The sequence below is a fragment of the Leptopilina heterotoma genome, unplaced genomic scaffold, assembly GCF_015476425.1.
Source record: "Leptopilina heterotoma isolate Lh14 unplaced genomic scaffold, ASM1547642v1 Lhet_67, whole genome shotgun sequence".
Lineage (NCBI taxonomy): Eukaryota > Metazoa > Arthropoda > Insecta > Hymenoptera > Figitidae > Leptopilina > Leptopilina heterotoma.
The window spans coordinates 61,298-205,476 of NW_025111155.1; the positions used below are offsets into that span (position 1 = coordinate 61,298).

The window sequence follows — 144,179 nt, forward strand, 5'->3', positions numbered from 1 at the left end:
TTTAATAAAAGTAAATCTAACTCAAACATAACCTAAAATTCTTCTGCTTCTTATCTACCTTTCTTGGGAGCGCGTCACAAATAATGAATAAAATAAATTAAAAATGAATAAAGTAAATAAATAAACATAAAAAAGAACAAAATAAATGAATGAATAAATAAGTAATTAAAATAAATAAATAAAAAATGAATAAAGTAAATAAATAAACAAAAAAAGAACAAAATAAATGAATGATTAAATAAATAAATGTTAAAAATAAATTAGATTAAAAAAAATTGTTGTTAATTTTGTTTACTAAATTTTTGAGACCGGCTACTAAAAAATAGTTTGGATTCTGATTGATTGACACGCTCGGTAGTAACTATTAAAGAACTTATGGGAGATAACAAGGATCAGGGGTCGAAACTGAGTTGATAATGACGCTCTACCATCGTTAACAACTCAGTCTTTATACTCACATTGTGGTAGTACAAGCCATTAGAATTTTTTTCCTCACTATTTTTCAAAACACGGTAAGCGGTTCAGTATTTGAATGACACCTTTATACAACAATAAACAATTTAGTCTTCTAATCGAAATAAGAGAAAATTCTAATCCAATTTTAATAAAATTACTTTTCTCAGTAACAAGTCAATAATTTTTGTCTTTTGTAATTTTTTCTTATTTTATTGTAATTACTACTATTTTTATTGTTATTTTTTATATTTTTATTATTGTTAATTATTACCTTTTTATATTTCCTTTATTTATTTATTGTTAATTGTAACCATTTTATATTTTTATTATTGTTATTTATAACTTTTAAAAAAATATTTTTATTATTGTTTTTGCTACTTATCATTTATATTTTCATTATTTACAATTATTTATAATTAGTTTTTTAATTCTTATTTTCTATTATAATAATTTATTTATGATTTTTGCAATAGGTATAAACAATTTATGATAATTTAAAAAATAATTTATGATTTTCTAAAAATTAAATAAGTAAATTATTATTCATTTACTATGTAAATTATTTTGAAAGAAATAATCAATTGTCGGGTTTTTAATTAAATAAATAAATTAGTTGATTGATTCAAAAAACAAAAATTAAAGAAAAATTACTTCATGTGCACTAAAAAGTTTCTTTAATGAACAATTTTCATTTATTTACATGAATTAAAATTTTATTAATTTAAAGAATAAATAATAGTATTAGAAAAAGCATTTTAAAAAAATAAATTTCTACCATTCGGAAATTTATCAACATTGCTATAAATTAATTAATGCAAATAAATAATATATATATATATATATATATATATATATATATATATAATATAATAATAATATTAGTAATAAAAATAGTAATAATAATAATAATAATAATAAGATTAATAATAATATTATTATTATAATTATAATAAAAATTTTAATAATAATAATAATAATAATAATAATAATAATTGTTAAAGTATAAAATTTAAAAATAAAATTACGATAATGCAATGAATAATAATTAGAAGATAAGTATTTCTTAAAAGTGTTTCCAGGAAAAGGAAACTTTTTTATTTCATTAAATGTTAAAGAATTTTTATTTGATTATTTATAAAAAAAAGAAAAAAAATGTATTGTCAACTTATGTATATGAGTGTCACTATAGCTGTACCACTTATCTCATTTCCTAACCAGCTGGTTCAATATATTCAAGCTTCATTGGCTCGAAACCTATTATAATAAAAACTGAAGCTTTCTTTTTACCGCGTTATAAAATTAAAACCAAAAAATAAAATAGAACATCAAATTCACATGGCGATTGTTTTAAAATTGAACTGTGTGGTGAAAGCTTTTCCAAGTTACATTTAAGCAGTGAATTTAAAAAAAGTATATCTACAAAAAAAAGTAAACAACAAAACAAAATTGATGGCTAATAAAATGACAATAAAAATAATATACTGTTTAATTAAATGAAAAACTCCCAGGACATTATTATTGTTGAAAAAGTATGGAATGTTGTTCTAATCATGACAAATTAAAAATGTCAATGTGAGTCAATCATTTCATTTTTTAAAAATATTTTTCCAAATTAATATTAATGTTAATTAATTGAAAATAATTATTTATTTATTTTCAATTATTTATAATTAATAAATTAAATAATAATAACAATAAATCATTATTAATCATTATTATTTTTCCATTGAAACTAAGATTTTCAAAATTTCTAATTCAAACCTTTTGAAATTCAATAACGTATAATAATTAATAATAATTAAAGGTGACCGAGTGATAAAATCATTATTATTAATAACTTTTCCAAAATTTAATTATTAAGAAATACTTTAACTAAAATTAATTTTTAAATCAATTTTTATAAGAAAATTCTACGAGAATTCAATTTTTATTCAATTTTTATAAGACAAGTCTACGAGAATTCAATTATTTTAATACAAAAATAAATAATTTATTGAATAATTGAATTTTCATAAAGAATTTTATTAACAAATTTTTTAAAAATTGAATTCTTTCGACAAATTTTAATAACAAGAATAATTACATTTTTTAAGCATAATTACATTTTTCGAGGAATTCGATTAAAATTGTATTAAACATAATTGAAATTCTGCAATGAGTTTTATTATTAATAAAAATAATTGAATTGTTGCGAAGAATTTTATAAAAAAGTTTTAAAATAATTAATTTTTTTCGAAAAAAATTAGGCAAATTCTATTTTTAATAATTAAAATCCTGTGAAATTTTCGTAATAATAGAAAATAATTGAATATGATGAATAATATTATTTATAAAAATAATTGAATTTTCCAATAAATTTGATTAAAATTCCTGAAAATAATTGACTTTTGTCGAAGAATGTTACTATTCATTTATAAAGATAATTGTGAAATGTTGACATTTTTTAAATATTTTTTGAAAATAATTCAATTTCTGCGAAGAATTTTATTAATTTTGAAAATAATTGAATTCTTGTGATGAATATTGTTATTTATGAAAATAATTGAATTTTGCAATGAATTTTAAAGAAATTTCTGAATATAATTGAATTTTGAGGAAGAATTTTGCTATTTATAAAGATAATTAAAATGTTAAGGAGAATTTTCTTTTTAATTTTTGAAAATAATTAAAATAAAAATTTTTCAAAAATTACTTTATTAAATAATTTATAATTAATAACTTTATAGCAGTTCTTTAATAAAATTAAGTTATTTAAAATCAATTATTGTCAGAAATAGAAAAAGTTTATGGTATTTTTTACAATTCGTAGTACTTTCATAGTTTATAAGGCAAACAAAAAGACACAAAAATTCCGAATTTTCTTATAAATTCTAAACATTTAATTTTTTTCAGTACTTTTAATAAAAATCCCTGACTTTTCCCTGTTTTCCCTGACCTGCGGCAACCACCTTATAATTAATAAAATAATTCCTAATTAATTCAGTAGGGACTAATTGCTTAGTAATAATTAAGTAGTAACTAAATAATTTATAATTAATTCAGTAGTAATTAATTATATCGTAACTAATTGAGTAGTGTTTAATTTAATTAAGTAGTAATTCATTAAATAGTAGGGTATAGGGTGAGGCATTACTATTATCTTGTTTGGATTTTTGAGTCTAAAAAATGTATTTAAAAAAAAATAATAAAATGAGTAGGACCGTTTGAAAACTTAACTTCTTAACTACCATTTTGCCATGTATTATTTTGATGTAACTCGATTCTGTTCCGAACTACAGCGATTTTACGAAACCCATTTTTTTATGTCGAAAAAAACGAGGGACGAAACTATTCCAGCAGCTATTAATTTATTTGAAACATAACGGGACATACCCTTTCGTACATTACGTACTCCTAATTCTAATAGTTACATTTGTAACATATAAAAACAAATACAATATGAAGGTTGGCGCATCAAAAGTCTAAGTTTGGTATAGATGTAAACACCGTTGTAGTGAATCTTTTAGTGTAATAATGAAAATGAAGTAATATAATAAGATACTTTTGTTTCTCCACTGAGTCCATTAGAAAATTAGTTATTGTAGTGAATATTACATTTTAATAGAAGAGTATCAATATAATAATATTAAATGATAAATTTGTTTCTCTGTCGAAATTAATTTTTAAACAATTAGTAAAATTAATGATATAATACTAAAAAAAAAAAAAATTAATTTGTTAATTGGAGGAGTTTTTCTCTTACAATTTCTTACCATTCTAACCTAAAAACAAGCACACAAAAAAATACACTGTTAATAAAAATACACTCCTATGATAGATGGCGCCAGAAGCTCAAATGTGGCGTACACATGACAAGTATACAGTGTAAAAGGGACTTCAATCGGATGAATAGTTTTCTCTCCATGGAGAGAAAAAACAAGGCTTTTCCCCGTGACTTTAAATTCATGCCTTTTTCCCTAGTAGAAATTTGTCCTAGTTATTATAACGGAACTGTCCAGTCGCGCTTGAAATTGTCTAGTTACTTTACAAGCCAACTCGCTAATAACTGGAATGGAGTGTCACGCTTTTTTCATCAAGTTATTATCTAGCCCAACTTTATAAATTCTGGTCAACGGTTCTGTAGAAAAACTGGACAAATTAATTCTTTTAAAATACTAAAAAATTTGTTTAATATTAAGATTTACTGTAGTTAACACATTTATTTCATGCAATTAATATAAAATTTCTATTTAGCACCAAAGAAATTAAAGAAAAAATATTTTTGGAAAATTTCTGTATCCATTATAATATATACATAATAAATGGAATAGAATAAAAAATTATATAATATTTTATAATTTTTAATTAATTAGTTGAATTATTATATTAAAAAAAATGTGAATAGTAAATTATTACTTGTAATTTTCTACATTACTTTTTGATTTTTAATTGAATTAAAAAAAAATTCTTAATTCGAATATCCTAAATATTTACTGTTTTCAAACAACTTTCATTTTTTTAATGCACTATTATTAACAATAACACTAAAACAAATATTTTTTATTAGTATAAACAATTATAATCTATATAAACCTTAAAACGATAACGCAATTTCACCGAAAAAATCTTGGGGGGTAACGGGGAGCGAACCCAGGTCCCGCTGGACTAAAGTCGCACCGCTTAACGCACTTGGCCGTTCAACGCAATGGATACTGAGAATTAATAACCACTGCACATATGTTTCAGTTCAGTGCCGTAACTAGATATTTTAAGCATTGGTATATACTTTTAATATTTTCTATGTAATAGTACATTTTATATGATTTTTTACTTATTATAACTTTTTAGTAATTTAATTTGCAACGTTAACAATTAATAAATAAATTGATTACTGTAATTAAATTTTTAATTATTTTTATTAATTTATTATAAATTATTATAAATATTTATTAATGAGGGTAAACTCTGTGAAGAGATACCAGGATGCACTCCCTCTGCGGAAACTTCCTGCTATCTTGGAGAGACACATCGACCTCCACGTCCGAACATACATGTTCACGTGCCCTTGGATATCATAGACGTCGCATCAATGCTCCGGCAATGCTATAACGTTTATGTAACTAACGGAGGCGGTTCAGGGCCCATCCTGGCCAGATGGTAGTACCCTGTTAAGGCCCGATTGTCCCTCGACACGGGACAAAGAAATAAAAAAAATGAATGAAATGGACAAAATTTTAAATGAAATACTCCAAGTGGGTACCTCGAAAGAGGGTAATCCCACCACCGATTCTGATCGGGTGCAAGCCCCGATAGTCGGTGGAGATGGCTCCAAGGATTTTGGAGGGAGCCAAATAGATAGCCAGCTGACATGCTACGAATCAAATGTCGCAAATCAGTTCCTGGCTATTCCCGGGATTTTTAAGAGCGTGCACCAGGCATTCAAGAGCCAAAAGAACGTCAGTCGTGACATCCAGGATGGCGTGGCGGTTTTGGAGAGTGCGTTCTTAAAAATTTGTAAGAATTTACGTTTTATCCCCGAGCCGTTCAAAAAACAGGAGCCGCAACATCCAACTGTGGAAACTCCACGGCGGACGAAGAGTGTTATTGCAAGCCGGGATAGCGCGGCTGTAGGCACAAATAAGACGAAAAAGGTTAGTAAGCGCCCTAGGGAAGGAGTAAGCCCAGATGTGAGTCCACATCAAGCGACTCAAAGTGAAAAGAGGATTAAGCGAAAGGATGCTCTACAGCTTAATCCTGAGTCACTAGTTGAAGCAAAAGAGGCGTCCTCAAGTAGTCCTAGTAAGACGTATGCCGAGACCGTCTTGAAAGACGGAGCGGACAATAAGGGCGGCTTTAAGGTTGTTGGAAAGAGAAGGGAACGGGCTACAAGAAAAAAGCCCCCAGGCGAGAAAACAGAGCTCTCAAAACACCCTTTGAAGCTTAAAACCACGGAAGCGGTAAAAATCACGGCAAGAGACCCAAAATCTTATGAGGGTATCTTGCCGCTGATAAAATCAAAGGTTAAACCTGAAGATACAGGTACCGTGATCCAGAAAATCAGGAGAACTTTTAAACAGGAGGTTCTCCTGATAGTGAAAAAGGGTGGAGAGACCTTAAAATTTGCGGACAGTCTGTCCTCGGCCCCGCATGGCGTGGCTGAGGTCATACCTCTAGTAAATAAAAGGTCTCTAGAAATCAAAGACCTGGATGAAGCCACTACAGAAAGTGAGGTGACTTCAGCATTGAAAGAAAAGCTGGGCAAATCCGACCTGACTATGGAGTGCAAATTATTCCCGCGCTACAGAGGAACTAAGGTTGCTCTAATCCGCTTGGCAGAAACAGAAAGTGACATTCTGCTTAAACTTGGTCGAATCAAAATCGGCTGGATAAATGCTCCAATTCGCGAGCATGTTGAAGTAGCTAGGTGCCAAAAGTGCCTAGGTTACGGACACAGAACCCTATCCTGCAAAGGCCCCGACAGAAGTGAAAACTGTCGGAAATGCGGCGGAGAGGGACACCTCGCGAAGAGCTGTAACGTTAAGCCGAAGTGCCTTACTTGTTTAGACCTGGGGAAGCCGGAAACGGATCATGAGTCCGGAAAGAGAGCCTGCCCGGTTTACAGGGAAGAACTGAAAAAGATTAAAAGGGCAAATCCTTAAAATTTTTGCAGGTCAACCTGCATACAAGTAAGGATGCACAGTTGCTCCTAATGCAAACAGCAAGGGAAAATGAGGTCGATATCCTGTTCTGCAGTGAGCAGTATCAAGGAAGCGACCTCGCCCCTTGGTATCAGGATAAGGCAAAGAGAGCCGCCATAAAGCTGTGCAACCCAGAATTGCGGGTTGACAAGTTTCTGGAGACGAGCAGTGAGTTCGTGTGGATAGAGGTAGCTAATATACGTATGTATAGCTGCTACTTTTCACCCAACGACCCACTGACAAACTTCGAAGCCAATATCGAAGACTTGGAAGCGAGCCTCACAGAGTCCAGGCTTGATGTCATCATCACTGGCGATTTTAACGCAAAGTCGCCAGAGTGGGGTGAGACGAGACTCGACAAGAGAGGAATTCGTATTGGAGAAATGATCTCCAGAAACGACTTATTAGCTGTAAACCGAGGTATTACATGGACTTTTAGACGAGGTGCGATCGGATCAATTATAGATCCAACAATCGCATCGTCTAAACTATTTATCCGCATAACCGACTGGCAGGTCTCTGAGGAATATACCGCAAGTGACTACCAGTACATTGAATTCTCAGTCTCGATGGGAGACACACGAGGAGGAAAAAGACAGGATGCTAGTCGCAAAACCTCCTCGTGGAATATGAAGAGACTCGACAAGGAAAAGTTCGGCCGGTCCCTAAGAGAAACCCTTTTAATTGAGGACTTGGGCTGGGTGAAGAGGCCGAGCAGTCTGGATAGGGAGGTGCGAGCGGTGAGAAACATGATAGTCACCGCTTGCAATGCGTCAATGCCACGAAAAGGCGCCATTCCCATAAGAAAATCCTTGCACTGGTGGTCAGAGGAGCTAGCCTTCTTGAGGAAGGAATGCCTCAAAGCAAGAAGGACATATACCCGATCTAAGGGAGATCCCTTGCTGAAAGAGGCTTTCAAGGAGGCGAAAAAGAACCTCAAGAAAGAGATCCGCAAGTCGCGATGCCGTATCTCGCCGGGTCTGGCTTTTAAATACGTTACTAAGAAATTAGCGACGAAGCAAAAGACCCCCGGCCTGGACAATCCCGATTGGGTCAGAAAAATATTAAATTCTTTGTTTCCTCCTGCAGAGCCATACCTTAGAAGAGACTGGAGTTTTTGCAAAGTCGAAGAAAAAGAACTCTTCACACTTAGTGAACAACAAAAAGCAGGCAAAAGATTGAAAACAGGCAAGGCGCCTGGAATCGATGGGATAAGTAACGAGATCCAAAAGTTGGTAATCGACACTTCACCCCAGATTCTGCTTCGATGCTTCAATCTTTGTCTTGAGAGAGGAGAGTTCTTCCGCGACTGGAAGCGACAGAGGTTATTCCTCCTAAGGAAAGGTGAAAAACCTCTAGATAAGGTTTCATCGTACAGGCCTATATGCCTGTTGGATACGATGGGTAAACTTCTAGAGGATATGGTTCTGCAGAGAATGCAAAGCCACTTGACCGGAGAGAATAGTCTATCGGATCACCAATTTGGTTTCCGTAAAGGCAAGTCCACAGTTGATGCCATCCAGGCAGTTGTGGACATAGCCAAAGCAGGAAAAACAAATTGGGACCTGGAAAAAAGAAGAGCTTCTGCGCGTTTGTAGCAATTGACATACGCAACGCGTTTAATTCCGCAAGATGGAAAGATCTCATCGAGTCGATGAAATATGCCGCCCTACTTGTTGCGGATAATGGATAATTATCTTAGCGACAGGTGGGTTATATATGAGAGAGACACCTGCACTCTTAGGGAAGAGATGCAGCGTGGGGCTCCTCAAGGCTCGATGATTTTCTGCGAATGGATCTACCCGAAGGTGCGGTGATCATCGGCTTTCCGGACGACGCGTTGTTCGTGTGCACTGCCGAAAGTGAGGAGGCTCTTGGGACATTGGTGAACGAATGTCTGCGACTAGCAAAAAGCTGGCTGGATACCAGAGGTCTTGAAATGGCCCTGGAAAAGACCGAGGCACTGCTGGTCACAGACAGACGTGGTTATGATCTCCCACGAATCGTGATAGACGGATTCGAGGTCAAGTGGAGTAAGCAAATTAAATATCTTGGCGTGGAGTTAGATGGAAGGTTAAACTTTCATCACCACATGGCTACGGCATCAAATAAGGCGATCGAGTGTGCGGCTAATCTTTCACGGCTAATTCCAAATGTTGGCGGACCCCGTGAACAAAGAAGAAGACTGGTGGCGAGTGTCGCCCACGCTAAAATGCTCTATGCAGCACCAGCGTGGGCCCCATCCCTGAGAGGTAAAAGATGTGTGACCATCTGTGAAAAGATACTGTCGGCGCAGAGATCAATAACAACGCGTATCATCTCCGCATATAAGACGGTATCTACGAGTGCTGTGCAGGTCCTTGCAAGTGTCCCGCCAGCAGATCTTTTGGCGAGGGAAAGGGAAGAAATGTTTCTATTTTCTAATGAAAGAAGTTCCTTGGATGAGGAAATAAGACCAAGCAAGGGCCTGATCCGCAAAGAAGCGAGGCACAGGCTCATAGAAAGATGGCAAGAAAGATGGTGTTTAATTCGTTTAACTCGTACCTGTGTCGCTTTAAATTACGCGAGGACGAGGTGTGTGCATATTGCCAGTTCCCTGAGGACAACGCGGAGCACACCCTCTTCTCATGCAAGAAATGGGACTTGGAGAGGCGGGCCATGTTCGAAGGTGTAAACAGTCAAGTTACACCGGAGAACATGGTATCGCTGATGACCCAGTCAGAAGAGAATTGGCGGCAAGTCGAGAACTTCGTAATCTCGGTTATGTCGAGGAAGGATCTCGACGGCCGCCAAAAAGCGTAATTTAAACAGCTTTTAATTTGTTTGTTTGTTTTTGATTAATTTATTTTGTGATTTTTTTGTCCTTATACATTTTTTAATTGTTTTGTGTTTTTTATTCATCTTTGTACAGTTTTGTCTTTTCAACATTATATACGTGTTTACTTTTTTTTTCTTTTCTTTTTTATATCCGTTTGCGATTTTATCTTTTGACTTTTTAAACTTCTTAAAAAATTTTGTTTTGTTTTTTAAATTATTGTTGTGCTGTAAATTCCGCTTAGACTATGAAGTAGTTTTAATCATTTTTTTTAACTACTGACGCAGGAAAACCGCAGAGAGAAGAAGAAGGTCGCATTAGCAACAGAGTTGGAGCGCCACCCTCGAAGGCTAAAGTCTTACGACAGTTCCGAGGGAGGGTAAAGAGCTCTAGAAGAAGGGTTACGGGTTTTAGTGGGTCGGGCTGGTAGTAGGTCGCCAGTTTATTAAATTTATTATAACATTTATTTATTTATCTTTTTTTTAATATTTCCTTTTGTTTTATTTTACCAACCCCACATAACCTTGGAGTGCGGAATCCAAGGTATCTGTAGGCAGATTTCCCAAAAGTCCCTAAGCAAAAAAAAAAATATTTATTAATTAATGTTATTATTTAATATGATTAATTGATTATTAATTAATAATAATAAATTTATTAAATTTTTAATTAATAGAAAATAATAATTAAACTAAAATGGAATTTAAAAAAATTAATTTTTAACTAATTTTATTATTTTTATATTTATTATAAATGATTGTAAATATTTATTAATAAATATTGTTAATTTATTTTATTAATTATTAATATTACTAATTAATTTTATTAATTAATATTGTTAACTAGTTTTATTAATAATTATTAATATTTTTTATTTTTAATTAAATTTTTAATTAATAACAAATTAAAATGAAAAGTTTTAAAATATTGGAAAGAATAAGAACAAATTTATCTCCAGCAAATAATCAGTCGAGCTGTTTAGTTATTAGACATTATTGCAGTGTCATCGACACGACAAACTTAGAACTATAATTTCTAGGAGTACTTTAAAGTAACATTAAAAAAACTATACTCTGTCCAACGAGAAAATAACCTCGTAAAATGACGAGTTTTCGTCAATTTCGCGCAAGATATCATAAAAGTGATAGAGTTGGCGTTGCTTTCAAACTAGGGCCGCCTTTTTTGAAAAAAAACCTTGGCTAGAACATATGGTTTAAATTGTCTCCCACGGTCCCCTTTCAGCTCGAGCGTTCGCAGGTCTAAGTTTATGGAACTTCTAATGAACAGCACGTTACAGTGTAATAAAAAATTAGAAATTTGTTAATATTATAGATATTTTATTTTGAATAATATATTCGGAATCTGCAAATTCTCACGATTTTAAGGATATGTAATTTTGATATAAATGAAAGTAAAGTCATGCACTTCTTTTTACAGTAAAGTTAGTATTTTTTGACATTTTATCACAGGACCGCAATTTAATTTTAAAATATCAGAGACAAACAACATACTATTGGAATCAGAAAAAAATGAGGATTTTAAGAATAACATTGAAAATTTTGTAAGATCAAAATTGATAAATTTTGTACTTTATATAAAATCATTACCATTTGAAAGTCCCATTCAGGTATGAAGGTTATAAATTACCCTTTGGGTCGTGTGGGCCCGAGTTCGAACGGGAAAGTCTGAGATTGAGTAGATTGTCATTGGCTATTTTCTAGCGAAAAAAATAGTGAGATGCCATTTTCAAGTTTTTCAACGCCCCAAAAGCAAAAAAACTGCGCGATCGAGGGTATTCTCTCGTTGGACAGAGTATGGACAGAAGTTATGTCTAGCCAATATCAAATTCAACTTGAATCTTTGACGAAGAGCGTTGGTCAGTAACTTTACAGTTATTTACCAGTCCGCATAGAATCAGCGTCCGTGACAAAAACTGTCCAGTAACTTGAGCAATCGAGTGGCTCCATGACAAATTTCTACTAGGGTTCAGGTAGCAGTTTCACCGGATTTCTCGATGAATTTCTTGCGTTTAGCGGTTAGGCCACGCCTTAGCCCTTATTGGCCTAAGCTCGTTGCAAGAATCTCACCGGGCAAAACCGTGAGCGTCCTGCATTTGTACTGTGATAATTTTCACGCGTTAAATGCATATTTTTTCATGGGGAAAAGCTTTGTTTTTTCTCTCCGTGCAGGACTATGGAATAGTTTCGCCCCGCGAATAGTAATGCCCCACCCTACCCTAATTACTTAAATTATATTAAATTAATCAAATAGTAGTAGTTAATTAAAAGCAATAATTAATTAAATAGTAATTAACGGAGAAATAATTAATTAGTCAATTAGTAATTTATTGAGCAGCTTATTGAATTAATTTTGTAATTTTTTTAGTAGTAATTAATTAAATAATATTCAATGGATTGCAATGAATTAATTGGCGTAAATTTTAATAAATTCAGTAGTAATTAATAAATTAAGTAATAATTAGTTAAATTCTATAAATTAATTAATCATTGTTAATTAAACGAATAGTAGTTGTTATTTAAGAAGCACTAATTGATTAAATAGTATTAATTAATTCATTAAAAAGTAGTAATGAACGAAATATTATTAATTAATTAAAAAATAGTAATTAACGAAATAATATTAATAAATTACAAAATTGTAATTATAACGAAATAGCATTAATCAATTACATAATAGTAATTAACGAAATAGTAATTATTAGTCATAGTAAAAATTAAATATTTCCGAAAACAATTTTAATTTTTTATAATTAATTTTAATTTACTCACCAGATGGATCGTCCTTTGAGGTGCGACCAAGGAAAAATGGAGACAAATCCTTCAGGTGAAACGGAATTATCGGAAATGAAAATTGTCACGTCCTCAATTGGTGTCACAGCAACGAATCAAAATCATTCCGAAGATCATCAATGTCGAAATGGAACATGCAAAATATCGAGAATTAGAAATAATCAACAACCAGAGAATCCTTGGCATTATTTAAAAACAATTTTTCTCATTAGCGTTATTATCGCACTAATTATTTGGATAATTGTTTACACTTTATTGGTTCAATACAAAGTATTGTAATCTTTTTATTCCATACAATTTCTTAATTTTTCTTTTATCTTGACTTTTCGTAAAATGCGAATTAATGAATCATTCATTGCATGTGTGTGAGTGTGTGTTTTTTACCATTCACTATTACATTTGTTATATTACTTCTAGTTTAATATTTATTATTACCTGGATTGTTAATTTATTAGATAATTATTAATTTTTTAATTAGGGGAGGGTAGGCTACATTGAACCGGGTATTTTATAAAGTCCAAGAACTAATAAAATTTTACTAATTTCGATCAGGTTTTTGTATCAAAATTAAGCTGAAGTACTCCTTTAGTTAATACACACGTTACAAACACAAATTATTATGATTAAATAATTAAATTAAATTTTTTTCTAACAAGTCACACTTTTCTTATTTTGAAGGATGTGTGTCTACATTGAACCACCTCTAATAAAACACTACAATTTACTTCAAAAATAATATTTCCACTTACACATTGTAAAAAATCTTATTTTCCACTCAAAAAAATAGAAAATTGTTATTTAATTGTTATTACTTGTTAATATAGGAGATTAATGTATTTTAATGTCAGGTTAGGTAGGTAAAGTGACAGTTTGAGTTTATCTCGTTCACAATTGTGATGAAAGCATGTCTTCCAGTATTTTTCTTACTAATTAGTAGAGCAGACAATTTTACAACTCTTAAAATTGAAAATTCTTTGCTTTTTCGGGTGGTTCAATGATGCCGCACTCACTGTATTCACATGACATTCACAACAAAAATTGTTTATAATAAATTTGTGTAAGATTTAAAGTTCTTTATCACATCGGAATATTGAAGTTGACACCCTAAGCGAAATAAATCGCAAGTTTACTAATTTTTAAAACTTCCTATTTCAATAAAAAAACGTCATTATAATTCCACCAAATTTTTTGTTTTGTACGTGAAAAACAGTTTTTTTAGTTTTTCTTTGTAAATAATAAACCTACGTGCCCGAAATTTTTGGACATAGTTTGTTTCAGTAAAACTAACTTATATATTAAATATGAAAAAATTTCACTCAGTCATTTCTCAGAAAATTGAAGTGGTTCACTGTTGACGCTGGTTCAATGTAGCCTACTCTCCCCTAGTCAGGTCGCTGATTTTATAAATTATGTCGAAAAGTGTATAAAGAATTTGTAACTTTATGAAAAAATTTATAATTCTTTATAATGACAAATATTTACAACTATTTATAAATAAATCATAATTATTTATAAATTGTCTAAAAATAAATTATAATATTTATAAATAATTTGTAATTCATCTTTAAAAATAATTATAAATAGTTATAAATTGTAATTAACAGATTAATAATAAGTTACAAACCATTCATAAATTTAAAATAAATAAATAATTTATAATATTTGTTAATATGTTGCAATTTTTTGTAAATAATTACAATTGATTATAAATTATATTTAATAAAATAATCAATTATAAACTATTTTTAAGTAATTTACAATTATTAATAAATACCCAGTGGGCAAAAAACCATCATTGTTTTAAAAACGTTCCAAAAACGTTTTTAGAACGTTTCATGTCTGCAAAATAATGTTCCAAAAACGTTCCATTGCTTTTAAAACGTTTTAGAACCATATAACGTTTTTGGGACGTTATTTAGCAGACATGAAACATTCTAAAAACGTTTTTGGAACGTTTTTAAAACAATGATGGTTTTTTGCCCACTGGGTAATTCGTAATTATTTGAAAATTATTTAAAAAAAATTACAATATTTTATGAATAATTTGTAATTCTTTGAAAATAATTATAATTAATTACAAATTACAATTACCAAATTAGTCAAGTAAATTAATAAAATTATACATTTTATTTTTAAAACTGATTTTGTAAATATTGGAAATGTAAATAGTTGTTTTTAAACTTCTAACTTATCACGAAAGTTTTTATATTTCTGTTATTATCATTAACAAACTATGTAAATTTTTGTTTCCTCATTTTATCAATACAATTATTTTCGAACAACTTGTTTTTTTTATTAACTATTTGTGAACAATTTTTAGTTTATAAATATTTTATTAAATCGAAAATTTTCTACTATTATTAGAAATATTTATATAGAATAATATTATTGTTTCATATAAATATGAAAATAATTTTTTTCCTACTGTAAAAATTGTAAATAGAATTTTTCTAATGTCGATTAAGATTAAATACTGTTATCAATTAGGGTAAATTTTTTTTATTAACAATGCGTTTGTATATTACTCAATATATTTATTTAACGTAAATGTTTCTTAAACATTAAAATATTTTATTTGTAAATATTATTATCATCGAGGCAATTATATTTTATAAGAAAAGATATATTTGTACTCTCTAAACCTGAAATAGTGCGGATTCGTTTACCAATTTAAATTAGTAACATTTTTTACTAATTTTTAGTAGTTTTTTACTAATTGCTAGTAGAAAATTACTTATTCAATTAGTAGAACGTATTTTTTACTATTTCAAATTAGTAAATTTTCTACTAATAATTAGTAAAAAACTACTAAAAGTTAGTAAAAACAGATACTAATTAAATTGGTAAACGAATCCGCACTATTTCATTAGTAGAAAACTACTAATTCAGATTTAGAGAGTAGGAAAAATTGTTAAATAACATAGGTCAACAAAAAAAGACTAACTTTTTTTTTATGAGATATCGGAATGGTTTCCGATGTATTTTTGGACGCTGAACACGATCCCGACTTCCAAAATTGCCCATCACGTCAGGATTTTGAGAAAAGTGGGGGTAAAGACCCCAAAAACGCTTTTTTGAGGATTTTCAACATTTTTTTTCTCTTTAACCTGACGTGCTAGAGACTTCCACTAGGTCTTAAATTAAAGCTTGTAATGTGCACTAGAAGACCCATATCAATAAAATAAAAAAAAATTAGAAGTTTTTTTAAAAAATGGGGTTGAAGGCACCAAAAAGGTGGGTTTTTCGATTGCTTTAATAGACTTCATGCTATTGCTTGGATTCGCTTAAAATTTGTTACTCGGGGTTTTTGGAGTCGTAGATTACGAATCCAAAATTAGTTTTTAAAAATTTTAAATGTCGGAACCAAGATGGCAGATATAAAAATTAAGAATTTCTTTGATTCGCTTAAAAGTTTGTTACTTCAGGGTTTTTGGGATCGCTGATTACGAATTCGCCATTTTCAATGTTTGAAAACTAATATCGGATTTGTAATCAGCGACCCCAAAAACCCTAAGTAACAATTTTCAATCGAATCCAAGCAATTGCAAGAAGTCTATTAAAGCAATCCAAAAACACACATTTTTTATTGTCTTCAACCCCATTTTTAAAAAAAAATCTTAATTTTTTTTTATTTTATGGATATGGGTCTTGTAGTGCACATTACAAGCTTTAATTTAAGACCTTGTGGAAGTCTCTAGCACGTCAGGTTAAAGAGAAAAAAAAATGTTGAAAATCCTCAAAAAAGCGTTTTTGGGGTCTTTACCCCCACTTTTCTCAAAATCCTGACGTGATGGGCAATTTTGGAAGTCGGGATCGTGTTCAGCGTCCAAAAATACATCGGAAACCATTCCTATATCTCATAAAAAAAATGTTAGTCTTTTTTTGTTGACTTAGGTTAAAATTTTTAAAAAGAAATTAAAAGAAATTAACGAGTAAACATTTTTATAAATTTTTTGACAACTTTTTGACTATATTTGATAATAAAAGTATATTTTAATTTTAGAATTGTTTATGTGAACTAATTAATTTACAACTATTTATCAATTTGTTTAAAACTTTTTATTATTTTTCTTTTTATAATTTATTTATTAATTTGTTAACAAAACTTTTTTTAGCTCTGTTTATAAAATAAATAAATAATTTATTTTAATCAATTTTTCAATAAGCAAATTGATAATTAGTTGGTTAATTAATTTATATGTAAATTTATTAATTCAAACATTTGTTAGTTTAGTAATTTAGACATTTGTTAATTTTATAATAAATAAATTAGTTACTTCAGTAATAAATAAATTCGTTCCTTTAGTATAGTAAATAAATTCGTTACTCTAGTAATAAATAAATTAATTAAAAAAGTAATTAAAAAATACATTGAAAAATTAATTAATTAAATTACTAATTTTTTTTTCTCTTTAGTCAAATTTACTTCTATATACCTTTGAGCTACACTGTAAAAAATTTCGGAATTTTTTCCGATAAAAAACTAGGATATTTTTCCGAAATTAGGTGGAAATTACGGTTTTCCGAATATTTAGTAGGAAATATTTCCGAAATCAGTAGGAGAAATACTTTTTCTACAGAAAAATGGAAATTTTTCCTCAATATTCGGAAATATTTCCGAGGAAAGATGGAAAAATATTTCTTCCACAGTAAAACGGAAATTATTCCTCAATATTCGGAGAATTTTCCGGGCCTTACGGATTTCTTTCTAATATTTATAGGAAATATTTCCGAGGAAAGTAGGAAAAATATTTCTTCCACAGTAAAACTATATATAAAGTATATCAATAAATTATTTTTTTCACATTTAATTTATGACGGGTTCCACGTCAAGTGACCCAGGTCAAAAATTTACATGGAATATTTGAAAAATTTGTAGTTTCTTTAAAACAAAACGAAAATACGTTTTCTATTTTGGGTTTTGCTGCTGTTTTTCAACACTTTCTAATAGTGTGAACAAATGTAGAGAAAAAAAATTGTTTGACCTTGAAAAATTAAATTAAAAAATAAAATTTCATTTTTTTATCAAATGGGCAGTTTTTATTTTTTTAAAAAAAATTTTATCATAAAGGTGAGGTTTTTTCCTAAAAAAAATTGTATAGGTCAAAACGTGGGACAAGAACTTTTAACTGGTCAAATTAAGCATTTACATCTGCACTGCACTGGCCCACAGTGGAATTTTTTTTACAATTTCCTATTAAAAAATGTCTATAGCTTACAATTTTTAACCGATTTAAGTGTTCTTTGTCTTAAATTAAAGGGGAATAAATTCTTAAGACATCCTTCGAGGCCGATTTTGGGGATTTTAATTATTTATAATTTTTTTTAAATCAAAGTTAACAAATTAATACACTTTTTTAAAAAAGGACGTTTATTTTCTTATTCCGTTAATGCACATGATATAAATAAATTTAAATTCATCGAATATGACCACCAGATAATTAATAAAGCATAAAATAATTTATTTTAATTGTTATAAACAATATACAGCCCAACAACGCGCAGGGGCGGTGGATTGCAGAAGTAAATGTTTATTTTGACCAGTTAAAAGTTCTTGTCCCACGTTTTGACCTATACATTCTTTTTAGGAAAAAACCTCACCTTTATGATAAAATTTTTTTTTAAAAAATAAAAACTGTCCATTTGATGAAAAAATGAAATTTTATTTTTTAATTTAATTTTTCAAGGTCAAAAATTTTTTTCTCTACATTTGTTTACACCATTAGAAAGTGTTGAAAAACAGCAGAAAAACCCAAAATAGAAAATGTATTTTCGTTTTGTTTTAAAGAAACTACAAATTTTTCAAATATTCCATGTTAGACCAAAAATTTAAACTTTGACCCCCTCCAGTTTTTATATTTGTTTAAATAAATTAATAATATTTGGTATTTTTAATTGTATCGAATAGGACTACTGTTTGTGCAAACTTTTAACCCGATCCCAAACATTTAAAATTTGGACCTGGGTCACTTGACGTGGAACCCGTCTTATAATTATTAGATAAAGTTTTTTTCACTAATTACTAAAGAAAAAAATCCGATATGTGTATTTATATATACTACTCTTTAAATCTAAAAAAGTGAAAATTCACTTAGAATACATTAAAAGTATTCCACGTAAGATAATAAGTATGTATATATATATTTAAAAATAAATGAAAAATCATTTATAAATAAGTCTACATACACATACTTTTTTGCGTGAAAGACTTTTGACGTAAATTTTCTAAGCGGATTTTCACTTACCTACTTAAATTTAAAGAGTAATAATTAGTTTATTTTTACTGATTTAAATTTAAAAACTGATAAATTAGAAAAATAATTTTTCTACAACATTGTGTCTGTGTATGCAGTAAGTAGTTCTTAAATATTCCTCAAAAATCTAAATATATATCATAAATTTAACGGAAATGTGAAAAGAAAAAAGTTAACAATACTATGAATCGGTTGGTCAACAGTTTTAAAGAGATTGAATCTTTCGAAATTCCATAGAAGTTAGAAAGAACAGATTTTACTCCACATGTTTCTTAAAACTGATACTTTGCAGCAGATTCTCATAGCCTCCCTTGGTCCAGCGCGTCTAGGCGTGCGCTCCCAATGGTTGAAGGCTCCATTAAAAAAAACCCTACGCACAGACAGCACTATAAGGCTGAGAGTTCAAATCGTGGTAGATTGATAAATAGATACTTCCGTAAAAATGTAAATAATAATTTTTTTTATATTAATTTACATTTATTTTAATATATCAGAATACAATATAAACAGTTTTGATTTTTTACATAAATATTCAAATGATTTATGCAGAATTTCCGAATAAATAGTAGGAAATATTTCCGAAATTCATGGGAGATAATTCCTTTTATTTATTCGGAAAAATTTCCACCGGTTGGAGTGCTGTCCGTATTTTTTCGGAAAAAATTCCGAAAAGTTTTTTACAGTATATATCGACACCTGCCTAAACAATAATTGTTAAATGCGGCAATATGACATTATTTTTCTATTAAAATGTTTTATGTATTTTTTTTTCTTTGTAATTCATATTATATTTTATATACTTTAATCTAGTTACCCATGTATGGTCCATAGGAACTGCGGGACCAATGTTAAATAAATAAATAAACAATTATTTAAATAAAAAATTAATTAATTAAACTAAATAATTAGTTAAATAACAAATTTTTTACTAAATTAACAAATTAATTTATTAATGCATTAATTAAATAAGGATGAATTAATTAATTTCTTAGTTAAATGAATTAACAGATCTTTGCGATTATTTTTCTATTGCAATAACAAACATGGACATTTTTTTAAAAATTCCAAATTCAAATTTCGAAGAAAAATAATGAGAAAAAACTAAACGATTGTCAATTCTTCTTTTGTCAAATTTCATGCATAACAAAAAGATAAATAATAAAAATAAGGTTAAATTTTTATTGTAAATTGTTAAAACTGGTTAAAACAATTCTATTTTAATTCATGTTTATAAGAAGAATAAAAAAAACAGAAAAATATTAATAAACAATATTAAAAATAAAAAGGAAATTATTATATAAAAATAATAACAAAATGATTAATTAGAAAAATTGTTTATTAATAATTGATAACTAATAATTATTAATAATTTTTTAAGTAATTTTCTAAAATCATTTTTGCTTGGAAAAATATCAAATTAATGATCAAAGTCGCTGAACTGAGAAATGGAATGGTAATTTATCTGGAAGCTTATCAGTTTAAAAGTGAGCGAAGTCAAGAAATTACGACTTTAGCTAAAAGTGAAGAGATTTTTTTTAATTTACATAAGAACACAAATCGAGAGCATTTGAATTTTGTTGCATTAAATGCGCGTGAAACGTCAATCATAAAGAGGGAAAATTTTAACAACCAAAAAGCAAGATTACAGAACGTCAAGATAACAAAGGGAGTGAGTAATATTTTAATACTAAAAAGATGATAATAATGAATAATGTAATATGTAGGTAAATAAATAAACGAATAAATAAATTCTAAAAAGCAATAATATTAGAATTAAAATGTTAATTATTATTATTAATATTAATTTGAATTTATTACCATCAATACTATTGTTAATAATTATTGTTAATTATTATTGTTAATTATTATTGTTAAATAAATAATATTTTGTTAAATAAATAAATAGAAATAAAATAAAATATTATTATTATTATTATTATTTTTTTTGCTTAGGGACTTTTGAAAAATCTGCCTACAGATACCTTGGATTCCGCACTCCAAGGTTATGTGGGGTTGGTAAAATGAAACAAAAGGAAATATTAAAAAAAATATAAATAAATAAATGTTATAATAAATTTAATAAACTGGCGACCTACTACCAGCCCGACCCACTAAAACCCGTAACCCTTCTTTTGGAGCCCTTTACCCTCCCTCGGAACTGTCGTAAGACTTTAGCCTTCGAGGGCGGCGCTCCAACTCTGTCGCTAATGCGACTTTCTGCTATTCTCTGCGGTTATCCTGCGTTAATAGTTAAAAATTTAAAACTATTTCAATATAAAAACGGAATTAACAGTACAACAATAATAAAAAAAACAAATGTGTAATTAAGTGTAAAAAGTCAAAAGAAAAAATTGTAAACGGATATATAAAAAAAGAAAAAATAAACGCGTATATAATATTGAAAACATAAAACTGTATAAAGACAAATACAAACATAAAACAAATTAAAAAAAGTATAAGGACAGATAAAACACAATAGTACATTGTGCAACGAGGACGCAAAATGCGTGCGTCCGAGGTACACACGACATTTTATACAAAACGAGAATGTAATCCGCGGTTACTCGGTGCGTTTTGAGAGAGAAAGCATGGCTTTGCTTCAAGTAGGACTACTTTCTCGTCCTAGGACCGTAAAACTACTACTTGAAGCAAAGCCATGCTTTCCCTCTCAAAACGCACCGAGTAACCGCGGATTACATTCTCGTTTTGAATAAAATAAATTAATAAGAAGCGAACAAACGAATTAAAAGCTGTTTAAATTACGCTTTTTTGGCGGCCGTCGAGGTCCTTCCTCGACATAACCGAGATTATGAAGTTCTCCACTTGCCGCCAATTCTCTTCTGACTGGGTCATCAGCGATACCATGTTCTCCGGTGTAACTTGACTGTTTACACCTTCGAACATGGCCCGCCTCTCCAAGTCCCATTTCTTGCATGAGAAGAGGGTGTGCTCCGCTCTGTCCTCAGGGAACTGGCAATATGCACACACCTCGTCCTCGCGTAATTTAAATCGACACAGGTACGAGTTAAAACACCCGTGACCTGTGAGCGCCTGAGTCAAATAATAGGAAACCTGACCGTGTTTCCTATTTATCCAGGTGGCGAGTGCCGGGATAAGGCGATAAGTCCATCGACCTTTTTACTCACCATCCCATCTTTCTTGACATCTTTCTATGAGCCTGTGCCTCGCTTTTTTGCGTATCAGGCCCTTGCTTGGTCTTAATTCCTCATCCGAGGAACTGCTTTCTTTAGAAAATAGAAACATTTCTTCCCTTTCCCTCACCAAAAGATCTGCTAGCGGGACACTTGCAAGGACCTGCACAGCACTCGTAGATACCGTCTTATATGCAGAGATGATACGCGTAATTTAAATCTCTAATGTTATCGATCTCTGCGCCAACAGTATTCTCTCACAGATGGTAACACATCTTTTACTCCTCAGGGATGGGGCCCACGCTGGTGGTGCATAGAGCATTTAAGCATGGGCGACATTCGCCACCAGTCTTCTTTTTTGCTCACGGGGTCCGCCTACGTTTGGCATTAACCGTGAAAGATTAGCCGCACACTCGATCGCCTTATTTGACGCCGTAGCCATGTGGTGGTGGAAGTTTAACCTTCCATCCAACTCCACATTAAGATATTTAATTGGCTTACTCCACTTGACATCGAATCCGTCTATCACAATTCGTGGGAGCTCGTACCCACGTCTGTCTGTGACCAGCAGTGCCTCGGTCTTTTCCAGGGCCATTTCAAGACCTCTGGTATCCAGCCTGCTTTTTGCTAGTCGCAGACATTCGTTCACGAATGTCCCAAGAGCCTTCTCACTTTCGGCAGTGCACACAAACAACACGTCGTCCGCAAAGCCGATGATCACCGCACCTTCGGGTAGAACCATTCGCAGAAAATCATCGTAAGATACATTCCATACAAATGGACCCACCCTCGAGCCTTGAGGAGCCCCACGCTGCATCTCTTCCTTGAGAGTGCAGGTGTCTCCCTCATATATAACCCACCTGTCGCTAAGATAATTATCCATTATCCGCAACAAGTAGGGCGGCATGTTTTTCTTTTTCATCGACTCAATGAGATCTTTCCATCTTGCGGAATTAAACGCGTTGCGTATGTCATTTGCTACCAACGCGCAGAAGCTCTTCTTTTTTCCAGGTCCTAATTTGTTTTTTCCTGCTTTGGCTATGTCCACAACTGCCTGGATGGCATCAACTGTGGACTTGCCTTCACGGAAACCAAATTGGTGATCGGATAGACGATTCTCTTCGGTCAAGTGGCTTTGCATTCTCTGCAGAACCATATCTTCTAGAAGTTTACCTATCGTATCTAGCAGGCATATAGGCCTGTATGATGAGACTTTATCTAGAGGTTTTTCACCTTTCCTCAGGAGGACTAACCTCTGTCGCTTCCAGTCGCGAAAGAACTCTCCTCTCTCAAGGCAAAGATTGAAGCATCGAAGCAAAATCTGGGGTGAAGTATCGATTACCAACTTTAGGATCTCGTTACTTATCCCATCGATTCCAGGCGCCTTGCCTATTTTCAATCTTTTGCTTGCTTTTTGCAGTTCACTAAGTGTGAAAAGTTCTTCCTCTTCGACTTTGCAATAACTCCAGTCCCTTCTAAGGTATGGTTCTGCGGGAGGAAACAAAGAACTTATTATCTTTCTGACCCAATCGGGATTGTCCAGGCCGGGGGTCTTTTGCCTCGTCACTAATTTCTTAGTCGCGATTTTAAAAGCCAGACTCCATGGGTCTTTATCGACTTCCTTGATTAGGTCCTTCCAGCTACGGCGTCGCGACTTGCGGATCTCTTTCTTGAGGTTCTTTTTCGCCTCCTTGAAAGCCTCTTTCAGCAAGGGATCTCCCTTAGATCGGGTATATGTCCTTCTTGCTTTGAGGCATTCCTTCCTCAAGAAGGCTAGCTCCTCTGACCACCAGTGCAAGAATTTTCTTACGGGAATGGCGCCTTTGCGTGGCATTGACGCATTGCAAGCAGTGACTATCATGTTCCTCACCGCTCGCACCTCCCTATCCAGACTGCTCGGCCTCTTTACCCAGCCCAAGTCCTCAATTAAAAGGGCTTCTCTTAGGGACCGGCCGAACTTTTCCTTGTCGAGTCTCTTCATATTCCACGAGGAGGTTTTGCGACCAGGAACATCCTGTCTTTTTTCTCCTCGTGTGTCTCCCATCGAGACTGAGAACTCTATGTACTGGTGGTCACTTGCGGTATATTCCTCAGAGACCCGCCAGTCGGTTATGCGGCTAAAAAGTTTAGACGATGCGAATGTTAAATCTATAATTGATCCGATCGCACCTCGTCTAAAAGTCCATGTATTACCTCGGTTTACAGCTAATAAGTCGTTTCTGGAGATCATTTCTCCAATACGAATTCCTCTCTTGTCGAGTCTCGTCTCACCCCACTCTGGCGACTTTGCGTTAAAATCGCCAGGGATGATGATATCCAGCTTGGATTCTGTGAGGCTCGATTCTAGGTCTTCTATATTGGCTTCGAAGGTAGTCAGTGGGTCGTTGGGTGAGAAGTAGCAGCTATACATACGTATATGAGCCATCTCTATCCACACAAACCCGCTGCTTGTCTCCAAGAACTTGTCAACCCGCAATTCTGGATTGCACAGCTTGATGGCGGCTCTCTTCGCCTTATCCTGATACCAAGGTGCGAGGTCGCTTCCTTGATACTACTCACTGCAGAACAGGATATCGACCTCATTTTCCCTAGCTGTTTACATCAGGAGCACCTGTGCATCCTTACTTGTATGCAGGTTGACTTGAAGGAGCTTTAGGGATTTGCCCTTTTAAGTTTCTCCAGTTCCTCCTTGTAAACCGGGCAGGAAATTCTTCCAGGGATATGGTTGACTTCCGTTTTTCCTAAATCTGTACACGTAATGCACTTTGGCTTGTCGCTAGTACAACTCTTGGCGAAATGTCCCGCTTCGCCGCATCTCCGACAGTTTTTTGTTCTGTCGGGGCCTTTGCAAATTCGGGTCACGTGTCCATAGGCTAGGCACTTTTGACATCTTGTCACTTCTAAGTGCGTTCGGATATATGCGTTTATCCAACCAATACGCACTTTGCCTAGCTTAAGCAGTCTCTCGCTGTCCGTTTCACTCAAGCGTACTAGTGCCACTTTCGTACCACCAAAACGTGTCAGAAGTCGGCAAGTCACAGTCAATTCAGGCTTTTGCAACTTCTCCTTTAAGACGGTTAAAACGTCCGCCTCTGAAGTTGTTTCGTCGAGTTCCCGAATTTCGAGGGTCTTTTTACTGACAAGAGCCGTAACCTCGGCCTTGTCCTGAAGGACGGAGGTAAGATTCTCAGCGAACTTTGAAGTTTCACTCCCCTTTTTGACAACAACAAGAACCTCCTTTTTAAGAGTTCTCCTAATTTTCACAATCTCTGTGCCAGTTTCCTCTGGCTTTACCGAAGTTGTTGCCAGTTTTATAAGATCATAGTAGGTCTCTGGATTCCGGGCCGAAATTTTTATTGCCTTCGTGGTTCTAATTTTGGGGGAGCGCTTCTGAAGTCTCTCCCTCTCTTCTGCTTTCTTCAAGGCCTTTCTCTTACGGGCCTCCCGTTTCCTATTGGAGACGGTTTCGAAGTCTTTTTCGTTTTCAGGCTTACTTTCCACAGTTGCCTCTGAATAAGAAGCAACCCTGGCCGAAGCAGCCTTACTCACCTCCGTCTCCATAGCAGTAAGGTTTGCCTTGGTCTCTTTGCTCTTAACCCTCTTGCCCTTGGGAGTGGTCACAGTAGAATCAGTCTCCGGACCTTCAAACTCTCTAGGGCGCTTCCTTGGGTCGATGGACTTGCTCTCGCTGGATGTGGCGTGCGACATCGATCTAGGAGTTTCAGGATTCGACCTTGGTCTCATTTCCTTCGAATCTGCTAAGTCCCACATCCTCAGAATTTTTGCTTTGGCTCCCTCCAAAATCCTTGGAGCCGTCTGCACCGACTTAACAGGGTACTACCATCTGGCCAGGATGGGCCCTAAACCGCCTCCGTTAGTTACATAGACGTTATAGCTTTGCCGGAGCATTGATGCGACGTCTATGATATCCAAGGGCACGTGAACATGTATGTTCGGACGTGGAGGTCGATGTGTCTCTCCAAGATAGCAGGAAGTTTCCGCAAAGGGAGATTATTATTATTATTATTATTATTATTATTATTATTATTATTATTGTTATTATAAAATTATAATATAATTACAAAAACAATTTTTTTCTACTAAATATTTTTATTATTTACGAAGAGAAATATTTTTATAATTTTTTTTCATTTTTCGAAATGTTTCTAATAGCGGGAGTGGAGAAGATTGAAAAAGAAGAGAAAGAAGAAATAAATTCAAGGGATTTCAAAAGGGAGATATCACCTGGACCTTGGATTGAATTGAGGAATACAGAAACATCTACTAATTCAAAGGAAGAAATACAGGTCACTGGAGAAAAGGAATTATCAATGCGACTCTTCTCCGTTGGTGGTAAAATTATTTTCACCGAGGATTCAGATGAAGAGGTACTTCATTTAAAAAGAAAAACGAAAAAACTTACAGAGTTTAAATTACATACAAAAAACCTGGACTCATTTTTGTAGCAACTCAAAATGAGCACATGTTAAACGCCATATAACGTGGCGCCACCTACGAGGTTCATTTTTGTTGCGCTTCAAATTGAGTAGCGTAGGCTACTCAATTTGAACCTAGGTTTTTTCAGTGTATAATTTATCTGTTAAGAATGAAAATTTCATAACGGATAAAAATTAAAATCCAACTGCTTAAAATTTTTAATTATAATCTAAAATTTAACTCTTTAAAAATTAAGTATTGCTATTAAACACTGCTTGAAATTGAAATTTGTAATTAAAAATTCAAAGTTAATAATTAAAATTTAACGGTTCTGGCACCTGAAATTTTCTTCTTGATTTCGATTCTAGATCATAAGTACATCATTTTCCAATAAAAACAAAATTCTTCTGTGGAGCCGTTTTTAAGAAAAGTTGATTTGAAAATTCAAAATAACGAAAATTCAGCTTTTCTTCGAGAAATATACATTTGAGAAAGAATATCAGCAGAAAAAGCTTGTAGATATTAAAAAAGCAATTTTTTTATGGTTACTGATGTCATATACAATTAATAGTTTACGTCAGAGGCGAAGAAAACTAACCCTTTGCATGTGTTTTTAGTTTTTCTTTATTTAAAAAATAAAAGAAAGAAAGAAGGAAATCTTTACTTTATTATGCTTGGCTTAAAATGAAAAAAGAGTTATACACTCCATATACTTTTTTTTCTTCATTTAAAACAAGTTGAAATGAAACAACTTGCTTTACGAATTTTATTTTCGCACAGTTTTTAATAATAATGGAATATAACATTTTATAATCTAGGAAAATGTTACAATACAGTTATATATTATGTAACATATTATGTAATTTATAGGGGAGAGGTACGCACGTTGAGACGGGTTCTGTTTTTCAGTTATAATTTTTAAAAAACAAAATTTAGCGAAAAATTTGAAATGCTTTCTTAAAAGTATTGTCCAAGGCTACAACATTGCCGAAGAAAGTTATTTTTTTTGGACAAAATTGAAAAATTTATAGCTGATTTTTTAAACATGTTATTTTTGACCAAAAAAAAGTGGTACGCACGTTGAGACACCCATAGTAATTTATTTTAAATTGAAACAAAATGAATAATTACGTCAGATTCTAATTGTTTGTTGTTTATTTACTTATTCTGATGGTCTTAGCTTAAAGAAAAAAAATTAAAACATTAAAAATTAAATTAAAGAAGAGAATCAAAAAATAAAATTTTATTTTGCACAAAAATAATTAATCGAAATTTTTATATTCGCAATTTTTACAGGTAAAGAACATGTAAAACGCTTAAAAATTGTGGATTTAAAATCTATTTTAATGACAGTACTATTTTCATACCGTGAGCGTTTTAACCTGCGGACCACAGTGTGTCTCAACGTGCAGACCTTGCCGTTATTTTTTTAAAGCTTTGAAATTATTTGTAGATGTTAACGTATGTCTAAATTTTCGTCGGAACTTTAAAGTAGAACCAAAATTGATATGTAAATGTTATCCGCAATTTTTTTTGCCACTAAAAAATACAGTAAATATACTAAACAGAAATTCTGAAAAACACTTTTTTTAACTAAAAAATTGGTTCGCTCTAGTTCTACCGAAAAAAACAGGAGTTATTGCGCTTTTATTGAATAAAAAGTTTGGTATTAATGATACGACAAAATGCCAATAAAATTTTTGGTATTATCAAAAAAGCTATTATATTTTCATGTTTTATGTTTATATCAAAATTTAATAAAAAATTTGTGAATTCGTATTTCTAATATTTTTTTCTTTCAATTTTTTCGACAACAACATATATTCACTTAATTTTCTTACTTAAAAAACTAATTTTACTTTATTTTTAATATGCTACTTTTTGCTACTTTTTTCAATTTAGAGGACACTTTTTTCTTCCATCAAAATGCTACTTTTTCATACTTTTTTTGACCTGCTACTAGACTTCGAAGCCTGGAGTATAGTCGAGGTTGGACCACTGTCTAGGTAGGCCATTCGCGTTACATATTTTGTCAAGTTCACTAGCGCCACCTACGCTGATACTTGTCAAAGCTTGTCTTAGTGAAACCTAACTTTTTGTTAATTACATTTTCAAAAAATTGAATCGTCAAGGCAAGCATGCAGAAATTTTGTGGGACTCATGGTTGAAAGAAAATCAAAGTGAAAAATCGAATCCCGAAACATATTTCTTTTTGGTTACAACAATTCGGTAATGTTACTTTCTGTCAAGGTCGTCCACTTTGTGTTTAAAATGCGCAAAGATGAGGACGAGCTACTTCATTTGCAAAAACTGCAATTAAAAAAATTCTAAAAAACAATAGTTATCCTTTAGATTTTATCGAAAAACATATTGGTATTAGAATGAACAAATTAAAATATTCGAATGAGAATAATAACAACCAAAATAGAGTTAATATATATAGTCAAATCCCCAAGGTCGCTTTGCCTTTTAACGAAAAATATTTCTTTAAGTTGTTAAATGTTCTTAGGGAATTTAATTGTACTTCTATTCGCATTGTAAACAAAAACTCTCATTCTATTGTAAAATTGAGAAAAGATACAACTAAAAAATGTGATAAAACGAATGTCGTATATAAGTTTGATTGGAAAGACTGCCCAGCAACTTATATAGGAAGACAAAGCGATCACTACCCAGTAAAAAAAACTAATTCAAATGAATTGAAACGAATTAACATTTTTGGTAGGCTCCAATTCGTATTTGTCACAAAGCGGGATTCACTCAAGCTCTTTGTATATTCAATTGAATTTATTTCAATATGTACCAATTTGTCCAAACAAATTCGCATTCGAAAGAAATGGCCAAGGAATGCATTGAATTCGTGCTAACGAATTGAAAAAAAATTAAAGGCTCAAAACTTGTCCAGTGAATTGGTACGGATAGAAGGTTCGGAAGTTCAATACAGTTTCACGAATTCAGGAAAATTGCATCATGGCTCCAATTTGTATTTGTCACAAAGCGGGATTCACGAAAGCTCTTTGTGAATTCTTTTTAATTCATTTCAATTAGTTTTCGTTTACTGGGTACAAACTCGCATCAACGAACATAAAAAAGTGAAGGATAATTCTGTGGTCTATCGACATCGTTTAAATTTTAATCACGATTTTGATTGGGAAAATACAAAAATATTGGATAATGAACCTAATTTTAAAAAACCGGACAAGTGCGAGTAGAACTCGTACTAAAACCGAGGGTTCCGTACCCACATTTAAAACTTCTACTTTTTTGCTGAAAAAATATAAAGATCAACTCCAATATTTTTCGCTGTATTTTTTCTGTAATCTACATGAGGTGAAAATAAATAAATAACCAATTTTCATCTCTTCAGATAAAAAACTGTGGGCGCTAGGGTAAAAAACACGCATTTTTGACGAAATTTTTAAAAACTTTGAGTTTATCGCTAAAAAAATATGAAGATAAAATCCAATCATATTCGGTCTATTTTTCCTGAAATCTACACATGAAAATTCATAAAATAAGGAAAACTATATCCAATAGGCCAAGAATTGTGAAAACCAAGGGGTGGGTACACACTTTTTTTTAAAACGAAAATTTTTTTAGTTTTTCGCAAAAAAAATATAAAGATGAATTCCAATAACTTTTTCTGTATGTTTGTTGAAATCTACACGAAAAAATAAATAAAAATGTATAACGCCAGTCCACTAGATTAAGAATTGAGAGAACCAGCAAGGGTTAAAGAATTTTCGAGTTTGCAAAAAGAGATTTTAGTTTTTCGATGAAAACACCATGAAAATAAATTCTAATCACTTCCGCTATATTTTTCCTGTAATCTATGCGTAAAAACGAATAAGTATGCCAATTTTCAGCTCTTTAGATAAAAAACTGTGGGCGCCAGGGGGGGGTACATCCATTTTTTTCAAAATTTTCTAGTTTTTCGATGAAAACACTATGAAGATCAATACCAAATATGTTCGCTATATTTTTTCTGTAAACCATTTTTGAAAATACATATGCATACCAATTTCCATCTTTCTAGGTAAAAAACTGTGAGCGCCAGGGGGAGTACATGCCTTTTTTTGCGAAAAACGGCCAAAATTTGATGTTTTTCGCGGAAAACTCTATGAAGATTAACTCCAATCAGGTTCGCTATATTTTTCGTGCAATCTACGCGTGAAAATACATACGTGTACCAATTTTTAGCTCTCTAGATAAAAAACTGGGAGCGCTAGGGGGGGGGTTCATGGTCATTTTCCGTAACCGTTTTAATAGAGTTCCTACCGAGTACGGAACCCTAAAAAGAAGAATATCTGAAATGATTCATATAAAAACAAATCGTTCCACTATCAACAGAAAGGAAGATATCTTTACCTTAAACAAAACATTCTTTCTTTTACTTAGACGTGTGGACTCGTGTCCATAAAGAAAATAATAAAATCAATATAACTTGTACCTCATTTAAGAATGTGTTTATGTTTTGGTTCATTGACTTCTCTCACGTGTTTGCTGGTTTGACTTTGTAAAATGAATAAATTTCTTTTCAGTTGACAGTGAATCGCTGTTTGAGAATGTCTTCTCTCTATTTTAAATTTTATTCTTATAAGTGTGGAATGATTTTTTACTATATTTTGACGAAATTTTAATCTTTGACGTGTTAGCATGTGTTCTATGTTCTAACAAAATTTAGGTATATCATTATTGGTAATTTATAGAAATAGTGCTTTTAGACCTTTACAAAAAAATACTGAAGTGTAATTTTAGCCTGATGAGGTTGGCAAACCCTAGCCAACGAAACGTCGCTCTTTTAACGACACACTTTTGAATTTTTATTTAAATCTTACCTTCCCAAGATCATATACATTATGAACATTAATCATAATATAATTGATCATCTTATTAAAATTTTTATTTATATTTATTTTTTTATATTGTTTATTTTTATTATTTTGTTATTTCATTAAGTTACAAGCTGTAAACAATAAAGAATTAATTTTTCGTAACTCAAAACATGTTATTTTATTTTTTAACGATTAATGCCCTTTGAATTTTAAACATGGACAGACCTTGACTGTAAGGACCAACCTGCACTACACTTTTTTTTAAAATCTTTATAACTTTTTCATTTTAAAACCAATCAATTTACTTTGTACAGAAAAGATGTTCCTATTAAACAGGACTTTCCAATCATATACTTCAATTGTCCAAATTCATTTTTAAAAAAAAGTTATAAACAAAATAAAAAGGTGGGCCGACCTTAACAAATATTTAATTTTTTAATAATTTTTTATTTATATATAAAGAGATATGTATTAATCCTAATATATACTAACATTGTTTATAATTCGCTATTGGTCACAATGTAATTAAAAAAGGTAAAAATCGTTAAATCACAATGTTATTTATTAATAATTGAGCTTATATTTGTTGTTAATAAACAATTAATTTAATAACTTAATTGAAAAATAAAGTCGGGGGCATTTTATGAAATCCACGAGGGCACCACATGGAAAACCCAAATGGAATCTATGAGGATTTTCCATGAGGACACCCATGAGGGAAAGCATGTCACGTCTTCGAGAGCTCCGCGTGGATTGCCCTTACAGATTCCATATGGGAAGAGGGCAATTCACGAGGGCCTCGCCAGGGCCTCACCATTTTTCTACACGGGTATAATTCAATTATTTTCATAAATAATAAAATTTTTACAGGGCGTATTCAATTATTTTCGAAAATAATAAAATTCTTTTTAGGAATTCAATTGTTTTCATAAATAATAAAACTCATACCACAGAATTTCAATTATTTTTAATATACTACTTTACTCGAATTCCTCGAAAAAGTCAAAAGAATTCAATTATTTAAAAATTTGTTGATAAAATTCTTTATGAGAATTGAATTTTAAGAAACAATCAATTATTCAATAAATTATTTTTTTGTATTTAAATAATTGAATTCTAGCAGAATTTTTTAATAGAAATTGAATTAAAAATAAATTTCAGTTTAAATTTTAGATAATAATTGAATATTAAAAGCATTATAGCGTGAGTTTTTAGAAATAATTGAATTTTGAAAAGGTTTCAAATTAAAATCTTTGAAAATCTGAATTTTTCATATTTTTGACTAACAATTCTGTGGTATTAATTTTTTTGGAAAAGTTTAATTGCAGATTTTTTTGAAATTTTTATTTTCTAATATATATTTAATTAAAGAATTTCCGAATAATTGAAATTTTGTCAAATTGAATCGTAAACAAATGAATTTGAAACTTTAAAAAAAACTTTTTACCAAAAATTATTAAAAATGGATTTATAGAAGAATTTTAATAAAAAAAATATATAATTTTGGAGAAGTTACAAATTATTGCAGAAATTTTATTATTTTCAAGAGTAATAAAATTTTTCGCAGAAATTTAATTATGTTTAAATATAATAAAATTCTTCTTAGGGATTCAATTCTTTTCAGAAATAATAAAACTCATGGCATAATTTCAATTATTTTTAATACAATTTTAAACAAATTTCTTGAAAAATGTAATTATTTTTAAAAATTTTATTACAAAAAATTCGTCGAAAGAATTTACTTATTTAAAAATATATTTGATAAAATTCTTTACGAGCATTCAATTTTAAGAAATATGCAATTAATAAATTATTTATTTTTGTATTTAAATAATTGAATTCTCGTAGAATTTTCTAATAAAAATTGATTTAAAAATGAATTTTAGTTAAAATTTTACATAATAATTCGTAGAAAGAATTTTATTATTTAAGAATTTGTTGATAAAATTCTTTATGAGAATTCAATTTTAAGAAACATCAATTATTCAATAAATTATTTATTATTGTATTTAAATAATTGAACTTCAACAGAATTTTCTAATAAAAATTGATTTAAAAATTAATTTCAGTTCAAATTTTAAATAATAATTAAATATTAAAAGCAATATAGCGTGGATTATAAGAAATAATTGAAATTTGGAATTAAATTTTAAAATTGAATATTGTAAACTAATGGATTTGAAATTTTGTCAAAGAACTTTTTCGAAAATTAATTGATTTAATTAAAGAAGAATTTTATTTAAAAATTCTTTAAAATAATAATTGAATTGAAATGATGAAAATAATTTTGAAGAAGTACAATATTCTTATAATGTAAAATAATGATTTTATCAATTTGCCAAATTTAATTATTATAAAACATGAAGAAATCGATCACTCCGAGTCAAAGACTAGAAGTGATCGATGTCTTCATGTTTTATAGTCATGGAAAAATTTATTTTATAGTTTTAAGTAAAATGTTCTCTTATTTGACTCGGACTGGTTATATTTTTGTCAGAAATTGGTCCGTAATTTTTCATTTTTGGTCCGTAAAGTCCGTATTTTGTAATACTTTCACTATGGTTCGAGCCCTGTAAATAATTATAAAATTACGAACAAATTGAGATTCAATATGGAGAGACACTACTCTCCACCTGCGAACGCCAAGGTCACCGCTAGATGGCAATTCAGTTGGCAAAATCAAATTCCACGCCACCTGTTGATGACCTTGGCGTTCTCAAGTGAAGAAATTCACTTTATCCCTCAAAAACTTTTTTATAATTAAAAAAATGTTATTTATTATTAAATTATTAATTTACTTATTACTGTTATTCACTAATTAATAGACGTTATTGACTTATTATTGTTATTATAATTTATTATAATGCCTGTAAATGCAAAAAAACTAAATGACAACTAGATGTGAAAATAATGAAAAATAAATACAAAAAGAAGTTAAAAAACCAAATGAATAAAAAAAACTTAACTGCAAAAAATAACTAATTTCCAAGAAACAGTTAAATTCAAAATAATAACTAAATTCAAAGAAATAACTAAATGCAAAATTAGAAATACGCGAAAAGAAAGTGGATGAGAGAAAAAAAATCATGTAATTGTTACGAAACTGGGTTATCCAGAAAACGAGAACTATAAAGTGTAAAATACGAGCGCGCATTATCTACATTAAAAACTATTTGACATCTCTGTTCAACATTTTGAATTCGAATAAGATGCAAAGTCGTCTCACAAGAAGGTCTCATCTTAAGTGACCTTCTCTCTCTCACTCGAAAAATCACATACACAACAAACCTGACATCATCGCATTTGCTATTGAATTCTATAAGTTTAAAAGCTCTACAGTGAAAATAACAAAATACAATTTTATTACGTGCTAACGGGGTTGTACCTTTGTGAAAAGTCTCCCCACCCCCATAACACAAAGGTATATTCAAAGAATCATATAACAATCTTTGTCATGGTCTCGGATTTATTTTACATTTTTCACTTTTGACCAATCGTCGACTACGTCTTAGTGGAAAGTCATATTATATTATATTTCCTACGATCTGAAGGAAAGACTTTTAATACATGCCACATCGATTCAGTCGATTCAGTCATTCTTAAGACGTTCTCGTTCTTGTTGACTCTTGATTTTAAAAAGTTGTTTCTATATTTTTTCCTTGTTAAGAAGAAAAAAAAAGTTGGTCCAAATATATATTTGGAAAAATTAAAAAGTTTTTGTTGTATTTTATTAGCGAGAGATGAAGTCTCTCTATTTTCTTGTTTTTGTGATTGCTGTCTCATTTGTTATTGGTGAGTGGCCGGGGATTTTTGTTATTGAAAACAAAAAATAGTGAAAAACGTTTTTAAAAAAATTTAGCAATTTTTATTTTTGAGTTATATTTGATTTTCTATTTATTAACTCAAAATAAAAATATTCATTGTATAGAAATTTTATTATTTGCAAATATTAAAAGCAATTTTTAGCGAGAAATTTCATTTTAAATTATTTAAAGCATTAAATTAAATTTAAGTTAAGCAATTTAAACTATTTTGATTAAATTTAAGTTAAATTATTTAAACTACTTAAGTAAATTTAAGTTAAACGATTAAACTATTTGATTCAATTTAAGTTAATTTATTTAAACTATTTAATTAAATTTAAGTTAAATTATTTAAACTATTTAAATAAATTTAAATTAAATTATTTAAACTATTTAATTATATTAAAGTTACAATATTTAAACCATTTAATTAAATTTAAGGTAAGTTATTTAAAATCATTTTATATAGGATATATAGGAATAACTACATAATTTCTTAGTTTATAAACTCATTTAAAAATTATCTGTTTATTTATAAGTTTTTAATTTTTAAGTTTACTGATTGTGAGAAAATAAATTTACTAATTTCTCAATAATTTATTTACAAGTTTATTAGTTAACTAGAAAAAATAATTCACATATTTATTTAAATTTACTTATTTTCAAGGTCACTTATTTATAAATTTATTTAGTTTATAATTACTTAAATTATTTAAGTATTATTTATTCTTTCTAATTATTTACTCATTCTTTTCAAACTTTTTTATTGATAAAAATATTAATTTCCAAACTCATTTGTTAATTACTTTATTGGTAAGCTTACAATTCCTTATTTAATTATAAATTTATAAATTTCGAAACAAATTTCGTTAATTAATTTATTTACAAGTTTGTTAATTTTAATTTACTTACATATGAATTTTGTTTATTTATAAATTTTATATTTATTTGCATTGTTTATTTATAAAGTTTATATTTTTTTGTATTATTTATATACATATTTATTAAATAAAAAACTTATTTTGTTAATATATTTTTATAATGTCCATAATTTATCAAATTATATATTTATTTTCCTTTTTTCTAAACTTTTTTTTTTAATATTAAATTTCGACTCTCACTTATAAAGACATTGATTCCTAAACTAACTTTCTAGGTAATTTTGCAAAAATTCAAACTGATCAGAAAAATTAAGTCATTGTTTCCAAACGGAAGTCATAAATTATTTATTGGTATTTTAATAATTAGTCAAAAAATTCTAATTTCTTTACTTTTTTTGTTAACTTAATTTGTTAGAAGCCCTTGTACTATAAAATAAATAATCTATGCAAACAAGGTTCTTTAAGAAAAAACATCCACTTAAGGTTAAGTGAAAATTTGCATTAATTGTTCCTTATGATTTTAAAAATATGAGGAAATTTTAAAAAAAATTGTTCCCATTTTAAAAAATTGTGAAAATTATTTTTTTTATGATGAATTTGACATTGAATATCAAACTATGGACACTATAAATATACCTTGAAGGTTAAATCTCACTCTATCTCTCTTGTTATCAAGAGTAGAGAACAAGGAATTAGTTTAAAATTCCAGACGAAATAAAGGACATTTAATTTGTTGGATGATTCAAGAAAAACCAGTTTAGTAATATTATAATTTTGCCGAGATTCAAATCTTTGCGGAGTAATCAAAATCTTCTTTACTTAAAAATTCAACTTTTTCTTGTAAACGATAAACAAATTTTAATTAACAAACATAGCAATTCACAATTATATATTTTCAAGATAACTTTAAAGAAATTAAAATTCTAATCAATTTTGAATTTTTTCAATTAAAAAAAAATTTTATTTCCCGAGAAGATTCCATCAAATTTTTGATTAAATTTTCGGTTACAGATCGAATTCAAAATTAGAATGTCGATTGTACCGAATACAATTTTATAGGAGCTAGTTTCAAAAATAAAATTTCCGATTCCGGTTAAAAACAACTTTTAAAAATAGTAAAATTCCTATATAATTTCCGATTCCGGGCAACATTTTAGTAAAATTTTGATTGCAATCGGAATTATATAGGAATACTTAAGAAATACCGTTAAAATTATTTTGAAACTTCAATAAAATTTTCGATTCTAAGTTGAATTCCGACAATATTCCGATTAGTATTAAAATCCCACCTGAAATCCATGGTAAATATTAAGCGTTTCATACAAAATTTCTAATTCCGGCTAAAATTTTAGTAAAATTCCGATTTGAATCATATTTTTGCAGAAAATTTGTTGGAAATATGATGGATTTTCGATAAAATTTCAAGTTCCAGTTAAAAATCTTTTGAAATTCTGATTGTAATCCGAATTGTATAGGAAGAACTTTAAAATTATTATTAATATCCGATAAATATCCGAATTGTATAGGAATAACTTTAAAATTATTATTAACTAGCTGTTGGACCCGTCTTCGACGGGTTTTAGTTTCTACTAATATATTTGATAGGGAGTCTACCAACCGGGAAATAGCCGGGAATTAAATTTTACTTGAAAAAACTAACAATTAGTTACCATTATCTATTTCGTTAGAAAAATATTACTATTTGAATCAGTGACAGAATTTTTTATATCAAATTTGTTATTCAGGAACAGAATTTGTCAACTTGTAGTACTTTATGCGTTTTTAGTATTGCAATTAATGTATTAAAAATTATTCCTAAATTTATACACCAGCTTTTGGAGTCAAAGTAGAGTCTAATTATAAATAATTGTGTCGCAATTAGACCCTACGTTACGATTGCTAAAACCTAAATAAAATCTATATGTTTAGGCTGAAAGTAGGGCTTAAATTTTGTCTCGGGGCTGTTTACATAAATATTACATAAATAAAAATTAAAGTAAAAAGCAGTTTCTAAAAACAAATTAATATAATAAAACTTTTTTAATTTGGTAAGAAAATTCCCGGTTTTTCCCAGTCAAATTAAACTCCCGGCTATTTATCGGTTTCTCCGCGCAATTGGTAGACACTTTGTCAAATCTATTATGGTAAACTAAATCCCGTCAAAGACTGGTATCCTGCGATATCATTTTTTTCATAAAATATTTATTATAAAATATCTCCATTTTTAAAGTCTCTGAACTTCTTTCAATTAAAGAATATACTGAATGAATTGCATAAATAATTATGAATTGCATTATTTTGACGTCAAAATCTCAATCCAAGACCCCAAAAATACTACTGAATTAAGCTTGATAGTAATTAACAACAATTATAATTTTTTCGATTTTTTGATATCGAAAATATTTTTATACTTACATCTTAGTCGTAGGATTTTTTTGTGCAAAATTATGCTAAAATGTGACTAAATAACATGTAATACTCAATTATACAGAGTTTAAAAGCAATTCAGTAAAAAAAGTAAACTTTGAAAATTTGCGATTTTAAAAAATTTTTTAAAAAAATTTTTATACTTAAATCTTAGTTATAAGACACTATTTTTTGAAAAATTATGCTAAAATGTGACTTAATAACATGTTAATTATAGATAGTTTAAAAGCAGTCCATTAAAAAATATAAAATTTGCAAATTTGCGATTTTTTGAATTTTTCGAAATCATTTTTATACTTACATCTTAGTTATAGGACAGTATTTTTGGAAAAGTTATGATAAAATTTGACTAAATAACATGTAATACTCAACTATAGAGAGTTTATAAGCAATTCATTAAAAAATATAAAATTTGAAAAATTTCGATTTTTTTAATTTTTTGAAAACATTTTTATACTTACATCTTAGTTATAGGACATTATTTTTGGTAAAACTATTCTAAAATGTGACTAAATAACATGTTATACTCAATTATAGAAAATTTGAGAGCATTTTTTAAAAAAATGTAAAATTTGAAAATTTTTGATTTTTTAATTTTTTGAAAAAATTGAATATCTCCCGTTCTAATTAATATTTGTCAAATCTGTAAATTTATAAACCTTGCTTGGCCCAAGGTCTAACATTCTGCCAAATTTGGTTTCAAACAGTTTAGCCGTTTCTAAGTGATGCGCGAACAAAGATTCTGTGACATACATATATACATACATACATACATCCATACATACACGAAATTTTTTATTGGTATATTTGGAATCCTTGATGCTCAAAACGAATAATTATGTGCGAAATTTAAAGTTCTGAGCAATGTACAGACAAAAGTCTGATTTTATATATATATATATAATTAAATATATATATAATTAAAATCAGACTTCTGTCTGTACAATGCTCCAAGCTTGAAAATTTTTATATATTTTTTCGTTTTGAGACATGAGAATTCGAAAAATGTAAAAAAAAAAATTTCTGTCTGTCTGTCTGTATGCAAAACTTTGTTCGCGCATCACTTCAAAACGGTTTAACCGATTAAAGTGAAACTTGGCAGTCTATTACACGGAAAAACCTTTGAGAAGTCTGCCTTCCCACTGTCACAAAATTTCGCTTCTCACTGCATGGAAAGTCTGATCGCCCGCCACTGGGTGCGTAGCATTACCGTTTTCGATAGACAAACTTCCCAAAAAGTTTAGAAAATTACAACTGGGTACGTTGGTCACCCAGTTTGGGAGTGCAGATGAACAAGTTTAGTGGTGGCGCTGACGCATAAGTTTCGGGTGAGCAGACTGCTTAAAGGTTTTTCCGTGTAGGTATTAACGTAACTTAAAATCATAGCCTTATCCGATTAAAAAATATTAACTTAAACGAAAGTTACGACATTTTTTCAAAAAATTCGAAAAATCAAAAAAATGAAAAATTTTTATTTTTTATAAAATGGATGAAAAACTATCCTTAGCTAACTTTTTAGATAAATACAACCCATTTCTATACTAAAATTTCAAAAAAAGACGTATTTTGAAATTTTTTCGATTTTTCTGATCAAATTTTTTCTACAAAAATGATGATTTTTGATTTTTAAACAAGCTTTTTATGGAAAGTTATTAAACTTTTTTTATTTAAAGACCAGTATTTAAAGCAAGAAATTTGCCTCATTGGACCAAAAAAATTGTTTCAATATTCAGTTTTTAAAATCAAGAAATTTATACAGAAGTTAACAAAAAAATGTTCATATAAATTAAATGTATCACTGCTACTCAAAGGGTTAAATATTAATTAATTCTTGCATTAAGTTGGTATTGATATTTTCTAATTAATTAATTAATTTGTTTTCTTGGTAATTTTAATCTCAATTTTATCATAAAAATAGAAAAAAATAGGAATTTTAAATATAAAATTTAAAAGTTTAAATATTTTTACCCATAAAAATTGAAAATATTAATATCTAATTTTTTTGATTTTACCTACTTATTACTTCTAAATAAGATGTTTTTTGTTTTTACAAATTATGATCCAAGATAATTTAGTAATACTGAAATAAAAATGTTTCATATTTTTTATCGAATTTAATTAACAAGAATTTTTTTTTAGTTTTACAAAGCTCCTGGAGAATAATCCCGAGTAGAAATGTTGACAGGGGCCTGGCCGGGTCCAGACCGGGGTGAAACAGGGAACCCGCCCAGCGCCATGACGAAAAGCCCGATTGGACGAGCTACCAGGCCGGGGCCCGGTCGGGTTCCCGGTTTCATGCGGGGTCAGAGCCCTGTTAGGGCAATTTCTGCACGGGATTTAAAAACTTGCCAAAAACAACCAATAGTGGTCACCTCCACGTGGTGCTTCTCGGAAAAAAGATAATAAATGGTTTTTTATAAGCTCCAAATGCGAAATTCTAAGACTGCAAAACGGGCCCGTCAGCAATGAAAAAATTACATTCTAATTTTAAGAAAAACTTCTTAAATATGCGCCAAGAATATTCCCCACTTAAATTAAGTAGGAAATATTCTTACAATACTAAATTTCTTCTTATTGTAAGAATATTTCCCACATAATCTAAGTGGGGAATATAAGAATATTAAGATTTTAATATTAAGATTTTCTTAAAATTAAAATGTAATTTTTTCAGTGAATGTCTGCAGAAAACTGGCAAAAACTACTGGGCCTATACTGGCATTCAAAACGTCTCATTGCTGGTAACGGGACTTAGCACGGACCAATAGTGGCACATTATTATCAGACTATTAGGCTAAACTTTTCTATTTATGATGGCAAGTTGTAATTGAAAGTATTGGATAAAACTGAATTCTCGGATTTTTGGAAAATCCGTGACAAAAAAATAAAAATCACAACTTTCCTCGCCTCGAATCCTCTTGCAATTTTTTTAAATGGATTCTGATTATTAAGAGAAAAAAATGCTTGCGAGGCGAGGAAACAATAATTTAGTTGAATTTCCAGGAATTTCGGGAAATCCGTGATCCTTTTGTAATTTTTTTAAAAGGGTGTTAATATTAAAATAAGCAATTAGCTAAAGTAAAAATTTTCGTCGAATAAACGTTGGTATTTTCAGTTTCAGAATATTGGGACGTTGATCGGCTCAGTAATGGCACATTAATAGTAAAAATTTTGTATCTGCAATGATGGCAAAATATAATTGCCAATATTGGGACGTATAGTTAATTAATAAAAAATGGAATAATTTATATTAGTTTTTGTATTTTGCTAATACTGGGAAAGTAATAGCAGTGAATATTGGGCCATTAACGTCTGCCGACGTCAAACCGTAATTAACACCACAAGAGTAGTCCCAATAATATCGACCAAGACTAGGTGACAACTTTGCCAGTACTGGGCCGTTATTAAGCCATGATGGTTTTCACATTTGGGCGATTTTAAAAATTGTAAACATTATCTTTTTTCTTTCCTTAAAATTTCGTTTTCTTCTTCATTAATTATTATTAATAATCATCAAGAAAATTAGTTTCAATGTAGTTGGTTAAATACCAATCAATACTCAATATGGAAAACTATAAAAATACTAAGAAACACGTCGAAGACGGGTATCGCAGCTATTAATATATAAGTAGGAATAACAATAACTAATAACCCGTCGAAGACGGGTATCGCAGCTAGTATATATATATATATATATATATATATATATATAATTATATATATATATATAGAGGAATCCTTGATGCTCAAAACGAATAATTATGTACGAAATTTAAAGTTCTGAGCAATGTACAGACAAAAGTCTGATTTTATATATATATATAGATATCCGATAATATCCGATTCCGGCTCGATTTTTATCGAAATTCCGACTAGAATTGCAATTTTACAGGAAATTCGTTGGAAATATTAAAGGTTTCTTAAAAAAATTTCCCATTCATGCTGTAAATCCATCGAAATTCTGATTCTAATTGAAATTTTATTTAAAATCCTTAAGAGTTATGATGAATATCTGATAAAATTTCTGGTTTCAAATAAAATTCTGCCGAAATTTCGATTTTAATCGGAATTGTGTAGAAATGTAGTCGGAAATATAGAAAGACTTTGATAAACTTTCCGATTCCAACTCAAATTTCAATTAGACTTAAAACCCCACCAGATATTTTTAGGAAATATTAAGGATTTCCTATGAAATTTACGATTCCACCTAAAATTGTATAGAAATTCCGATTTGAATCATATGTTTACAGAAAATCTGTTGGAAATGTGATGAAAGTTTATCGGAAGATAAACTTTCCGGCCGCCGGAAATCAGTGAGAAATATTTTTGCTATTTCCTGTGAAATTTCCGATTCAAGCTTAAAATCAATCTAAATTCCGATTGTAATTGAAAGTCTACCTAAAATGCTTAAGAGATATGACAAATATCTCCTGAAATAAATAGTAATCACTAAAAAAATTATTTTTCCTTCTCCAAAAGATGTCGATGCCGGATGGAAATTTTGGAAGAAGGACAAGGACAAAGATGGGACAACGGAAACGCCCCTGATAACAAGTTCCGCATCGCCAGTGACTCAAAGACCAACCTCTAGAGGCGCAGCAACTCCAGTAGCAGCTCAAGTGACAACTGCGAAAACCCCCGTTAATGTAAATGCCGCTTTGGCTGGAGTCGCCAATCCGGGATTGTCAATCGGAGCCGGAAATACCGCAGAAAACATTCGGGACAATGCGCGACCCCAAAGACCGAATCCTGGAACCGAGGTGGGCCTGGACATTCCCAGACAGAAACCCGGAAATTCGGGTTATAGAGACTGGGCGATTGATTTGACTGGAGCCGGTGAGGGAAGAACACCACCACGCGTTCCGGGTCAAGGACCCGCGACTTTAGGTGGACAACTTCCTCCACCTGGTAGGTGACTTTCGGTAAAAAGAACTAACTAGGTCTAAAATCTAAAAAATTATTATTCTATTATCACCAGGTGTGAATCCAAAGTCTGAAATTACAACACCAAGATCCGCTAACCAAGGTTTAGTACAAACTCCAAAACCTGCAGGTCCTGTGCAGACTCCAAGACCTGCGAGTCCAGTGCAGACTTCAAATCCAGAAATTTCTGGGCCAACTCCAAGACCAGGAAGTCCAGTACCACAGAGAAACTCCGCGGGTCCTGCAGGTCTTGGTTATCCTACCGAAAATTCCAGACCGGGAAGTCCGGCTTCTACCGGTGGATCCAAAGACTTTCCGAGTCTACCGAACGCTGCTGGTGGACCAGTAAATGCCGGAGGATCACCAAGTAGAAGCCAGTCACCAACAGGTGGTAAAACATTCGCCCAAATTGCTTCGTCAGGATCCACAACCACCACAACTTCCAGACCGAACTTTGGAGTTCCGGTTTATGGAGGTGCGAAACCAGGTAATTTCTAATTATCAGAACTAATTTGTAATTTTATAGACGACTTTTATCAATAGTTATAAAATCTTATCTAAATCCGTTGAGCATTTGACTATTGTTGTGCCAGACATTCTTTGTTTATTGAAAAACCACGTTCCCATGAGATAAAAAGTTTTCCAAATTAGAAAAGTCTTTTGACCAATATACATCCAGAATTTGAATCCAGATGTTGTCGAGACGCTGTTTGTTTCTGTTACATTCCAGGAATTTCTTTCGCACGTCTTTATTAGCACAAAAATCTTTATATTGCATGGCAATTTTATCACCTTCAATTCCTGATATTATATTAGATTCAACATATTCATTGATAGTAATGTCCAATCATTTTAAAGTTGAAGAAGTTATAGCAAAGGAAGGGTGTTTTAATAGTCTGTGTAATAACAATACACCAGTAAATATTTATAGATAAGTTTATTATATTCTTAACTTAAGGTATCACATTGTAGTCGGTTGATGATCCTCATTGCTAGCTTGAATATTTTTTTTAGAAGATTCGTGAATGGTTTTATATGAACAATGTTGCGTCTAATTGTTCGATCACCAACATTAACTATGTAATCTCTATCTTTTACTTTTTTAACGATGTCACCCTTAACCCATGATTTGTTGACTTCTGGATTAAGTTGAACTGCTACTCCCTGTCCTATATTTAATTTAGGAAGATCCTTAGTTTTTTTATCATAGTACTTCTTACTGATCTTCTTGTTACTATCAATTTTTTCCGGAACTCCTAGAACAGTTTGTGGTTGTAAATGTTTATTTGTCATAGGGACTCCGCTGTGTGTTCTTCTGGAGAATATTCTTTGATTCGGACTCGAGTCAATTTTGTTAGGTGTGTTTCTCCAATGAAGTAACATATACCAAAGATCTTCTTTGCTTGTGTCTGCCTTTTTTACTAATCTTTTTGCAATCTTCACTGTAGCCTCAGCTTTTACATTTCCTCTTTGGTGTTTCGGAGCCGAGGTGACTAATTCAAACCCCCAATCTTCACCAAGTTTCTTCATCAATTTATTCTCGAAATTTGTTCCATTATCACTACAGACTCTTTCAGGTATACCGTGTCGACTAAAATTTCTTTTACACGTGTTGTATATAGTTTCTCCTGACATGTCCTGCAAAATGTCCAATTCGAAAAAATCCGAGAAATGGTCCACAGTAACTAAGAATTTTTAATTTTGCTTCCTCATAAAGGAAGCTTTGTATTAGCAAAATTTTGTACTGTCATTTTTTGACATATTTAGAAAATTTTTTTTATTATGCCTAATACTTTAGTACTTTATACAGTGCCGCTCAAAAGGATTTGCCCACCCTACGCCATGCAAGGGCATTACAAAAAGTTTTGTATCTTCAATAATAATAAAGATAAAATCTTAATCAAATATTTATTTTAAACCTTAAGTATTTGACTTGAAATAATGCCAAAAAAAATTCAAAAAAAAAATTTTTTAATGTTTAATTGCTGAAAATTAAAAAAAAATTTCACTTTTTTTGAAAAATTTTAAATTGATACAAATTTTGAAGAAATCATCACATTTAAAATCTACAAATGTCATTGGAAAGCATTTTTTGTCACCTTTCAAACGATTTTTTGAAAATTGCTCTACGATAATTTTTAAGAAAGATATAACACACGCTGACACGCACAGCTGACACGCACAGCTATCGCGATCAGCTGATCCATTTCTGCCAACTGTCGCATGCACAGTAACACTGTCGTCTGCTACTACCACTGCTACCAACTTATAATATTGTTCAAAAATAGTCATAAATGTCAAAAATAATAAAATTAATAAAAGCTTAGATTCTTTTTCGAATCTAAAAACAGGTAATCCATATAAACAATTAAAATTTCTTTACTATTATCTCAAAGTCTTGATCTCAATGAAAAAAAATATAATTTTTATAACATTTTTATAACCTATAATCTGTCTTTAAATTAAAGAATAAATTATCCAAATATAGTTCTAAAACCTTTATATTAAATGCAACTTTAATTTTTACAAGCATTTATATTTCTTAAAAGTTCGTTTAAAAAAAAGGAATATTTTTACTAATTTATTGAATTAATTAAAGGCAGTCTCCATAGCGAGAGAAATGAAGGGAAAACTGTATAAAAACTGTACATTAACTTTACTTTACGGGACCAGGACAGTTGTTTAAGAATAAAATTTTACGACAAAAACTGTCTAGCTGTAGGCTAACACTAGGAAGGCCACGACAAATTTCTACATGGGGTGCCGTTTCAAAAAACACGTCAGAAACCTGCCACTTCAGCTGCGATTTGGAAAACATGCCAACTCAGAATTGACGTTCATTTTTTTCATTTTAGGTACCAGAAAGAAATTGTCCATCAAATAATAAATAATCAACAAATTAATTCAATAAATTAGTAAAAATATTCCTTTTTCAAAGAAAAATAACAATTATGCAAAATGCAACTAAAAAAATAATTTTTGTACAACTTTATAATCTTTGCTTTAAATTTTTCTGTACTGTTAAATGTCAACCTAAAATAAAAAAATTAACGTCAATTCTGAGTTGGCATGTTTTCCAAATCGCAGCTGAAGTGGCAGGTTTCTCACGTGTTTTTTGAAACGGCACGTTTTTCACGACTAGTCTGAATTGGCACCTTTCTGCACCCAACCGACGAATTGTATTAAAACATTCGAGATTAGGAACCTTTATATCTGCAACGCAAGCATCTAAATATATTTGAACATTTATAATAAGATTTTTCACAGCAACATAATTTGTCCTACATGCAGGAGACACTCCCCTTTGACAGCATCAATCCTTCCCCATCAAGCTCTGTTTTCGATTGATGCTCCTGTGTATTGGGCAAATAATTGAAAATTAGGTGCATCCTAGACTCCTTTGTTAATAAACATTATTGCTAATTGGACTTTCGATAGCTCGGTGTTAACACCGTGCGATCGGCGAAAATAGCCTGCAAAAATGTATGTCTGGCAGCGCGCTCGTTTCCAAATAAGCGAGAGTTTAAAATGTAGAAAATTTATTTAATATTTATAAGGATCAGACTCGCTTGTTGTTGAAGTCAATACAACTTAGTTTCATAAAAATGAACCGTTAGACAGGGGTACATTCCGCAGAATACTTCTACGTGGGTTGTCTTTTTACAAAAGGGAAATGGGCGAAATTTCAAATATTTATCATTTCTGAGACTCACCATGATCAGTATCAGCTTCTAGTTGACATCCTCCCTTGTTTGTCCTTTGCCTATTCGTATTCCATTTGAGTCTTCCAGACGTATGACATCATTTAGTACTTCCGAACCACGTGTTAACACTAAAAAAGGAAACTGTTTTCTACTTTTTATTATTGAATACAAAAATTTTGTTTGGAAATACTTGCTTTTAAGGGAAAAGAAAATTTTGCGGTATGGATGCACTGTACTTGTTAGGTCCGGAGTTGTTCATTGCAGGACAGCATGATGCCAGGCCCGGTTAACTCATTGAATGAAAACGTCATTTTTAGCGCCACCTACCACCAACATAGTAACTAAATTTACCCCAGCTTGTATATATATATATATATATATATATATATATAATATATATACACAGTATATCTATATCTATTGTATGTATAAATATACAAGCTGGGTAAAATTTAGTTGATATGTTGGTCGTAGGTGGCGCTAAAAAAATTCCGTGTTCATACAATAGAGTTAACCGGGCCTGGCATAATGCTGACTGGTCAGAATGGCCAGAGTTCAAACGTAAAGAAGGTGGGGAGAGTAGACAAAGGAGGTGGAGCTACTGCGCGCGCTATTGACCTCTCTCTCTACGCCCGTGATATAAAAAGGTAGGCAGACTTAGAGTGGGGATTAGATGACAGAAGTACGAGTAAGAGGTAGCATAAAGTGCAGTCTCAATTGTTTATTTATTTACACGGGTAGTTCCCTTTCGTACAGAAGTACTTTAATATGAAATTAATAATAGCAAAATATATATTTTTATTTATTTATACACCCGTCTTAAGCATACAATCTTGGCTATACAAGTGTTTTTACAATCGTAGAAATTTTTCTTTTTATTTACTTAATACTAAATTTTTTGCGCCTACAGAGCGACTTGAAAATTAGGAGTACTCGCATTTGCCTGGAGCACCCATCTTATGGGTTTTCTCGCCAGTGGAGGGGGAAACTGTAAAAAACCTTCTCCGAGTACAACCGGTTTATCGACAGCCGAGTTCTAATGGTGTGTACCGGACAATAATCGACGGTGCACATCATTATACCTCGACGTCAAACGTCCCGCTCAGATTATCTCACGTGCCGGAAAAATACCAGGTCAAATAGGCGCGAACCAAGTTCCCCTGGTCCTTAAACGTCCGCCAAGCGAGGCATCTATCTGACCGAGCTAATCTGTCAGTCGCAATATATATATATATATATATATATATATATATATATATATATGTTAGGCTCAAATCCCGAAAACGCTCATTGAGCAAAAAAATCGACCACAACGCGTTCTGGACCCTTCAATGTATCAAATACCCGAAATTCGTGTCGTGGCACTATCAAAAACGACCATAACGCGTTGTGGCAAACTCGAAACGGTCAAAAACCAAATTTCGTTCTATTTATCTTGTCATATTGGACCACGTCGCGTTGTGGCAATAAGAAAATGCCACAACGCGTTGTGGGCGTTTATACTAATGCCATCACGATGCATTCCTCTGCATTTAAAGACGTTAAATCAAAAAAAATATTTAAAGACGTTAAATAAAAAAAAATTTTAAATTATTAATTAATTATATTCAAGTGGAATGTAATAAATGGGTGAGTAATGAAACGAAACTTTTAGACATATTTCATTTTTATTTATTCAATTTTTTAATTCAGATTAAATTCGTCATTTTTATTATTGATTACTTATTTTTACATGAACTGTTACTGTGGCATTTAGAATTACATTTAATGTTTCTAGCTCGACATCTGCATTTCCTATCAATGCAGTATCTTTTGCAAGTACAGCTTACAAATCCTTGCTTGCATCCTGATGACAACATTGATGCTGAACGGAGAGTTATCGAAGATGAAGGAACATCTTTCACGTTTATGAATTCGTTATCAGCTTGAACAAATTCATTCCGTGCATAAAGACGGTCAATAACACCTTCTTTTGTACCTAACTTATAGAGCCCGGAAGAATTGACCTCCAAAACAGTTGCTAACACGTTTCTTGGAGCAACTCGTCCTCTATCAACGTCAGGCACTCTTATTGCAACGTTGGTGCCAATTTCAGCCTCCGAAAATTTGGAGTTGGAGAAAGAAACCATTTTTTGTGCCTGTTTCTCCTGCCCACATTTAGCACCTTCCCTCTCAGCAGTTATATTTTTTCTCCTCAAGCAGATCTTACAAATAATCCTTTCGCCCAAGCTCTGATCGTTGTAATCAATATTTCCACAATTTACATGAATAAATTTATGACACTCTGAGCAGTTTGTAGATTCCGTATTCATAAAAACCTATTACAAATTTAAATGAAATATTTTCATTTATTCTATTAATATAAATTGAATTTCTAATTTATTCTTCGTAAAGTTTTCATTCACAATTTTTTTTTGATTTAACGTCTTTAAATGCAGAGGAATGCATCGTGATGGCATTAGTATAAACGCCCACAACGCGTTGTGGCATTTTCTTATTGCCACAACGCGACGTGGTCCAATATGACAAGATAAATAGAACGAAATTTGGTTTTTGACCGTTTCGAGTTTGCCACAACGCGTTATGGTCGTTTTTGATAGTGCCACGACACGAATTTCGGGTATTTGATACATTGAAGGGTCCAGAACGCGTTGTGGTCGATTTTTTTGCTCAATGAGCGTTTTCGGGATTTGAGCCTAACATATATATATATATATATATATATATATATATATATATATATATATATATATATATATATATATATATATATATATATATATATATATATATATATATATATAATGGAAATGCTGACATTCAATTCACGTGGAATTAAAGATTCGGTTTCTTAATTTATTGATAAAAGAGTCCAAGGTACACCGTAGAAATCAATAATATTGTGAAACTCATTAACCTCTCTGGTCAATCTAGCGAACACCGAATTTAACACGTGATTAGTTCCATGTATTGACTGTTTGAGTAGAGTCGGATTTCTGAAAGGTTTGAATGGAACAGTAAAATTTAACAAAGATAATAGAGCAATTTATAATACCATTAACTGTTTTGTACAAAAAAGTAAGTCTGAAAATAAAAACCTATTGCTAAAAGTGGAATGCTCAAAATCCGCCTCAAGACAGTATACACGGAGAGAAAATATATATTAAATTTTGTAAAATAATTTTACAATTTGGGGAAAAAGTGCCGCAAACCGAAATTTTGACATAGAAAATACTAAATAGTGAAAGAAATAATATGAAATTTAGTAAAGTTATAATAAAATTTAACTAAAATTCGTATATTTGATATAGGGTCAGAATTCGTGAAATTTTCACAGAAAATAAAAAGTATTTTTTTTAAATCGAAATGTTGAAAAAACATTTCTATTTGGCCTTAAGAATGTGTCCACCAAAAAACAGGAAAAAAAATTATTTTTTATAAAAGTTATTGCAAAATTAATTTTTTAGCAACTTTTTAAACAAAATTTTATTTCTCCTAAATGAATGAACCGATTTAAATGAACCAAGCGGGAATATCAAGGGGATAAAATATACTTTCGTTTAGAATTAGAAAATTTCTAAAAAGTTTATTTTTTAATAATTATTTAATAAATTTTTTATAAACAATTAATTTTTTTTAATGTTCTGCGCCTTTTAAAAATTTGAAAAAAATATTAACATACACTTAAAACTATAAGAAATCAAAATCCGTTAAAAAAATTTTGGAGCGACAATTATTTAAAAAGTTATAAACAAATTATATTGAACGGAGATGCGATTTTGATGATTTTCAGAATTAAAACATTATTTTTAACTACGAAATGAACAAAACACTGTCAAATTAACATTTTTATTCAATTATATAACCATAAAAATTGATAAAAATGATCAAAAACTAAGTTCAGCGTTGATGCACAACACCGCGCCAATATAATTTGTTTATAACTTTTAAAATAATTGTCGCTCCAAAATTTTCTCAACGGATTTTGATTTCTTATAGTTTTAAGTGTATGTTAATATTTTTTTCAAATTTTTAAAAGGCGCAGAACATTAAATAAAATTAATTGTTAATAAAAAATTTATTAAATAATTATTAAAAAATAAACTTTTTAAAAATTTTCTAACTCTAAACGAAAGTATATTTTATCCCCTTGATATTCCCGCTTGGTTCATTTAAATCGGTTCATTCATTTAGGAGAAATAAAATTTTGTTTAAAAAGTTGCTAAAAAATTAATTTTGCAATAACTTTTATAAAAAATAATTTTTTTTCCTGTTTTTTGGTGGACACATTCTTAAGGCCAAATAGAAATGTTTTTTCAACACTTCGATTTAAAAAAAATACTTTTTATTTTCTGTGAAAATTTCACGAATTCTGACCCTATAACTTTACTAAATTTCATATTATTTCTTTCACTATTTAGTATTTTCTATGTCAAAATTTCGGTTTGTGGCACTTTTTCTCCAAATTGGGAAATTCTTTTACAAAATTTAATATAACTTCCTCTCCGTGTAGTCATGACTATATTTATCAAATATCCCCGCCTGTCTTGCAACAAAACGCATAAATTTATTCTGTATTCTCTCCAATTCAGTTATAAGATAGTCCTGGTAAGGTGATCAAATCAGTGAGGCAAGTTTAATAATTAGTCTGACCAATGAATAATATAAAACCTTCATTGCCAATATATTTTTGAGGCGAGTCATGTCATCTCCCACGTCCCGAATCGTGGAAACTTTAGAAAGAATTTTGTTGCCAATGGTGTAATTATATTTTAATATATTTGAATTCTTTTTAAATGAGATAATAAAAAATGTTTATTGTTAAAGAAAAGCTTATTTTTGAACGACCATTCAATTGTTGTAAATTTTTTCAGGTAACATTCCACCGACTTCTCAACCTGGTAGAACTAGAGTCGCAACTGGACTTGTCGGTGCCGCAGCTGCTGGTGCTGCAGGAGCCGCCGCATCAAGATTCTCCAGTAATCCAACATTCAGTAAGGGAAATACTGTCACCGATGAAGATTTAGAGAAATTATCGGAGGCTCTTTTCATCAAGGACGCAAACAATGCCATGAAGTACATTACCCTAAATCTTCAGAAGCAGACCACTGGAAGCAGTCCTGTTGATGAAGCTCCTCAGCCGTGAGTGTTTTTAAAAATTGGTTCTAATACTAAATGGGTACAAATCAAAACGTAACGGACGTGGATTATGTTTAATGATTCTAATAGTCTTGACTTTCAAGTGGGATCTTCCAGACCTCTGAGAAGGGACTTCTAGTCAGGAGTCCCTACTTCTGGTCTAGAAGATCTCCCTCTGATGTTAAGAAGTTCCTTTAGGAGTCGCCACTCCTGAAGGAAGGGATGAGAAAGGAGAACGATCTACCGCGCTCGTTTCGGAGTCTCCACTAATTAATAGTTGAAGATTAGGAACTATTATAATCGCCACTGTCGGAAACTTATCCACAGGAATTCAACTGTCGACAATCTGGTAGCAACGGTATTTAGGAGGCTTGCTAAATCAACGTCGTTTCTCTATGTCGCGTAGTGTTTTCGCTTGGGAGTAGATGATTGCTTTTTAACATCAGAATTATAGTCCTAATGGAGCCAGGTATCCCCGACCCAGTCGGTACAGCACAATTATGTCAATAAACCGATATCGTCGTTTTGGTTTTCACAGCCTTACAACAATAATATTTCCATCTCGACTCCCTTTAGGAGCAACAGTATTGAGGAGACTTGCCAAATCAATGCCATTTCTCTATGTCGCAGAGTGCTTTCGATTGAGAATAGATATTTGCTTTAACATCAAGATTATAATTCTTGCGGACTCCTAATTAAAAACGACTGTAGACCCCATTGTTTCTAACTCTCTACGACTCCGAACTCCTAAATCCTCTTCGATTGTAATTGTTAAAAACATGCAAATCCGCTTGCGGTATTTTCTCATTAAATATATTTTCCAAAACTTTTTTTTGTCCAGGCTTTTGAACGTGAAACCAGAAGCCCTACAGATTCCAACAATTCAAAAAGTTCTCACAATCTACGACAACTACCAATTGGACACAAGAACTAACGAGCACATAAATCCATCTCAACGTCAGGAGGAAAGTCTCCTGGTGGACACATTCCTAAGTACAAACGTCATGTCATTTGCCATGCGATTTTTATCCAACAAAGGTTTCCTTAAACAGGATTACTACGCCTACAAGGATCTTCTAAGAACCATGTGGTTCAATCTCTATTCTCGAGGCGATGGAAAAATTGGTAGCACCGGTTTTGAGCACGTTTTCATGACTGAACTCAAACTTGGAACTGAAGTTTCCGGCTTGCACAATTGGATTTATTTTAATGCCGAGGAATTAAAGAAGAGGGCCGACTACCTTGGTTACTTGAAGAAAATCGATCTAGGAGATGTAAGTATTTAAAAGTCGAAGTTAATACTTGAATATTAATTCAAAAAATAATTAATTGACTAAAACTAATTTACGAAACTTTTACTAAATTTTCTCCACTTTATCTAATTAAAAAAATTTTAAATTTTTCAGAAGGCGGCAGTATTGAAAGTACACTCGAAATTCAATAATATCGATAAGCCAGTGACGACAATGTTTATTGGAACATCACCCGAATTGGAAATGTCACTTTATACCGTTTGCTTCCTTGTACGACCTGATGGTTCCTGCCCTGTTTCATTAGGTGGCACTAAATTCAACATAATTACACACAAATTCCGTTATCGTGGCAAAGATCACGTGGGATCTGCTTATCCCGATATTTAAAGAGATTTCTAAAATTTAACTAGGAATGAAATTAATTACAATCGAGTAATTTTTCACCTGGATTTTCAAATTAATTGAAAAATTTGAAAAAATACTCAAAAATGAAGTGAAATTTACATTTTCTTCGACTATTTAAAAATATATTTGTTTAAAAATATTTATTCCTTATTTTCTCGTCTCATCGAAACATTTATTGTATTTCTAAATTTGTGAAAAATAAATTAATTTAATACAAGTAGTTAAATTTCCTAAACATATGAATACAAAAATTTGAATCTGATTACGAATTCGAAGTCATTTTTTGAAAATTCAAAGTGGCGGATCTAATAGGGCGACTGAATTTTAAAAAGAAGTCAACGAATTCGCTTGAAACTTGTTATTCGGGGGTTTTTTGGGTCGCTGATTACGAATTTGATGTCAGATTTTGAAATTTCAAAATGGCGGATTAAATATGACGATTAAAAATCTTTCATTTTGATTAATTTAATTAAAACTTGGTACCTTGGGGTTTTTGAGGTTGCTAATTATGAATTTAATATGGGATTTTCAAAATTCAAAATGGCGGATCTAATATGGCGATTGAATTTTAAAAAAATCAACGAATTCGCTTGAAAGTTGTTACTCGGGGGTTTTTTGGGTCGCTGATTACGAATTTGATGTCAGATTTACAAAAATTCTTCGGTTTCGTGTCTACAAAATATAAAATATTTCATAAATCGCAAAAAATTACAAAAATACAAAATTACAGTATATTCATAGTAAAATAGGTTAAATATCTTTAACCTCCCTACGGTTTGTCCCGAGTTAAGTCGGGGTAAATTGACTGCACCAAAACGGTTAACCCCGAGTATACTCGGGGTAACTAAATATTTTATATCTCGTCAACAATACATCGGAATTACATAATCTAAAGTGGAAATTTAATCTAATGAGAATAATATTAAAATTAACATCTAAGGGGTAACACTACCCTAGAGTCATAAAAAGAGACCTATATCTTTGATGATTTCTTTTGAGAAAATGGAAACTAGAATAGGATTTCTTTTTGGAGGGTTTATTAAATACATATTGAAGAGTAGAAAAAAAATTTTTATTAAAAATTTTATAACAAAATGGCGGCGGTAAATTGCATAGGAAAAATCGACTATTTTTTTCTTTACCAAAACGGCCGGAAAGGTTTCTTGAAAAGTTTAAGTCCTGGAACAGAAAACAAAGAAATTTTATAATCTATATAATATAAACTTGAAAAGTACATAGGAGTTTTTTTTATATCAATTTTTGTAGAAATGGTGCTCTTTTTTTAGTAAAATAATCAATTTTTCGACAAAAAATAAAAAGTAAATTGTTTATAAAAATTAAAGTTTATATCCAATTAAAAAAATCCTATGTAATTTTCAAGTTTATATTATATAGATAATAAAATTTCTTTGTTTTGTGTTTCAGGACTTAAACTGTTCAAGAAACCTTTCCGGCCGTAAAAAAAATAGTCGATTTTTACTATGAAATTTACCGCCGCCATTTTGTTATAAAATTTTTAATAAAAATTTTTTTTCTACTCTTCAATATGTATTTAATAAACCCTCCAGAAAGAAATCCTATTCTAGTTTCCATTTTCTCAAAACAAATCATCAAAGATATAGGTCTCTTTTTCTGACTCTAGGGTAGTGTTACCCCTTAATAAATATGTTAACATCGATAAATATATTTATTGTATTAATTTTCTTAGTAGTTATCATTAATTGTATTATTTTTACTATAACTTTTTAAATGTTTTTCTATTTTCTACATTATTTTATTTGTTATAATTGTTTTTTTTTTATTTTTTTTGTGTATTATAAACTCGGCATTAACTATTCCCCACTAAAAAACGACTTAAAAAATAGTTTTTTTAAATCCTTCTTTGGAAAAAATTTTTTTCTTTTATAGTAAAAAATTTGTTTACACTTTGTTTTTCTGCCCACAAAAATAAAAATGACCAAATTGAAGAAATATAGCGAAAAATATATCTTTCTCTTCCTCCCACTTTTTTCTCTCGTAACGCAACATGAAAATTAAAGATATCGTTCAGCCATATTTCATAAGCAAACAGATAAGACTCGACGAGAGGCTCGTGTTTTGATATAAAAGAAAAAGGAACAAAAATACGAAAAAAACTACCGAGAGAATGGAGTGAGAACTTTTTTTAAGTCAGAGACAAGGGGGATCAAAGTTTCTTGCAGCCATGTATAAAACTGTTAGCACAATTCGGTGGAAAAACTTGTTTGATGGGAAAAACTTCAAAAGATATTATAACAGTGGCACTGGAGTTTATGGTCATCGACCCAAAGAACGAAATCATTATCAAGGTAAGTTATTTAACACATAATTGGATGTTAAACTATTTACTATAACTGCTTTTGTCAATTAACTTCTTGTTTCATTATTTATTTAATGAGAAATAACTTAAGTACATAATAGTTTCCTAACAAATTATAAGGACAGATTATAAAGACAAATAAAAATAAAAAAAAAGATAAATTATATTACTAGTTGTAAACTGAATAATATTTACTAATTCATATTTACTAATCAATAATATTAATTATATAATTAATTAACATTTATGATTACTTACTAGTTAATATTTATTGATATTTATTAGTTAATATTTTTTAATATTATTTAGTTAATATTTATTAATTAATAACATTTATTCATTCATCCATTTTATTTATTACAATATTTCCATTTTTTCTACTTTTTTCCTTGACATTTGGTTCCAAAATTTTTTTAACGATTAAAAATTAACGAAATTATTTAATTTTATTTATCTGCGAACAGTGCCCAAGGAGAAATTGGAGACGAGAGCGAGGAACAGTAATTTTTTTCGACTTGTGACAGCATTTCGTGAACACGCCCATAAAGAAGCGAATATAGATCCGGTTTCATTCGTCACAAAACAAGAATCATTGCCTGAATTAAATCCAGAGAGTTATGGACTTACTTTAACGGATAGAGTTTCACTTGAAAATTTAATAATTACAAATAAATCTGATGTTACAATTGCTGAGGCCATTGAAACATTGAGAAATATTTATTGTGGAAATATTGGCGTTGAATTTATTCATTTAGAGGTACAAAATTTATCTTTAAAGCACAAAATTAAGTTTAATTAATAAATTATGTGAATTGATTAGATTTGAATTTAGCATATCACTAGAAATCCGCCATTTTGAATTTTGAAAGTATATATTATATATATCATATTATTATATATTATTATTATTATTATTATTATTATTATATATTATTACATATATATTATTATATATATTATACTCGTAATCAGCAACCTCAAAAACCCCAAGGTAACATGATTCAAACGGATTCGTTGAGTTTTTCAAAATTCAGTCGCCATATTAGGTCCGCCATTTTGAATTTTTTGAAAATTTTTTGAAAATCTGATATTAAATTCGTAATTAGGAACCTCAAAAACCTCGGGGTACCAAGTTTTAATAAAATTAATCAAAATTTAAATTTTAGTCGCCATATTGGATCCGACATTTTGAATTTTCAAAATCTGACATCAAATTCGCAATCAGCGACCCAAAAAAACCCCGAGTAACAAGTTTCATGCGAATTCGTTGACTTCTTTTTAAAATTAAGTCGCCCTATTATATCCGCCATTTTGAATTTTGAAAAAAATTAAATTTGTAATGAGCAACATCAAAATTCCTAGAGTACCAAGTTTTAATTAAATTGAGCAACATTTATAATTTTTAGTCGCCATATTGAATCCACCATTTTGAATTTTGAAAATTCGATATTAAATTTGTAATGAGCAACCTAAAAAATCCTAGGATACCATGTTTCAATTAAATTGAGTCAAATTTAAGATTTTTAGTCGCCATATTGGATTCGACATTTTGAATTTTTTAAATCTATAATATCATATTGATTTTAGCAACCTTAAAAATCTTAGGGTAGTAAGTTTTAACTAAATTGAACCACTTTTAAAATTTTTGATAACATTTTAGAAAAAACGACCTCAAAAACCCTAGGGTAACAAGTTTTAACTGAATCCAGCCGCCTTTAAGATTTTTGATTGCCATAATGGATCCGCCATTTTTAATTTATTAAATCTGCCCTTAAGTTTGGAATCAGCGACCTCAAAAATCTAAAGGTTTTAACTTTGATTAATTTTCAAAATATCAGTCGCCATATTGGATTCGCCATTTTGAATTTTTTGAATCTAACGTCATATTCCATTTTTTCGGCTCCAAAAACCCCAAAGTAATATAAGTAATAAATAATAAGTTTTAAATTAAATTTTATAAAATTTTATTTTGACATTAGAGCGAAGAAGAGAGAGAATGGTTTGCGGAGAACTACGAAAAATTCTACCAGGAAGCACTGAGCGAGGAAACTCGTCGGGTCATTGCAAAAGACGTGCTCAAAAGCCAGGCTTTCGACAATTTTCTCGCCGTCAAATTTGTCACGGTAAAACGTTACGGTGGAGAGGGAGCCGAAACAATGATGTCATTTCTTCGGGAACTATTTCAACTCTCTTCAAATGGTAAAATATTGTTTGAAAAAATTTCAATTTTTCAAAACAAAAAAAGAAAAGTGAAAAAAAATCTTTTTCCAATACAGAACTGGAACATTTAATTTTATGTATGCCACATCGTGGACGTTTAAATTTACTCACGGGAATGATGAATTTTCCGCCGGAGAAGCTATTCCGAAAATTAAGGGGCATATCAGAATTCCCAAATGAGGCAAAAGCGACTGGCGATGTGATTAGTCATTTTATATCGTCCGTAGACTTTAATACAACCGGAAAAAGTCTTCACGTTAGTTTACTACCAAATCCATCACATCTTGAGGCAGTAAATCCAGTTTCAATGGGTAAAACACGTGCGGTTATGCAGGCAATGAATGATGGCGATTATTCCGAAAATAAAACCACACGCTGGAGCGATAAAGTTTTAAATCTACAGGTAATTCTACACGGAGAAAGATAGTTAGCTGCTAATAGCTTCTAGTGCTATTTTCCTAATTGATGACAAAACATTCTAGTTAGATTTCTGTATTACCGACAGTAGAAATTATGGTTTTCGTAAAGGTTTTTACTACTTATGCTTTTAACTAAGTGCCGCACAGAAGTCTGAGAGCCGAATCTAGCTGGTCAAAAGTCAGAAAATCGAAGTCTTCAAATACACTTTTTTTATGAGTTTATGATTTATAATATCCATTGTGCTTGCACCAGAACATTTCAACCATTAAACAAATTTTTTATTGCTTTATCGATCATAGCTTGAACGTGTGCCTCGCGTATAGCTGTTTTTGCCATAAAACTCACAGCTTCAATTCGGCTTCGATTATTCCAGCTTTAAGGGTAAGTCCAAGGTGTAAAATGTAAACAATCCAAAAGGTAAACAAACCCAACACAAAAATCGCACTTTTGTAACAGCCATTTCTCTTACAAAAATTAACATTTTTACACTTTCTCTACAAAAATGGAAAATTAGAGTATCAAAGATTCCAATAAAATTGTTTTTGACTATGAGCAATAAAAAGCAATTAGTAAAGTAACTAATTAAAATGACCTGTAAAATGGCATTTTTGACGCGTCGCGAAAAATAAACTGCTTGAGTATATCAACCGCACGGACGATGAAGAAGTTTTTACCCTTTCTCTTGTAATTTCAAGGAGGAAAGGGAAAAATTTTCCTTTCCACATGTTGAAGATCCAATCGCTGACATAAGACTTCTTCATCATCCGTGCGGTTGATATAGTCAAACAGTTTTATTTTCGCGACGCGTAAAAAATGCCATTTTACAGGTCATTTTAATTAGTTATTTTACTAATTGCTTTTTATTGCTCATAGTCAAAAATGATTTCATTGGAAACTTTAATACTCTAATTTTCCATTTTTGTAGAGAAAGTGTAAGAATGTTAATTTTTGTCGAAGAAATGGCTGTTACAAAAGTGCGATTTTTGTGTTGGGTTTGTTTACCTTTTGGTTTGTTTACATTTCACAACTTGGACATACCCTTATTAAATAATATGCATGAATCAATTTAGCAGTTCATTACACTAACTGTTAAGTATTATAACAATTATCCCTCTATTTTTAATCCTGATATTGAAAAACAACAATCAAGGTAAGTATTCACATCCCTGCTGGAAGTAAAGGGATAGAAATCCTATCTCTTTGAATATTTTTTTATCTTTGAGATAGAAAGAGATAAAGTTTCTCTATCTTAGTCTATCCCCACTTTATCACTTCAATCACTTTTTATCTCTCCTTGTGTATAAATCTTTTTCAATAACCTTTATTTGATCTCTTTTAATACTTTCAATATCCACACCTATATGTTTCTATCTCTAACTTCATCTAAGAATATACTTATCTCTTTTAATAATCTTGTTTCTATCCCAGGCTATCCCTTTTTTATTCCCCTCAGTCTATTTCTATATTCCCTTTTTATTCAATCTCTTTTAATAACTCTTACTTTATCGCCTTTTATCCTCTTACTATTCACTTCTTTCCCTTTCTATCCCTATTTAAATCTCAGTCCATACTTGTCTCCTTTTATTACTTCGGTTCTATCAGAGTCTACCTCTTTTCTATTAAATTTAAAAAAATTCGATTTTTTCTTTTTTCTTAATCTTTTTCAATAACCTTCATTATATCCCATTGAATCCTTTTTCAATCCCCAAAGATAACTTTTTATACCCTTTTCAATGTGACGATTTCGTGATAAATAAAGAGAAATTAAAACTTTAAAAAGGAGATCAACTGAGAGATAAAGAGTGATAGAGTAAGAGATAAAAAGAGATCAATACAGTTCAAAAATTTAAAAGGTAGTTCAAGAAAAATATCTTCCAAGCTAGCGTGGCTGAGTGACATGTGTATTCGACTTGCGTCCCTAAGTTTCAGGGTTCGAGCCCTCCTGCGTGCGAGATTTTTCAAATTTGGTTTTAAGTGTTATGTATATAATGTTGGTCAATAATGTGAAATGAAATATAGATTTAAACAATAAATAATAATTTCATAACAAATAAATAAATAACTTCATTTGTTAAAAATAGGTAATAAATAGAAGTACGAAAACTCTAAAAATATTTTTTTTAAATAATAAATTCAATTGAAATTGTAATACTTCATAAAGTCTTTAATATTGTTAATAATATTGGTTAATTAATTCTTTATATATTAAAAAGGATAAAAATTTGCAGCAAAGAGAAATAAAAAGAGATAAAAGTACGTAGGTATAAAAAGAGATAGATAGGGGATAATAGGGTATAAAAAGAGATAATAATTTGGAGATAAAAAGGTATAATATTTCGGGTATGCAAAGTGGCTATTTCAAAGGGATAGAAAAAACTTTATCTCTTTCTATCCCCAAAATTCTATCTCTTTCTATATTTTTACTTCCAGTAGGGATTATTTATATATACACGGAGAGAAGAGTTGCAGTAAATGTGACAGAACGCGTTTAGTAAATCATTTAGTGCACCGGTTAGTGGCGCCAACTGTATGTTTAGTATAATACACTACGACACCTCTCTGTTTAGTAGAATATACTGTTTGCTCAGTGTATCTTACTATCTTACTAAACAGTGCAGTAGATGGCACTGTCTGTACCGTCAGTCCAAACCTAACGATTCTGTTTAGTAGATTTAACTGCCATGTCAGTAGAATCTACTACGCCCTTCTCTCCGTGTATATATATATATATTACTAGCTATCGGACCCGTCTTAGTTTCTGCTAATACATCTGAAAGGGTATCTACAATAACCGGGAAATAGCCGGGAACTAAATTTTACTGTTAAAAATTAATAATTAGTTACTATTAACTATTTCGTTAGAAAAATATTACTATTTGAATCAGTGACAGATTTTTTTCTATCAAATTTGTTATTCAGGAACAGAATTTGTCAACTTGTAGTACTTTATGCGTTTTTAGTACTGCAATTAATGAATTAAAAATTAATTCTCATTTTCCACCAGCTTTTGGAGTTATAGTAGAGTCTAATTCGAAATAATTGTGTCGCAATTAGACCCTACGTTACGACAGCTAAAACCTAAATAAAACCTATATGTTTAGGCTGAAAGTAGAGCTTAAACTTTGACTCGGGTCTGTTTATATAAATATTATATCAACAAAAATTAAAGTAAAAAGCAATTTTTAAAAAAAATTAATATAATAAAACTTTTTTAATTTGGTAAGAAAATTACCGATTTTTCCTGGTCAAATTAAATTCTCAGCTATTTCTCGGTTTCCCCACGCAATTGGTAGACACTCTGTCAAATGTAGAAACTAAAACCCGTCAAAGACTGGCACTGGTATATAACATATGAACTTAAAAAAGAGTATTTTCATAAAATAAGTCAATTTTTTAGCCATCTGCAGATTTATTTATGGTTAAAACTTAAAATCAAGTAAATTTAAATTTGATTAAAAAAATAAACCGGGAATAAATTTTGGATAAAGTCGGGAATTTTGTTAAACAAACATAGACACCCGGCTTAACTTTTGTCTTTACATTGCTCAAAACATTTTTAAAAGTTAAATCTAAAAGTAAATAATGTAACTTTTTACCACCTAAGCATTTACCCAGTAGCATAATGATAATATCGTATCACAGGTGACTTACAATATTCTTGACATCCTGCGATATCATTTTTTTCATAAAATATTTATTATAAAACATCCCCAAAAATACTACTGACTTAAGCTTGATAGTAGTAATTAATAACAATTATAATTTTTTCGATTTTTTGATGTCGAAAATATTTTTACACTTACATCTTAGTCATAGGATTTTTTGTTCAACATTATGCTAAAATGTGACAAAATAACATGTAATACTCAATTATAGAGAGTTTAAAAGCAATTCATTAAAAAATTCCCCCACAGCACCGAAACTTTCCTAAAAATTTATTAAATATTTACTTGCAATATTCGGAATATTTAATTGCAATGTTTATTGAAAGTTGTGTAAAGATTTAAATGTCCCGATTAAATAAATGTTCAGTGTGAAAATTTCCTGAACATTTAAATGACATTTACGCCTAATTATAATTATAACTAGCTGTCGTACCCGTCTTCGACGGGTTGTAGTTTCTGATAATGCACTTAACAGTGTATCTACCAACCTAGAAAACCGGAAAATAGCCGGGAATTTGATTTGACAGGGAAAAAATAATAATTAGTTACTATTGTCTATTTCATTAGGAAAATAATACCATTTGAAACAGTGACCGACTTTTTATTATCAAATTAGTTATTTTTAACTAATTCAAATGCAGAAAACAATATTTCTCAATTTGTAGTACTTCAATCAATATAATGTATTAAAATAAATCTAAAATTTCCTCCAGTTTTTTGAGTTATAGTACAGTCTAATTCGAACTAATTGTATAGCAAGTAGATCCAGTTTTTCTCGGTTACATTAAATTCCCTGATATTTTACGTCTTTTCTGGTTGGTAAACACCCTGTTAAATGTATTATTAAAAAAAACCCGTCCAGTAAACCAGGAAAAATTTGGACAAAGCCGGAAATTGTTTTAAACCAAAATAAACACCGTGTTTAACTTTTGTCTTTACATTGATCAAGATATCTCTAAAAGTTAAATCAGAGAGCCCACAAATACTACTGAATTAAGCTTCATAGCAATTGGTATCAATTATAATTTTTTTAATTTTTTGATATTCAAAACATTTTTATACTTACATCTTCGTTATAAGAAAGTATTTTTGAAAAATTATGCTAAAATGTGACTAAATAACATGTAATACTCAACTATAGAAAGTTTAGAAGCAATCCATGAAAAAATATAAAATTTAGAAATGATTTGTGTTAAATAAATTTATTTATTAGAGTCAAGTATTTATTTAATTAATCCAATTAAGATTTATTTGATTCAACTAAATAAAATTATTTAAACGAAATAAATTCTTATTAGATCGAAATAAAAACTTTTTAAATAAGATATTATTTTTCAAATAATTATAATTACTTGAATCATATAACTTTTTTTAGTGTAGCTATAGTAAACTAAAAGTTATTAATGTGAACGAACATTATCTATATTAATAAAATCAGATTACTATCTGTACATTGCTCCAAACTTGAAAATTTTTATATATTTTTTCGTTTTGAGACATTAGAATTCTAAAAATGTAAAAAAAATTTCTGTCTGTCTGTCTCTGTCTGTATGCAAAACTTTGTTCGCGCATCAATTGAAAACGGTTCAACCAATTAAAGTGAAATTTGGCAGTCTATTAGGTATTAAAGTAACTTACAATCATAGCCTTATCCGATTAAAAAATATTAACTTGAACAAAAGTTATGACATTTTTCCAAAAAATTCAAAAAAACAAAAAAATGCAAATTTTTTATCTTTTGTAAAATGAATGAAAAAACTATCCTTAGCTAACTTTTTCAGATAAATACAACCCATTTCTACGATAAAATTTTTAAAAAAGATGTATTTTGAAATTTTTTTTCGTTTTTTTAGATCAACTTTTTTCTAAGAAAATAGTGATTTTTAATCTTTAAGCAAGCTTTTCAGGAAAAGTTATTAAAGTTTTTTATTTAAAGATCAGTATGTAAAGTAAAAAATTTGCTACATTAAACAAAAATAATTAGCTAAATGCCATAAAAAAGAAGGAAAAATGTTGAATTTTAAGAAATTCGGTTTTTTGAATTTTTGATAATTTTCCATAATTTTAGATTTTTTACCGAAGGGTGGAGATAACAAATTAGGTAAAGTATTTTTTAAGAGCACAAAAATTATAAAGCTAAATTCTATAAAAAAGAAGGAAAAATGTTGAATTTTAAGAAATTCGGTTTTTTGAATTTTTGATAATTTTCCATAATTTTAGATTTTTTACCGAAGGGTGGAGACTATTGAATAAGTAAAGTATTTTTTAAGAGCACAAAAATAATAAAGCTAAATGCCATAAAAAGAAGGAAAAATGTTTAATTTTAAGAAATTCATTTTTTTGCATTTTTGCTATTTTTCCATAATTTTAGATTTTTTACCAAAGGGTGGAGATAACAAATTAGGTAAAGTATTTTTGAAGAGCCCAAAAATAATGAAGCCAAAAGCCATAAAAGAGAAGAAAAAATGTTGAATTTTAATAAATTCGGTTTTATGAATTTTTGCTAATTTTCCATAATTTTAGATTTTTTACCAAAGGGTGGAGACTATTAAATATAAGTAAAGTATTTTTGAAGAGTACAAAAATAATGAAGCTTAATGATATAAAAGAGAAGAAAAAAATGTTAAATTTTAAGAAATAATTATTAATTAATTAATTATTAACTAATTATTAATTATTATTAATTAACTAATTATTAATTATTAATTATTAATTAATTTATCCCGGGTATTTTTGATTTTCCGCAGATTGGTAGAAACATTGTTAAATGTATTGGTAGAAACTAAAACCCGTCGAAGACGGGTACGACATGACAGCTAGTGCTATATATTTTCAAAATTTTTAAAATTCAAAATTTATCTTTTGAAATAATTATTGTCATTAATTTTACTTAAATTTTATACAGGGTTAATTTTAGTATTTTTTATTACAATTTAGTCATCAGAATGAAATTTGAGTTTTTCATTTTTTGATCATTAATTAATAAAATATAATAGCAATTTTGAATTCTGTGCAACATACTGACAAAAGTCTCATATTAATTATATGGATATTGTTAATATTCTGACCTAATAGAATTTTTTTAAGAAAGTAAACTTATGATTTCAACAACAAATTTTTATTGTTGACCTAAGAAATACAACCGTATAAAAATTAATTACAAAAAAATTTCAATTTTTAAACTTTTTAATTTTTCAATATTTAAATCTAACACTTTTTATTTGTTATTCAAAATTTTATTATTCTGACGATTAAATCTTCATAAAAAACACTAAAATTAACCCTTTACCAAGTTTAAGTACAATTCACTAAAGTATATGAAAAAACTAAAAATTTCGAATTTTCGAATTTTTGAAAAAATGGCATAACTTTCGTCCATATTAATATTTTTTAATCTACTATCGCTAGGATTTTAAGTTAGGCTAATGCCTAAAAGACTGCCAAGTTTCACTTCAAACGATCGAACCGTTTTTCCGTGATACGCGGTCGAAAATTTGCGGACATACATACACACATACACACATACACACATACACACATATACACATACACACATAATTTTCTTAATAGTATTTTCGCATTCCTTAGAGTGTAAAAAGAAGGAATATAATAGAAATTTTGAATTCTATGCAATGTACAGACAAAAGTCTGATTTTATTAATAAGGATTATAATTAGGCAAAGATTTCATTGAAATGTTCAGGAAAGTTTCGCGCTATAAACATTTATTTAATCGGGATAATTAAATATTTACACAACTTTCAATAAACATTGCAATTAAATATTCCGAATATTGCAAGTAAATATTTAATAAATTTTTAGGAAAGTTTCGATGCTGTGGGGGTGTAAACTTTGAAAATTTGTGATTTTTTAAATTTTTACATTCTCATAATATGAGAAAGTATTAGTTTTGGTCGAAAATTGACTTTCGCTAATTTCATGAAATCTCGACGTTTTGGGGTACCCTGAGTCCGAAAAGCATGGTCTAGAAAAGTGTCTGTCTCTGTATGCCTGTCTTTGTGTCTATCTGTAGGCACAATGGTGTCTCTACGATAACTTTTGAAAAACTTATTGTGTCAACTTGCAACTTGGCATGCACAAAGTTAGTGTTAAAATACAGATCGAGTTCTTTAGCCAGCCATTTTCGTCAAAAACTACAGGACTTTCAAAATTTTGAAAATTCAATTTTTTCAAATGTCAAAATTTTTAACTTTATATTACTTTAGATTAAAAAAATACAAACAACTTTCTTCTATAACATTTTTTCATAGAAAGTTAAATTTCGTTTTTTTAATAAGTTTTTGGGTCAGTCCATCTCAACTGTGTTAAAAAAATTTCTTTGATTTAAAAAACTTTTTAAAAATTTAAAAAAAACTTTTGTAAAAATCTGTAGTTCACAACAAAACAAAAAAAACACTTTTAACCGTTTTCTGAAATTTAAAATTTTTGTTATTTTTTTTACATCAACACCTTTAGGTTACTTGAAATACTTTAATTTAAGATATTTAATGTACTTTTAGATTTTAGAACAATAAATTACGTGTTTTATTATATCTTAATTTAATATTATTGACCGACAGATTAGCTCAGTCGGATAGATGCCTCGCTTGGCGGTCATTTAAGCAGGTTCTACATGGGATGCCCGACACGACAAGACGTGCCCCCTCTGCTCCATCTACCAAATACTTTCCCCTACTCACGGAGGAGAAGTTGGTATTGAAGAGGGGGCCCGTTTCACGTGTCGGGCATCCCATGTAGAACCTGCTTTAAGGACCAAGGGTATAAGTACCCTTGGTTCGCGCCCATTTGGCTTGGTATTTTTCCGGCACGTGAGAAAATCTAAGCGGGAGGTTTGACGTCGAGGTATAATGATGGATTCCCGGTCATTTTTCCGAAAAAAATTTTCCGAAAGCAAATTTCCGCAAGTTATTTTTTCCGAAAAATCATTTATTCCGAAAAAAAAATTCCGAAAAAATTTTTCCGAATCTAATTCTTCTCATATAAATTAGTAAAAAATTTTGCCAAATGAAAAAATTAAAAAAAAACAATTGAAATCTGTTTCTTAACCAATATACGAGACAGTCTGAAAAATAACTTAAAAAGGCTTGCAGAACAAATATCTTAAATCGAATCAGTTTTGAAAAAGTTTAACCTTTTAAAATAAAGAAAACTTTGATCATATGCAAAATGACTAAATAAACAATTTTTGTAAGTTTTAAATATTTTTCTTGAAAATTGATATTTGTTCTTCCAGAAGATACGAGTAACAATAATATTAATATTCATTAATATACATATAGGGGAAAGTGGGGCAAAGGCGCTAGGTTTACATTTATCGATGTACATTTTTTAAATTAAGCAATTAATTTATGCGGTCTTTGTTTTTCATTATTCTAAAACTAATCAACAAGAAATTTTAATAGTTGTTATTTAGTATCCCGTGTGGAAATCTGCCCAAGTTAGCCCAGTTAAAAACTGGGAGCCAGCTGGGCCCCACCTGGGCTTCCCATTTTCATAAAAATATTAACATTATAATAGAAAAAGTCTGAAAATTAAATATAACTATTCACAATAAATCATTCTACAATTAATTCATAATAATAATAATCATTATTAGTAGTTTTTGTTTGTTTGACCGTATTATATATTTTGTAGGATAATGAAAAGGCCTAGATACGGCCTTTTCATTATCCTACAAAATAATCATTATTATTTTAAACAATTTATTATTGTCAATAATTATAAACTTTTATTGTACTACACTAACAGACATTTAGTTTTATTGAAATTTTAAAGTTGTTCCAGCTGAATTTATTTATTTAATAATTAACTCATCAAGGTATAACGGTTTTTAATACATTTTAATAATTGTTTAAACAAATAATTGTTGTTATTTAATAACTTTTGATACACATAACTTAGAAACTTGCAATTTTTTTTCCTAATTTTGCAATTAACTAATAGGAACGACATAAAATAAAGAAAATTTATGGTTTTAACAATTCAGAAATTGTTTAAACAAATGATTGTTGTTATTTATTAACTTTTGATACACATAACTTAGAAACTTGCAATTTTTTTCCTAATTTTGCAATTAAGTAATACGAACAACATAAAATAAAGATAATTTATGGTTTTAACAATTAAGAAATTGTTTAAACAAATTATTGTTGTTATTTATTAACTTTTGATACACATAACTTAGAAACTTGCAGTTTTTTCCTAATTTTGCAATTAACTAATGTAAATAGTAAATCATTCGGATGTTTTATGATTTTAATTTTAACAATTTATCAAATGTTTAAACAAATAATTGTTGTTATTTACTAACTCTTGACACATAGCATCTAGAAGAATGAAGTTTTTTCTTATTTTGCAATTAGTTAATCAGAGTAGTAGTAATTGTAAAATTAGAAAGAAACTGCAAGTTTCTGGATTGTTTGTATTAAAAGTTAATAAACAATAACAATTATTTGTTTAAACAATTTCTGAACTGTTTAAATCATAAAATACTGTTATTTCATACTTTTCAGATTAGTTAAATATAAAATTAAAAAGAAACTGCATTTTTTTAGGTGCTTTGTGTCAAAAATTAGTAAATAACAACAATCATTTGTTTAAACAATTTTTGAATTGTTAAAACCTTAAATTATTTTTATTTCATGTGGTTCGAATTAGTTAATTGCAAAATTAGAAAAAAACTGCATCTTTCTGGAAGCTAGTGTCAGGAGTTACTAATTAACAACAATTATTTATTTAAACAATAACGACTGCAATATAACATTAGTAAAATTTATTATATATAATAACAAAAATCGTTTACAGTGAAAATTATTAAATAGTTTAGTTTTTCTTTAACATTTAATAATAAAACTTTGATGTAATTATGGTCATCTTCGTACATGAATTGACAATTGACAAACATGTTAACATTTTACGGAAGCATTTTAGAGTTTGTCTATTGACCCACTCACGGTGGGTTCCGGTCAGGCGAAATAATATTATAAGTGGGCGTGAGCTGGGCCCTACCTGGGCTTCCCAGTTTTTGAGGACCCACATCAATAATTATATAAGTAAAAATTTCTAAGTCCAAACCTAAAAATTTTTTTTTCAACAAAAAATTAATGTTTATAATGACTTAGATTAAGAAAAAACGTGTTTTTAACAAAAATGTATTCACAATATTTTTTTTATGTAATGTCCACATAATTAATTAGTAAAAATTTCTAAGTCCAAACTAAAAAAAATTTTTTTTTTTAGACCAACAAATTAATGTTTATAATGATTGTAAACAATAAAAAACACATTTTTAATAAAAATGTATTGATATATTTTTTTCATAATAATATAAATATTATTTTAAGAATATTTATCGTTCTTATTACATTAATAATATTGTTATAATTATTATTAAATTATTTATTTGTTACGGTGTATTCGTGTCAGTAAGTGCTTTATTGAATCATTACAGCAGATCAACAAGTCACTGACAATAAAACGTCGGTGTTCAGTAGTTAGTCTCCGTAGTATAGTGGTTAGGGCGTTAGTCTAGTAGTCCGTAGGTCGTAGGTTCAATCCCCGCGTGCGTTAAATTTTATTTGTTTCTTAGGTTTGCGTTTATTCCGATTTTTCTGCATTGTATTCGTATAAGTATGCAATTTAGTGATTATATATACCGTTTAATAATTTAATTAACAAATTTCTAATTTTTTTATAAATTTTTAATTTATGAATGAAAGGATATATATTAATTCCCATATATATGCTAACATTATTTATGAATTTGCTTTTGGTCACAATTTCATTAAAAAAAGTAAAAATCGTTAAATAATAACGTTATTTATTTATAATTCGACTTATTTGTTATTAATAAACAATTTATTCATTAATTTGAATGAAAACTAAATCTATGGGCCCCAGCTGGATTTTTCCTAGGTGGGCTGTGGCTGGATTCACCGTTACAAGCCAAGGAATCGCCCACCTGGGCCATCCCTGCTGGGACCCACCTAGAACCTGGGAAGCCCACCTGGGACCCACCGTGGGCCCACCTCACTTTTCCACACGGGATATTATAATTATAAATACATTATTTAATAAAATTTAAAAACAATGCAAAAAATGCCTTTGCCCCACACGCTGGGGCAGCGACGTTTTCGCTTATATTTCTAAAAGAAAGCATTTATAAGCCTTAAAAAAGTAACAAGTGATATTTATTAGTATAATATTTACGAAACATAAGGTTAACAACATATTATTAAAAGAATTATGCTATTTAAATAAAAAATAAAAACTTTTTGTGATTTTAACCTTATATTGTGAATTAATACATTGAAAATTCAAAAATTCAATTGTTTTTAACCAAATTATTTTCAATATTATTGCCTTTGCCCCACATAACAAACTTTTTTTTACTTTAAATTTCAAATATTTAAATACAAAATTAAACTAAAACACCACGCCAGTTGTGTAGAGAAATAGTTAATTTATTTACATGTTATGTTTTTAAAAATGAAGTACCTAAACTTATGTTTTAAAAAATAAGAGTTTGTTCAGTAAAATTATCATTTTATTTTTGGAAAACAAATTTTTTGTTATATTTCTTAAAATATTTAATATTTTTAGGTTTTCTTTTTTTAATCAATTGGTCTGATTGCATTAAAACTAAATTTTTAATACCAACTGGAATAGACAGAAAATAAAGGAGATATTTTAAAAAACGTCTTTGCCCCGCATAGCGCCTTTGCCCCACTCTCCCCTACAATAATAATAATAATGATATTCTTTAATGTCAATTCAATATTTTTTCTGAAGGTCTGCATACCTGTAAATAAGCTCCTTAAACGTAAAAACACGCAAGGAAAATATCCGTAATAAACAAAATATGAAATTGAATTAAATTCCATAAATATTTTTATGGAAATAGTGAATTTTCGGAAAAATTATTTCGTAAATTTAGATTTGGAAATTTTTTTTTCGGAAAATTATCTTTTCGGAAAATTAGACTTGCGAAAAATTTTTTTCGGAAAAATGACCGGGAACGATAATGATGTGCACCGTCGATTATTGTCCGGTACACACCATTAGAACTCGACTGTCGATAAACCGGTTGTACTCAGGAGAGGTTTTCTACAGTTTCCCTCTTCTCTGGCGAGAACGGGTGACGGGTGGTCCAGGCGGAATGCGAGTACTCCTAATAAAAGTCGGCTGTAGACGCAAATTAGGTTAATATATAGAAAATTTCATAAGTAGAATAGTTATGCTTAATCCAAAAAGTATTTCTCGGGGACTCTTGTCGAAGTGCGTAAGGCCAATAGGGCAGGAGTATAAACAATAAAAAAAAAATAAAAAAAAATTTAATATTATTCTTTTTAATTTTTTTTCATGTTTACCCTTTTCGGGTAGTTTTTTGTTTTTAATAAATAAAAGTAATAAAGAAATAAATACTTCTTAGTTCATTAAGGGGGGGTAAGGTTTTAACGGTGAAAAAAGCATGTATTTTAGAATTTTTTTTGCGATACGCAAAAGGTTAATTTATTTTATCACTTTGCATATAATATTGCAACATTTGAACAATATTTCTCTAAATTTTAATTAAAAAATATTAAGAATTGAGCGAGATAATGAGATTTTCCTCAGGCGACTCCAAAAAAATTGATTTGCGGTGTACGCTCTATCTCGCAACAGAATCATCCAAATCAAAAAAATCAAAGTGCATTTGTCAAAGGAGATGTTTTCTGAGGTAACGCTGGGAGCTTTTTTTTAAATTACAAATTAATCGATTATTTTATAGCGAAAATCGAATTTTTGACTTTTAAGTGCTACAAAAAATCGAAAAATAAAAAAAAAATTCCTCCCAGCGTTATCTCAAAAAACATCTCCTTTAACAAATGCACTTTGATTTTTTTGTTTTAGATGATTCTATTGCGAGTTAGAGTGTACACCGCAAATCAATTTTTTTTGGAGGCGCCTGAGGAAAATCTTATTTTCTCGCTCAATTCTTAATATGTTTTAATTAAAATTTAGTGAAATGTTGTTCAAATGTTGCTATATTATATGCAAAGCGATAAAATAAATTAACTTTCTGCGTATCGACAAAAAAAATTCTTAAAATCATGCTTTTTTTAACTTTTTAGACCTTACCCCCTCCCTTAAGCTCTTTATATAAAGCACCTAAAAACTAAGGTTATTTTTCAATTTTGCAAATAATTAAGGTGGGCAAAAAAGCATGAAGATATTGTATGATTTTATCAATTTCAGCAACAGTTTAGTTTCATTAAATAATAATTGTTATTTACAAATCACGTACACAAAGAACTTGATACTAGTATTTTTAAAATATTGTAGCTTTTTTAGCAAACCATGTTTCTGCGAAGAAAGTTAGTAATTAAAAATAATTTCACATTTATTATCAGCAAGACCAAAAATTTACATTTAAGTCCACTTAATCTCGCAATCATCAGCAAGCAGAATATGTGGTGAGAATGTAATCCTTAAAGTCGTAGTAACTTTAAGAAAAAAATAGGTTTAATGAAACGTATGAAAGGAAACAGGAAAAAGAACTATTTGCGCGCGAAGCGCGCATCAATCCTCAGAACGCGAAGCGCGACGACCAACATTCGCGCGCCCCGAGGCGTTTTTAAAAGAATTTAAAATTTAAAATTTTTTTAATTTTTTGAAAAAATTGAATATCTCCCGTTCTAATTCATATTTTTTAAATCTGTAAATTTATAAACCTTCCTTGGGCCAAGGTCTAACGTTCTGCCAAATTTGGTTTCAAACGGATCAGCCGTTTTTAAGTGATGCGCGACCAAATATTCTGTGACATACCGACACACATATACATACACTAGCTGCGATACCCGTCTTCGACGGGTTATTAGTTATTGTTATTCCTACTTATATATTAATAGCTGCGATACCCGTCTTCGACGTGTTTCTTAGTATTTTTATAGTTTTCCATATTGAGTATTGATTGGTATTTAACCAACTACATTTAAACTAATTTTCTTGATGATTATTAATATTAATTAATGAAGAAGAAAACGAAATTTTAAGGAAAGTAAAAAGATAATGTTTAGATTTTAAAAATCGCCCTAAGTGTAAAAACCATCATGGCTTAATAACAGCCCAGTACTGGCAAAGTTGTCACCTAGTCTTGGCCGATATTATTGGGACGACTCTTGTGGTGTTAATTACGGTTGGACGTCGGCAGACGCTAATGGCCCAATATTGACTGCCATTACTTACCCAGTATTGGCAAAATACAAAAACTAATATAAATTATTACATTTTTTATTAGTTAACTAATTAATTTATCATATTTATACGTCTTTTATTTCACTCTGCTACTTTGACGTGAAGTCAAGAAAGCTTAATGGTTTCACACTAAAAAAAAGTTTTACTTTTAGCCTGTTTTCGAGGCTGAAATTAAGGTGTAAACGGAGTCAGCCCCATTAAACAAGGACAGACTTATGTGAAATACATGGGCTGAATTTAAGGTGTAAACGGAGTCAGACTTTTTTTCCTGAGTTTATAAGCTACACTATTTATCGATATTGTGATATTATTGGGGCGAGGTACGTCCCAATATTGGCAATTGTATTTTGCCATAATAGCAGATACAAAATTTTTGCTATTAATGTGCCATTACTGAGCCGAGCAACGTCCCAATATTCTGAAACTGAAATTACCAACGTTTATTCGACGAAAATTTTTACTTTAGCTAATTGCTTATTTTAATATTAACAGCCCTTTAAAAAAATTACGAAAGGATCAAGGAATGAAAGTTTTAGTTTTCTTTCGACTTTTAAGAAATGTAAACAAAAAAAATTTTTTTTTATAGACAAATTAATTTTTTTAACTTTGGGCCGGATTTTTTTTTATTTTTTAAAAATTTATTTATACCTTATAGTTTCCAAACAGTCCCGAAATGGGCCTGATGTAATAAATGAGTTTTAAAACATTTTCAAAAATCACTTGCAAGCATCACAGTGGGATTTCTTTTACAATTAACTTTTTAAAACTGTCTACAGCGTAGACCCTTTAATTTAAAATAAAGAACACTCAAATAGATTAAAAATTATACGCTGTAGACAGTTTTAAAAAGTTAATTGTAAAAAAATCCCACTGTGATGCTTGGAAGTGATTTTTGAAAATGTTTTAAAACTCATTTAACACATCAGGCCCATTTCGGGACTATTTGGAAAAACTTCTCTATACTATAAAGTATAAATAAATTTTAAAAAAATCTGGCTCAAAGTTAAAAAAAATTAATTTGTTAAAAAAAAAATTTTTTGTTTACATTTCTTAAAAGTCGAAAGAAAACTAAAACTTTCATTCTTCGACAACTTTTTCCTAAACTCAATATTTTCGGACTTATAAGCTACTGAATATTGGTTTACAATTAAAAGTCCAAAACTCCGAAAATTCATAACTCGAAAATTTGAATAATTAAACAAAAATAAAAAAATACTTATCTGTTTTTTTCGATACAGAATAGGAAACAAATTTTTTTGGCCGATTTTAAGAGGTCGACTAAAATCTCACGTGGAATTGCCCATATATAGATAAAACTTAAGATGCCATAAGTTGATTCCGCCGACATCTGCCGAAAAATTTTTTATTGAGAAATGTTCATTAAGACGTCAACTTTCCAAATTTTATTGACACTTTTTGAAATAAATGTCTTTTTTAGTTTTTAAAATATAACTATATTCGTAATCAGCGACACCCAAAATTCTAATTTTTATTTACACCCAGTGAGAAATTGCCAATAGACTTTAATCGGTCCAATATCGGTCCAATATTGGTTGCCGTGCTGGGCGCCGATTGACTCCCAATATTGGACCAATATGGGCTGATGCTTGGGATGTAACGGCATCGCCAATCATCGGTTGTCAATATTGGTCCAATATTGGCCGAATATTGGCAACCAAGAGAAAAAAAATTTTTTAAATAAATTTTTTTTAATTAAATAATAATAATAAAAAATTAATGTTTATAATTTTTGTTTAATATATTTATTTGTTTAATTATTTATTTTTAATAATTCATGTAAATAATAAATAATTTATTATTTATAAATTATAATTATTTAAAAATGCAGCAGCTATTAGAAAATAGCATTCTGCAAAAAAATTCTATCATTGAAAAATCAATGATAGGCGAGAGAAATCCGCGTCTTTAAATAGATTCGCAGATGATAGGCAAGAGATATCCGCGTCATTAAACGGATTCGCAGATATACTCTGGTCTCGCGACGAATCTCTCGATACTTATATACACTGGAGTCGCCGTGTCAGTTGCGAGAACGGTTACAGCGTCCCTCTTGCGGCAGAGATAAGAATTGTCACGTAAACTGCTAAATCGCTTTACCGACCGCCTTATTATACCCGCAGTTTACGTGACAATTCTTATCTCCGCCGCAAGAGGGACGCTGTAACCGTTCTCGCAACTGACACGGCGACTCCAGTGTATATAAGTATCGAGAGATTCGTCGCGAGACCAGAGTATATCTGCGAATCCGTTTAATGACGCGGATATCTCTTGTCTATCATCTGCGAATCTATTTAAAGACGCGGATTTCTCTCGCCTATCATTGATTTTTCAATGATAGAATTTTTTTGCAGAATGCTGTTTTCTAATAGCTGCTGCATTTTTAAATAATTATAATTTATAAATAATAAATTATTTATTATTTACATGAATTATTAAAAATAAATAATTAAACAAATAAATATATTAAACAAAAATTATAAACATTAATTTTTTATTATTATTATTTAATTAAAAAAAATTTATTTAAAAAAATTTTTTTCTCTTGGTTGCCAATATTCGGCCAATATTGGACCAATATTGACAACCGATGATTGGCGATGCCGTTACATCCCAAGCATCAGCCCATATTGGTCCAATATTGGGAGCCTTTATTGGACCGATGATCGGTCTCTTGGCTCCCAATATTGGACCGATATTGGACCGGTGAGAAATTTCTCACTGGGCATAAACAAATTTATTAAAATTAATGTCCACTATATTGGATCTGCCATTTTGAGTTTTAAAAATTTGACTTGTGTTTCGTAATCAGCGATCTCAAAAACCCCTAAATCCTAATTTTCATTAAAATTCAAAATTTTAAAAAATAAATTTTCGCCATATTGGAGTCACAATTTTGAATTTTTAAAATCTAACTGCATATTCATATTCGGTGATCCCAAAAACCCATAAATCTTAATTTTCATTAAAATTCATTAATTTTTTTTAATTGATGTTTGACATATTGGAGTCGCAACTTTGAATTTTTAAATTTTGACTGTTGATTCGCAATCAGCGATCTCAAAATGATATAAATTCGGCTCTCAGACTACTGTGTGCCGCTAGTGTTATTTTCTTAACTGATACAAAAATTCTAGTTAGATTTCGGCATTACCGACAGATCTATTTTTCAAGCACACTTGAGTGTAAATAAAGATTTAAAGAACACTTTCAGATTCATGGAGACGCGGCTTACGTGGGCCAAGGGGTAAATCAGGAATGTCTGGCATTGAGTGGAGTACCGCATTTCGAAATCGGTGGCACAATTCATTTGGTGGTGAATAATCAGGTTGGATTTACGACACCACCATCGCGAGGCAGATCAACGAGGTACTGCACTGATTTGGCAAAATTCATAAACGCTCCCATCATTCATGTCAATGGTGACGATCCCGAGGTATGTAGTAACATTTTATTGTCAAATAATTCATGAATTAATTACTTACCTGAATATTTGGAGTGCTGCTTTTGTGACGTCTCCTAGATGGTAGTTCGTGCCACAAGGATTGCATTCGCCTATCAGAGAAAGTTCCGCAAGGATGTCTTTGTCGATTTGAATTGCTTCAGAAGATGGGGACACAATGAACTCGACGATCCAACGTTCACAAATCCTCAATTGTACAAACTTATTCATAACCGTCCGTGAGTTAATTTGATTTTTATTTAACATTCTGTCTACTCTGACACGTTTCTATAAGCGAAGAAGGTCCTAATGCTAGGAGAGCTGAATGAACTGCAGAGGAGAGCTGAATGAGACGCAGAAATAGGGAGAGGATCCTTTTATACGGCTTACGAAAAGGAATGGAAGGCGTCCCCTTCTATCGCCCTTCTCCCAATGAGAATAATAATATTACCGATGGAAATAATTCTTCCTTTTTTCAAAATAAATAACATAAGGATGTCTTCCTTCACCTAATTTGCACATCTACTCATTTCATATAAGGATAGTTTCTTTTTTATTGTGCTAGAATAAAAAAAATACATTTCTACTGCTTCGTTCACTACAAACAACTATTTTTGCAGATCAATTCCAGACGCGTATTTAGAAAAATTGTCCAAATCGAATCTTCTCACGAAGGAAGAGGGTCAATCGATTGTTGACGATCATACATCATGGTTGACAAACGCTTTACGACAAGCAGACGATTACAATCCAGACGCAACCTACTTTACCGGCTGGTGGTCAAGAATTAAACAAGCGGACTCTGCCGTTACCACTTGGAATACCGGTGTGAATTCAAACCTCTTACAATTTGTCGGTAACCGGAGTGTACAATTTGAAGAAAATTTCGTAAGATTTTTTTTAAAATTCAATCCTAAGAAATCCCTAAAAGAAAAAATAACAAAAAATTGAATTTATTCTAGAACATACATCCACATATTCTGAAAACACACGTGAAGGCAAGATTGAAGAGAATTGAGGAAGAAAGGCAGATTGATTGGTCAACGGCGGAAGCAATGGCTTTTGGAAGTCTCCTATATCAGGGATATAATGTTAGATTGAGTGGTCAGGACGTTGGTCGAGGGACTTTTTCACATAGACATGCAATGCTTGTGGATCAAGTTAGTGGAGGTGGGTAAAGATGCATCTGGTCTAAAATAATTATGGTTTTTTATGTTAAAATCCCATTTTTAGGTATTCACATACCATTGAATTCGATGGTGAGTGATCAGAAGGGAAAAATAGAATTGGCAAACAGTATTTTGTCGGAAGAAGCAGTTCTGGGATTTGAGTACGGAGTCAGTATTACATCACCGTCGACATTGTCAATTTGGGAGGCGCAATTTGGTGATTTTTTCAATGGGGCACAAATAATTATTGATACATTCCTAACGAGTGGTGAGGCGAAATGGATGATGAGTAGTGGATTAACAATGATGTTGCCACACGGTTATGAGGGAGCTGGTCCGGAGCACAGTTCCTGTAGGATGGAGAGATTTCTCCAATTGACTGATAGCAAGGAGACAAAACCCGACGGCGAAGATGTTAACTTCCAAGTGGCGAATCCTACGACACCGGCGCAGTACTTCCATTTACTTAGAAGACAAGTATTTATCTAAAAGTATTTAATTCTCTAACAGTAGTTAGAGGACCCTCAGTGACCCTTATCATCCATAATCGTCCATTCGGTTGCCTAAATGCCTAACAAAAAATGTTCGCGGACCTGATGGAAATTCGGTAACATTTGGACAATTGATACGGGAACCAACTCTCTCTCTTTCGTAGCTTCTAGACTAGAACTTCCAGTTCTTGCTGGAAGTATTCTTTGTGGGTAAGGCAATCCAAACCGCGGATTATAAGCGTTAGTTTCAGATACATCGATTAGGTTCTGTTCCCTTCTTCTTGGTTTCTAGAGAACTACTTCCAGATCTTGCTAGACGTCCTCTTTCTGGGTAAGGTAATCTAAACCACAGATTTTAAAAGTTCTCTAGAAACGAAGAAGAAAGGAATAGAAGTCCTAGTTCGGTGTATCCAAACCGAGATCTTCCAGTTCTTGTTGGACGTCTACTTCCTGGGTAAGGTAATCCAATTCGTAGATTTTCAGCGTTAGTTTTTGATACACTGATTAGGAGTTCTATTGCTCTCTTCTTAGTTTCTAGAGAACTACTACCAGATCTTGCTAGACGTCTTCTTTCTGAGTAAGGTAATCCAAACCACGGATTTTAAAAGTTTTCTAGAAGCGATGAAGAAGGGAATAGAAGTCCTAGTTCGGTATACTTTCTGGGTAAAATAATCCAATTCGTAGATTTTCAGCGAGTTTTTAATATACTGATTGTAACGATTGCTCTTACAAAATTTACTTTTATTTTATTAAATGTCATTCCAGTGGTCTTTTCTAATTAATTAGCAGACGACAAAAGCACATGTTGCTCGCCGGGCGAAATTAGCGCCAGAGAGAGATTAGCATCTCACAACAACGCATATCGCGCATTGTATAATTATAATTACTTTTGTACCATTTAATCTTTTATTAAAAGTTATTGTTTAAATTAATCTTGTGAGATTTCTGAAGTGATCCTTCCTGCGCCAGTTTACACTATTTCAAGGAAACTTGTTCTAAGCTGCTTGTTCCTGGGCGAGAATCAACTCCGTTAAGTCCACCTATGTATTCTCATTTGGCTCTACACGGAAGGCTTGTTCTCACCTGTGGAAACTCTGCTCGAAATTATTGTGCGCCATCGGTTAAGTCGAACCCCTTTTTTAATCTCTTTTTATTTCTTAGTCTAAATCTTACCCGGTTGCCCACATGATTGGGAGTTCTATTGTCCTCTTCTTAGCTTCAAGAAAAGTTCTTCGAATTCTTGCTATCCCAGTAAAAAAAATTCGATACACGGACCGCGGAGTTCGTATACGAGCTCGGTAGCTCGTATGAGAAATATGAGAAAACTCTCATACGAGCCTTTTCCGTAATGAGAAGTGTATAGATGCTTGTATACGAGGTGACTTTTAAAGCATTTTTCTTAATATAACACTAATTTAAAGTAAATGTAGATAATAGAAATGAATTTTCAAAGTAAAACAAAGCTAAATTTATAAAGGAAATTAAGTTTTAAGAAAAAAAGGATAATTTTGTTCAAAAAATTTATTCACACTGAAAAAAGGTTAGAATTTGATAATTCCTTGTTACTCTAACTTACCGACATTAGATATTTCTCGGATGCGGTAAGCACGATTTTGTATTGGCGGTAGAATAAATAAGTTTTTTTCATTACTTATTAATAATATATTATTATTTATTTATTATATAAATGTTCTTATATAAAATAATTAAATGTAATACAAAATCTGCTTACCGTATACGAGAAATATCTAATGTCGGTTAGTTAGAGTAACAAGGAATTATCAAATTCTAACCTGTTTTCAGTGTGAATAAATTTTTTGAATAAAATTATCCTTTTTTTCTTAAAACTTCATTTCCCTTATAAATTTAGCTTTGTTTTACTTTGAAAATTCTTTTCTATTATCTACATTTACTTTAAAATAGTGTTATATTAAGAAAAATGCTTTAAAAGTCACCTTGTATACAAGCATCTATACACTTCTCATTACGGAAAAGGCTCGTATGAGAGTTTTCTCATATTTCTCAAACGAGCTACCGAGCTCGTATACGAACTCCGCGGTCCGTGTATCGAATTTTTTTTACTGGGATGTTTCGCAATTTGGATTGTCTGACCTAGGAAGAATTCTAGATCAATCCAAATCGCGGAACATACCCTAAATAAGCTTTATACTCTTTTTATGGCCCCGGCAGTGAAAGTCTCCTTATAGGAGTCTTCGACTAAAGAGAAAGTTTGAACGCATTACGCCACTATGAAGGCAACTAACTGCTTCTCCATTTCATTGGGCACCTCTCTTCCTGGGTAGAAATTTTCCCAATTGAATAGACGGAGAGTAAGCGAGTTTTGGTCAAGGGTTTTTTATAAGGCTCATAATTACAGGGTGTCTAGCGAATTATGATTTTCAAATTCCCGGCAAAATCCCGGATTTCCCGGACCTAAAACTAATTTATTCCCGGATTTATTTTTAAGACATTAATGACTATACTATTAATTTTTTAAATACAGTGGAAACTGAATTATCCGAACTAATTCAGGCAGGATCTGGTTCAGATAATCAAAAGTTCGAATAATAGAAATTGCTATTATTTTCGTTTATATTTGTGGATAAATGATTGTTTCGGAATTATTTTGCAATATCCAGTGGCATTTATGTCTTCTTTTAGATATTTACATTAAAAGTCACTGAGGTTCAACTGCAATAAGTTAAAAACATTAGGATTTATATTTAAACTTTCAATTTAAGACTTTAAAATGTTAAAAACTTATGCAACAATTACAGTGCCGCTCAAAAGGATTTGCCCACCCTACGCCATGCAAGGGCATTACAAAAAGTTTTGTATCTTCAATAATAATAAAGATAAAATCTTAATCAAATATTTATTTTAAACCTTAAGTATTTGACTTGAAATAATGCCAAAAAAATTCAAAAAAAAAAATTTTTTTAATGTTTAATTGCTGAAAATGAAAAAAAAATTTTCACTTTTTTTGAAAAATTTCAAATTGATACAATTTTTGAAGAAATCATCACATTTAAAATCTACAAATGTCATTGGAAAGCATTTTTTGTCACCTTTCAAACGATTTTTTGAAAATTGCTCTACGATAATTTTTAAGAAAGATATGATCATTTGTTTATAAAAATAGCCTATTTTTTCAATTGTTGGTAATTTGAGAACAATTGATTTTTGAAAAAAATTGTTAAGGAAAAAAATGTGCCTCTTTGTGCGTAGAATTAAAAAAAAATATTTAAACAATAAAAAAAAAATTTTTTTTTACATTTTTTTCTTCTGTATATATTTTTAAGACGAATAACATATACTTATCAATACATATCGATAAAATCTAACACAACATAAATTATCACTGTTAAAAAGAACAGTTAATAATTACACTTTTTAAATATTTAAATAACATTAATTAATTAATTAATTTCGTGATTTTTAAATTGAATGTTATTTTTAACAACACTGATTTAATTATTTATAAACAAATAAATGTTTTATAATTAATGTTATTTAAATATTTAAAAAGTGTGATTATTAACTGTTCTTTTTAACAGTGATAATTTATGTTGTGTTAGATTTTATGGATATGTATTGATAAGTATATGTTATTCGTCTTAAAAATATATACAGAAGGAAAAAATGTAAAAAAAAATTTTTTTTATTGTTTAAATATTTTTTTTCTAATTCTACGCACAAAGAGGCACATTTTTTTCCTTAACAATTTTTTTCAAAAATCAATTGTTCTCAAGTTACCAACAATTGAAAAAATAGGCTATTTTTATAAACAAATGATCATATCTTTCTTAAAAATTATCGTAGAGCAATTTTCAAAAAATCGTTTGAAAGGTGACAAAAAATGCTTTCCAATGACATTTGTAGATTTTAAATGTGATGATTTCTTCAAAAATTGTTTCAATTTGAAATTTTTCAAAAAAAGTGAAAATTTCTTTTTCATTTTCAGCAATTAAACATTAAAAAAATTTTTTTTTTGAATTTTTTTTGGCATTCTTTCAAGTCAAATACTTAAGGTTTAAAAAAAATATTTGATTAAAATTTTATCTTTATTATTATTGAAGATACAAAACTTTTTGTGCAACACCTGCAAGGAAAGTAATACTTTGCATGCCTGTAAAGTAGGCGCAAAACAGTACTTTGCTGCACTAGTGCGGCAAAGAGCTTACTTTGCTGCACTAATGCGGCAAAGTGGTTATTTTGCTGCACTAGTGCGGCAAAGTGCTTACTTTGCTGCACTAGTGCGGCAAAGTTCTTAAACTTTTGGGTTTTTTTGGTGATATACATAGGTATTTGTTTTCTATTTGTAGAATACCTGTTTTTTACAGTAATATACGCGTAAAAAACCACGAATATTAAGTGCGGTAACATACGTTCCAAACCCTGCTAAACAGTACGTATGTTGGCGTCAACTAGCGTTTCCAAACAGCTTTTTTTATCAAAACCAAAAGGTGTTGCACAAAGTACTGTGTGCAACACGTACGAAAGAAGATTTTCCAACTTCGTGCAAATTGCTGCCCTCGCTTTGCTCGGGACAGCAAACTTTGCACTCGTCGGAAAACAGCTTCTTTCCGTACTTGTTGCACAATATACTATTGTAATGCCCTTGCATGGCGTAGGGTGGGCAAATCCTTTTGAGCGGCACTGTATATAAATAATAATAATAATATACGGTCAATTCTATGTCACAAATATATTTTATTTATTTCGTTTAGAAAAAAGGTATACGTATCCTTTATTTTTCTATTCTATAGAGGACCAAAATATTTTTTGCAAACTATCCTTATTATTTGTAAGTAGGTATGTATTAGATAAGTAAAATAATACTAAACCTGTTCTTGGCATATTTTTCTAAATTCAATAGTTTTAGAGTTATAGATAATTGAAAATAAGTCTACCTACTTTTAAAAATAAAAAAAAAATACAAAAATTTGGTTACCTATAAAAAATGAAAAAATAGATTTACAATAATATATTTTCATCCTAATTGAAAATGTGGACTGAAATTTAAGGTGAAATTGCCTATATACCTACCTATAATATATCTTTTTAAAATTTTTGAAAAATATAAGACTGAAGGTAGTTCTCCGGCTTCTACACTTGTAAAAATTTATTTTCTTCAAATTTTGAGGAAATGTTTCTTCGGGTGCCATTTAAATGTGGTAAAAATTTCAAAACCCTTTGCGATGCTAAATTTTGACTTATTTAAGTTCAAACTTTCACTTTTCCATGCGATTATGTTAAAAATAAAAAATGTCAACCACAATATCTCGTTTTTTGACATGAAAAAATGTTTTGAAATTTCTACCACATTTAAAGGGTACCCGAAGAAATATTTCCTCAAAATTTGAAGAAAATCTATCGAAAATTAATTTTTAAAAGAGTAGTAGTCGGAGAACTACCTTAAATTGAAATTTTTTTATAGATTTTAATGAATTAGCGAAATTTTCCAAAAATTCCCGGATATTTTTTCATTTCCCGTCAATTTCTCGGGTTTTTCCCGGCCGAAATAAATTCCCGGCAAATTCCCGGTTTTCCCGTTTTTCCCAGACGCTAGACACCCTGTAATTAATTGTAGGGTAGGTGCTTTCTTCACTCCTCTTTGCAAAAATGTAAGTCTGGCAGCACCCATGCCCTGCGTTTGCATATATGATTTTAATTTGAAATTAAAATGACAGACCAAAATATACCCTTCCAAATATGTGATAAAAAGCCCGCTGAGTCTAAAACACCAAAAAGGGTTCCCCAACAAGAACGGACTATCAGTAGATAGTCCGTTCTTGTTAGGGAACCCTTTTTGATATTCAATAAACGCAAATAAAATCTAATTAAAAATTCATTTTCAGGTAATGAGAGATTTTCGAAAACCTCTAATTGTAATTACACCGAAAGTTTTACTACGTCACTCTTCTGCAATTTCGGATCTTAATGAAATGACATTGGGAACTTATTTTAAAACCGTAATAGGTAAACATTTCCTTCTACCAATTGATTTGGAGAAAAAATATTATTTTCTCTAGAGAAGACAACTTATTATCTCTATATAAGAGACTTCTTTCCCCCAAATTTTTTCAAAAAAAATTCAAAAAGATACGCCATTTTGAATTTTAATATTAATTTTATAAAATTTTGAATATCTCGGAATATTTTTTATGGATTTTTATAAAATTTACACATTTTTCAGGTAAAAGTATGTACTTTAAAATGCAAATAAAGTTATTCAAAAAAAATTAATTTTTAAATAAAAAAATTAAAAAAAAATTTTTTAAACAATTTTTTGTTTATTTACTCTTTTCTGAGAAAAATGATATTAATATATTTGGATTCCTTATGAATTCATCTTTAATTTCATAAAAAAAAATTGATGGAGACTCAAGTGGGTCCGGAGATATTGAAGTTTTTGTAAAAAATAGGCCTAGTTGCAGCAGCAATGCACGACTACGGTCGGTAACGTACTTCGCGACTTGTGCAGTATGGTTCTATGGCGCGGCGACGCTTTTTTTTACAAAACTTTCAATATCTCCGGACCCAGTTAAGTCTCCATCAATTTTTTTTATGAAATTAAAGGTGAATTCATATGGAATACAAATATGTTAATAAAATTTTTCTCAGAGAAGAGTAAATAAACAAAAAATTGTTTGAAAAATTTTTTAAAAATTTTTTTATTTAAAAATTAATTTTTTTTTATTAACTTTATTTGTATTTTAAAGTACATACTTTTATCTGAAAAATGTGTAAATTTCATAAAAAACCATAAAAAATATTTCGAGATATTCAAAATTTTATAAAATTAATATTAAAATTCAAAATGGCGTATCTTCAACAATTTTGAATTTTTTTTGAAAAAATTTGGGAGAAAGATAGTTCTCTTATATAGAACTATAATACCACGAAGTTTTGTGCAAATCGGCATACCCTTTGCAAATCGTGATATTTCTGACGTGAATTGCCTCTAATATCTTTTCTCTTGAAGAAGTAAAATGCTAAAAATTTATCATTACAGGAGATGATAGAGTGCAAAAAGAAAATGTCCAGCGAATTTTGCTGGTTAGCGGAAAACACTATTACAATTTAATTCAACAGAGGGAACTTTTAGGAGCAAACAATGTGGCAATTATTCGAATTGAGAGTCTCTGTCCATTTCCAATTATGGAATTATTGGAAGAAATTGACAAATACAAGCATGCGAATAGTTAGTAATTCTCACTTACCTTGTTTTTTTGATTCACTTTTCTAGCCTTGTTGATCACTTTTTCTTCTTAAAAGCTTTCGTCTGGAGTCAAGAGGAGCCAAGAAACATGGGTGCATGGTCGTTCGTTAAACCGCGATTTGAAAATCTCTGCGGTCGACGGGTGAGTGTGTGTGAAAAAAATTCGTATTCTTAAAATAAACTGAAAAAAATAAATTTCCAAAAAAATAAATAAATAGAAAAAGAGTAGCATAGTAAAAAATTTAGAATTTTACAATTTTCTAAAATTCGAAGTTGTATTCGAATCGACTTTTTACCCAGTTCAAAAAAATATTCAAAAAATAATACCAAATAATGTGTTTTCAGTTGCACTTCTCGGGTAGGGATTCCTTACCAGCTCCTGCTGTTGGCGTTGGTCGGGTTCATCAACGTGAAGCCGAGGAAGTGATCAAGAAACCATTTGCCATAAAGTAGGGACATTCTTTTCCAAATAATTTATTTTTGACCCCCCCTTAATATATAATTCTTATTTTTCGAATAAAAACCATTTATGCACTAACTTAATGGATTATATACACATAATAGATAAAGAGAGAGGGGATTATTTCTTATCAGCAGTCACCTCTTTGCTAAGGCGTGCGTGCTCGTTTTTCATGAGGGTCTTCAATTCCACCTGTAAAATCCAAAAAAAAATTGTTTAAATACCAACACTAAAACACTTTTTTTTACTTTTTGAAAAGGAGAAAAAAGTAAATTGATTGATTACTTTTTTTACTTCGTATGCAGCAAACAATAAAGTAAATATAAATGTAAATATAATAACAGAATAAAATAAATACAAAAAATAAATAGTAAAATTAAAAACTTACGCCCCAGCCTAATTTATCGGCAAGTTCCTGACAACCTTTGTCGCAATCGCCCAACCAGGCCACGTCTCGTCTGGATTTAGAATCAAAATCGAGACCTTGCCTCAAACCCAAAAGTCTTGTGAGTCGATCGGCAATTCCCACTTTTTCCTTATTTAACAAGAGTCGAGGGCATTTAGACTTCACTCTAAAATGCAAAAAAGTAAAAAAGTCACTTTAGTCGATAAAAAATATAACCCTTCTAATTTTCAATTATTTTCTACAACTTTTAACTAAACTTCATCTCTAAATCAATTATTTTTAATAATTTTGTGAAAGTTCTTCTAGAATAAAATTATTTAAATACAAAAATTCAATTTTTTATAATAATTGAAACTATTCTTTTTTTAAGTTAATGTTTTCAAAAAATTGAAATAAAGGAATAAATAAAATAAATTTTTAAAAATATTTATAAATAATATTTGAAAGATAATAGTTTTTCAACTACATACATATGTTATACAATTGGAAATTTTCCAAATCAATGAAATTTGATAAAATATTTTACAAATCATTGAAATTTGAAAAAATTTGTTTAAAATAATTGAAAATTGATAAAAAATTTTTAAAATAATTGAAATTTGATAAAATTATTTAAAAACAAAATTGAATTTTTGAAAAATATAAATAAAAATAATCAAATTTTTGAAGAATTTTAATTATAAATGTGAACATGATTTCCAGAATTATTAATACGGTTAAAAAAGTGAACTTTTAAAAATTTTAATTTACTTTGTTCAAAGATAATTGAATTTGAAAAAATTCTGAGAATTACTTTTGTCAAAAATATTTTAATATAATTTTTAGAAGCTAATTTTCATTAATTTTCATTTTCAAAATTTACACTCTTGGGGAGTTTTCATTAAAATTTCTGAGAATTCAATCACAGTCAACTCTACCAATAGTGCCACTTCTCCTCTTTCTCGCTCGAGATTTATCCCCACTTTAGCGTCTCTAGCACGGCTTCTGAATTTCGAGTTTCCCCTAAGAGAGAAATGTACAAACAGTGGGGGTACTACAGTTCCAAGAAAAGTCGTAAACGCTGTGCAATTTCGCGGCACTATTGATAGAGTTGACTGTATTTTCAAAATTTATAATTAAAATTCTTCAAAAGTTGATTTTGAAACATTTTAATAAAATATTGAAAATTAACCTGTCAACAAGGGAAGCAAACGGCTGTACAACAAGACTAGATCCCATAATAATCAGTAAATCAGCTTCTGGAAAATCTTTACTGATCAAAATGTGAAATCTCTCTGGTAGCATTTCACCAAAGAAAACAATATCCGGCTTGACGACTCCTTCCTCGCATTCTTCGCATTTTGGTACCGTTCCCAGTTGTATTTTTTCTGTTTGAATAAAAAAAAATTACATTAATTGTATAACTTATTAACTAATAATTATTTTTTTAATATTTGCCATTTATTTACTTTACTAGCAAATGTTACGCGCGGAACGTACTATTAAATTTATTATTATGCAAATTACAAAATTTTTCTTCCTCGTAAGGAAGCTTTGTAGTCGTTTAATTTACAAAATGTTGAATGACAAAACAATTGTCCGGATGAATGTATGTGTGTGCACTGAGAGAAGTCCGGGAACTAATACGTCCCGTGCGAGGCTTGAGTGATAATTTTGAATGTTCTTATGTGAACCCTCGATCAGGACGTCTCAAGCCCCGATAAAAAACGTGGAACGTCCCGAAGCGGGATTACTTACAACTTTTAGTTTCGGTCACGAGTTGTTCTCTCACATGCGGGAACAATGTTTGACAGACTCGGGGCGTCTGAGCCCTAGATTCGAAACATCTCAAACGCAACAAGAACAGTAGCTTATAGCGACGTCTAGCGGAAACTATTACGCCCTGGACTTCTCTCAGTGTGTGTGTGTGGATCCCGATTTTTGTGAACACGATAACTCGAAGAGGTTTTAACGAATTTGGCTAAAATTTACCAGGTATATTTATCATAAAAATATCTCAAAATGGATTGATAAACTTTAAAAAATTCTCAAAAAAAATTTTTTTTTGACTTTTTTTTAAGTTGGTTATTCAAGTACAATAAAATGTTATTATTTATTGAAAAATAAATAAAAAATCTTATACTTTGCATCAAGATGAATCGATCGATGTATATAAAGTATATATTCTATTGAAAATTATAGAATTAATTACAATTAAAGTTGAAAAATTCACTTTATTACTAAAAATTTTTTTGTTTATTTAGATTTATATTACTGTATAAGAAAATTTTATTCTTTCTATTAAGGGGACATTCCAGTTCAAAACAGGCAAAAAGAAGGCTTTTTTAGTATATATTATTAAAATAACTATGACATTTATTAAAAAAAATTCTTTTACATGTAATAAATAATTTATTTAAGAATTTGTAAAAAAAAATTTTTTTCATTTTTATTTCAAAATTGCGGCGATATACGCCATTTTCAAAAATGCCCATTTTCGGTGGTAAGATCGATTCCAAACTTTCTAAAACAGATAAAACCAAAAACGAAGTGACATTCTCTTCGTTAGATATTTCTTTAGGTGTGGAACCTCAAAATAGTGGAATTTTCTTCCCCCTTTTTTTTAGAGTACTTTTTCCCCAAAATATGAAAGAAAAAGGTGCTTTTATTCAGAATTTCTCTTATAAAAAAAGGGAGTTGGAAATTTTCCAGTTTTTGAGGTTCCACTTATAGGCATAATGACGCTGAATCAAAAGCCGTTTGATTTTTGAAAATCGCTTTAGAAGAACTCGAGATATCACTCTTACCAGGTCAAAAAAAGACATTTTGAGAAAGACGCATTTAAAGTTTTTGTTCATAAGTTTCGAAATTTTTTTTAAAAAATCATCGGCGGATTTGCTTGAAAATCGTTACTTGAGGGTTTTTGAGGTCGCTAATTACGAATATGGAATCAGATTTTTAAAATTTAAAATGGCAGATCCAATATGGCGGACATTTTTTTTTCAAAATCATTGGATTTGCTTGAAAATCGTTACGGGGGGTTTTTGGGGTCGCTGATTACGAATATGACATCATTTTTTCAAAATTAAAAATGGCGGATGCAATATGGTGGACAAAAAAAATTAAACAAAAGAAAAATTAAAATTAAAAAATTTTCTTTTTTGCCATATTGGATCCGCCATTTTGAATTTTGAAAATTTGATATCTAATTTGTGATCAGCAACACCAAATACATTTTTGTTTGTCTTTTTTAAAAAATGAAAGTGAGAAAACATTTAAATCATTCAATTGCTTATCCGCATACAAAAACATATTTGACATGGTGAAGAATAAGCATGTATAACTTTTGATTTACTTCGAGTTTTGCAATAATATTTTAGGAGAGTATTCTTGACACTATAAGAAATCCGAAAATAAAAACAAAAAAAATCGATTTTTTTGACATTTTGAACTGGAATGTCCCCTTAAGACGAATTAACTTTATTTTATAAATGTTAAATTGTATTAAAAATGATTTGAAAATTAAATATACTTATCGTTAATGCTTCCTCTACGAGGAAGCAAATTTTTTTTGCTGATCGTAAAGAGGAAGCAAAATGTAAATGTAATGAACATCTGGATTTACAACTTGTTTTATTTTCAAATATGAATTTTTTAATAATTTTATATTCAAACTTTAAAAAAATTCAATTATTAACTAATTTACTAATTACATAATTATTCTTGTTTATTAATTTCAAAAATTTTAATAAAATTCTTCATAAGAATTCAATTATTTTCATATGTAAATAATAACATTCTTCGTAAGAATTCAATTATTTTCTAAAATTTTAATAAATCCTTCGAATAATTCAATTATATTTATAAATAGTAAAATTCTTATAAAAAATTCAATTATATTCAAAACAATTTCACGAATGAAATAAATTTTTTTTCTTAATTCATTATAAAAAATTTCAATAGAATTCAATTATTTTCTAAAATTTTAATAAAATTCAATAATTAAATGTTTAATTTCAATTCGTAACAAACACGATTATTTTAAAAACTTGAAAGAAACTGTTCATAAAATTGAATTATTTTCAACATTTTTATTTAAAATTATTAAAGAAACTCCATTATTTAATAAAAAAAAATTCAAAAAGAATGTAGAATTTTTAAAAATTTTAACAAAATTATTTGCGAGAATTCAATTTTTTTCCTAAATAATAAAATTCTTCGAAGAAATTCTATTATTATCAAATTGTTTGATAAAATTGTTTGCAACAATTCGATGATTATCAATACATTAATTTAAATATTGAAAATATTTAAGAAGAAAAAGTATTAAAAAAGTTACGAAACAAAAGTAAAGAGCAAACAACTAAATTCAAATTGCGAACAGATTACCGGAATACAACGATTATTAATATAGATTTTATGTTGAAAATCGACGTTTTTATTTTCATTTTAAATCCTTATAAATTAGTATTATTATTTAACTTAATTATCATTTAATTTAAAAAAAAAATATAAACCTTTCATCCAGGCAAAATCGTGTGGCGCCCTGCACTCTAAACAACGTCCCGTATGAAATGTTCCATGTGCTTCAACTAATTTATCACTTGGTAGTCCAGCAACTCTCTCGAGAGTGTCAATATTTTGAGTATAATGACGCAACAATAATTTCTTCTCCCATAATAATCGTATAAAATAATGGCTCAATGTTGGTTTAAAACCCTCGGGCATTAATTCCTTGGCAAGCACAAAAAATGGCTCCGGATTCTTCTTAAAGAAATCAATTTCAAAAATTGCCTGCGGATGGGGCAAATTGTATTTTTCTAAATTATGATAAAGCCCACTGGATGGCGAACGAAAATCCGGAATTCCTGCTGCTAAAAATTCAAGAGGAAAAATTAGAAAAAATTTCGAGAAAATTAAAAAATTTTTGAATCAAAATGCTTCGAATAAAATTACATGAGTAAACATTGAATTCATAACTAAATTATTAATTAATAAATTTAATTAATTGCTAGAAATATTAATTAGATTAAATATTTATTAATTTCAATGATAATTACTTTAAATATTAATTACTTTTAATGATAATTACATTAAATATTAATTACTTTAAATGCTAATTACTATAAATATCAATTAATTAAATTGTAATTCTATTAGGTAAATAATTTAATTATCAATTAAACAATTAAATTAGTTACGGTTTTCGAAGTATGTATTGTAAATAATGAGAAAGAAAAAAGATACAAAAATCTTGGAATAAATTAAAAAAATGGAGAAGACAATTTATGTTTTTTCTTTTAAATCAGGGTGTCTAGCGAATTATGATTTTCAAATTCCCGGCAAAATCCCGGATTTCCCGGACCTAAAACTAAATTATTCCCGGATTTATTTTTAAGACATTAATGACTATACAATTAAAATTTCATAATTTTTTAAATACAGTGGAAACTGAATTATACGAACTAATTCAGGCAGGATCTGGTTCAGATAATCAAAAGTTCAAATAATAGAAATTGCAATTATTTTTTTTATATTTGTGGATAAATGATTATTTTTGAATTATTTTGCAATACCCAATGGCACACGGAAAAAAATTAATCTCTAAATTAGAGATTAAATCTGAGATTTAGGCATAACCTATCACTGGAATCGGACGTAAGATGTAAGCAGATCACTAAAACTGAAATTTGGTATTATATCTAATCCGAATATTAGTATTATGAAGAACACGTATTTCTTATGCCTAAAAATGATATTAGGAATCTCAAATTTTATGACATGTGGAACATATGTTCTAAACTATCAACTTACTTAAATAAATTCAAATCTAATATATAATTTGAATAAACAATATTAAAAATTTTCGTCGTATATTTATATAATTCTTATTTTTGTAATAACTCGATGTAATAAGAATTTATAATTTATCACAATTTAGAGTGAGAATTATTCACAAAATATCTATATTGTTTTCTCTGTATGAACTATACATTGACAAGTATAAAAAAGTAGTTGGATATTTTTAAAACACAATACGAATTTTATATTTTTATTTCATTTTTTTGTTTTAACGGCGTTGGAAGGTCTGTAAAATTTGTAGGTTACAATTATCGCCCGACAAAATACGACACTGACTGATTTAAATGACGTGAAATAGGTAAATAAACATTTTTCAACCACTTTTTCTCTAAACACAGACACTTTTTACAAAATAGGCCAACATACAACGAGTAGGAATCTTCTTAATTACCTAAATTCAAAAGATGGTTTAAATTCATGCAGAAACGCGGTTGTAAAATGTAAAATTGGAAAGTGATGTAATGCTAAGAATATAACAGCTGGACCATTGTGCTCTCTACATGCTTCTGCCCTCTTCTGGCGACTGTCAGTAATCCGCTTCTTGTTGTCTGTCATTACATTACTTTCCAATCATTTCCAATTTTACATTTTACAACCGCTTGACAACCGCGTTTCTGCATGAATTTAAACAATCTTTTGAATTTAGGTTATTAAGAAGATTCTTACCCATTGTATGTTGGCCTATTTTGTAAAAAGTGTCTGTGTTTAGAGAAAAAGTGGTTGAAAAATGTTTATTTACCTATTTCACGTCATTTAAATCAGTCAGTGCCGTATTTTGTCGGGCGACAATTGTAACCTTAAAATTTCACAGACCTTCGCTTTTATTTGGATATTTGAAAATAAAATATTAATACTTAATTAATTAAAATGGTTTAAATCTTTTTTGCCACTGATTAACTTAAAACACAATGTACCGAATTCATATAAAAAAAGTTGTGAAATAAACAAATCTCTAAATCAGAGATGTGAATTTATGGCGTTTTCTGGTATAAAGTTTGACAGAATCAAACACAACTTATCACAGTAATTGAGACTATAATGTTTAATTTAGATACACTTATATTTCATTGGACTTCAAATTAATATTATTTCAAGTTTAGAGATTAATTTTTTTCCGTGCATTTATGTCTTCTTTTAGATATTTACATTAAAAGTCACTGAGGTTCAACTGCAATAAGTTAAAAATATTAGGATTTATAATTAAACTTTTAATTGAAGACTTTAAAATGTTAAAAATGTATGCAACAATTATATAAATAATAATATACAGTCAATTCTACGTCACAAGTATATGGAGTGTATAACTCCTTTTTCATTTTAAGCCAAGTATAATAAAGTAAAGAAAAGTAAAGATTTCCTTCTTCTTCTTCTTCTTTACTTTATATTTTATTTATTCCTTTTACAAAAAAAGGTATACGTATCCTTTATTTTTCTATTCTATAGGGGGACCAAAATATTTTTTGCAAACTATCCTTATTATTTGTAAGTATGTATTAGATAAGTTTTCTAAATTCAATAGTTTTAGAGTTATAGATTTTAGAGTCTACTTTTAAAAATCCAAGAATTTGGTTACCTATAAAAAATGAAAAAATAGATTTACAATAATATATTTTCATCCTAATTGAAAATGTGGACTGAAATTTAACGTGAAATTGCCTATATACTTATAATATATCTTTTTTTCATTTTTGAAAAATATAAGACTGAAGGTAGTTTTCTGGCTTCTACTCTTGTAAAAATTTATTTTCTTCAAATTTTGAGGAAATGTTTCTTTTGGTGCCCTTTAAATGTGGTAAAAATTTCAAAACCCTTTGCGATGCTAAATTTTGACTTATTCAAGTTCAAACTTTCACTTTTCCATGCGTTTATGTTAAAAATAAAAAATGTCAACCACAATATCTCGTTTTTTGACATGGCAAAAGGTTTTGAAGTTTCTATCACATTTAAAAGGCATCCGAAGAAATATTTCCTCAAAATTTGAAGAAAATCTATCGAAAATCAATTTTTAAAAGAGTAGCAGCCGGAGAACTACCTTAAATTGAAATTTTTTTTTATAGATTTTAATAAATTAGAGAAAATTTCCAAAAATTCCCGAATATTTTTTTCAATTCCCGGCAATTTCCCGGGGTTTTCCCGGTCGAACTAAATTCCCGGCAAATTCCCGGTTTTCCCGTTTTTCCCGGACGCTAGACACCCTGATTTAAAAATTACTCACCGGTTGAAATTCCAGCGCCAGCCATGACAATGATATTTTTGCATTTTCCTTCTTTAATGTACTCGGCAATTCCGTCTAAACTTAAATCGGATAAAAGTTTCTCCTCCTCGGATTCCTCTTTATCGTCAGTTAAATTCAATGTCTGAAGAAAAAGTTTTCGAATTTTGTCCATTTCTAAAGCTTGAACTTCATCAATTGGTAGCTGCGATTCATCTGCTTCTTTTTCTATAAAAAAATATACAAAATAAGTATGTTAAATTTTCAAAAAATAAATATTAATAATAGTATCAAAAATATTATTATTTTTATTATTATTATTAATAATATGAATTAATATTTGATTTTTGTTAAAAACGTTTTTTAATTATTATCTTTATAATCATTTTATTTTAATAATTCTTTTTTTTAATAAAATAAATAACTAATTAATATTATTTTTTTCAATTAGTATTCTTTACTTTCAATTTTTAAAATTTTTATAGCAAAAAAAAATTTTCCGAATGTTATAAAAAATCAGTAGATTTTCGTTCTCTTTATTTTATTCGATTTAGACTATTCAATATTGATATCTGAAGTATTAACAATATGTTTTGAACATTTTCTGAATTTTAATTATTGCATTAAAATTCGTCTGAACTTGAATCTCAGTTTTGACCAATTTTCTTCAGACAACTACCAATTTCTTGGTCAATAAGCTTGGTTTTCCGTATATAATTACGCACTATTATGTATATCAGCCTAAAAAGAACAATTAAACATTTTTTTATAATTTACAGTCGCATTAGCAGGATTGTACCGTGCCATATTAGCTCTAACTATCCTTGCCCTGTGGGGGGAAAAGGAGCCCATATTTCAATTTTTCCTAATTTTTTGTGAAACGACGTGAATTTACTTGAAAATAAATACGATATTCGTGTTCAGCAGGAAATTCCACTACGGAAAACACTTACGTAAATAAATATTCGGAAGCACTAATAAAGAAAACAATATGATAAAACGTGACAAAGATTCCCTTGAGATTTTTCATAAACAGGAGTTTTTTAAAAATAAACTCCTAACTTCGCAAATGGTGGCAGATTGACTTCCAATTTTTACTATAATCTTTTGGTAGCCACTAACTATCCTTGCCCCATCCTCCCATATTATTAATAGTATTTAATGGTCAACATTGTTAATAATATTTTATTTTTATTATTGTTAATAATATTTAATTGTTAAAATTGTTAATAGTATTTAATTGTTAATGCTGTCATTAATATTTAATTGTTAATATTCTTAATAATATTTACTTGCTAATATAGACAATAATATTTAATTGCTAATATTGTCAATAATATTTAATTGCTCATAATGTCAATAATATTTAATTGCTAATATTGTCAATAATATTTAATTGATAATATTGTCAATAATATTTAATTTTTAATATTGTTAATAATATTTAATTGTTAATATTGTAAATAATATTTAATTGTTAATGCTGTCATTAATATTTAATTGTTAATATTCTTAATAATATTTACTTGCTAATATAGTCAATAATATTTAATTGCTAATATTGTCAATAATATTTAATTGCTCATAATGTCAATAATATTTAATTGCTAATATTGTCAATAATATTTAATTGATAATATTGTCAATAATATTTTATTTTTATTATTGTTAATAATATTTAATTGTTAAAATTGTTAATAGTATTTAATTGTTAATGCTGTCATTAATATTTAATTGTTAATATTCTTAATAATATTTACTTGCTAATATAGTCAATAATATTTAATTGCTAATATTGTCAATAATATTTAATTGCTCATAATGTCAATAATATTTAATTGCTAATATTGTCAATAATATTTAATTGATAATATTGTCAATAATATTTTATTTTTATTATTGTTAATAATATTTAATTGTTAAAATTGTTAATAGTATTTAATTGTTAATGCTGTCATTAATATTTAATTGTTAATATTCTTAATAATATTTACTTGCTAATATAGTCAATAATATTTAATTGCTAATATTGTCAATAATATTTAATTGCTCATAATGTCAATAATATTTAATTGCTAATATTGTCAATAATATTTAATTGATAATATTGTCAATAATATTTAATTTTTAATATTGTTAATAATATTTAATTGTTAATGTTGTAAATAATATTTAATTGTTAATGTTGTTAATAAGATGTAATAGTTAATATTCTTAATAATATTTAATAGTTAATATTGTCAACAATATAAATAAAAATATTAACAATGAAGTACTTATTATGAATATTATCAACATTAGTATTAAGTAGCAAATATTTTGACAAATGTTAAATAATAATATTTACTACTCCCTTTTTAAAAAAAATAAACAACAAATTGTAATATTTACCTCGAAATTAAATTTAATTGCAAAATATAACTTTCTTGCAAAAAATATCCGTTAATTAACAAAAATAAAACGGAGTGTCTATTTGGCCCGTCAGCGGGCCAAATAAGTTACTTTTATTATTTGTCCCGTCACCCCACTTCCATACATTTCAAGACGGGCCAAATAAAAAAAGTAGTTTATTTGGCCCGTCAGATAACAAATTAGCTGTAATTAATAACAATAGATTATTATTATTACTATTTTTACAAATAGATTAATTTAATCACCAGGTACTATTTTTTACATGAATTTGACAGGTAATGTAATAAGAAAATTCTTCTTAAAAATTTTAATAAAATTCTTTAAAACGATTGAATTATTTTTAAAAAACTTAAACGAATTTTCACAAAAAAATTAATTATTTTGGCAAATAATCCAATTCTCTAAAACTCAATTAGTTTAAAAATCTACTATTTCAATACAATTTCACGAAAGAATTTAATATTATTTATAAACAAAATTTTGATAAAATTCTACGTGAGAATTCAATTATTTTCATAAATAAATAAATTTTTCGCAACAGTTCAATTATTTTTATAAATAAAAAAATTATTTTCAGAAATTCAGTTATTTTAAAAAATTTAAATAAAATCCTTCTCAAACATTGAATTATTTTTATAAATATTAAAATTTTCACAGCAATTATAACTTTAAAAAAATTTTTATAAAGTCCTTTGGAAGAATTCATAAACAAAATTTTAAGAAATAATTAAATTAAAAAAAATCGCACAAATCTAAGACTTTCTCATTTTTTTATGAGAATGTAAAAATTGTATTCTTCGGAAATTTTCATTATTGTAAAAATAATATTTTAATTTTTATACCTATTTTTAAAAAGTTAAATTTTAGAATAATTACAGTTAAAGTGAGAAAAAGTGAAATTATTGAAAAAGTAAATAAGTATTTAAATATTTATTTAACTATGAATAAAAATTAGCCTTATCAAGAAAAGTAATTGAAATTTTTTTTAGTTAAATTCCCGTAAATAATTTTAAAAAATGAAATTAACTTTCCAATTAATTAGAAATTTTGTCAAATTTCATTGAATTATAATTTATATTTTATAGAATTTTATTGTTTACTTTTAAAAATTATTTTTAAATATAATTTATAATATTATGTACTAAATATGTTTATAATTTGCATCTTTACTTTGAGGTTGAAATATACATATACCTGTCAAATTCATGTAAAAAATAGTACCTGGTGATTAAATTAATCTATTTGTAAAAATAGTAATAATAATAATCTATTGTTATTAATTACAGCTAATTTGTTATCTGACGGGCCAAATAAACTACTTTTTTTATTTGGCCCGTCTTGAAATGTATGGAAGTGGGGTGACGGGCCAAATAATAAAAGTAACTTATTTGGCCCGCTGACGGGCCAAATAGACACTCCGAAAATAAAATCCATTTTTTCAATTTCGATAAATTTTTACACAGAACATGGAGATAAAAAAATTTATTTTTATATTTTCTGCATTATTCGAAAGTCAAATGTAGAATTTTCACAATATTAATCTTACCTGACTTATTTATAATAAAAAAGTTAAAAAGAAAAATAGAAAAGATAAAAAAATAATAAAAAAATTTGAGGTTAAGTTGGTAATATTCAGAGGAAAATTTTGCGAAACAATGTATAATAATGTTTGAAAATAGAAGAAGAGACCTTAAGAATGATGTGTTGTAGGCGTATCAATTTAATTTAATTAAGTACATATAGACAAAGAGACAAGTGGAATTATCCCGAGATTGACATTTTATGTGAATGAATTAAAATTTGATTTTAATCGACTTACCCCTTTCCTCCTCTTCCTTCGGCTTGTCCATTAAGTAATTGTACTTATTGCGTGTTACAACGATATTCTTTTTTCCACTTAATTATGAAACAATTTCATCAGCAAATTGATGTCAAAAAAAATTTAAATGAAATATAATATTTTACCGCACTGACAAGAGAACGAAACAGATATAAACAGATATAACGACAGGACAGTTTTCTTCCTGAGTTTATAGATCACTACTTTATCAAATGGGGAAGAACAACGCAAATCACTTGAAGTTTTCACTTTATGCCGCTGGCAGCACTAGAGGATTGGTGTTACGTGCGGATTTACGTTATTTACGCGCAGGCGTAAAATCCGCGATTTGATTCGATGTTCAATCTTGGTTTAATCCTTTGAAAAGGAAGGCGGAAATATTCAAAATAAAACAAGTTAATTTCCGTTAAAACGGAGGGAAAAACCTCGAAAATAAGAAAGATCAATTAATAATTAATATTAATATCAATTAATTATTAATCCGACTCATTTCACGAGTAAACCCAATACATTTATTATATATTAAAGTCAAACATTACACAAGTCGAAGTTATTCTTAAGGCTATTTTTGGGACTACTCTGAAGTCCGTTACGAAAGAACTCCAAAATAGAACTGAATTCGTGAGGGAGCATTTATCCCTTGGTCCATGGCAGAATCTTTGCGCATGCCCTGTTATAGAGTTTGTAAAGTCTATGAAGTTTTTAGAATCACAACACTAACACTGCACTGCACTAATACACGTATAAACATACTCTATGTATTGAAAACATGTATTACAACAAGTGAACATAACCCTTTTGCATTCACACTAATTACACAATTATTAATTATTTACATCATATCTAGTAACAATAAATCTCTTATACTGCACTCATCATATTTAAATATAAACAACAATTATAACGATAACCAATTTGATAATGTATCATAATATAATATTATTATTATATCAATACGTTACAAACATATATACACATATATATACACATACATACATATATACATACATATATATATATATATATATATATATATACATATATATACACACATACATACATACACATACATATGTACATATCCTATACCATAATATTACAACAATCAATCAGATAAAGTTTACTAATAATATCATTTTCAAATAATACATTCATGCTGCACTATTAGCAACAATATAATATTGTTGTTAATTGTTCATAACGTTCATATTATACAATTGATAATTAAGTTTCGTCGCATAATGAAAGTCTATGTGTACGTGACTTTTCGAAGCCATTTCTGTGGTCACAAGTATGGTAAACACATGTTGCATTGTCCTATAGAAAAGGACACTTGAGATATTTTTTATATTCTTTTCGAGGGTTTCTCGGTTTTATGACACTAAAGAAACTAGAGATTACATTTTCTTTCGCTATTCTACTTGATTTATGACAATTCTAAGAAATGTTGATTTTCAGATACATATTCGGAATTTGGGAACTATTAAACCGTGAAGTATTATATTTTACAATAGTCAAACTTTCTTGTTTAGTCTCGTCAATATTTGTCTAAAGTCGTGAGAAAATACTAAAATAATTGAGTTTATTAACGAAATGTTATAATTTCGCGCTTCGATAACTCGTAAATCGATATATCGAAAGTTAACGAGCGAGATGGTAGTCGCTCGTAACACCTTCCCCCTTAAAGAGAATTTTCGCAAGAAAATTATAAAAGAAATTTCGCTTGGGTATTTAAAAATTTTTTTGTTTATTTTAAATTTGTCTATAATAACCTAAAATTTATTTTCTGAAACAATCATAACTACAAAAATTGAGATATAATTATTAGATTGATTCTAACTTGTCTTTTAAGTTCAAGAATAGGAGAGAAGATCTAAAAATGAAAGGAAAATTTTCTTTTTATTTTACTGTAAATATTCCAGAATTTTTAAAATAATTTCATACAGAACATCAAAAGAAATAATTTTCTTTTCTACTTTTTCACAGTGAAAATTTTTGAGGGGGTAAGAAAGAAGGGAAAAAAAGGTGAAAATTGAAAGACATGGTACGAGCAAGTCCCAGTTGCTCGACACCCCTTCCCCCTTAAAGAGGATGATGAAAAAAAAGAGTCCTGTATTGCAGGTAGTTAGCCTGCTGACACAGAATCGGTTTTATAAAAATGTCACTGACTTAAGAAAATGTCTTCGTTTATACAAATAGTAAAACGGTCATAAAGAAAGGGCTTTTCTTTTTTAAAAATGAAGTTCAAAACTAAGTTTATTTAGCAACCTCTCTTATAGTTATGGAAGCATTTAAAATAACATTGTAAATTTTCTGATTAGGGACCAATACCCACTTTACGTTAAAATACTTTTCACGATTTCGACAAACACCATCCCCATCCTCACCACCCTTGACCTCTAGGCAACACATGCCATGTTCGCAGGTGGTGGATTCGGGTGAATGTAACTATTAGAAAAATGTTCTTATTTTACAAGGAGAATTGAAAGGTTGAAGAGAGAGTTATGAAAATTCCAGTTTCCTATTACAATTCAAATTTTCATTTTGAATGTTTATCAATGCGACGGCCACTCAACCTTATCTGGGAACGAAACCACGAGACGACCCTTTTGAACACTGGCCCTTTTGTTCTCATGTCTTTCCCGACCTCTGTAGCGTGACTCCCGGCTAATGCTATCCACATCACCTTTATTAATTCTAGTAGTGTGATTACTGGCCAGACTCACCACTACCCTGTGACTCCGTGCCGAGGCCGTCCTCATCAACATTCTACCTTTTGTCTCGGTCTCGCGGTCACATATTCCCAGAACCAATAAACCGTCCATTGCATCAAAACCTTAAATTGGTTCGCTAATTTTATTTGACTCCGAGCAATTGCATGGTTCTACCCGGCCTTTCGTCCTTCGTCATGTTTTGTAAAAATAATTAATAAAACACAGGTGTTTTGTTCATAGAACGTGTCACCTCGTGCAAAATAAATCCAAACTAATTGATTTTTCTTTTGTCAAGTCGTTTGTTGTCAATTGGTATACCATGCCAAGTAGAACACACAATTCGCAAGGGTCTCACCGAAATTGCAGGGTGTCCAGTGAATTTTGACTCTAGAATTCTCAGATTTATTTATTAATTTCTAATATTCTAAATATATTAAATTAAGTATTAAAACAATAAAAATTAAAATGAGGATTAAAATAATCGTACCTAATTGAAAAGATTTTAATTTTAGATATATTAAAATTTTAGATAAACTTAAAAACAATTATTTTTCTCAACATTATTCAAACCTTAATGAGAGAACAACTTTCTTATCTCAGTGAAATTGTCTAGATTTAATATAGTTTAAGTTATACATAAAACAGGTATACTTTTAAAATGAAAAAAAAAATATTCTTTAATTCATATATAACTCAAAATTTGGTGCATAGAAAAGTAAAACATATGTTTGTTTATTTCCTCTGCAAAACTAATTATAATATGTTTATCAAAACTTAAAATGTAGACTGAAACTTAGTTTGATTGCTGATATATGTTTTCTTAAAAATTTGTTGAAGAATATAAGGCTTAGTATAAATGTTCTTAAAATTTTTTTTTTTTTTTACAAATTAATGAAACTTTTCAAATTGCATTTATATTTAAAATTTCCGTCAATTTCTAGAATTTTCTGTTGTAAATAAATTCTCACACGTCAGACACCCCGAATTATAAAGATTTAAATCTTCCAAAATGATACCAAAATTGTCAACAACTCTCCCCTCTTCAAAGTACAATTTTCAAATTTTCTTATTGATTTCAATACGTTTAAAAAGAATAAAAATCTTTCTTTAAACTTTCTTTCTTTACTTAAACAGAAGGACTTATTAGATCTCGCGGTAAGGAATATTTTCCCTCGTTCGTGTGTCTCAAGGGTGGAAGATCAAGGATAATTTCTTCATTCTGAAACCCTAAAGGAGGCAGAATTCTCGTGCAAAAATTCCATTCCCAAAATTTCAAATGAAGAAATACCAAAATCCTCGGTATTAATATGAATAAATTGCCTTTCTGCCATATACATGTAATACAACAGACTTTCAAGGTTTCAAAACACCCTTTCTAACACCCATTAAGTGGAAAATAATAACGTTGAAGCGCATTAAAACAAGAGAAAGAGAGATGCCCTTTTTTGTGCAATAATCAGGTTCTTTGCATGTAAAGCAGTGCTTATCTTTTAAAAAGGAAATTGGTATGTACTAAACAAATTTTCATTGATTAGTCAGGTATTTTCGTGACATTAAGGGTTGAATATTTCGGACAAAGTTTTAAAAATTAAATTGACACTTGTAGAGATAGAGAAAACAGCCGTGGAAGTAAAAGAAATTGCGTTGTTGCCTTTAAAATTGTCTGTTTAAAAATATCATAAAACAGTTCAAAAATATGTCTGTCTTTGTCATGTCACGTCATTTTTACATTACAATAAAATTCCATTATTTGCATTAATTTCACCACAATGTACGGAATATTCACAATCATATATTCATTAATATTATTCACAAAATTTTTAATTCATTCACACCATTTGTCTCTTCTAGACTTTACCTTAAATCGATTATATACAATCGTAAAAACAATTAATTCTGACAACTTAAGAAAAATACTAAAAATTTTAATTAATTCAACATTTTAAATACAACAATCTATTATTTAAATTAATAAGAAAGATGTTAATTCACAGAATTAAAAATATTTAGAAAAACTAATTCGAAAATATTGTAGTTACAAAAATGAGAATTAGTGTCATTTTATATTATTAAAATATTTTAAAGTACTTCGTATTATACAACAATTGACTAAATAAAAATGTAAACATAAAAATATATAAAATATTTCTTAATTTATAAGTATTCTAATTATTCAAAATTGAAAATAAACCATTTTTATCATTTTAAAAATATCAATATTAAATTTTCTATATCTTAAATAATTTGACAATTAAATATTTAATAAAAACAATAATTATTGCCTAATTAGTTTGACTATATACTAACTATATCAAATTTTTAACTAACACAACACATTTAATTTAGACTCAACAAAACAATAATATATTAATTATTATAAAATACATATGTCAATTATGAAATACTCAATTATCACAAAAATAAAAATGCATCTAAATAATTTATTAAATAGCAAAAATAAGAAAACTAATTGTTTCACACGGAAATTTTAAAACTTTCCAAAAAATTTCTTAATTATACCTTTAAATAGTGTAAAAATCATAACCTCAGAAGAGACAAATTATAATCTATAATTTCATAATCATACGCTAATCATACCTTTATTTTATTATTCCAAAACACTACGTTTCACGCACTTCACAACGAAATGATCACAATTTCAAAATTTGAAATTCTTTCGCGCACACACTTTTCCACTATATTCTTCTTACTTTTGGAAACAATATTCTTCTTGTAGTTGGTTGACCTTGCAGAAGTCCGCTCAAAAAATATTGAAAATCCTATTCATTGGTTCAGGAAAAATCAGGTATCAGCATCTCTTCGAAGTACAGAACTCAGGAAAGCAGGATAACAGGATACTCCCAGTTGAATAAAGTTTTTTAAAATTTATTTTTATTATTAAAATTGACACTCGTTCGACGTCCTAATACAGCAACAATATTTAATCCAGCACAACAATTTGAATTTGTAGTTTGGTTCTCCAGATGAATTCCATGATGTCCAAAGTAAAAAGATTGAATATTTCACTTCCATTTATATCACTGATTAATTCATTAGTCTCAAATTTTTCTCGAAATGTTCATGGTACACAAAAAATGTTAATATTTACACTGTTTTATATAGTTTATTTTATGAAATTCCTTAAAATTTTAACACTGTTAGATTTACAACCCGTAATATTTGTTATTTTCACTATTGTTCTTTAAAGTTCAAATTCACATAAAATTTCGAATAAAAGTCACAAAATTTGCAAAAATTTAAATTTTTCCGCACCAAGATCCCGGACGAGCCCCCAAGTTTGTTACGTGCGGATTTACGTTATTTACGCGCAGGCGTAAAATCCGCGATTTGATTCGATGTTCAATCTTGGTTTAATCCTTTGAAAAGGAAGGCGGAAATATTCAAAATAAAACAAGTTAATTTCCGTTAAAACGGAGGGAAAAACCTCGAAAATAAGAAAGATCAATTAATAATTAATATTAATATCAATTAATTATTAATCCGACTCATTTCACGAGTAAACCCAATACATTTATTATATATTAAAGTCAAACATTACACAAGTCGAAGTTATTCTTAAGGCTATTTTTGGGACTACTCTGAAGTCCGTTACGAAAGAACTCCAAAATAGAACTGAATTCGTGAGGGAGCATTTATCCCTTGGTCCATGGCAGAATCTTTGCGCATGCCCTGTTATAGAGTTTGTAAAGTCTATGAAGTTTTTAGAATCACAACACTAACACTGCACTGCACTAATACACGTATAAACATACTCTATGTATTGAAAACATGTATTACAACAAGTGAACATAACCCTTTTGCATTCACACTAATTACACAATTATTAATTATTTACATCATATCTAGTAACAATAAATCTCTTATACTGCACTCATCATATTTAAATATAAACAACAATTATAACGATAACCAATTTGATAATGTATCATAATATAATATTATTATTATATCAATACGTTACAAACATATATACACATATATATACACATACATACATATATACATACATATATATATATATATATATATATATATATACATATATATACACACATACATACATACACATACATATGTACATATCCTATACCATAATATTACAACAATCAATCAGATAAAGTTTACTAATAATATCATTTTCAAATAATACATTCATGCTGCACTATTAGCAACAATATAATATTGTTGTTAATTGTTCATAACGTTCATATTATACAATTGATAATTAAGGTTCGTCGCATAATGAAAGTCTATGTGTACGTGACTTTTCGAAGCCATTTCTGTGGTCACAAGTATGGTAAACACATGTTGCATTGTCCTATGGAAAAGGACACTTGAGATATTTTTTATATTCTTTCGAGGGTTTCTCGGTTTTATGACTCTAAAGAAACTAGAGATTACATTTTCTTTCGCTATTCTACTTGATTTATGGCAATTCTAAGAAATGTTGATTTTCAAATACATATTCAGAATTTGGAAACTATTAAACCGTGAAGTATTATATTTTACAATAGCCAAACTTTCTTGTTTAGTCTCGTCAATATTTGTCTAAAGTCGTGAGAAAATACTAAAAATAATTAAGTTTATTAACGAAATATTATAATTTCGCGCTTCGATAACTCGTGAATCGATATATCGAAAGTTAACGAGCGAGATGGTAGTCGCTCGTAACATTGGTGTTACGTGCGGAGTTACGTTATTTACGCGCAGGCGTAAGATCCGCGATTTCATTCGATGTTCAATCTTGGTTTAATCCTTTGAAAAGGAAGGCGGAAATATTCAAATAAAACAAGTTAATTTCCGTTAAAACGGAGGGAAAAACCTCACGAATAAGAAGGATCAATTAATAATTAATAATATTAATTAATCATTAATCCAACTAAATTCGCGAGTAAACCCAATACATTTATTAAAGTCAAAACATTACACAAGTCGATGTTATTCTTATAACTATTTTTGGGACTACTCTGAAGTACATTACGAAAGAACTCCAAAGTAGAACTGAATTCGTGAGGGAGCATTTAGCCCTTGGTCCATGGCAGAATCTTTGCGCATGCCCTGTTATAGAGTTTGTAAAGTCTATGGAGTGTTCAGAATCACAACACTAACACTGTATTGCACTAATACACTTAAAAACATACTCTATGTATTGAAAACATGTATCACAACAAGTGAACATAACCCTTTTGCATTCACACTAATTACACAATTATTAATTATTTACATCATATCTAGTAACAATAAATCTCTTATACTGCACTCATCATATTTAAATATAAACAATAATAATAACGATAACTAATTTGATAATATATCATAATATAATATTATAATTATATTAATACGTTACAAACATATATATATATATATATATATATATATATATATATCCAATACCATAATATTACAACAATCAATCAGATAAAGTTTACTAATAATATCATTTTCAAATAATACATTCATACTGCACAATTAGCAACAATATAATATTGTTGTTAATTATTCATAACGTTCATATTATACAATTGATAATTAAGGTTCGTCGCATAATGAATGTCTATGTGTACGTGACTTTTCGAAGCCATTTCTGTGGTCACAAGTATGGTAAACACATGTTGCATTGTCCTATGGAAAAGGACACTTGAGATATTTTTTATATTCTTTCAAGAATTTCTCGGTTTTATGACTCTAAAGAAACTAGAGATTACATTTTCTTTCGCTATTCCACTTGATTTATGACAATTCTAAGAAATGTTAATTTTCAAATACAATTTTGGAATTTGGAAACTATTAAACCGTGAAGTATTATATTTTACAATAGTCAAACTTTCTTGTTTAGTCTCGTCAATATTTGTCTAAAGTCGTAAGAAAATCCTAAAATAATTAGATTATTAACGAAATTTTATTGTTTCGCGCATCGATAACTCGTTAATCGATATATCGAAAAGTTAACGAGCGAGATGGCAGTCGCTCGTCACATTGGCGCGAAAATAATTTAAATTTAAATAAATATTACTAAATTAAATTAAACACGTAGCGAAAAATAATAAATTAATGATAAAGTTAATACGATTATAAATAATAATATTTACAATTACATTATATTTATATTCATTTGTTATATTCATTCACTATTATATTTATATGTACATACTGATAAATATTTAGATATCTTATTTTTTAAATTTATTTAAATTTATCTATTTTATAATTAATTAAAATTTAGGTTTATTTATCTGTATTAAATTTGTTTAAATAAATAATATTGTATTTACAACAATATCCATAAATATTGTTATTATTAACAATTATAATATTATTTATAAATTTTATTAATTATTATTATTAACTTTATTTTCTGAACTAGCAACAATTCGAGCGCTAACTTTTTTTACTATTTTATATAAAATTAACAATTTTAAAAAGGATAGAATTTTTAAATTTATAATTAAAATTTTTTTTATAAAACCATAATATGGATTGCAATTTAATTTTATTACTATTAATAACTGTAATCAATTGTACTATTAAAAAATTTTAATTTTTATAGATAAAAATATAATATAATAATAATAATATAATATTATAATAATAATAAATATAATAATAATATATAATATATATAATAATAATATTATAATTATATTATATTATAATATAATATTTTTATAGATTAAATTTTTTTTTTTTTTTTTTTTTATTTAGATAATTCAATTAATTGAAATGATTAAATTTTATAAGATTGAACAAACAATTTTGACACTTATAAATACTTATAAATACATTAATGTTACATCCCGAGATATAACTTTTCAATTAAGTTTTCTGTATTAGGCTAATATATATATATATATATATAACTATGATAAAAATACAGGTAAATAACTATAAAATACGCATATATACTATACACTATAATTATTTAATAATATTCATTAAAATATAAAAATGAAAATGTTATATAGGTGTAAACTATATATATATATATATATATATATATATATATATATATATATATATATATATATATATATGTGCATGTATATATAGATATATAGTGCGAATGTAGAAATCCAGCATGATAAACTACTAAGCTTGTATTTAGAGACATTCTCTGAAAAAAGCCACTTAAAAAAAATGTGCTCACTTTTTTTCGGCAATTATATAACTTTTAGTACATCTAAAAACTAAGAGAAAAAACATGGTTTTAGGTCCGTGCAATGCGGGGTTGCCATACTGTCAGGGGTCAAACTTTTTACCAAAATAATTTTCGAACAAAAGAAATACCTTTTGTTAAATGTTTTAATCCATTTCAATTTAAAGACCATAAAAATAAAAATGTACGCAAAATCAATAACTGCAAAATTATTTGAGTACCTCAAAATTTGTATTTGTCCGACAAATGTCGCAAACAGATTTCGACAGAAGGTTGGCCTGAGATTTTTACTGTTGAACCTGAACCGTCTACTTCTTCAGGAAATTTGAGTGAAGTTCAAGTCGAAAACAATTTGAGGATAATAATAAATTTGACTCTGAAGACGAATCTGATTCAGATTATACACGTATGATAAGGTCAATAAGTCTACTAATGAAAGTAATACTTCTGCTGATTTTTTTCAAATAATTGAAAAGTTGAAAAATAAATTTAATGATACACAGAGTAGTAGATTTCAGAAGTATGAACTCATAAGACTTTTACCAGACTCACGGACTGAAAGAAAAGTAGCAAAGACATTTGGATGTTCCCGACAACTTGTCAAACAAGCAAGAGAAGACAAAAGCCAAAAAATTAATGGAAATTCATTATCTGAAGAAATAAAAAAATACAGTAATCAGTTTTTATGAAAAGGACACAAATAGTCGGCTTTTGCCAGGTAAAAAAGATTTTGTTTCTGTAAAGCAATCAGATGGAAAGCGTGTTCACATGCAGATACCAGTGTATTAAATTTAATTTTTTATAGATTTATTTTTCTTTTTTTTTATTTCCTTTTGTTTTATCATACCAACCCCACATAACCTTGGAGCGCGGAATCCAAGGTATCTGTAGGCAGATTTCCCTAAAGTCCCTAAGCAAAAAAAAAAAAACAGAGCATTCAGATTGTACGATAGGATTTTCCACTTTTGCTCGATTGCGTCCGAAACATTGTGTTCTTGCTGGCTCAAGTAAAACACATTCAGTTTGTGTATGCACTTACCACGAAAATGTGTGTTTGATGATTGACGGATCATCTATACCCTCCTTGTCTGAATCCAGTGCTTTGAAACTTACTACGTATAAAGATTGTTTAAAAATCATGGTGTGCAAAAATCCGACACCTGATTGTCACTCCGGTGAATGTAATGCATGCAAAAATAATATTAACATTATCAAAGACCATTATCAAAGACAAATTGGGAAAAGACACTACTGATAAGTGGCAAGAGACGAATGTTGTGTATAAGTTTAATTGTAAGAGTTGCCCTGCGAATTATATCGGCCAGACAAAGCGCTCATTGAATACACGTATCAATGAACATAAGAATAACAAAAATGATAAATCTGTTGTAAGTGCCCATCAATTAGAGTTTAATCATGATTTTGATTGGAGTAATGCCACCATTCTTGATCGTGAACGAGATTATAAAAAACGATCCATTTCCGAAATGATTCACATTTTGAGTAGTGACTGCACGATTAACAAGAAGGAAGATATTTGTTTTCTCAATAAAACTTATTTCCCTCTTGTTAGAAGATTAAATTCATGATGGACTCTTTCTTGTTTACATTCGGTTCATTGACATCGCTATCTAAGAGGTGGTATTTCTCCAAAACAATTTTATATTCAGTTTTGACTTGATGCTCGCATCATAATGACCGAAATTTTCGTGTCTTGTATAAAATTGTGTACGCGTCCTGATTTAATTTGTGAACTTTTTATTTATTTTATATGTTCTAAATTATGTCGTATGTGTTTAAAAGTAATTTTATTTATGTTGACATAGTTACAATGTGATTAAGTTTTTATTACATTCAGGTATTATTATTTTATACATATGTGTTTTATTTTGGTGTTTCGTTGTAATATTATTAATTGGTTTTATTATTAAATAAATTTAGCCTGATGAAGACAGTGAACCAAACTGTCGAAACGTCGCAACTTTAAAAAATAACATAAATGTTATTTATATTTACCTTCCTATTGATCGAATTTACTACTTCATAATTACCAAAAAAATTAGGAAGGGAATTCTACTTCTTATTATCAAAGACCATTTGAATGAGCTTTTCGAATCTAATGAACCCTTCTGTGCTCAAAGCCGAATATATTCGTCCAATCATTTCTGTTAATGACTTTTGTTTAAATTACCTTTAAGAGATCTATCAAGTTGCAAATGGTTTCCTAGGGATAAACTAATGCTATTAAATTATTAACAACACTGCATATTATTTATTTAACAATAAAAATTACGTTTAAAATGGTTTAAAAAAAAGAAAAAAAATTTTTTGAGTGTAAAAGTATGCGTAGGAGGGTTAATTTTATGAAATAAAATAATACCAAAAGTTCAAATTCACTAAAATCCTGATTATTTTTTTTGCTTTGTACTTTCCTTTTTTTTTACTGACATATTTTAGGCAAGCCAAGCCTTTTGTTCGAATTAAGAGCGTGCGCTGAGCTAGTTTTTAATTTGTAACTCCTACAAATATTGCTGTCCGAAAATTTCTTTTGGTGGGATAAAAAGGTAATTAAAAAAGGAATATTTTGAGGTAATTTTGAAAAAAATCGAAGGGGGCATAAAGGGTTAAAAATTGAAAAAAAAAAATTTTTTCAATTTTTTTTATAAAATATAAATTAAAAAAATTGTTGTGATACATAGTTTTAAAACTTAGGTATTTCTGCAAAAAAAACTCTCTGAGCGTTTTAAAATCCATTCATTTGTTTTAAAGTTATAGCGGTTCGAAAATTATTTTGGTAAAAAGTTTGATCCCTGACAGTATGGCAACCCCGCATTGCACGGACCTGAAACCATGTTTTTTCTCTTAGTTTTTAGATGTATTAAAAGTTATAAAATTGCCGAAAAAAGTGAGCACATTTTTTTTTAAGTGGCTTTTTTTCAGAGAATGTCTATAAATGAATTACCATCCAAGACTATTGAAATTTAAATCGACCGTAATCTAGAGCCATACGATAAGTGAATGGCGGTCGGTTCGTTATCTACACGTATGGTAATTAATCGGTTGCCGCTCACTTATCATAAGCGGCGCAAAGTGATGGGAACGTATGAAGGTTCATAATTCAGAAACTAGAGAATTAGATTTGAAAACATAAGAATGAATACATGTAAATATGACTAAGTATATGAAAATTATTGTAAAAAGCGAGTGTCATATTACCTGTCTAGGATCGAGAGATTAAAGTATTAGAAAAATGATCCAACTCGTACGTGACTTCTTCATTTTAGCACGGATACGTGCCTTTTGACCGTCTCATCCCCAATCAAGTAGACTTTTAGCTACTATATAAAACCCTAGCTTTCTAAGAGCATTTGTCAAATACTCCGGTGTGTTTCTGCCCGAACGGTATCGTCGAGTCGTCCCTTCAATTGTAATATTGAGTTGTAGAGTCAGTGTTAAACACCAAAAGAATAATTTTTTCTGTAAGGAAATAACTTGCACTATTCTTAACTTATATCGTTACTTTCGTCGTATACACTGAGAAAACTGGAGTATTGGACTAAACATCTGGAGGGACAAATCGTTCATATTTGAGAGTTAGCTATTGGATAACAATCTAAATGTTCAAATACACCATTGACAGATATTCGTGCCATTTCTCTTGGAGGGAAAATGAGTTTATAACAGAGGGACAAATTAACCATCTTGAGAAATCCCTTCCTTATCCGGCGCGAAATGAATAAATATGGCAACCTAACCCCTAAATTAAATACATAAAATGTCAGAAAAATAATTTCGCGCGCATTAGATCGTACACATTTTCTGCGCAACTTTTAACCCTCAGATGTAATGGGAGAGAATATAGAAGTAGATTTCCATTATCAATTCAAAATTTATTTTAGAAGGACTATTTAACTCTCCTCATAAGCAAAGGAAACATACACTATTTGAACCTCTGAATTTGACTCTCCAGTTTTCTCAGTGTAATAGTTCAATTTTACTATTATCTTTCTAATTTAATAAAATTAGTGCAAGTTCTTTCCGATTACTAAAAAAACAAGTTTTCTTTTGGTATCAAGGTACAGTGTCAGAAAGAACACTTAGAGCTTGTGAAAAGAGCTATGGAAATAGTCGTTTTAGTGCTTTAAAGTGCTAAGTACGAACTGAAAAACTTATAACTACATACTACTTGTACTACGGTGACGCAAGCCTGGTTGCAGTCACACCATTGTAATTTCATCGACAACGAAACCTTAAAATTGTAAGTAACTGTAATTATTTAAACTATATATTATCAATAAACAATCACGTAAAAGGAATATGCATAAGTTTATTTAACGAGAACCCATAGTTCTTTTAAAGTCAAAACGAATCCACATTAAAAATAAATGTCAAGTCTTACCAACTTGACAAATCAGCAACTTGTCTCCATTTTTACTAACTATTTAGTTAACTAACCTAAACCTTAGCTCGGGTCGTAACAATTAAAAGTTGAAAATAATTTTTTTCTTGCAGTCGAACCTTTACAATCAAAATTTTTAATCAACTACCCACATAGCACAATAGTATGAGGTAAGGTTATGTTGAGTACTAATCGTAAGACCTAAGGTGAACTAAAAACTTCCGCCATGGAGGTAAGGTTACATGTTAGGGTGTGGTAAGTATATATGATAAGGCTATGGTAACCTTACACGTTAAGGTTGAGATAACCTTACACGTTAAGGTTGATGTAACCTTACACGTTAAGGTTGAGGTAACCTTACACGTTAAGGTTGAGGTAACGTTATTCGTTAAGGTTGAGGTAACGTTACATGTTAAGGTTGAGGTAAGGTTATATGTCAAGGTTGAGGTAAGGTAATTAATAAGTTGTAAGGTTAAGGTAAGGTTGTGATAAGTTTACCAGTTATGGAAAATATTGACAAAATAATTAATAATATAATAAATAAATATTAAATTAGAAAGTTAAGTTTGTTGCTCTTCTCTATTTTGGAAACCTGACATGAAGCAGAAAATTTTGAAACAAATTTGGGGGGACTGGGAATGATTTAAATTGTCCTTCATTAAAAAAATTAAACATTGAAACATGTATTGGAACTTGTTCAAAACATTTAATCAACAAGAAAACTTTTACTTGTGCTCTTCAGAATGTAATAAACTTAAAAACTTGGTTCTGCAAAAACTGTAATATTTGAGTATTTTAGTTGAAAATGTATTCTATTTTTTTCCTCAATAAAATTATAAAATATCAATTGCACTGTAATTATTATTTCTAACCTAACCTTATTGTTTTCAGGAATAAGAAACGACATTTATTTTAAATACATTTATTTATTATAATAAATTACAATATTTTTTAAGTATAATTTATTGTAAAAATTGTATAAATCGAATAGCAGAGAACTAATACAAACTACATTTTAAATAAATATTTACATTTTATACATCAATTTCATCTATTTCCATTGGATCATGCTGTTGGTAACCCCAAGGAAAGGTGTCAGTTTTCCCTGGTATCAAAATTCTTTTATCATCCTGCCAACTGAGAGCAATTTTATTTTGTTTGACAGTAAATACTTCATGTTTTTTGCTGCGTATAAAGTGCTGAGATCGGATCAGGTTTTCATTTTCATTGAGAGTATGCTTAAAATCATCGAAACCTATTTTTTTTAAAGTTGAATATTTTACCCCTTTTGCTTTCTTTTTAGCTTTCTCATCACCCCATAACTTGAATGCATATAGTTTTGATCTTAAACCTATAAATTCGTCTACAATTTTACCGTTATTTTCGTCTTTCATAAGACCCAGGATTTTTTTATTTGCAAGTGGTATATTATAAATGTTGTTTTCAGGATAATCGGATGTATCGAATTTATGTAAATCTCTTTTAATATAATCATAAAAATTTGGTACTGTGATGTGATAAACAAGACTGTCAGTATCTGTGTAGAGTAATTTTGCAGAATCACTGAAAGTCTCGTTAATGTAATTGTAATGAAAGTCATATGTTATTATTTTTGATATGTCTAGAATAGTGAATCCTATGTAAATTGATTTGTTAAAGTATACCTTTGTTTTATTCATCTCAATAATGACCATATCTTTATCGAATATGGTGCAACTATGAAAGTTTGGTTGAGCAATTAAATTTTTCGCGCAATACCTTCCCTCCCATTTTGTTATTAATCTAACATCTTTGTGTTTTCTAACATTTTCCATTGTCTTGCCAAATACAGAATTGTTCATTAGCTTGTAAAAATTCTTCTCAAATTCATTACTCGATTTTTTTCTAAGCTCGGTATTTAAATCAATGTAGGGTTTTAACCACTGCTTTTGCTTAAATTTTAAAACTCTATGTATTTTAGTTAATTTCATTCCCAAAGATAAATATAGCTTTAAATTTCTATAGTGAATTGTATAGTTCTTCTTTGGTAATAAATTTGGAATCAATTTAGGAATTTTACATTTTGGGAGAGGAGGTATGAAATGTTCAGGGCATAAGGGCAAGTCTTTATGTGAATCATGAAGTTGAGTTGGATAATCTAAATCTACTTCAAGAATATATCCTTCTGAAGAATCATCTGGAATATTTAGGAAAAAGTCATTACTATAATTTTCTAACCATTCAAAATCTGTATATGGCAAGCTCTCGCTCATAGAAGCACCATACTGATTATTTATATCGAAGTACATTATATAAGATTCTGGTATTAAGGGATTAAAATCTTTTTCCATAAATCTATTATTAGCTTTCGCGTATCTGTTTGAGCATTGTGAAACACCACCTCTAATTCCCTTTTCAATAAAAAGCAACATTTCTACATCTGTCAACAAATCAAGTTTTATGTCTGTGTACTTGAGCATAGCGTCAAATGCCAGTCCTGGGGCAGTATAGTAATGTAACGCGTCCAAGTTATAAGTTGTAAAACAGGTTTTTCTAAAATTTTCAAAAATGTCGGCAAGTAGTAGAACGTCAGTCTGTAAATACAAGTCAGAGTATTCTCCTATTGTTTTTAAATTAAACGTTTTCCATACGTTACAAGCATGTTCATAGTCTTCGTCTGAAATATAAGCGTCATTTAATTTAGAGTAGAAAGAGTCTTTTACTGGCAAATGTCCTTCTTCTAATTTTTCCCAGCTACTAACATATTCGTAAGGAAATATTCCTTTTCTTGTCAATAAATTAAACTCGTCCATATTTTTACAATACTTTTTAGTAATTTTTTTCTCATCATTTTCAAGATAGGAGTATAATTTGTCTAAACTGCTGGGCATAAATCTAAATGAATCCAGAAATCTTAATACTACTTTTGTGCCTTTGACAAACTTTGAAAATGAAATGTACTTTTCCTTGTTTATTGGTAACAGTTTCATTTCACCCTCAAAAGACGTTGCTAAAGCTTTAATAATGAAATGTGCATCATATCCTGACAAGTTGTGAAAAATTATGGGAACAACATGCGAATCTTTATAATTTACATTGCAACCTTGATGTGCTGGACCACGATATTTTCCCGTGAAATGACAATGGTCGCGGTGTTTAATGTCATCATTTTCAAAAGGTTTTTCACAAATATGACAAACTGTTGCTGTATCAAATTGAATTTGTTGTAAAATAGTTAAATTTTCCATTGGAATAATATTTGTAAAATAAGTATTTGCTTTTTCAGCCAATTGTTTTAATTCAGCCATGAACCAATCAACACAATCTGGACCCCGATATGATTTAAATTCTGAAAGAGATTCGTTAAAATTGCAATGTACATAGAAAGCAAAACTTGTTGGGATATGTTTTTGGTATGTTGATGTGTTTGTGTGTGTACTTGCTATAGGTTCTAAGAGACTTTCAGTGTCAGCATACACGACAAAGGGAACACTTTCTTTATTTCTGTAATTTTTAAATTTTAAAATTTTATTCTCTTCTTCAGGTAAAATCACTCGACATATGTTTATTTTATCACAATCAATTTTATGATTATTAAATGATTTTTCATATTTAAAATGGCATAAACACCTATCACAAAGTAACGTTCGATTATGATCTTTTGTTATTTGTGAACTTACTAAACGAGATAAATTATTGATTAATGCAAAATGATAAACTTTGTTAATTTGAAAATTATTATCATCATCATCGTCTAAATCAAGTTCTGTATTTTCAATCATTAATAAGTGATAAGTAGGTTCATCTGATTTGTTTTTACTTAAATAAAGTGGAACAATTTCATTCTTTTTATTACTGCTTTTATCAATTCCGTACACATTAATACTTAAATTGTTTAATTTTTCAAATTTTGGAATATCGCTGAGAGAAATGGGGAATTCAAAATCATCAAACTTTAAATCAGTATCTTTAAAGTGAGGATATGAACTTGTACGTTCCTTATTCTTTACAACTTGATAACGTTGTGCAATGATGGACCATAAAAAACAATGTTTGTCATTATTTATAACATTAATAACAGCTCTTTTATCAATTATAAATTTTGGCATTCTTATAAATGTTGAGTATCCAGCCGCAAGAGGGACATATTTATTTATATTAACACTTAAATTCATAATTTCATTTAAAGACCAACCTGACTTTTTTTGTTGAAAATCATCAATCTTAACAAAAAGTTTTTCACGAATTTTATGATCAAACCATTCATCAAAGTTTGTTGATTCTAAAATTTTTGAATTTCTAGTATTGAAATATTTAATATCTTCAATTTCCTCACCTTCTTCTAAAACAGTATAATTTGCCGCAAGAACAACATTAACTTTCATGTTTCCTACCTTTTTAAATGCATTTTTTAATCGAGAAATAATCATTTTCTTTGCATCACTGAGAAAACTGTCCATATTTTTATGTTTCAAATTAATAACAACACCTGTTCTAATTCTATTCTCGAAAGCATTCTCTAATTCTTCCCACCTAATCCATCTCTCATCCTTTTTAAATAAACCAGTTCCTGTTCTTCTTAGTTTCTTAAACTTTCTGCTATTTGCTTTCAATAGTCCAATAGTTGACAAAATCTTTTTTTTCTCTCCACATGACACAGATCCATTTCTTAACAATTTATTCAGTAATCTAATGTTTTTTACACTATTATTTATCCAAAAATTTAATTCCTCTGTTGTAGTTTTTTTACTTAATGTTTTAAAAGCATTGTTCATAATTTTCACAAAATCTTTACAATAGTTAGAGCTTTTATCAGTTTCCATAACTTTACTTGCTGCATTTAATTTATCTAAATTCATTTTTATCACTTGTATTAAATGTCAATTTTTTTCACTACAATGATTAACTCCGATCAGACTAAAATTAAACTTTTAACTATAGCGATTTTTTTTAAAACGAGATTTTTTAAGCGCACTTGAATTTCACGATGAAATTCTGATATGTTGATTGAACAACTTAAACTGCAGGAATGGTTTTGATAAGAAAAATTGCCTTCTTTATATACACAGATTATGATTAATTTGATTTCAAGTTAATTATGGTTTTCTTAGAATTGTGGTAAAAAACAAAAACAGGAAATACCAATGATAATGAGTCATCAACCCTATTTTGCGAAAAACAAAGAGATTATGTGTCATCGTTAAAGAATGCACCCTGTAAAAAACAAAAACAGGAAATTACAATGATAATGAGTCATCAATAAAAAATTCCAAAACTCTGAGTCATCAACCCTATTTTGCGAAAAACAAAGAAATTATGCGTCATCGTTAAAGAATGCACAATGTAAAAAACAAAAACAGGAAATGAGTCATCAATAAAAAATTCCAAAACTCTGAGTCATCAACCCTATTTTGCGAAAAACAAAGAAATTATGTGTCATCGTTAAAGAATGCACCATGTAAAAAACAAAAACAGGAAATACCAATGATAATGAGTCATCAAATTCTAGGATTGTTTTATAATTCCAAGAAATTAGATAAATTCCAAGAATCACATTTGCATCATGATCTCAATATCCCCCCCCCGAAAATTCTAGGAAGTATGACGTCATATCCAGCTAAGCATAACAGTCTGAATATACCCCCCCACAAGGGTTTGAGTCTTGGCTAAGTGGTTTGAGTCTGGGCTAAAAGTGTCGGTAACATGTCGGTGCAGGGATCTTGAGTTAGAACGCTCCCTGTTTACCTACTCAAAAAACTGTTGTTCAAGGTCTAAACAATACAGTACCGGCCAAAATTGTCGGTCCACCCATTTTTGAAGGAATAAAAAAAATTTTTTAACATAAAATTTATAAAAACTCAAATTTTTTTGGTTTATATTTTGAAAGACGATAAGATTTTGCAAAGAATAAGACCTCACAGAAGTTATTTGGCCAAAATTAGTAGAAGATATTCTTAAAAATCGTCATTTTCAATGTTTTACAAAAATTTGAGTAACTTCTAAAATAATGAACGCTTTTTAATAATCTTAGGCTTATTTTAAAGGTCATTTTCTACAGAATAAGAATTACTTATAAGCATTAACCTGTAATTTTTTATTTGGAATAAGCATTACGTCAAAGTTGGACAAAAAAATTCGAAAAATTTGAAATAAATTTTTTGTACTAAAAACTATTCTAGAACATATATAAAACATGATATCGTGTAGATTTTCCAAGAAAATTTAATAAAAAATATGTTTTAATTTAAAAAATTATTTTGCTTCCTCATAAGGAAGCTTTGCATTCGTGACGATTTTCAATTTTTCAAAAGAAGGTTATATGGACTCATTTTCATCTATAACATATGTATATTCAATTCTGAGCAAATGTCCAGATGTATGTGCGTGTGCGTGTATGTGTGTATGTGTGTGTATGTGTGTGTATGTCACAAAAATTGTGTACAAATTATCTCAAACAAATTTTGATGGATTGTCTTGAAATTTTGCAGGTTTATTGCAGTCATTAATACCTAAAATCTGACACAAGGATTTTCAAAAATATCTAAAAAAAAAATTTTTATACAATTTTTTTAAAATTCAAAAAAAAATTTTTTTTGTATTTTTGTAAATAATTTTTTTATCTGTTAATATTTTAATTAATTATTCTCAAAATTACATTCCTGCCAAGAAAACGAATCGATTGATGTATACAAAGTATATTTTTTATCAAAATTTATAAAATTAATAGAAATTAATTTTTCACAAAAAATTAAAATTTTGTATTTTTTTATAATTTATGTAATATTAATATTTTTAAATGATTATTCTATCATAAAAAAAGAAGCAATTTGCATATGAAATAGAGGTGTGCATTTAATCGAGTCGAACCGAACATTAATCGACTCGACAACAGAAAATTCGAATCATTTCGAATTGCAAAAGTTTGCAAACCGCAATATAATTACATTTAATTTATGAATATATCTTGCTGCATCAAAAAGAAATTTCCTTAAGAAGAATGTATGCTTTGATTGTTATGCTTTTGAAAAATCATAATTTGGTTTTCATGGAGATTTGTACCTAAAATGAAGTAATGAATATATTATTAACTTTAGTAAATATTTTATATGTTTGATTGGATTCTATCCCGATTCTATGCGATAAATTTAATTTTATACATATGTTTAGATGGAGTTTGCTAAAATTTTGTAAGTGAATTACGTCACGAATTTATATATTATATGTTGAGGAAGCTAAATGGTCATGAAATGAACAACTTGTTTCTTTCAATAATATTATTTCAAATTTTTTGAATTTTTTTGTCCAACTTTGACGTCATGCTTATTCCAAGTAAAAATTACAGGTTAATGCCTATAAGTAATTCTTATTCCGTAGTAAAAGACCTTTAAAATGAGCCTAAGATTATTATAAAGCGTTCATTATTTTAGAAGTTATTCAAATTTTTGTAAAACATTGAAAATGACGATTTTTAAGAATATCTTTTACAAATGTTGGCCAAATGACTTCTGTAAGGTTTTATTCTTTTCAAAATGTTATCTTCTTTTAAAATATAAACCAAAAAAATTTTAGTTTTCATGAATTTTATGTTAAAAATTTTTTTTCATTCCTTTAAAAATGGGTGGACTGACAATTTCGGACGGTACTGTACGTTCCATACATTTACCAGACTCAATTTTCAAAAAATCTACACTCTGGCACTGTTAACACACATATCCAATAAAACTTTTTTTCTTTTTTCCACTACTTTTTTATTCAAAATCACTTAAAGTACTAAGCACGCGTTTGGTCATTAATACTACTGCATATAAAATGTCATCACGATAAAAGACATCGACCATAGTGATAAGGCGCTTCAGATGTGACGTTACATGCCAGATTTAATAAGTCCGCCACCATACCTTACACGCCACGATACCTTACATTCCTCTATTTAAATGAAATCAAAATAATTTAACAGTTTACTACAGACTATTGAATTTTATTTTAATTACTATCAGAATTTGATATCTTGATTATTCTTGAGATTTCCCCCAAAAAAATGGGGGGTCGGTTTCGGACCACCCATTTTGAGAAAGTTAAAAACGTAAATTTTCGCTTTTTCTTTAGATCTTTTATTAATGACAATCAGAAACCTCGACAACCGTCAGAAAACATTGAAAAATAGTTCCTTTACTCAAAAAAATTTTGACAAAGACAAAGAATCACATTTTTGGCACATTTTTAGCCTTTGCACTTTAGGGGGTCGGTATAGGACCACCCTCTCCTAATTATAGTATAATTATAATACTAATAAAACATCATCTTCTACTAATGTGAAATAATATTATCCACATTCCTAACATATCCTTAAATTGTTTTTTTTGCATTTAGCATTTCTTTTATTTGAACGCTTAAAAATTTCAAATTATTTAAGAATAAATTATATTTTAACACTTATCTGAAAAAATAAAATTTTAGAGCAATATTATATTTAATGCATTTATGAAAAAAAATAGTATTCATATACCACCGTAAATACGACCATAAATACGGGCATAAATATGGCTGTATTACTGTTTCAATTATACCACCCTACTGAGGCTCGTATTTAGGGTCGTATTTACGGTCATATTTGCGCCCGTTTTTACGGTCGTTTCTTTTCAGTAGGGCTCTACTGACTCCCAGACAAACGCTCTTTTGTTTTTTTAAACAAGTTTATTTTAACAAGATATACAATTATAAATACAATGGCATTGTAGTAAACATGTAAAAAAACTGCGCGTATTATCACAGATATGCATTTTTTTTGAATGGCCAACTAGGTGGCACTCAACGATGGAATACTTTTTCTTATTCGCCTTTTTTATTTACACCGTTTCACTCTTATTTTATTTATCCAATATAGTTGGAGACTAGATAATAATTTAATTACACAATTGTTGGTAAAAAAAATATGAAGAATTTCAAAGGATTCAATAAAACATTATTGCCACTAACACACCATAACAAATAATTAAATAGTTTAATAATAATGATAACAATATTAATAATATAATAATAAACCATAAATATTCATAAATTAATATTTTTATTTTTTCAAAAAAAAATGTCAAAACATTTGTGTTAAAAACGCGTTTTTCATTGTTTAAAATCATTATAAACATCAATTTGTTGATGTAAAGAAATATTTTTTGTTTGGACTTAGAAATTTTTGCTTGTCAATAATGTGGGCGATCCATACGGGCCCCTCGGGTGGGCGCTCAAGGATTTGCCCCTATGTGAGTTTAATATTTTCAAAAAAATGTAAATAATTTTTTGTTAAAAATAAGTTTTTCATTGTTTATAATCATTATAAACATTAATTTTTAAGTAATAAAAAATTATTTGAGGTTTGGTCTTAGAAATTTTTGCAAGTCAATGATGTGGGCAATCCATGTGGGCCCCCTGCGTGGCCCTCATGGATTTGCCCACATGGATCAGCCCTCGTCGGCCCTTGATGGGAGCCCTCACGTCGTGTGGGCCTGATGAGCTTTTTCCACACGAGACTCAAAATTTTTTAACAAAATGTGAATTTTCGCAAGGTTTTTTTGAAAATTCTGAAAAATATAATTATAGAAATTTTTCAATTCTATTGTCGGGGGAGGCACGAAAAAAAATGTGAAAGATAAATTTATTGATTCAATTTATAATAATACACGGGTAACAAAATAAATTAATATTACCCAGATAGCAAAATGCCTGGTTTATGGCCAGCCCAGAGCTAGCTCGTGGGCCGATTTATAGGACCCAGCGGCAGGCTAGAACGCAGGCACTTGTGCGCGCCATTGTTAGCCATATGGTTAGCCCCTGTTGACAGGCACCCGCGTGCCTGCAGGCTGCACGCCCTACATTTCTGATTTTTTTAATTTATAAAAATAATTTAGTTATTTTTTATGTACAATGCATCAATTTACACGTATCGAAAAAAATATCACAATTTGAAATGGTTTGATATAAATAACAAAATATTAAAATAACAAATTTTTAAATATTACAATTTTTAACATATTTTAACTAAATCTGCTATTCAAATTAGAAAACATTTAATTCATTGTAATGTTTTAGACAAAGTGTGAATAATTTTATTTGAACTTAAGTCCCCAATTAGAATTTTAATGACTAATTTTTGTTAAATTTACTTGTTATATCCAGGGTGTCTACAATTTTTGTTCAACAAAATTCTCGGTTATTTTCCGGCTTTGTCCTAATTTTTTCCGGTTTTTTCTCATCAAATTTGAATGCATTTTATTTCGAACATAAATAAATCTACAAATGGCTTCCAAAATTGTTATTATAGTTTTTATGAATAATTTAATTCTTTCTACAAGTTTCTTAAAATTTGTTGAAAATAATATTTTTTTAAGTAATTTTAATTAAAAATTTGGAAAATAATTGAATTAAACAAAGAATTTTTTCAATTTTTTAAAATGATAATCTTTTCTGCTCATAACTATAATTGAAAATTTGATTCCCAGGCGCGAAAGACCAGTACTGACGATGGGTTGAAACTTGACTGAGTCTTGAACGCCCAGCGTGGGTAACCCAGAGTTGAAGCAGTCTTTATATCATTGTCACTCAATATTGGTTCAGCATGGGACACCAATGTTTGTCCCATGCTCGATTTAACACTCGATCAATCTTCGTGAGTGGAGCTTCAACATCCAGCCTTTATTCAATCAATCTTGATAGTTTATTTATTATACCGTGTGCACTTAACAATATTAGATATAAATATTTATAAATTATTTAATATTAAAATATTATTTCTGATAATTTTTAGTAATTTTTTATACTATTTAAAAATTATTATTATTGTTATTAATTATTAAGTATAATTATTAAGTATTATTAATATTAAGTATTATTATTATTATTAAGATATCAATTGGTAAATAAATATTAATATTTATTTAGTGTATAATATTTATATTAATTATATAAGATTCATATAAATAAAATAAAATTATATATTATTTTTTTTCTTGCAATGTCAAATTATTATTTTCAAAGTTCAAGAGTTTCGTTTATCTGAAAAATTTTTAGTGAAAAAAATGTTCATTAGGTAGTAATAAATATTTATGCCTAGTAGTTTTACACTAGGTTTAACTGTTTACTGAATATTATCAAAAATATATTTTTCGTCAAACGCGCGCGACTAAACACAAATAACCTTGAGACTTTACAGCGCGACATTGCGATTGTCGTGTTCCCACCATCCCATCTACTCAATGCTTTCCCCTCATGACGTCACAGGCGGGGAGTGCATTGAGTAGATGGGATGGTGGGAGCACGACAATCGCAACGTCTCAAGGTTATTTGTGTTTAGTCGCGCGCGTTTGACGAAAAATATATTTTTGATAATATTCAGTAAACAGTTAATCCTAGTGTAAAACTACTAGGCATAAATATTTATTACTACCTAATGAACATTTTTTTCACTGAAAATTTTTCAGATAAATGAAACTCTTGAACTTTGAAATAATAATTTGACACTGTGCGAGAAAAAAAATAATATATAATTTAACTTATAAAATTATCAGAAAAAATATTTTAATATTAAATAATTTATAAATATTTATATTTAATATTGTACAGTGCACACGGCAATAAAGGAACTGAATATTGTAACAAGATTACTGAGACTTGAAACGAGTATGGGACGAACATTGGTATCCCATGTTGAGTGACGGCACTGGCATTGATATAGTAGATTAGGCGAGAAACCTTCCAGCCTTCTGTGGCCGAGCGGTTTAAATGCGTGCGTTGAGAACTTCCGGTATGCGTTAGGGGCGGGGTTACGTGAGTTTCGATCCCACATGCGAGAGCGAATATTTTTCATTCTTTGTTATAAGCGTTTATATAAAATAATAAAATTGTGTGTTGTGTTGTGAATAAAAAATGTGAACATGTTTATAAATAATGTTAAAAGTCTGTTAAAAATCAAGAAAAAAATGTAACGATTAACAGAAAAATTGTCTTTTTTTACTAAAATTATTTTTTTAAAATTACTATTCAAATGATATTTATTGTTAGTAATATATTCTTATTTATATGAAAATAATATAATTATTACAAATAATAACTTATTGTCATTAAATGTATATATACACACATACACTGAAAAAAAAGTTCATTGAATCAAGTAAATGCATTTTCTTGACCTGATTTATTTGAAACAAACCCATATTTTCTTATTGGAAGAAATTTATTTTCTTGTGTCAAGTAATTTTGAGCATTGATCAAAGTTATTGAAATAAGAAAATATGGGTTTGACATAAGTAAATATCTTACTGTTTCAAACGAACTGTTTTACATGCGCCAAGTCTCGAAAAAGTATTGAATCAAGAATATCATGTTCTCACGTCAAGTAATTTACCTTGAGTCATTTGGTATCTTGAGTCAAATAATTTTTTTATTTCCTTTAAAGCAACTATTTATTTCATCCAACACCCATAGTCTTGAGCCAAGAAAATGGGAAGATTAATACAAGTTAATAATTGTTTCAACTCAATTAAAAATTATTTTGTTTCAAAGAAATATTAATTAATCTAAGCATTTCTTTTACTTGAAGCATTTCTATATTCTCATGTTTCAAAATCATTAATTTCTTGCGAGAATATTATATTTTCTGGAATGAAATATTTTATTTATTCAATTCAATTAAGTGTAAGATCTTGAATTAAATCATTCTTTTGTTTCCTTTAAAAAAGTTTTTACTTAATTCAACGCTCATATAATCCTGATTCAAGAAAATACGAAGGTTAATATAAGTAAATATTTGTTTCAAGTTGATTAAAAATTACATTCAATTAATCCCATATTTATTTGAAGAAAGAAATTCATTTTCTTGTGTCAAGTAAATATTAGCATTGAACAGAATTCTTGAATTAACAATTTAGTATTTGGCAGAACTCAATATGTAATTATTTCAACCAAATATTTTACTTTTCCGAAGTACCAAAAAGTATTGAATCTAGAATATCATGTTCTTAAGCGAAATAATAAAGTATTGTGTGGAGAATTCATGTTTCTTGAATCGAATCATTTTATTTATTTGCTTTGAAACTTTTTTTTACTTAACACAATGCCAGTGTTCTTGATCCAAGAAAATATTTTTCTTCAAATGTATATGTAACTTAAATATCAGTTTTTGAAAACTGTCCATTGAGGCTAGGATGGCATAGTGGTAGCGTGACGGCTTCTGGTGCGTGCAACCCGAGTTCAATTCCTCCGACCGTGGAAAATTTTCTTTCAAGGTATATTTGTTGTATTTGTGTTAAGTAATAATTAAATGTAAATATATATGTAAAATAACAATTATTTAATTATTTAAATAAAAAATATAAATGTTAATTAATTAAATAATAAAAATGTTTGACCTAAGTATTAGAAAAGATGGGATGGGGGTAAGGGGGGGGGGGTAATTTAAGTAAATAATTTACTTGTATTGAGAAAGTATTTTTTTGATTGAAATCTATAAATTTTCTCAAATCAAGAAAATATTTTCTTGGACAGAGAACATACTTTCTTGATTTGATACATAAATGATTTTGAATTAATATATTCTGCATTTCTTACATGCTACTTAACTTCTTGATCGAATTCCATATTTTCTTGGATCAAGAATATCTGCGTTCTCTCACAAAATAAATGTTTTCTTCATTTAAATCTTGAATTACTTGAACGATTGTTACAAAAAATTGAATGAATCAAATAAAATAATTCAATTATCTATATATATTCTTAGAACAAGAAAATATTTTATTCATTTAATACATTTTATATTTCGTACAAGTCGATTAACTTCTTGGTCGAATTCCATATTTTCTTGGATCAAGAATATCTGTTCTTCTCACAAAATAAATGTTTTCTTCATTTAAATCTTGAATTACTTGAACGAACGTTACAAAAAATTGAATGAATCAAATAAAATAATTCAATTAACTATATATATTCTTAGAACAAGAAAATATTTTATTCATTTAATACATTTCATACTTCGTATAAGAAGACTAACTTCTTGGTCGAATTCCATATTTTCTTGGATCAAGAATATATGTTCTTCTCCCAAATATCCTATGTCAAGAAAATCGTTTTCTTGAATCAATACTTTAATAGTCTTGGCCGTATTCAATCCCACGATTTGCTTCAACCAAGAAAAATTTTCTTGGTTCAATACTTTTTTTTTCAGTGTACATGAATTAAAATAATAACAATAATATTTATTATTATTATTAATAATTCATATATTCACATTATATTGAATAAACGTGAGAAACGAGTAGGGAACAGTGGAAGCAGTCTTGTTTCAGTCCTGCATTAGGCGTCCGCAGCATTGATTGAGCATTGGTGCCAATGCTGAATCAAGGCTCGCGCTGCAGTCTGGAATCGGTGTTACATTAAAGCTTCGATCATTCCTGCTCTCGCTGATTCACTCATGCTCAATCAATGTTGACCAATGCTCGGCCAATCTTTATAAAGCCTGAACTCGGCGTCACTTCGCGCCTGGGTTATTTCCATTTTATTAAAATGCATTGATACTAATTAAATTTCTGCAAAGAATTTTACTATTTATAAAAAGTAATTGAAATTTTGAGAAGAATTTAAAAAAAATTTTACACATAATTGAATTTTTGCGAAGAATTTTATTACTTTTGAAAATAATTGAATTGTTTTTTAGAATTTTATAGAAACTTATGAGAATAATTGGATTCTTGTGAAGAATTTTTTTTAAAAATAATATTCAAATGAATTTAGTAAATCTGAAGAATTTTGCAATGTATGGAAATAATAAATTGAATTCTTGAGAAGAATTTTTGTACAGTTTCTAGAAATAATTTAATTCTTTCGACTAATTTTAATATAATTGTTAAAAATAATTACATTTTTCAAGGAATTTGATTAACATTGTATTAAAAATAATTGAAATTTTGCAATAAGTTTTACTATTTATAAAAATAATTGAATATATTGCGAAGAAATTTTTAAAAATGAAATTACAATTACGGTGACAAAATTACCTTGATTATTTTCGAAAAATATAAATAAAATTCTTTAAAAGAATTCAATTATTTTTAATAGAATGTTAAAAAATTTCAATTATTTTAAAAATTTTCAATTATTTGTTTATAAAAATTTAATTATCTAATTATTTAATTATTCAAACAATAGAATTAAAAATTTCAAAAATCTTACTTTTCAGAATTTTTAAAAAAACTTTGCGAAAATTCAATTTTATTAAAAAAATTTCAGTATGTATCTTTTTTTAAATTAACTAATAACAATTTTACTTTTTAATCTTCGCAATAAGAAACATGAATACATTAGAATGTGACTCTTCATAAAATTCAATTATTTATTAATTATTAAATAAAAATACTTTGAAAATTCGATTTGTTAAAAAGTTTTTAATAAAATTCTTTATCAAATTTAATTATTTTCAGTTGAATTTTACCACAAATCTATTAATTCAATAATTTTTTTAAAATTTATTTACGTACTAGGAGAGAGTTGTCAGGTTTGGGCAATGTTTAGGGTTGAGCCACCGCGTATAATTCGTTTTATCGCACTAGCACCATCTATCTTTTTACGAAAATTCTTGCTACTAATGTCAGCCATCTTTTCATATGAGTCGCAGTTAAGAATACGAACCTATACTTGACTATCGTACCAATTAGTGATATAGGCTCAGCAAAAACTTTTTTGTGGTGTCAAAAGAAGAGAACTATATGTAGAAGAAATATGCCAAAGACAAAATAAGTTTACAAAAAATGTTCATTAGGATGATATGTGAAAATGTATAAAGTATTTTGGTGTTTGTGTTACGCGTTTGTGTTCTGTGCGCTTATGACGCAAAACGACGCGTGAGTCAGAGTTGGGCCATGAGGGAAATTTTGCAATTACAAAGTGTACTTGCAACAGAAATTTATTTTTTTACTTAAAGAGGTGTTAAAAACTTCATTTCCATTTTCATTTAATAAATTTTGACCAACTGATTAAGGCAAGTCAGGGGAAGATTTATCCGACCAATTAAGGTAAGATAGAATAACGTTTACTCGTCCAGTTAAGGAGAGATAAAACTGTATTTATCCAGTCAATAAAGGCACGATTAAATCAATTTTGACCAACTGATTAAGGCAAGTCAGGGGAAGATTTATCCGACCAATTAAGGTAAGGTAAGTTTCACGTTACCCGACCAATAAAGGTAAGGTAGAATAACTTTTACTCGTCCAGTAAAGGAGAGATAAAACTGTATTTATCCAGCCAATAAAGGCAAGATTTAATAAATTTTGACCAACTGATTAAGGCAAGTCAGGGGAAGATTTATCCGACCAATTAAGGTAAGATAGAATAACGTTTACCCGTCCAGTTAAGGAGAGGTAAATCTGTTATTTATCCAGTCAATAAAGGCAAGATAAAATAAATTTTGACCTACTGATTAAGGCAAGTCAGGGGAAGATTTATCCGACCATTAAAGGTAAGATAAAGGTTACCCATTTATTGGTGGGTATAAGAAATCTTGTTCACCCCATGTGAACGCCTAGTTTGTGGAAATTGTACAGCATATTTTCAACTAGTTCTTCGTAATTCTGTGCTTTGTGGTTTCCCAAAAAGCCCTCTATGACTAACACAAAACTTTCCCAAGCAAATTCTTCAACTTTTGTCATATATTTACGAAATTCTGAGTCCTTAACTAGCATTCGAATTTGAGGTCCATCAAAAATGCCAGCTTTTAATTTCTCCATGCTAATTTGTGGGAAAAATTTACAAATATATTGAAAGCACTCTCCATCTTTGTCTAAGGCTTTGACATACTGCTTCATAAGACCCAACTTGATATGCAGTGGAGGAAAAATCATCTTTTTTCTATCGACCAAAGGTTTGTTTATAATATTTGCCTTACCTACAGTCAAAGTTTCTCTTAGCGGCCATGATTTTTTCGTCCAGTGATCTTTAGCTGCTCTACTGTCCCACATACAAATGAAGCAGGGATACTTGGCATATCCACTCTGCTGCCCGAGTAAGAAATTTACCATTTTTAGGTCCACGCAAATAGACCACTGATGTTGATCGTAACGAATTTTTTCCAAAACCATCTTTATATTTTCGTAAGTTTCCTTAAGTTTCGTCGAGTGAGCTATTGGAATGGGCGCAATGTCTTTTCCATTGTGCAGAAGAGCACATTTCAGACTTCTTTTACAACCATCAATAAAAAGGCGAAAACACTCCGGTTGATATTCTTTTAGACCCATTTTTAGTAGAATTCCAGCAATATCATTGCAATAAACAAGTTCTTTATTTTCGCTAAAATATGGAAGAATATCCTGCTCTCTTTTTCTAAAGGTTGTTATTCTAACTTCTGGTTGAAGATTGTTTTTCTCTTTTAGACGAGATGCTAAAAGTTCACATGCCTCTTTAGACAAATTAAGATCACGCACTAAGTTATTCAGCTCACCCTGAGACCACTGTTCGGGTACATTTTCCTTATCTTCACTTTCACTACTAATGTGTGAGATACTGTCAAAATCCGTATATTTATTGTCATCAAAAGATAATGGAGAATCGTGCGGTGGTATAAAAGGAGATTTCGGAATGTCTTTACTACGTGGTAGAGGCCGTTTTGCAGATTCCAAAATAGGATAATCCCATGATTTTCTTTTTTTACGGTTAAACCCTTTAACATTCACCAAGCAAAAGTAACAATCATCAATGTGATTTTTCGGTTCCATCCAAACCATTGTCTCACCAAACTTAAAGCCTCTTCTGTCTCCTTTGGCCCACAGTCGCAGGGATTCAATACACAATTTACAAACCTTGATTGCGATGCCAAAATAGGCTAGATGTCTCTTTTACAAATTCTGTAATATTGCGTCTGTATTTTTCTAGAGTGTATTCGACACAAATGTATCAGACAATTTATTCAGACAATTTCCTCGTCTCAAACTCATGTTTATACGAAGGAAATGTCAAAAGCTGTATATCACGATGTTAATTTGTTTTTTGTCAACATATGAAATAAACATATGAAAACATATAACATATGAAGATCACCGCCAATTCAATTTCTTGAAAGTCAAAACAAACTTATGCGTACTTAAACAAAAGAATGTAGTAAAAGACAAACTGTGACAAAAATATACTAAAAATAAATCAAACTTTTATTAATGAACAAGCTCTATATACTAAAAAAATAGAATTTAATTCCTGAACCAATTTTTCAGTGCTCATTCAATAATACAAAAAATTTGTATTTATACACGGAAAAAAATTAATCTCTAAACTTGAAATAATATTAATTTGAAGTCCAATGAAATATAAGTGTATCTAAATTAAACATTATAGTCACAATTACTGTGATAAGTTGTGTTTGATTCTGTCAAACTTTATACCAGAAAACGCCATAAATTCACATCTCTGATTTAGAGATTTGTTTATTTCACAACTTTTTTTATATGAATTCGGTACATTGTGTTTTAAGTTAATCAGTGACAAAAAAGATTTAAACCATTTTAATTAATTAAGTATTAATTTTATTTTCAAATATCCAAATAAAAGCGAAGGTCTGTGAAGGAAGGTCTGTGAAATTTTAAGGTTACAATTGTCGCCCGTCAAAATACGGCACTGACTGATTTAAATAACGTGAAATAGGTAAATAAACATTTTTCAACCACTTTTTCTCTAAACACAGACACTTTTTACAAAATAGGCCAACATACAATGGGTAAGAATCTTCTTAATAACCTAAATTCAAAAGATTGTTTAAATTCATGCAGAAACGCGGTTGTCAAGCGGTTGTAAAATGTAAGATTGGAAATGATTGGAAAGTAATGTAATGACAGACAACAAGAAGCGGATTACTGCCAGTCGCCAGAAGAGGGCAGAAGCATGCAGAGAGCACAATGGTCCAGCTGTTATATTCTTAGCATTACATCACTTTCCAATTTTACATTTTACAACCGCGTTTCTGCATGAATTTAAACCATCTTTTGAATTTAGGTAATTAAGAAGATTCCTACTCGTTGTATGTTGGCCTATTTTGTAAAAAGTGTCTGTGTTTAGAGAAAAAGTGGTTGAAAAATGTTTATTTACCTATTTCACGTCATTTAAATCAGTCAGTGTCGTATTTTGTCGGGCGATAATTGTAACCTACAAATTTTACAGACCTTCCAACGCCGTTAAAACAAAAAAATGAAATAAAAATATAAAATTCGTATTGTGTTTTAAAAATATCCAACTACTTTTTTATACTTGTCAATGTATAGTTCATACAGGGAAAACAATATAAATATTTTGTGAATAATTCTCACAGTAAATTGTGATAAATTATAAATTCTTATTACATCGAGTTATTACAAAAATAAGAATTATATAAATATACGACTAAAATTTTTAATATTGTTTATTCAAATAATATATTAGATTTGAATTTATTTAAGTAAGTTGATAGTTTAGAACATATGTTCCACATGTCATAAAATTTGAGATTCCTAATATCATTTTTAGGCATAAGAAATACGTGTTCTTCACAATACTAATATTCGGATTATATATAATACCAAATTTCAGTTTTAGTGATCTGCTTATATCTTACGTCCGATTCCAGTGATAGGTTCCCTTGCGGATTGAGATCACTGTATTGTCACCGACTAAACGGTGATTTTACGGTGAAAAGTAAATAAAAACTGTAAAACATTAAAAAAAGACAAAGTAAAATAGAAAAATTGAAAGAGGACAATTTATTGAAGAAATTTGTATTAGCACTTTATTAATAAATATTCATTATTAATGTGAAAATAATATTTAAAGTTGAAGTCATCTCCGGTGATATTTTACACTGTCACGGTGATTTGAAAAATACTCGTGTAATTTCACTTTGTTCATACCTAAAAGTGTATAAAATTAACAGCCATTGATATATAGAACACATTTAAAACGAAAAATATCTAATTAACTTTGTAATTATAATAAAAATAAATGAAAAAAGTAAAAAGTTTGCTTTTGGGTGTCATACGAAGAATGAGTAATTTGCTTTGTAGATAATACGTGGTGCACATTTACCATAAGAGCTCGGTCGATAAAATGAAAGTGTTACCATAAAACAAATTTCGACGTTCTTTCCTCCAGTAGATGGCGGAATGAAAGAATTCTAAAATACAAATTTGTATTATTCTGTAAAGTGTTTAATTTAAGTTTTTAATATTGCATTCAAAAGGTAAGTATGATAATATTATTTATGAATAATTCATGACATGGCATTTATTATAAATTCTAAAATAATTAAAAGTAAATTGCATTTGAAACAATTGAATAACATAATTATTCAGTTGAACAATGATAAATAAAATAATTTTTTAACCTAAAATAATTTCACATAATTACAAATTTAAAAAATCAATATTCTTTAAACATTACTCGTTCACAATGAATTTGTTTATTTTCTTATAAAAAAATTAAAAAGTTATTTATTCATGATGGCGGACTTACTAATTCTTTTATATCGCTCTAAAGTTATGAAAATTAATATTTTTAAGGTTTTTTTTCTTAACAATAATAAATTTGTACTTTTTTATCAAAATACTAAACAATTAAAAATTCAAGATGGCGGACTAACTAATTTTTTTATTTTTGCTTTAAAATTATGAAAATTAATATCTTAAAGTATTTTTTCTTACCAATAATAAATTTGTACTTTTTTCATCAACATACTAAACAATTAAAATTTAAGATGGCGGACTAACTAATTTTTTTATTTTTATCATGGTAACAATAATTTACAAATTCTCAGAAAATAATAAATTTATACTTTTTTCATCAAAATGCTAAAAAATTCAAGATGGCGGACTATCTAATTTTTTTAATTTTGCTTTAAAATTATGAAAATTAATATCTTAAAGTATTTTTCCTTGACAATAATAAATTTGTACTTTTTTCATTAACATACAACATACTAAAAAATTAAAAATTCAAGATGGCAGACTAACAAATTTTTTTAAGGACCCTAAAGTTTTTTTTTTATTTAAAAACTTTTCTGCAATAATCTTGTTCAGAGTAGTAAATACAACAAATATCAATCAAAAAATTATCGAAATTTTAATATTGGGGGTAAAAAACAACCCCTTTCCAAATATCACATATATTATACGTAATAATGAAATACAACATATCACTATTAGGCGTTCGAAATTCATTCCAAAATCAACGCCAAAAATTGTCAAAAAATATACCAAACAATTTCCCATAGTTTAGAACCGGCGGTCGAACCCCCAAAAACCACCCCTAATTGAAAACCGATAAAAATAGTATATAAGTGTCCAAAACTGCCAAAAGGCGTGCGAATTTCTTTCTCAAAGTATTTTTAAAAATTCCCCAAAAATATACCAAGCATTTTCCAAAGGTTAGAACACGAGGACCACCCCCCAAAAAAAACCACCCTTAATTAAAAACCGGTAAAAATAGAAAATATGTGTAGTTGCAAGAGTTGAGCTCTTATCGAAATTCTTGAAAAAAGTTTAATCGTTTTGATCATAAAAATATATTAATGAAATGTTTTACTATCGAGAAACAATTTATTTATATGTATTTAATTTTAAAATGTATTAAACTTTTTTTAACTTAAAAACAATAATTGTCAAAGGAAAACACACTTTAATACATTTTTCTTCACTAAAAATAAATCAGATTAAATTTCCTGTTAAGAGAACGGCAATAAATACGTAATAATGCATAAAATACTTTACAGGGTTGCCACGCAACCTGAAAAACCTGAATATGTCAGGGAATTTTATAAACTTTAAAAAAACCTGGAAAAGTCAGGGAATTTTGATCGACATCCTGAAAAATTGTTATTTTTTAAAGTTTATTCTTGAAATCTATTTTTACATAAGTATTTAAAAATTAATTAAATTTTAAAAAAGTTGCGTTTACAATTTTCATAAGTACAGATGTTTTTTAAAAGATTTTAATTTGAAATTTTGTAAAATTTTAATTTTGAATGAATTTAATTAGAAATCGTCTTAAAGAACGTGGATTTTTGAAAAATTTAAATTATTCCAATTCTTCTGAAATTAGTTAAATTATTTAATATATATTTTTAATTGATTATTAAAAATAATGGATTTATAGAAGAATTTTAATTAAAAACACTAAAAAAAATTGAATTTTGAAGTAATTACAAATAATTGAGGGTCCCTATCAAAGAACCGGTTATAAGTTTTTGAGACTCAAAATTCTCGACCTCTAAATAAAAAAGGATTTTAAATTTTAATTTCTTGAAAACAATTTATATTGGTATAAAGATTACCCAAATGTTTCTCAAGAAATTGGGATTAAAAACAGTTTAATTTTTTATTTACAGGGCAATGATTTCGAGCTTAAAAAACTTATAACCGGTTCTTTGATATAGGGACCCTCGATTGCAGAAATTCAATTATTTTCAAAAGTATAGTGAAATTCTTCTGAGAAATTCAATTATTTTCAAAATTTTTAATAAAATTCATGGCAAAATTTCAATTATTTTCAAAAACTTTTATCAATTCAATAATTTTTAACAAATCTACTACTTTAATAAAATTTTTTAAAGGAATTTAATTATTTAAAAATAATTTTAATAAAATTTAATCTTAACATTTCATTATCTTTTTAAATAAGAAAACTCATCGCAGACTTTCAATTATTTTTAATACAATTTTAATAGAATTCCTCGAAAAATGAAATTATTCTTAAAAATTTGATTAAAATTCCTCAAAGAAATTCAGTTATTTTTAAAACCTTTGCTACAATTTATTTATTAGAATTTAAGTATTATTTTCTATAAAGTTTTAATTAAATTTATTCAAAAAATTAAATTACTTTGAAAAATTTTAATGAAATTCTTTGTAATAATTCAATTTTTTTTCAAAATAATTTTAATAAAATTCTTCGTAGAAATTTTAATAATTTCAAAAATTTGTGAAAATTAAATTATTTTCAATGTCTACTATTTCAATAAAATTTCATAAAAGAATTCAATTATTTAAAAAGACATTTTAATAAAATTCGTCTCAAGAGTTTAATTATTTTCAAAAATTAATATAATTCTTCGCAGAAATTTAATTGTGTTCAACAATTTACAAAAATTCTAGTCAAAATTTCAACAATCTTTATAAATTTTTCTCCAAAATTTAATTATTTTCTAAAAATTTTAATAAAATTCTTGGCAAAATTTCAATTATTTTCAAAAACTCTTATAAAATTCTTTGGAGAAATTAAATTATTTTTAATTAAAATTTTAATAAAATTTCCGAAAAATGAACTTATTCTTAAAATTTGTCAAGAGAATTCAATTATTTAAAAATTTGTTTATAAAATTCTTTATGAAAATTTAATTTGAAGGAACATTCAATTATTTAATAAAATATTTATTTTTGTATTTAAATATTTGAATTCTCATGGATTTTTTTTAGTAAATATTGATTTAAAAATGAATTTCAGTTAAAATTTTAGATTATTATTGAATATTGAAAGAAATATTGCGTAAATTTTTAGAAATAATTGAATTTTGAAAAGGTTTCAAATTAAAATCTTGGAAAATTTGAACTTTTCATACTTTTAACTAAAAATTCTGTAGAATTAATTTTTTTAAAAAAGTTTAATTACATTTTTCTTTAATTCTTGAAGTTTTTATTTTCTAATATATATTTAATTGAAGAGTGTCAGAATAATCAAAATTACGTAAAAATTGATATTTAAAATAATTGCATATTTACGAAGAATTTTATCATTTTTGAAAATAATTGAATTCTTGCTGAGAATTTTATCAATTTTGATAATAATTGAATTCTTGCGAAGAATTTTGTCAATTTTAAAAATAATTGAATTATTTCGAAGAATGTTATTCAAATTTTTGAGAATAATTAAATCCTGCGAATAATTTTATTATCTATAAAAATAATTAAATTGTTAACAAGATTTTTAAGGAAATTTAGTATCACTTTTTCTCAAAAAGTTTAATAGAATTTTTTTTAATTATTTGAAGTTTTTAATTTCTTATTTTTTTCATTGAAGAATGTCGCAGAATAATCGAAATTTTAGGTTAAATTGAATTCTAAACAAATGGATTTAAAAATTCCCAAAGAAGAACTTTTTCAAAAATTATTAAAAATAATTGATTTAAAGAAGAATTTGAGTTAAAAATTCTAATAATGAATAATTGAATTGAAATGAAAATAATTTTAAAGAAATTACAGTAATAATATTTTTATAGTATAAAATAATGATAGTATCAAGTTCTAATTATTATAAACCATGAAGAAAGCGATCACTCCGATACCTTATTCTTGTTTTATGATAATATTCTTATATGTTATTGAATTAAAAATTTTTGAAAATCTTAATTTCTGTAAAAAATAATGATGATATAAGTATTCATTTTAAAACGAAGTTATTGAAGATGTTTCGAGTTTTCTACAATTAAAGAAATTCGTAAATAAATGTAATAGAACAGGGAAAAAGTCGTTTTGTCTGGAAATCAGGGAGTTTGGTAAAATTAAAAATAAAATTAAAAATTGAACTTAAACTAAAATTAAAAATAAAATTTGATAAAATATAAATGTATAGTTTTAAAAACCTGGATTTCCGTTTTTTAACCTGGAAAAGTCAGGGAATTTGAAATGAAGAAAAGCGTGGCAACCCTTGATAAAAGGCAAATATGAAAAAATCTGAAATGAGCTCTTTTTGAAATGCAGGATTCAATTATTTTTAACATTTTTAATAACAAACTTCCGAAAATTTAAATATCTATACACTGAATAATTAGGGGCCGTCCATAAACCATTGTGGACACTCGTGAACATTTGTCAAACCCTCTTCTCCCCTATACAATTGTCCACGTGGATATTGCAAATTTAAAAAATAAGTTTTTTTTGTACTCCTCTATGTTAAAAAATAAAAAAGATTATTTTTGAACATATTTCAAAGCAAGAATGTCATTAAAGTCAGGGAAATGTCAGGAAAAAATTGTTTATCAGGGAAATTAAGAAAACTGTGACTTTTTTCGACTCATTTAAAAAAACTGCGACAAAATACCACAATTTTCAGTAAAAAAAAAGTACAAGTTATTTTGATTTTTATAATGTGAAAAATAACTATGTATAAACAAATCTTTTTGAATAGTTGAAATTTTGTAAAATTTAATTGAAAATAATTAATTTATTTCAAGTCTTTTGTTACAATTTTTGAAGAATAAAAAGTCTTTAAAGGTAAATTTAAAAATGAAAATTAATGAAAATTAGCTTCTAATTTTTTAAAATTCAATATTTTCAATTGAGGAGCTGGATTCTATAACCGGCTCTTCGCTCGGAATGCACGCGCTAATATCAGTCGAGTGTCAGTGAGTGCCTCTGGGCCTGTCACTGCCACCCGACTGATATCAGGGTGGCCAGACGGTCGAAGCACAATTATGTATTCGGCTTTACAAAACTATGGTACACTATTGTACGCACGTGTAATACGCATGTGTAGCGGGAAATTTAAATTTAAACTTGGTAACTACACTGAGAAAACTGGAGTGTCAAATTCGGAGGTTCAAAAAGTGTATGTTTCCTTTGCTTATGAAGAGAATTAAATAGTCCTTCTAAAATAAATTTTGAATTGGTAATGGAAATCTGCTTGTATATTCTCTCCCATTATATCTGAGGGTTAAAAGTTGCGCAGAAAATGTGTACGATCTGATGCGCGCGAAATTATTTTTCTGACATTTTATGTATTTAATTTAGGGGTTAGGTTGCCATATTTATTCATTTCGCGCCGGATAAGGAAGGGATTTCTCAAGATGGTTAATTTGTCCCTCTGTTATAAACTCATTTTCCCTCCAAGAGAATTGGCACGAATATCTGTCAATGGTGTATTTGAACATTTAGATTCAGTATACTATTTTATTTTAAATTTACTTAAAAACCTACATTTTTATCATAGTTCAATATATTATTATTATTTATTAACGTTTAATTAATTTTTGTTAGTGTTACATATAAATCATACTATATTACTATTATTCTTTTTGTAGTTACCAAGTTTAAATTTAAATTTCCCGCTACACATGCGTATTACACGTGCGTACATGTACCATAGTTTTGTAAAGCCGAATACATAATTGTGCTTCGACCGTCTGGCCACCCTGATTCCCCCCCCCCCCAAATGTGTCCACGTGGTTTATGGACGGCCCCTTACTTTACAATTTTTTTAAATTAAAATTTTTTATAAAAATTGTTTTCAGCATTTGTAGTAATAAAATATTTTCAAAATTTTAAATTATATAAAAACTTAATTAGTTTTTTAAATTCTTAAATTTTTTTAAAATTACAGCAGAACCTCGGTTATCCGAGATTCCGTATTATCCGAGGCACTAAACATGCTCGGAATAACAATGCGGAATAGTAATGCGGAATAACTCGGATAAAACGGATCGAGCGACTAAATTTGAAAAATAAATTTTACAAAACCACTATTTGTGATCATTGCATTTAAAATTTCGTCCATTTTTGTCATTTAATATTATTCTAACACTTTAAACACATGAAAAATAATTTAAAATTTTGAAATTTTCATTGGTTCCGTGTTATCCGAGTTTTTGATTATCCTAGGTACCTCTTCCCCACATTACCTCAGATAATCGAGGTTCTACTGTATTATTTTCAAATATTTTAATAAATTTTCAGACAATTATTTAAATCTTTTTTAATCATATTAATTAAATTTTAAAAAAATTACAATGAAAAATTCTAGGAATTATTAAAAAAATATATTTTTTGGAAAGTAATATTCATTACTGCCCATTATTAAATTTATATTTGAGTCATTCAATTATATTTCGACTAAAGTCGTTGCCGACTAATTTTAGAATATTACAATATTTTCCAGGAATGATTTCAAAGGTTTGACTACCACTGACATATTAATTCCGAAAAAAGTTTAGGAACCAAAGAAAATTTTTTCTAGTATAAGAAAAACCAAAAGTTAATCACAGGTACACGGAGAAAAAAAAAGTAAACTGCTCTACCTGTCGGTAGATCAGTTGCATTAAACTGCTGCGTTTTATAAAGGGAAAACAGCGTTCTCATGCCAAATCAAACAGCTCTCTTTTTTTCTCTCCGTGTACGTTATATTTGATAAGGTTTTATTCAATTTAATAAATTCACTTTCTCACATGTAGTGAATGAAATTTGCAAAATAAGGTTATTTACCCGCAGAACTTTAAAATCATTTTTCATTTAATATTTCTTATTATTAATAGTTTATACCCATTTATACTAAGAAACTAAGTCATTTTTAATAAATTATAATAATGATGTGTTTTCTTAAAAATATTCTACACTTTAAAAAAAATCAGTAGTAGGATTTGGGGGTCCGTGCGAGCATTCTAACCTTTTGGAAATTGATTGGTATATTTTTAGGGAATTTTTAAAAATATTTTCAGAAATAAAGCCGAACGCATTCTTGTAATTTTGTGCTATTATATAATATTTTTAATTTGGGGGTCCGTACGAGCATTCTAACCTTTTCGAAATTGGTTGGCATATTTTTAGGGAATTTTTAAAAATATTTTTAGAAATAAAGCCGAACGCATTCTTGAGATTTGGTGCTAATATATAATATTTTTAATTAGAGCTGGGTTTTGGTGGGCCGTGCGAGCATTCTTACCTTTTGGAAATTAATTGGTACATTTTTAGGGAATTTTTAAAAATATTTTCAGAACAAAAGCCGAACGCATTCTTGTGATTTGGGGCTGATATACAATATTTTTTATTAAGGGTGGGTTTTGGGGGTCCGCGTGTTCTAACCTTTTGGAAAATGCTTGGTATATTTTTAGGGAATTTTTAAAAATACTCTGAGAAAGAAATTCGCATGCCTTTTGGCAGTTTTGGACACTTATATGCTACACTGAAAAAAATTAAGCTGACAAATTCAACTACCTTTGGGTAGTTAAGTGAAAAGTAGTAAAAACAACTACTTTTTTAGTTAGTCTAACCCGGTTTGCGTAGTTAATTTAACTATTTTTATGTAGTTGATAAATAGTAGTTGATTCTACTAATATATGTAGTTAAATTTTAACAACAGGTAAGTTGTAGAATTGACTACGGTGCTGAAGTAAGAACAACTAAGATAATAGTTTACTCAACATTTCATAAGTAGTAAATTTAACAATTTTATAGTAATAAATAGAAAGTAGTAAAAGGGACTACTTTTGTAAGTAACGTAACACTTTCTTAACTAGTAAATTTTACTACTTTAATATAGTTCACACTAAATTGTTGAATTAAAGAATTTATACGGTTGAATTTGAAACAACACGTGAGTAGTAGAGGGAACTAATTTTTTTATTAGTCAAACCTTTTTTGTGTAATAGACTTTACAACTTTTATGTAGTTATAGTAGTTGATTTGACTACAACATTAGAGTAATAAAAATAAATGAATAATATTGTTGAAGCCTATCGAACCACTCTAAGTAGCAAAATCTACTACACAATGCAGTAGTTTTGGTGAGAAAATAATAGATAATTTTAACTTTTTGAACTTAAGTTTTACTACATTGAGTAGTAGATTGTACTACTTAAAGTAATTAGAAAGGATTGAACAGCATTTTTAAATAAAGCAAAGTTCAGAAATAAGAATTTAAAGAAGATAAAAAGAACTAGTAAAAGTAGTAAATACTACTACATTACATTGTAAAATGAACTACAGTTGTCGGTTGATCTATGTCAAGAATGTCATCAGGTTTCATGCAGACCATCGTAGCGTGCGAGCGTGGTTAGGTGGTTAGGTTATCGGTTTGCGAATGTTAGGGCCGTGCGTTCAATCCCCGGCGTTTGAGGATTTTTCTCCATTATGTACATAAGTGTTGAAAATTATAAAGTATAAGTGACCAATAGGAATGCTAGAGGAGATGAAAAAATGAATTTCAGTAATAATAATAATTAATAAATAATAATAAATAATTCTACTACTTTTAAGTAGTTGCTGACAAAAACAAAAAGATGTTAATTTTTACTTTATAAAACAGATCATTAACTACTTTTAATAGTTAATTCTACAACAGAAATGTCGTTAAAGCCTATCGAATTACTTTAGGTAGTAAAATCTACTACTTAAAGTAGTAGATTTAAAAACAAAATAATAGTTAATTCTACAACAAAAATGTCGTTAAAGCCTATCGAATTACTTTAAGTAGTAAAATCTACTACCAAAATCTTAGTTGTTATAATTACTTTAAAGTTAGTCAAATAAACTACTAAATCACATTCAACCAACTACATTCTTAGTTGTCTTAACTGCTTTTATGATAGTTAGTACAACTATTTGAATTCAGTTGAGGACCTATTGAATTACGTAGAGTAGTTAAAAAGTAGTCAAATCTACTAGTTTTTTTTCAGTGTATTTTTATCAGTTTTCAATTAGGGGTGGTTTTTAGGGGTTCGACCGCCGGTTCTTAACTATGGGAAATTGTTTAGTATATTTTTTGAGAATTTTCGGCGTTGATTTTGGAATGAATTCGAACGCCTAATAGTGATATGTTGTATTTCATTATTACGTAGGGCGTTGTCGGCAGTGGTGGGACAGCGGGTATAGCGAGACCACGGAGTAATAATAAGGAGACTGTACTACCAGTGAGATACCGTGCCAAATGTCTGCCTTGGTTCACTGAGTAGTAAAGACTTCTCAAAAATAAAGCGCATGCGCAATTTGCAACTATCTTCGTCACTCTTGAAAGAACGATGAGAGAGATCATTATTTTGACGTGCGAGTTAGAAAGTGTGGTTATGTTTTATTGTTGACAACAGCAACTATACGGGAAAATCAAGATTTAAATAAGAAAAAACATTAATTAACAAACTGCAAAGAGAAGAGTAAGTACAATATATTATAATATTAATAAATTGTAATATAGGTGTGAGTAGATATTAATAAAAAGATTATTTTTGTCGAACCGGAGTAATTCTTTTCTTTGTATGATAAAGTGAATGAATACAATATAATATAATGCTATAATCGCTATAATGTTAATATAATTAATATCTACTTACACATTTCCTATATTACAATTTATTAATATCATTTAATAGTATAATATATATTGTCAACAGTAAAACATAACCACACTTTCCAACTCGCACGTCAAAATAATGATCTCTCTCATCGTTCTTTCAAGAGTGACGAAGATAGTTGCAAACTGCACATGCGCGTTATTTTTGAAAAGTCATTACTACTCAGTGAACCAAGGCAGAATTCTGGCACCAGTCTGACTAGGGGATACGCTGGAGAGCAGTCTCCTTATTATTTACGGAAGCGCCTATACGCCACTGTAACCGAATCCCGTATGTGTGCATAAAGTAAGGTACAAATACAAGAATTGCGTGCGAGGGACCCCCTTAGGCTAGCTGAAATTCCCTAGAATAGAATTAATTGCGAGCGAGCCTACCCCTTAGGCTAGCTGAAATTCGTTAAAATTAAACGACTGTGTGAAAAGGAGGTTATGTTT

At 29.0% G+C, this 144,179-nt stretch overlaps 5 protein-coding genes and 1 long non-coding RNA gene across 10 annotated transcripts; 4 read left to right on the plus strand and 2 right to left on the minus strand.

Moving 5' to 3' along the window:
• The first annotated feature begins 432 nt into the window (after nucleotides 1-432).
• Nucleotides 433-13,274, plus strand: LOC122510128. 2 transcript variants are annotated; one of them, XM_043624561.1, is made up of 2 exons: nucleotides 433-512; nucleotides 12,738-13,274. In XM_043624561.1, the coding sequence occupies exon 2, from the start codon at nucleotides 12,738-12,740 to the stop codon at nucleotides 13,032-13,034; it is 297 nt and encodes a 98-aa protein (XP_043480496.1). In that variant the 5' UTR covers nucleotides 433-512; the 3' UTR covers nucleotides 13,035-13,274. The 2 variants fall into 2 exon arrangements, with proteins under 2 accessions (XP_043480496.1, XP_043480497.1); XM_043624562.1 differs by lacking the exon at nucleotides 433-512 and adding an exon at nucleotides 1,497-2,028.
• Nucleotides 13,275-20,340: 7,066 nt separating this feature from the next.
• LOC122510129 lies at nucleotides 20,341-27,713 on the plus strand. The gene is made up of 3 exons (XR_006302419.1): nucleotides 20,341-20,678; nucleotides 26,335-26,549; nucleotides 26,967-27,713. It is a non-coding gene; the product is annotated as an uncharacterized LOC122510129 (long non-coding RNA).
• Nucleotides 27,714-35,002: 7,289 nt separating this feature from the next.
• On the plus strand, nucleotides 35,003-54,182 carry LOC122510131 (poly(U)-specific endoribonuclease homolog). Of its 2 annotated transcripts, none has more exons than XM_043624566.1 (6): nucleotides 35,003-35,225; nucleotides 43,021-43,449; nucleotides 43,595-43,951; nucleotides 52,043-52,310; nucleotides 53,149-53,581; nucleotides 53,714-54,182. In XM_043624566.1, exons 1-6 carry the CDS (start codon nucleotides 35,174-35,176, stop codon nucleotides 53,945-53,947), a joined length of 1,773 nt encoding a protein of 590 aa, XP_043480501.1. In that variant the 5' UTR covers nucleotides 35,003-35,173; the 3' UTR covers nucleotides 53,948-54,182. The 2 variants fall into 2 exon arrangements, with proteins under 2 accessions (XP_043480501.1, XP_043480500.1); XM_043624565.1 differs by having other exon boundaries at nucleotides 35,004-35,225; nucleotides 43,520-43,951.
• LOC122510134 (uncharacterized protein K02A2.6-like) lies at nucleotides 44,407-86,311 on the minus strand. Its single transcript, XM_043624570.1, has 3 exons — nucleotides 86,210-86,311; nucleotides 47,178-47,309; nucleotides 44,407-45,102 (listed from the first exon to the last, which is right to left on the minus strand). Exons 2-3 carry the CDS (start codon nucleotides 47,178-47,180, stop codon nucleotides 44,413-44,415), a joined length of 693 nt encoding a protein of 230 aa, XP_043480505.1. The 5' UTR covers nucleotides 47,181-47,309; nucleotides 86,210-86,311; the 3' UTR covers nucleotides 44,407-44,412.
• On the plus strand, nucleotides 56,009-86,746 carry LOC122510130 (probable 2-oxoglutarate dehydrogenase E1 component DHKTD1 homolog, mitochondrial). Its single transcript, XM_043624564.1, has 13 exons — nucleotides 56,009-56,292; nucleotides 56,768-57,060; nucleotides 58,283-58,502; nucleotides 58,580-58,926; nucleotides 77,096-77,317; nucleotides 77,405-77,562; nucleotides 77,944-78,211; nucleotides 78,286-78,493; nucleotides 78,557-78,969; nucleotides 84,845-84,965; nucleotides 86,002-86,190; nucleotides 86,265-86,350; nucleotides 86,554-86,746. The coding sequence occupies exons 1-13, from the start codon at nucleotides 56,169-56,171 to the stop codon at nucleotides 86,659-86,661; spliced, it is 2,757 nt and encodes a 918-aa protein (XP_043480499.1). The 5' UTR covers nucleotides 56,009-56,168; the 3' UTR covers nucleotides 86,662-86,746.
• On the minus strand, nucleotides 86,654-99,592 carry LOC122510132 (NAD-dependent protein deacetylase sirtuin-2). Of its 3 annotated transcripts, none has more exons than XM_043624568.1 (6): nucleotides 99,359-99,592; nucleotides 95,131-95,355; nucleotides 91,571-91,924; nucleotides 88,246-88,441; nucleotides 87,057-87,240; nucleotides 86,654-86,860 (listed from the first exon to the last, which is right to left on the minus strand). In XM_043624568.1, the coding sequence occupies exons 1-6, from the start codon at nucleotides 99,387-99,389 to the stop codon at nucleotides 86,789-86,791; spliced, it is 1,062 nt and encodes a 353-aa protein (XP_043480503.1). In that variant the 5' UTR covers nucleotides 99,390-99,592; the 3' UTR covers nucleotides 86,654-86,788. The 3 variants fall into 3 exon arrangements, with proteins under 3 accessions (XP_043480503.1, XP_043480502.1, XP_043480504.1); XM_043624567.1 differs by having other exon boundaries at nucleotides 91,571-91,927; nucleotides 99,359-99,591; XM_043624569.1 differs by having other exon boundaries at nucleotides 91,571-91,927; nucleotides 99,229-99,359.
• Between the last annotated feature and the right edge of the window lie 44,587 nt (nucleotides 99,593-144,179).

Excerpts from the sequence above, each read along its gene's own strand:
- LOC122510131 (XM_043624565.1), top strand. The coding sequence starts at position 35,174 with ATGAAGTCTCTCTATTTTCTTGTTTTTGTGATTGCTGTCTCATTTGTT. Across the intron at positions 35,226-43,020 it reads TGCTGTCTCATTTGTTATTG|ATGTCGATGCCGGATGGAAA; the intron begins GTGAGTGGCCGG and ends CTTCTCCAAAAG. Across the intron at positions 43,450-43,519 it reads TGGACAACTTCCTCCACCTG|GTGTGAATCCAAAGTCTGAA; the intron begins GTAGGTGACTTT and ends TATTATCACCAG.
- LOC122510128 (XM_043624561.1), top strand. The coding sequence starts at position 12,738 with ATGGATCGTCCTTTGAGGTGCGACCAAGGAAAAATGGAGACAAATCCT.
- LOC122510130 (XM_043624564.1), top strand. The coding sequence starts at position 56,169 with ATGTATAAAACTGTTAGCACAATTCGGTGGAAAAACTTGTTTGATGGG. Across the intron at positions 58,927-77,095 it reads ATAAAGTTTTAAATCTACAG|ATTCATGGAGACGCGGCTTA; the intron begins GTAATTCTACAC and ends GAACACTTTCAG. Across the intron at positions 78,494-78,556 it reads TGTGGATCAAGTTAGTGGAG|GTATTCACATACCATTGAAT; the intron begins GTGGGTAAAGAT and ends TCCCATTTTTAG.
- LOC122510132 (XM_043624567.1), bottom strand. The coding sequence starts at position 99,389 with ATGGACAAGCCGAAGGAAGAGGAGGAAAGGG. Across the intron at positions 87,241-88,245 it reads TTTGCTTCCCTTGTTGACAG|AGTGAAGTCTAAATGCCCTC; the intron begins GTTAATTTTCAA and ends TTTGCATTTTAG. Across the intron at positions 86,861-87,056 it reads CCGATAAATTAGGCTGGGGC|GTGGAATTGAAGACCCTCAT; the intron begins GTAAGTTTTTAA and ends TGGATTTTACAG.